This window comes from Cyprinus carpio, chromosome B19, assembly GCF_018340385.1.
Source record: "Cyprinus carpio isolate SPL01 chromosome B19, ASM1834038v1, whole genome shotgun sequence".
Taxonomy (NCBI): domain Eukaryota; kingdom Metazoa; phylum Chordata; class Actinopteri; order Cypriniformes; family Cyprinidae; genus Cyprinus; species Cyprinus carpio.
In genome coordinates, this window is record NC_056615.1 from 24,966,522 (window position 1) to 25,089,682 (window position 123,161).

Below are 123,161 nucleotides of genomic sequence, written 5' to 3' on the forward strand. Positions count from 1 at the left end.
TCTTTATGTGCTCGGGTGTGGATCTGAATTAAATTGCCCATAACCTACAGGAAGAGGAAATGGAATTTGGAAAGGGGATTTTACTGAACTGAAATTCAACAAAATTCAAGCATGCACAAGAACAGATGTAACTAAGGTGTTTTGTGTAAGTCTCCATCTCGTTAAGTGGTTTCATGTTGTTTGGCTCCATTCTGAGTTTGGGGGTAAATTCTGCCATTCTGGGAAATTAAAGTGTTTAATGTGTCAATATAATGAATATTTATTCATATGTGTATAATTAATTAATGTATAATATTTAAACATATTTAGTTATCATTTTTATTATTATTTATTATAGAATTTTGAATAATATTTTATATTTAATTTATTTGTTAAATATTTTATAATATAAGAAAATATAATTTATATGTAAAAAAAATCATATTTAATTAGTATTTGATCTTTTAGTTTTAAATATATATTTATTATTTTCTATATATTTATTTTATATATATATATATATATATATATATATATATATATATATATATATATATTATTATTTTTCGACAATTTTTTATATAATTCATAATACTTAAATGTTCAAAGTTTGTTTTATTTTTAGATATAATTTTATATAATTTGAAATATATTATTTTTATATATATATATATATATATATATATATATATATATATATATATATATATACACACACACACAAAAAAATTAAATATATACATACTTATATACTTATATGTACGTTTCTTTAAATACACTGAATATTTTTCTATACAATTTATGTAATTCATAATACTTAAACATTCAAATTTTATTATTATTTTACTACTTTTTTAGATATCATTTTATAGCATTTAAAATATAGATTTATTATTTGTATACATTTTATTGTTTTCTATACATTTAATTAATTTACATTTATTTATTTAAATATACTGATTCTAAATTCTATTTGTATATTATGTTAATAATTGTATTATTTGTTTTGTATCATTTAAAATTATTTATTATATAGGTTAGGTATATATACATAAATTAAAAAATAAATTTCTATAGAATTACATACAGGTGTGAAATTTGATAACTTTATTTTTGGAGCTTGAAAGTTCTCATTTATATCTGTTGTGAGCAAATCAACAGCTCAAACATTCACGTCTAACATCTTGTTTTGTGCTCCACTAAAGAAAGTAAATCATGGAGGTTTAGAACAGCATTATGATGAGTAAATATAGATGACAATTTTCATTTTTGAATGAACTGTCCCTTTAAGAGTTACATACTGGCAAACAAGGGGCTATTATATCCGTGATGAGCCAAATTAAGCATTGATTTCTGCATCCAAATTTACTGGAGCAACAGCAGAGAGGTTTAATTTAATGTGAACACCATCCAATACAACAAAGAGTTCTCCAGCTCAGCTTCACTCTCTATTATGTGTCACAGCATTTCATATAGTTGGAAATTACACAAAGGACAGTTTTATTGCTTAGGGTTTGCTCTCTCATAGCTCAGAAGAACTTTCCCCAGGAGAAATACAAATACACACAAATCAGACAATAGCTGACATACAGTAAGAGTAAAAAGCAGTGAGATGTATGGCTAGCAGAGCTCAGAGTGTTTGATGAGAAATATGAGTTCATATTGAGATATATGACTTCTGAGCTCATTTTGTGACATGATCTCTTCTGAAACTTGAGGAGATACCATTAAAGTGCACATTTTCTGGAAACAATTTCATTTCAAACTCAAGATTTCTTAAAAAACAGGCATTTTTGTTGGAAATAATGGACAATAAAAGGGTAATTTACCTTGATTTTTCTTTGTATCCTTCACAGATTATTTCATCTGAAGATATGCTCTCCGTGGAGAAGGATGTGATCACTGATGAACAGTAATGAGCACACATTCACCAACTTCTGAAAATAAAATAAAAAAAATGCTATTTTATTATGAGGAATGATTTTGGCTGTAATAGAAATGTGTGGCTGAGAGACTGTCATTGTTTGTCTAAAAAAATTATAAAAATAACAATTGATATTGATATGGTTCATGTTTATGTCGCTTTATTTAGATCATTGTTTTAATAACGCAGTTTTATAATCTTAAAATGAATTTTTTATAATTTTTAGTACTTTTTGTTCTGTGTGTGTGTGTGTTTAGTTTTTATAAGTTATATTTCAGTTTTACATCATTTTTTTTTTACAATGTAGCTGAAATAAAATGTTTTTTTGTTTGTTTGTTTGAGTTTTTCCAGTTGATATAATTTTTTTTTCTAAGTAACAAAAGTTGTTTTATGGTTTTAGTTTTAAACCCTTTAGAAAACAATGTGTAAGAAAAATATTGTTGTCATTTTGAACAGAAAATGACCCTGCACAGTTATCTATGCTTTGAGAGAAATGAGTGGCCACCTGTTGTGAATTCTCCAGAGTTTGGTGTGTGTAAGTGAGCGGCATAGGACATAAAACCTTTAGATTCACCCCCATACTTCCTGCTCACTGATCTGAAATTTAGGCATGAGTAAGAGTAATGTGGCAGATATCGAACCCACTCAACCGTCTCCACAGCGGAGCTATCATCCATCCGCTCGCATCAGCCCAGTCATGACTGGAGGAGGAGAGAGATACTTGCAGAAACACAAGACGAGGACACCTGTGTCCTGCTCCCACCAACACAGCAGCCATCAACATGTGCTATTAAATCACCGCAGCCAGCAGAACCATATCAATAACACAATCAGTAAAGCCAAATGAATTCCACCAGGTTCGCTGAATTTGATTTGTTTTCTCAAACACTGTGCACAAAGTCTAATAGATAAATCAGTTTGATTGCTTTCTCTTGTTGGGTAACAAAATCTTTAACAGTCTGAGTGGCCTTTCCCCTGCAAAACACACCACAGTGGTTGCTAAGGTGCTGCAACACAGTTGCTAAAGTAATTAAAGTGTTTTCAGCAAAGGTGTTGATATGCTAAGGTGACCAAATTTCTGCAATGGAAACCTGAGACATTTACTAATTTAGTGGTAAAAATGTCATTGGAATCTCACTAAGAGGGACAACACAATACTTGTCTTGTAGGATAATTAATAACGATCAAACCCTAAGCTACAATTTACTAGACATCACACTGTGAAAAACAGTAGCCTAAATAGTAACCATTTTCTAACTGTATTTAACATTTTCATTTTCACAAACTAAATATCTAAATAGGCTAACGTTACTGCATATAGTAGCCTATCTTCAAATGTTATGTTTGTGCTTTTGAAAATAAAGGAAATGTAAGCTTATTTTGAATTTTAGGCTCGTTTTGAGTGCTTTAGTTGATTATTTTTGTAATTTTAACCAGGTGGTACAGTTAAGGAAGATGCAAGTTATGAAAATTGACTTGTGATCAACAGTGGCTTGATCTTTCAAAAACGTGTAAAATTGTGATCAAACCCCGTTATATAATACATACAATCAGTATTACTTTAGTTTAACATATATTAGCCTATTTAAATGTTACCAAGTTGAAACCGTTAACGTTGTGTCTTTTGATAAATGATGATAATAGCGCTCTGCTCGTCTGTTTCATTCTTCATGACTGAAGTAGCAGCGTACAAGTCTTCGAATCAGTGCAGCGCCCTCTGCTGGTGTAAAAATTATTGAAAAATTTAGTTTCTGAGTATAGAATACTAAAAACCTACTGTCCCCAAAAAATGGTGAGGTCTGGTCACCCTGCGATATGCGGTTGCTTCTGAGTGGTTGCTTACTGGCTGACGTCAGAATAGCCCACCTCAAAAGAGACTAGACCGTGACTTAAGATAAAAAAATATTTTCACATTCAGTAATTGAATTTGTTGACCAACAACATCCAACAGATTGTATATCCACCTTATTAGACCAGCGCCGGAGGCCTGAATGTGCAAGACTTCCGGTGTCTGTATCTCTGTGTATCGAAAAATACTTAGGCGAGCTTGTCTTGTGCTTTTTTTAAAGATCCCCTTTAAAAGATTTATTCATTTATTATTTATTGTTTTGTTTTGTTTTTTGACTTTTTAATTTCTGTTTTTATTATTTATTATCCTATTATTAATCACTTTATTTTGGGTTAAAGGTGTCATTGATGCACTTTTACAAGTTGTTTGAACTGAAATGTGTGTTGGCAGTGTGTGTACAGAACCACCCTATAATGATAAAAATCCACCAAGTGTTTTTTTTTAATTTAATCTACTAAAATCTTTACCCCTTTCTCAAATCGAGCCGATCTCAGATGCCTGTGTGACATCACAAAAACAGGCCCCTCCCATGATAGTTTGATTGACAGTAGCGTTTCAGCACAGACTGGACTGGCGTCTTAGACCCTCCCTGAGTGACTGTCATCAGTCCGCCATTATTTCACCGGCGGAGCAGATGTAGATAAGAATGTCTTCTAAGCGATTGAGGTGCTCTGTTGTTGGATGTAATAATGAACATAGCAGTCATCATTTACTCCCAACATCTGAGCCGGTGAAGACACAGTGCTTTACTTTTGTTTTTGAAGGGAATGTGCCCCTGATCTATCTGAATGCATCTATCTTTGTGCGAATCATTCGTGGTCCAGCTTCACCAACAGAAGAAGTGAATATAAGGTTTTTTAATGAATCTTTGCAAATCGCCTTTACTAATAATGTGCTAATTAGCAACTTTCACAATGAATGCAGCTAAAGTAAACAGTCCCTCAGAGAGCAGCTCAGAAGAGAGAGGCGGAGTCAGCAGAGCTCATTAACATTTAAAGGAAAATGCTACGAAATGGCTTGCTCTGAAAAGAGCTGTTTTTGACGGTAAAAAATTGTGGGGTTTTTTACACTACCACTAAAAAAATTTAACCAAATTTTGTTACAGACTTTTCATTAAGACCCTTAAAGAATCATATCAACTTGTGGAAAATGGGCATCCGATGACCCCTTTTAAAATTGGGTTTTCTTTACCCTGGCAGTTATCTTCTTTTTTATTTTATTTTTGGATGCTCTGTTATATTGTATTTGTTAATTAATTGGTTAATTAAAAAAAGATACTTTTGGTGTCATCTGCTTACAGTTATTTTGTTGTACAAAACAGTCCATATGCTGCTTGATAATGGAAACAGGTAGCCTATTTCTTATCACATTTTAATGTATTGTTCTAATTATAAATACACTGTTTTGTAGCGCAAGTATACTTTTACCATTTACTGCACTTTGTTATTCTAGTTGTTTAAGCGGCTAATGAATCGTGTTGTACTTTCACAGAAAATATGCGTGTACTTCCGTGTTTGAAAATAAGGTAAAATTAGTTGTGCTTACAGCATTTTGCTGTTAAACCTGTATCTTAATTACCCTAATAATTATATCACAGTTTTTGTGTAATTTGACAAAACTGCAGCTTGCTCGTAAATGATGGACGATAAAAAGTGATATTTACCTTGATTTTATTTTTCTTCAGACTGATCTTAATTTCAAGCATGCTCATTATCGAGACATATTTACCTTTGGGGGAAAAACACATTAATATTTTAAATTGATAAAGAACTGAAAAGATCTGGCACACTAAAAAAATTGACAAAAAAGCGTTTAATTGGGTTTTACATGAGGCTTTGTTAAAGCAAAAAAAAAAAAAACCATGTTTAAATATTCCACAGGAATATGTTTTTAAAATGCATTTTTTGTACTGGTGGCCTGTAGATTTTAGTGCAAAAACATAAAAGTGCTCTAATGCAGGTAGCACAGCCCCTCATTTGTTGAATTGCTTCGTTTAGAACACAAACAAGCAGCCAAACTAATGTTTCATTCAGAGCCTGACTGGTGCAGAGAGACTGTGCCCCATAAAGCTGCCCTGAGTGCTTTCGCCCGGAGGTTGCTGTTGAGTTGAAGTTGTTTCTGGAGGTTTGTGTGCTGGCAGCCCACCCGCTCAGGGTTCAACACCGGTCAGTAGAAGACGGATGACTTTTCATTTACTACCATCCCATTAGATCTCTGTCAATCACTCAGGTGATCTGAAGCAGAGCCTGTTCAGATAACCCGAGCATCTGCTGCAGTCCATCACGCTTTAAACTGTCGGCCAGTTTGTGATTCTGCATTCACATCTACATTATACATTACATTGCATGTTTAAGCAGCACGCTAGACTAGAACATCTGCCGTCCATTTGAATCAATAATGAATATAACTGCAAGATTCTGCTAAAAACATCAGGGCTACTTGTAGACAATGAACTGAGAAGTGAGTTTTCCAATGCTTCGTTTTCACATACATTTTTCAAAAGTATATTTGTAACATGGTTGACCAAATCTAGATTTTTGTGTTTTCTGAAAAAAAAAAAAAACAGCTATATACTGTTTTATCTATTTCATCTAATACATATAAAAGAATACAAAATTTTATCTAGTATATAAAACAGTTATTTTATGTTATATAAATGTAATACTGAAACAAGAAAAATAAATATGTTTTTATCCTTGTACATAAATTCTTTATAGAGAGAGAGAGAGAGAGAGAGATTATTAGTTGTATATTTTATTTATTTAAAATACTATGTATAAACATATTAGCTATTTATTTATAACTATTTATTTTATATAAAAATAGAATATTATAATTATATAGCCTATATAATACTGAAGAAAATATGATAGATATGAAAATAATATACACAAAATAAAACACACTAAAATAAAAAATATAATACTAAAACAAGAAATAAAGAGAGAGAGAGATTATTAGTTATATATTTTTATTTATTAAAAATAAGACAGATGGATAGAGAGCTATTTTATATTAAAATAGGTTATAAATTATGGAATACTGAGAAATTTTTTTGAGATAGATATAATTAAAACAAATTTAAAATAAAAACAATGTATGTATTAATTATATATTTATATAAAATATAATAGGAAAAAAAAATTAATTAGTAAAAAATAGTATATCTAATATTTTTTTATAATATATAGCTTTTCATTGTACATTATAAAAAATATAATATAATACTAAAAGTAGAAAAGTTTACAGACAGACAGACGCTAGTCGGATACAGAGATAATACAGCAGTGTTGAGGCTCGGGCTGACACTGCCCTCTGCTGGCCAGAGGAAGACACACACACACACACACACACACACACACACGGACCGATCAGCATGTGGATTAATCTTCCTCTGTAAACCAGTATATCTCGGTTTGTTTTTGTGTTTTTTTTTTGAGTGAGTAGCAGCGGTGTTGCTGTGTTTTCAGCTTCAGTCTCTCTCTGCTGCTGCTTCAGTCTCTGCCTCAGACCTCCATTGACTGCTAACAGCATCGCCATGGCAACACGGACAGACTGCAATCCGCTGCCCTCATTAGAAAGAACAGAGCAGATTTCACACATCTGCTTCATCTCTCCTTCATAACGCACAGGTGTCAGGATGACAAGACAACCTCACTAGAGTAGTATAGACTTACGAAAAACATTTTTCCATAAATAACATGAATAATAAATAGATTATTCTGCAGTGCAAATGCAGGTTATTTTTTAATTAGTTCATTATTACTTGATAAATATCATTATGACTGACTTCATAAGTTAGCATTAAATGTTACAAATGAATTAAATGATCATTATTCCCTTTAAAGACATTATAGAAATTAATTAGTTAATTATGCTCAGGTTGAAGTTCCAAAAAAGGTAACCCACACACAAAATAAACGCAAATTTAAGTATATATATATATATATATATATATATATATATATAATATACACACATATACATACATACATACATACACATTTAATATATTGATGATACAAACTCACACACCCTCATTTCTGCAGATGCACCAAATAGACGGTGTTATTGAAATTTCACAGCACTGGACGTGTTTAACTTTATCTGAGCAGAGAAGAGTTAATACGAGCCATTCATCAGAGAGACAGGCTCAGGTTTGAGTCTCCACTGACCTCAAGACCACAGAGTGTTACAAACGCCTCCCAGACCTACAGCCACGCTCAGGCACGGGCGTAATTTCCTATGGGGACAGGGGGGACATGTCCCCCCCCCACTTTTCAAAATCCCGTTCGTGTCCCCCCCACTTTCAAATTAGTTTGTTATTATTTTTTTTAACCGCGCGCCGTCATCGTCACGGAGGAGCAGGACCGAACAGAACAGACATCCTGCCTGTCTGTGTCGATGCGCGCGTCCGCGTACAGGCAGGGACGTCTCGTGCACAAATAGTGTAAGCGCACTGAAAGTTCTACTGAGCAGCCGGTATCGCAGTCAGTCATGAAACGCCAGCAACAGATGACTTTAATGTCTTCATGGATAAAAAAAAAGAAAGGAGGAGATGTGAGTGGTTGATTCAGTAAATTAGCTCAGGTCAGGGTAATCAAAAATGTCTGTCTACTTATTTTTTTAAAGTCTATGGTCTACACCTGTTGATGAGCTAACGTTAAACATACACTGTTGCTAGGTAACTTCCGACCGTTAGCTAGCTAACCTAAACATTTAATGTTGCCTACATTCTGTGTCCACTTTAAACCAGCAGCGTTTTTCTGTCAGCAATGTATGACAAGCAGACTCTGGCTGCTGTTATAGGCTACTCAACTCATTATACTCAGATGCAGAAATAAAATAAGTCTTAATAATAAATGTTTTTCTAAACTTGAGCTATTGTTGTTCACTTACAATATTTGTTCATTTAAAATTTAAGTTAATTTGTAAAAATTGATTTACTTGTTCAAAGAAAAGGCATAATGTCGAGCTAGCCTGAGTTAGCCTATATTTTATATAGTTTTATGGTTATATGGTGAGCCTGAATATAGTTTTACACATCAGCCCAGTCTATTCTGTAAAGTTATTGATACGCAGTCAGGGTTTTTTTACACATTAATCTGAGAATGAATGTGGCACACCCAGTTTTTAAAATGTACATCCAGAGACTCTTTTCTGGCTATGTGGACTCAAATATGATCATAACTCAGTTGTTTTCATATCAGAGCACAGATGAGGTGGAGCTGCTTCAGAACAGAGAGGGTGAGATAGGGAAAAAGCAGTAGCAGCACAACGTTACAGGTAGGTTTATGTGCTGTATGAAAGGCCAGGTGATTTTGATTTGTTGGTGATAAAAGGGAAGAAGTGTATATGATAAATAGTGAATATAGTTTGAATATTATCAAATTAAATGTTCTTCTTGTAGGAGCCAAATTGCGTGTTATTTGTTTAGAATATTTTTTTAACATGGTCACATCATCAGATGGGTGTGGTTTCATATTATTTACACCTGCTCACTTGTGTGGTGGGAGAGAAACAGAATCAGGCCCTGATATTTTTATGTTGACTGTTATAATATAGTTTCAGTTGTGATGAACTTTTGTTTATTTTTTTTTTATGCCATGCTTTCATATCAGAGAACAGATGAGGTGAAGCTGCTTAAAGATAGGGAGGGTGAGACAGGGAGAAGTAGCTCAGAGTTGCAGGTATGTGCTGTGTAAAGGGTCAGGTAATTAATTTTAATTATGTCATGTCAGAAACAGGCTAGCACATTTTCATATTTCATAGGTGAGACAGGGAACAGGCGCAAGCAAAGAAGTGCAGGTAGGCAGGCAGGATGCTGAACCCAACCATGCTAACCCGAAGCTCATTGCAGTGCAGCAGCTCACCAACAAAACGCTAAGGTTCCAAGAAAAGTGGTACCGTGAATTTCCTTGGCTTCACTACAGTTCAGGAGTCAATGGAATCCTATGTTTTTTCTGTGCTCAAGCTTTTGGGCATGAAAAATCAAATTTGGCCAAGAATGCAGATCCAACATTTGTCAAAACTGGTTTCCGAAACTGAAAAAAGGCAACTCAAAAATTTGCAGAACATGTCCAAAGCAATGCACACAAAGTTGCTGTCACTACCCACTGCCAAAAAACAAAAAACAGTAGATGTCCAGTTATCTTCAGCCAAAGCTGCACAGCAACAGGAATCAAGACGGTGTCTCCTGAAAATTGCAGGCTCTGTACAGCTCTTGGCACGCCAGGGAGCTGCTCTTAGGGGCCATGAAGCTGAAGAGGGTAACTTAAACCAATTACTAAAAAAGTAAGATGTGAAGATGACCCTGGCTTAGAGAAATGGCTGTCAACAAGAAAACATGATTACACATCCCCCAAAATCCAGAATGAAATTTTAAATCTATTTGCAAACAGCATAATTAGGGAAATCATTAGCTCAATTCACATGCTGCCTCTCTCCTCCAATATTCCATTATTATTGATGGAACACAGGACATTGAAGGAACTGAACAGGAAGCCATATGTGTCAGGTATGTAGACCATGATTTGGTCCCTCACGAGGTCTTCTTGGGGTTTTACGAAGTCTCATGCACTACTGGAGAAAACCTAGCAAAAGTTGCCACAGATGTGTTGTTGCGCTTGAATCTTCCACTGTCTGGTCTGCGTGGACAGACATATGATGGAGCAGCGAACATGTCAGGCAACAGAAAGGGAGCACAGGCCAGGATAAGGTGCACAGATGCAGCCACTGGCTTTGTTTGTACACTGTGGCGCCCACTGTGCAAATCTGGTCACCCAGGCTGCTTGTACAGCATCATCACTGACATCTGATGCCCTGGATTGGGTCCACAAGCTTGGCTGTCTGTACAAAATGTCAGGCAAATACAAAACAAAATTTGTGAATATTGCAGCTGCATTATCTGGGACAGTTAGCAACCTGCAACCCTTGTGTCAAACAAGATGGACGACCAGGACTCCAACAATCTGGTCTGTGCTACGTCAGTACGAGTCCGTGCTACTCAGCTTAGAGGACATGGCCCAAACAGATGCCTCAAACACTGGTGTGACAGCAAGAGGGCTACTGGAGAGGTTTGGAAAAGGTACCACAGTTTTAGGGCTCATGATGGCCACTGAAGTAATTCAAGAGTTGGAGTGCCTTAACTGCACACTGCAGAAGCGAACAGAAACAGTGTCTGGTATGATCTCTGCAGCAGATTGTTTAAGGACCACCCTGAGGGCAAAGAGAACTGAGGAGAAGTTCCAGGAGATATATAGCCATGCAACAGAGATGATTACCAAGCTAAATATTGAGCCCATAACCATACCCCACATCCGCCGTCCACCAAAACGCTTCATTGGTAATGTCACTACTGCACTCACACCTACAACCCAGAAGAACACTACAGAGCTGATTTCTTCAAGGTGCTGGATACTGTGGACATCCAGCTGAAGGAGAGGTTTGATCAGGGTAGTCTGAAAACACTGACGAAGCTGGAGGAAGCCCTCCTAACTGGGGATGTAGACACTGCTGTGGTGGACCAGTATCCTGAATTAAACGAAAGGTCACTGAAGGTGCAGCTGAACATGTTTAAGCTCCAATACTCATACACAACCACTTCAGAGGCCGCAACTATTCTGAGGAAGCAGTTGCCTGAAGTCCGTGGACTTTTCAACCAAATTGAAGCACTTGTTCGACTACTTATGGTTGTTCCTACTGCCTCTGCGGAAGCAGAGAGGAGCTTCAGTGCTCTGAGGAGGTTGAAGACCTGGCTGAGAAGCACAATGTTGCAGATTCGCATTAACAATGTAGCAGTCTGTCACATCCACAAAGAAATGCTGGATAAAGTCAGCAAGGAAAACATTTGCCAGGAGTTCATCATGGCAAATGACTACAGGAAGCATGTGTTTGGTTCTTACATGTGAGGAGACAGGACAGTATAGAAGGTTGAATAGTTAGTATATGGAGAAATGGGATTGAATTGATAGATGGAGGACAATGAAAAAATATCTTTATATTAAAGTTACATGTTTGTTTTTATGTTTGTGAGATTGTGTTTCAATTTTGCATCTTGTGTAACAAATAATCTTGTGTACCTGCGGTTTGGTGGATGTGTCTCTCTGACAAATGTCAGATTTAACAGTTAGTTTGAAATAAAAAAGTTTGTTTAACAGTGGAAATTGTGTTTCACATTATTTAAATTATATTCACACACAAAACGTGAAAATTTTTAGTGAAAGTTTTTGACTTTATAAAATTATTCTCTCAAGTCTTGGCTATTCAACAATAAATAAAGTAAGACATCTTTTTCTTATACATAGTAGCCTATTATTCTTTTTGGCAGAATTTATCATTATAAACAACTTAATTATTTCCTGGATTTTGTATCACCATAGTCCCTAACTGTATGTAAATGGAGGAAATGGGATTCAAATCGAAAACATTTTTCCCCATTTTGTGTCCCCCCCACTTCTCAAACCAAAGTTACACCCTTGCGCTCAGGGAATGGACAAATGTGACGGATGTGGAGTGACGATAGGTGCTTCAGACATCTAGGTCACAGACTTCATAAAGGTCAGAGGAACTGTACTGGATTCCACCTGACACACCGTCCAGCTGTACGGATTCATAACAGCAGAACAACAGCAATAATGTGCTCTGGTTAAGCTGTGCCATGGATGCAGAAGAAAACGGGTTTATTAAAAATAAACGTCAAAATATAACTAGGTAAGGGTGGTTGAGAAATAACATGGATGCTAATTGTTTTCAACATTGGGATTTCAGGATATGATGCAAGTATCAGGTTTTTATTCACCTTTTTTGCTGTTCCCTTGCAGCATTTCAGTGTACAAGTACAAATACTGTATTTGCAGTTTTTACCAAAGTTGAAGGTAGGCAATAAAATATGTGCTTTTGTTATCTTGACAGCAATAAACATTAAACATAAAAATTAAATAATTTATTTTAAGAAAAAAAAAAATGCAATAAAAGGGTCGCACTAAATGTGAAATACAATTAAATTGGTCATTTAAAGAAGTTAAAAATGGTGTTTTACAACCAAATATCAACTCAACATATTTTCAAGTTTATGACAGTTACATATGATTGCAATTCATTAAGATCAAGACCTCGAAGTCAATTTTAAGGGGGTAATTAACACTTAATACTAGCTATTTTATATGCTACTTAATTTTATAGATTGTAGTTCATATAACAAAAGATATATGCATCTTTTACCCTTTTAATGAATTAAACCGAGATTCCTCACGCAGGTCCAGGAGAGCAACTTTCCTGCAGAATGTAATTCCAGCTCTAATAAAACACACCTGCATTAGCTAATCACAAGAAAATCACAGCCAGGTGTGCTGGAGCAAGACCAGCAGAGAGAGAGAGAGAGAGAGAGAGAGAGAGAGAGAGAGAGAGAGAGAGAGAGAGAGAGAGAGAGAGAGAGAGAGAGAGAGAGAGAGAGAGAGAGAGAGAGAGAGAGAGAGAGAGAGAGAGAGAGAAAGTGTATTATAATCACGGAATTTTTAAATTTAAAAGAACTGTTTTAAATTTCAAAACTTTACATTTTAAAAACATGGAATTTTAAAATAACTGTTTAAAATAATAATAAATGTTAAACTATATTTAAATATATTAAATGCAGATGAAAAGTTAATATATCGCCATGCTTTTGTTCAAATCATAGATCATGTAAGACTGAAAGTGAGAAACGCTTGACATATTATCGTATTGCTATAATAGTACATTTATACTGACAGTTCAGTTTTCCTATTACACAAGAACACAGCACTTATCAAAGGAGTTACTACCTGCTCCTCACTGCACTCCATACAAACAGCTGACAGATCATATTTAAATATAGAATTCTTTATTCATCCCTTGATTCCCAACAAGGCAAACATTGTGACAGGAGTCATTTGTCATTTCTAGAATATTGAGTTAAAGTGAAGACAGTGAAAGTATCTTTTAACATTCATACCACAGAGACTCTATTCTTATAGACAGATACAGCTACACGGGGTTAGTCGAGATCCGAAACAAAGCTCGTGTTAATAACAGGCCACATTACAAGAAACAACTGACAGTCTTGTGTGCAAGCTACGTCAAGCTTAAAGGAATAGTTCATTGAAGAATGATAAAATGCTGAAAATGTCATCACTCTCAGGCCATCCAAGATGTACATCAGTTTGTTTCTTCATGTGAACAGGTTTGTAAAAAAGGTAGCATTACATCACTTGCTCACCAATGGATCCTCTGCAGTGAATGGGTGCCGTCAGAATGAGAGGCCAAACAGCTGATTAAAACATCACAATAATCCACACCACTCCAGTCCATCAGTTAACGTCTCGTGAAGAAACAAATCCAAGATGTTTCAACTTCAAACTGCTGCTTCCAGCTAAAATACAAGCCCTCTATTCAAAATATTGCTTTGTTGAGTTGTCTAAATGATGAGAGAAACATGCATCATTTACAAATGCACCATTTACAAGCCAAAACAGTTCCAAACAAATATGTGGGTGGATTTTGATGTGAGAGGACAAAAGGAGATGGACTTTATCACTGGAGGAAGCGTTATTATGGATTACGGACTGGTATATTGGATAGAAATTACAGTTTAAAGTCAAAACATCTTAATGATGGATTTGTTTTTTTTACTAACATGCATCTTTTCATTTCACAAAGATGTTAACTGATGGACTGGAGTGGTGTGGATTATTGTGATGTTTTTATCTGCTGTTTGGACTCTCATTCTGACGGCACCCATTCACTGCAGAGGATCCATTGATGAACAAGTGATGCAATGCTGAATTTCTCCAAATCTGTACACATGAAGAAACAGCCGAAGGGTGAGTACATTTCAGCAGATTTTCATTTTTGGATTTAAACCATTCCTTTAAAAAAACGACCATAGAAATGTTTGGAGTGATTTAAGGTTTAGCTGTTATTAAATGTTCTGATTCTGAAATTACAAAAAAGCCCAAGTAATGCTAATGAAACCCTTGAATAAGACAGAATATTATATATCCTCATTGCCCATTTGCAAACATACAGTATTCAATGATAACATATTATATACCAGCTAATATGTTGGCGAAGCATGTTTAACAACCAGTATCTAGTTAACAAAGCCTAGCGAAATCCTCAATTCATCCATTCTTCTAAAAATATAAATCCCATTTTCATATTCATACTTATTTAGATTTTTTAGCATTTTGAAGATTTCATTCTTGCGTATATTGAATACATATCTATCAGAAAGAGTCAGAAAGCATCCAGTGTTGTAATGGGATGCAGCATGTTTGGATGCTCTTGAAGCTGCTGTCTAAATCCAACACCCTCATTTCATCCAAATCAGTTCAAATCAGTTCAAAGCAATTAGCACCACTGCAGAAAACACCAGCTCGCCATCATCGCAGAGATTTGCACTGTAAATGCCAGGAAGCATCATATCTGCCAGTCCTGTGAATTTGATTGTAATATCTACAATGTTTGAGAGAATTTGGTTTATTAAAAGCCTTAAAGGAGAGGAAGCCGAGCCGGTCCTGACTGACTGCTGGCCTCAGTGGCAGCCGCAGTGGAAGTCTGCGCTGGGGTCGAAGAGCAGCGAGTCTCGGTTGTGGTTGTGTGGTAAGCAGTCGAGGTGATACCAGGCGTCGCAGTCGTCACACTGGATCCACTGCACAGTGTCCTGCTGCGGGAGACGACAGTGAGCCGCTGCGCAGGGCTCCACTCCCTGAGCCACCGCCACCTCTTCATCTTCAGAGGATGATGAGGAGGAGGAGGAGGAAGAGGTGGAGCTAGAAGAGGATGATGAAGAGGGAGACGGCAGGGAAGGCTGTGGCAGCGGGTGTTTTCTAGGCCTTCCACGTCGACGCCTGCAGAGAAAAAAAAACAGTAAAATCATGCATTAATAAACGCAATTAAATCAAAATATACAACTGATCAGACATCTGAATGACTTTATATCTATAAATTATATTTTCATACTTTTTAAAATGATAATATAATTGTTTTGGGATTTTTGTTCTTTAAGATTTTTTTTTTATTATTAATTTCCATATATTATTCAGGCTTGGAAGTAACAAATCCTCTGATGTTTTATTTTTATAAATCCGATTAATGCATAAAACATACTTCTGAATAGTCATTTCAATTACTTTATTTTTATAAGATTTTTTTTTTTGTACATTTTTATTATGTTTTTTAGAATATCTTTATTTTAGAATGATTTTAATTTTCATAAATTGTCCAGGCTTAGAAATCACAAATTCCCTGATATTAATTACAAAAATATATTCTTATAAATAAGGGCTATTGACTTTAAATTTTATATAAATAATTTTTTCTAATATGTTAAACATTTATTGTAGAATTCCCTGATATTTTATAATAATACAATTATAAAAATATACTCAATATTAAAAATATGAATGACTTTAAATGTTTTAATATACATATAAATAAAATTTCATCCCCCCTACAAATAATTTTCTTTGTAGAATAAAGATTTTATAAATTTCCATAAATCTTAAAATATATTCATTATTATAAATATGAATGACTTTAATGTTTTATTTTGATTTAATTGTTTTTAGATACATTTACTTTTCTATAAAATAAAGGTTTTATTCATTACAATATATTTTTCAGGCCTTGAAATCACAAATTCCCTGATATTTCATTTAAATAAACGGAATAATGAATTTGAGAAAATATTAGTTAATCAGAAATATTAACTAGTTTTATAATATTTATAATATAATAAAGATTTTAGAATAAAGATTTAGCATTAATAATTTTCCAGGCCTGGAAATCACAAATTCCGTAATATTTCATATTAATAAATAAAATGAATTAGATACTCACTATTAGAAATATTAATGCCTATAATTTTCTAATATGTTTCTTTAGTTTATTTTAGAGTAGACATGTGGGCCTCAGAATCACAAAATCTTATTTTTTTTCTCCAGGTTCTTCATGCCTGTGAGAATCCTTTACGTAAGTATCAAGTATCACTCACCCAGTTGAGGCCTGAAAGCGAGAAATCACTCCCCTGGCCTTCTCGGTCTTGCTCATCCTCGCTGACGGGGAGGTCAGGTTATAATTCTCACTTCCCATCCTGAGTGTGGTGAATACGGGGGAGCTGTGAGCCCTCGGCCTCCTGCCAGGACCAGACAAGCAGGGCTTCTGCAGGCGGAGGGGCGTCACACTGATGCCGTTGCCTTTGGTGTGACTCGATATGTTCAGGATATGATTGAACTGCCGGCTGGGTGGCACACTGAAAATGCTGCTGCTCACGTCAATCTGTGACTGGCAGTTCTGCTCCAGTTTGGGTAGAGGGGGCTGAAACACCTCTGACTCTGATTTGTAAAGCCGGCGTCTTTTCTTGGCTTGTCCCCTGCGTCCGTCCTCCAGGTCTCTGCGGTTCGTGGGATCGTCCGAGCTGTCGTCCTCCAGCAGAACCGTGTGGGCGGACTTGCGTCGGCTCTTTGAGGACAGCGGGACAGACTTGGATGAAATCTCTCCAACGGCCTGGAAAGGAGGCGGAGTCGTGGGCGGAGCCAGAGCGGTGAACGCTGGCGTATTTAAGGTGCTCGTACTTTCGTTCTTCTTGAAGGTCCAGCAGCTGCCGTTCATCTTGCTCAGGCTGCCGATGGAGTTGAGGATGACCGTGGCTCTGTTGATGGACAGCTTTGAGATGTCCAGAGCTGGGTCCGGTTTACGGTCCGAGCACGTTCTGATCCGGTTCTTTATGTCGGATGAGAAGGAACCCGCTTTGGGCACAGTGATGGCGTCAAAGTCCAGCGGACGAACCCGTACTTTCTGGAAGAGGAAGTAGAACTCTGGACTAGCCCGTCCTGATTGGCCGCCGATGGTGAGCGTGTCGCCGTCAAAGATTTCCTTTAAGAGCCCTTGTTGGAGGCGCATGTCATTTACCCACGTGCCTGAGGAAAAAAAGAGACACTTTTAGAAGAGATTTTATATTCTACACTGGGGCTCGTAATAAAATAACCTACACTTGTCCCAGAATGCAACAGTGTTGCTCATGTTCACATAAAAATACTATTTAGGCTATACAGTTAAAGCAAAATATACTTAAAAAAAAAACATATAAAGGGTTCCCACACCTTGATTAACTTCAAATTCAAGGACCTTTCAAGGACTTTCCAGGTCCCATACCTTCAAATTCAAGGACTTGATGTGGGGACACGTTTCAAGTGAGAGCGAGGTTACATCGTGTTATCTTGTAAGATACATTGTTACAGGTTTCATGTCTCAAACACAACTATGCAAAAAGCTTCTTTTTTTTGCATTTATTTTTGGCCATGACAGAGATCTGATATTCTATTTGTTGTATTTCTGTTTTGCATAAAACTGAAGAATATGTGATACATCCTATATTGTATTCTAAAATGATCTGATATTAACTTTTGCATGGATTTATTGTAAAGAGTTCAGGCTCATGTAACCAGAAGTTTTAAGATATATGAATATGCTCTTACCTCAAGGGTTTACATTATCTTAACAAGCAAAGCAATTCAACATTAATTTCACGGTGTGTCTGTGAAACGTTGAGGTATCATCATAGTAGTTTTATAAAATAATATATATATAAAATAATCATTAAAATAATTATTTATATTTGTGTGTGTGTGTGTATATATATATATATATATATATATACACACACACACACACACACACACACACACACACACACACATATATATACACAAACCATTTATGATGGTTTAATAATTAAAAAGAAAACATTTATTTATATAGATATATATAAAATCAACTAAAATAGTTGCAACTACATATCTATACATATGTAATTATAAATAGAGACGTAAGTTGATATATACTGTATATATGTGACCGTTTATAATGACAATTGTATGTATGTATATATATATATATATATATATATATATATATATATATAAAATGGTTTAATATATATAAAAATACATTAACATCAATATAATAAATTAATGTATGTATATGTGCAACACACACCATAACTGCTGCGATCCTTCACTTGCACTTTCCAGCTTTCTTCCCCAGAGCCATCAGTTTCTCTTTCCACGTGGAGCTCTGCGTGGACACGGGACACGATCATGGACTCCAGAGTGACGTCACACTGCTCCGTGTCCCGTCCCAAACGAAACACACACTGGGCCAGTGCGGGCCGGAAAGTGTACAGGTCACGGACAGAGTCTGACGACGCATTTCCCTGAGCGTTACTATTGTTCGTGTCAGACAATCCAATCCTCAACAACTGAAAACACGGCTGGACTCCCGACGACATCCTGACATCCCACAAATAACTGTGCAGGAAGAACCACAACACAGCCGGCAAACAGCAGCTCTCACATCACACTGAGAGAAACGTCCTCTGCTCAAGACCCTCCTCTCAGAAACACTTTCAAATAAGACTCTTACTAAAGCTTATAATATAAAATATGACATGCTAAAAAAAATTATTAAAATATTTACAGGACGAACTATAAAGCTGCAGCACAGGTGGATGAAATATTAAAAGTGCATATGTAGTGGAAAGATGCTCGATTGCTGGTCTTCATTCTGGAAAACAGAACAGTACAGGGCTTTAGTGGCATTACCAATATTAATGTTTTTATTGCAATTTATTTTATTTATAAATTATTATGTAAATGCATACTACAGTACAATATATAACTATATTAAACATTTCAATATTTAAATATGCATCACTCTTTAATACAAAATATAATAAAAGGAAGACATGTAAGAAATATTTTTATTATATTAAGTACATTATTATATATATATATATATATATATATATATATATATATATATATATATATATATATGCACACGCATATATACGTTTTAAACACACACACACACACACACGTTTTACATGGCTTTGCTCCAACAACACATACATTTCTATACATTGACATTTAATAGCATGCCCAAATACCAAAGTTAGACAGCTGTGCACCGTCTATGCACCACCGATGCATCTATGATTTACAGTATGCACTGTAGCCTATAGACTTCCTTTCGAAACTATACACGATATGCAAATGCTAGTTTAGAAACAGTGGCGAAACGGCTTCAAAAAGTGCGAATCATTTAGAAGAAGCGGTCATTAGTTTGTTCTCGATATTTCGCTCGTCGCTGAAGGAAATGTTTGGCTTGTGTAGCAGAGCAGCGATAGCTCGCGCATAGAAACACATTCACACAAAGCGAGCCGAAAACAGCTGCTTTACAAACGCGACCATTTCATTTCGTCGAACATTTCGATGATAAAGCACTTACAAAAGCATGACATACCCAAAATATGAAGGTATATGTTTTGTAAAACGCTACGTAAGTCTTTTATTTGTGCTCCGTGGTGAACCTTATCGCCTCTTGTCCCCAGGAAGTGCTTTGAAATTTGGCGCGCCAGGAGCAGGACGAGTTTCCTTGCGCGAAAATCAACGCCACTTCCGTCCATGTTGTCAAGGAGACCGTCAAAGGAGAATAACAACATTTAAAATGCAAAACCACATTCTATTTTTTTACATAATCATTGCGTTTATTAAATAACCGTCACACGCTGTAATTATGGAATGTAATAATTATTAAATAAAAAATATTATATGATTACATATTAATCACAATGCATTAAATTATTCATAATTTATTTAAATTAATTTATAATTTTTAAATGTTACCGTGTGTCATACCATTCTGCTTTGATTATATTCCAAAAAACAGACAAAGATAAATATTTCAAGAATATATTTTCTTTCCCTTTGATTTTTTATATATGGGTCAAAGACGAAAAAGTTTTTAAGCATAAAAAAAGTGTAATACTGCTTTAAACTGTTAGTTTTTTCCCCAAAAAATGCAAAAAGTTTTCTGTTTTATTTAATTGCAATTTTGTTTTTGTTTTTCTGAGCAAAAAATAAATATCATACATTTTCCCCTGATTTACAGAAGACACGCAGTAAAATGTCATTCAGTGTAACAATCTTGTCAGGCATATTTACAACAAAAATCAATTTATGACATATTAAAAGACTAATTACTTTCACCCCAAATACTAATGAGTTGTAATTTTACATTTTTAACATTTGCCACTATCCTAGGTTTTGCCCATTTGTCAGTAAGAATTTTTTACTAATTTAAAATAAAAAATAAAATTTAGTATGCTCCATTATTCTTTTAGATATTTTAATATGTACACGTCAGAATAAGCATGTTGTTTGAATTTTTGCATAAATATTGTGTTACACTGAATGACAATGTAACAATATTTCAACCAAATTTTGACATTTTATTCTCCAAAAACTTATTTGAAACCTTAAAAGTAGACATTTTACTTACATTTAATGTGCTTTCACTTTTGTACATTTCTTTTGATGCGGACATCTTAACGTCTTTGACCCATATATTTATATCATCATGTACATTAAATGGTAAGTTAAAAACATAATCATAAAAAGATTCATAAAAAGTAATCTACAAAGTATTTTGAATACATTACCTTAAACAAGTAACCTATAGATTGTTCATTTATGTTAATAACTAGTTTTCATCATGTAATCTGTAATCAGTAATGGACTACAATTTGTAATCACTTGTATGTTGTTGTCTGTTTTGATGTCTTGTTATATCAGTAAAGTTTTTATGTGTGTAGCATTCAATAAATTAGGCTACTATCGATTAATATTATTATTAAAATGATCCAAAGAATTTCTGAATAGTAGTAATTATGCATCATTGAGAAAACAAAAAGACAAGAACACCAACCATGGGACTTTTAAAGTCAAAGTTTTATTTATATCTTTCATTCGAGAGCAAATCAAAGTTGAACTAAAGTTGTGCTTGAAGTCAAACTATGAATCCACATGTAATACTAAATTAACAAAGCAGCTAAAAACAAGATCCTCTGCACTATACTTTGTACATCACTGTGAAGTATTGTTAATATTCATGGTTTTATGAAAGTCTGTTACTTATCTGGCAAATACAGTTGTGAGAGAAAAACACCGTAATGTTACAAAGCATGTTCACAATCAAACTTTTCAAAGTTGAATAAAGCACGTCGACAAACCTGTCTCCTGAGAGTTCTTGCATGTAACAAAAGATCAATTGAAGAATGAAATCAGCATAAATTGATGAAGAAAGCACACGCTCCTGAGCTCGATTAGTTATGTGATGCCAGCATCTGTGTAAACCGCTGATCAAACCTGAGCAGGATGGACTTGTATTGCTACTGTACCACCGAAAAACATCTTTTTAGTCACTTTTCAGTGTGATAAGTGCATTGTCTTATGCAGAATTATGATTTATCCAACTCAGACTACTCAGGGTAAAGTTCACTGAACGCAAACGCAAATTTGAACACATTTAAGAGCAATAAACTCTGTAAATCTGAGTCACTCTGAACTTTGAGTGGTGAATGCAAGTGTAATCAAGCTAAAACTGTACATAGAACTGACTGTAGATATGATTTCTGTCTTAATGAGAAACAGAGAAATGATATCCATTTCTTCTGAAAGACCAGTTTTGATTTTGTTGTGCTCAGTTACGCCTGAGGACCGGAAATGTGTGCACTTCTCAAAAACTGTTTTCTGTTCATGATTGTAAATTGCATAATCGTAAATTTGACATCCCTTTTTCTCCAAAATAAACCAAATTCGAAAAAAAAAAAAAAACATTTCCATATTAGCTGCTAAAATAACACTGACATTAAGAATACTTCTCATCAGAGACAAAGTAATGCAATGCAATGAAATCTTATTTCTAACAGGCAACCTCTAGTTCAGCATGCTTCTGTAGCCTAATGCTTTTAGTCGCGTATATAGTAGATCTATAACATCAGCGCATATATAAAGAGAGTATGATTAATATATAGCAATAATATAGTGTCAGTGTAATATTTCTTGAGTTTTGCATTATCAAAGTCATTCTCAAGTGCAAAGATTCAGTTAAAGCATGACAGTGTGAACGCAGGGTTTCTGCAGGTTTCATGAAGGTAAATTTAAGTCTATAATTGTAAAGAATATGTAAGGAATAAATTGAAGGGAATTCATCAGTATGTTCTCTAATGTCCAGGATGCTCTTAATGAGTTGTTTTGGCATCACTTCAAAGTTTGAATATACAACAGATTGTTACTTTTGTGGAAATAACTTACTTTCAAACTGCAAAAAAAAAAAAAAAAAAAAAAAGCTTTTAATTTTGTTCCAGTGCAAATTAGTAAAGAGTCATAAATCAAGATGTTTATTTAAAATGCAGATGACATCAGGTAAGTCTTGTTTTCTGAGATAATGATCAAAATGAAGTGAGTTTGTGATTAAAACAAAACAAACATCTGACAATGGTGTCAGAAAAATTCACTTAATTCAATGGAAAAACACGTTTTCATACCCCACTGAAATATTTGTTCTTGTTTAAGGCATAAACTCACTTTATTTTGTTCAATCCCTTAAAAAACAAGGGTTTTTATTTAATTTATATTTTTTTCAAATAAATGTGCCTCAATTTAAGATTTTTTAGGTATTTGAGCTGGAATACAAGACAACAATATTGAGGAAGATTTTATTTATTTTGCAGTGTATGCAACATTTAATGCCACGACTTTATGAATTTAAGATTTCACCTCGGATTTAAGGCATTTTAAGGCCTTCATTTGTGGAAAAATCCCATTTTAATGACCTGCAGAAACCCTGTAAAGGTTTCTTGTTTATTATGTCATTCATTTCTTTAGAAGCTGTGTCTTATTTGAAGAAAAATGCATGAGAATCCAGCAATCATTGGATAGTATTGATCATTAACATGCAATACATCTATGTACAGAAGTGTGTGTATGTTTGTTGTACCTACCCTGTATGTGTGTGTGTGTGTGTGCGTGTGTGCATGTGTGTGTGTGTGCATTCAGCCTCATTCATGAAACATAAGCAGAGCAAATTTGTGCAAATCAATCATAAGTCCATTCATACATAAAATGTTGCAGTAAATTGAGTATGAACTTTAAATATAAGAATGCTCTCAGAAAAAAAAAGGTACTGGGGCAGTACCTTTTTAAAAGGTACACCTTTGCACCCCTAAAGGTGCATATTGGTACCTTAATGGTACATATTAGTACCTTGTGAAAAAGGAGTGCCCCAGTGACAGATTTAGTAAATTTTTTTCTGAGAGTGAATGGTTTTATGAACAATTTACAAAGAAATCTGTTTTTCTTATGCTTCATAAATGAGGCCCAGTGCTTTCACACTAATATTGCTTCATAAGGCCCAATAACGGCACATTTTTTACATAAGAACAAACCTTAATCAATAAAACAATTTCTGGAGTGAAGCAAAGGGAGTTTAAAATAGTGCTAGCTAGTCAAAATTCTAGGGCTTGATCATGAAATGTCAATAGATATCAATGCAATATAGAAAACTTTTTTTTTTTACTTTTTATACAATGCTTTAAAATTACAATCAGTCTATGCATATTCTGAATGCAGTCACTAAAGGGTTCACTATAAGCAAAAAGGGGTTAATTTAAATCGTAATTTGACTATTTTATCTATTTCTGTTTTGGCAAACCACTGTATTTACATTAGCTGAAATTTAATTCACATCTTTTGCAAGGATTTTATCTTAATTGTGCTTTTTTTTTTGACACCCTGTGTCTTTTTTGCCATTTTCCCTCTGTGTGTTCTTCAGACATCAAAACATTGAGGTAGCAATTTCACCAACAGGCTAAACCACGCCCCTGATGTAAGACTCCACCCACCAGCTACAGCTCATTTTAATATTGCATCATACTCTCCTCACACCTCATTTACCTGCATGAACACATCTATCCAGTAGAAACGAATAGCATTAACCTTAAAATCAAGTGCTGTGAGAACATCAAAAGAGAATTAGAACTATACACTCTTAAAAATAAAGCTGATTTTTGCTACAGTTTCATAGAACAACCATTTTGCTTTGTTAAAGAAACTTTAAGTGATTAGTTCTTAATAGAAACCCTTTTTTCTTAGTCTACTAAACATTATAATATTCTGAAGAACCTTTTATTTCTCACTATAAAGAACCTTGAAAGGTTCCATGAATGTTAAGGATTCTTCATGGGACATCAATGCTATAGCAAACAAACTTTATTTTTAAGAGTGCATGGTATGAAAAAGATATTCGGAATTATGAAATCTTAAAAATTTTGCAGCGCTTTTAGTAAAACTGCAGAAGCACAATAGCCATGTTGCAGCTGGAAATATGGATGTTTTATGCCGACTCAACTGTGCTGACAGGAGTGAGTCAAACACAAATGATTCAAATCTACATAATCAAACCATATTAGATATTATCAATATGGATATTGTATTTTTGTGAACTCAGCACCCCCTAGACCCCACTTAGTTGCCTCTTGTTGTGAATCATTCCTCATGAATAAATGTCAACGAAATTCGCAATGAGCGCATTTCTGCAAGCTTAAACCTGCTATAAAATATATTCAAATGAGTAGGAATAAAGGATCGCATCAGAAGCGCTAGAAAAGAGATCATCGGAAAGGCCCGAGTTGTGGAGACACTCCAGCAGAATCAGCACCTTTAACTGCTGAGACAAGCCGTTCCTTCAGAGGGGTTCCTCTGAACCAGGGCCAAAACCCTTCACCACAGCTGATCCTATTTACAGTGGTAAGCCACCGTATCGGATACCTGTCACCCATGCGGACCTGATTCATCAAGGTGTTTAGTTTACCATTGGCAAGGATTATCAGTAAAGCACTTCAAAGCCGGTGGTGACTGCAGATGGTCAAAAGGAAGCATTCACACCAGGTGAAGCACTGGGAAAGTGTGTTTGATCTTGGAATGAATCCTACTTGGAAGCGACAAATGAAGAAATTCTCAAAATCTGGCTTTTTGTAGATGTAAGATCCAATGCAATCTGCTTCAGATGTTGCTTGAAGCTTCTTTGGAGTTTCAGGCAGTTTGACTCTCCCGTGAAAGTTCTAGTTATAATTGCATTGCTTAGTAAAATAAAAAAAGTATTAAGTCTTACACGTGTGTTTTCGTCTTCACATGCACTACATGTTCACTCTAATATAGCACTTGGCTTCAAACTAGTCCTCAGTAATTCAAAGGCATGCATAGTGCAGGACTGATTCGGTTCTTCAAAGTTTTTTTTTTTTTGTGAGTTTTGTTGTCTTCTTTGTTCTTTTTTCTTCTCAGATCAGGATTTTTGCTTGCTCGACAAACCATTTGTTATGCAACAGATCAATCCAAGCAAGATGAAGTGTCATTTTAGACGTCAAACGGTGAGATGTAGTGAATGAATCGTGGCCACACCTGTTAGTGTGACTCAATTTTCTTCAAAGTGCTCAGGTTGTGGTTCCATTACTTGGATCCAGAGCTTTCTCAGAATGCGGTGAAGCATCTTTGCTCGTCTTCGCATCCAAATCATCCGCTTTGGTCGTTTCCTCAGGTGTGGTCACGCCGATTAAGTCGCCATCTATCTGAGGCACAGATTTGGGTTGGACGACGGGGCTGGCGCTCAGAATGGAATCAGGGGTGCGAGTGGCACTGTGGTCGCCCTCAGAAATGGCCGGCGGGACACCAGCGAGAGTGTCGGATTCGAGCAGGAGCTTCTGAGAGGCGAGGTTGTCGGGTACATCTGTGTCACTGTCCAGAGGGAGCGCGGACGAGTTGAACTCCACGCCCGAGTCGTTCATCTCCAAGAAGTTCTTCTCAGATTGAAGGGCCTGGTACTGACCTGGTTTTGATACCTCAAGACCCTAAGAGTTAAATAAAAACCAAGAATTGTAAGACGACTATTCAAATACTAAATGCTAAAAAAAAAGAGAAAAAATCCAATCAAAAACTGAGCGCTCAAAATTAAAAATTTCCTCATTATTTAATTTGCTTATCTTTTTTTTTTTATTATTATTATTATTATTATTATTATTATTATTATTATTAAAAGTACATATTTTTTTTCTTTTAATTTTTGGTCTGAACTATGACCAGCTGATGCACAAGCGGCATAGCATTTTTTTAATTTTTAACAAATATATAAATATTTAAAATGTTATTATTAAAATAACAGCATACAGGTGCGTTATATTAGTATTATTTATATAATATTACAGCTTATAATATTGTTTTGAATCATCTTTTATTTGTATATTCAGTTATTATACAAGTTTTAGTTTAAAAAATAAATTTTATGTGCTTTTGTCATTTTAATTACTTTTTGTTAATTATTAATAGGTTTAATTTGATTTATTTCAGTTTTAGTTTTTATTTCCAGTCAGTAATTCTTTAATTCAACTTCAATTTATTTTAAGGCAATATTTCTTGTTTTCATTTCATTTAAGTTCATATTCTAATATTTATATATATATACATATATATATAATATATATATATATATATATCTATATATATATATATATATATATATATATATTAACTGTATTGAACATACAAAAATACTATAATTATTATCAATAAAAAAATATAAAAAAAGATACATTTTTAAAAACACAATAACTCAAAATTTTCAATACGGGTCCAACAGGAGAGACAAAATCATGTTGACGGCAAACCAACTTCAAAGAAAAACAAAATTTCCTACTTTGATCTCAACTTCTGTGCTCTCAGTGTTGTTCTCCCAGGTGGACTGTAAAGTGGGCTCCTCTGAAAATCTAGTATAAGCCTCATGAACCACCTGAAAAACATCATTTCACATGTGAATTAGCGTTCTGAGCTGTGGATGGGCTCACAGAATCATAGCAAGGGCTTTTTCATACTAGAGCATGTGGTTTGAACCAGGGTCCATTTGACAAGTTTGGTTTGTTGGGTGTGAAATCGGTTTTCAAACTCATGAACGATTTTACTTTAAAATGGGAAGATTGAAGTGAACTGCTATTGATAGTAGAGTGAATTGTAACAATTCTCTCAATATTAAAAAAGTGGCCTGATTTATCTTCATTCATCTTATAATCCATCAGTCATTTTGCATCAGTATCTTACATTCTTTGCTTCTCTGCTATGACAAGATGCAGGTGATGTTAAAATCTGCTAGGCAAAATTAAAGGGACTAAAATATGACCGCAACAAATGAGGGGAATATTGCTTTCTATTTTAGCTCCTTCTCCTTCTGAGCTGTTATAATGCCAGCGGCAGACATCTGCTGCTGGTGATGCAAATGTATCACAGTTTGGAGCCAATTTCATAATGCAATGTTGAAATGTTGTAGTAAATGAACTCTGGTTCAGACCAAACATTCAAACTGAGTGTGAAAACAGCCTGAGAAATAATCAGCAGATCCAGAATAATTATTCTGCACATGGAATATACTGTATACTGTAACATTGTGAAAACTGGATGAAGCCATGAACAAAATATCTGAATGATTCTGATGAAGTCTGCATACTGTTGTTTGTTTAAAACACAACAACGCTGCTCATTAGTGTCTGTGCCTTGCCCTTCACAGTGTCACAAAACATATACAGTAAGAGCATATAGTAAAACCCAGAGGCACACTTACCCATAAGGCTTTGAGAGTACACACAATGACGTTACAGACAAACACATGGACAACACGAATTTCACTGAGTTGGCAAATGATTAATTGCTAGAATCTAGTGGCCATATTCAGAATAGCATACTAGCATACTACTTTTACTATAGTGACACAGTATACTAGAAGATACAGGCATGAAATTTGATACTAGTAGCCTAACGATGACTTTGTGACTAATGATGAATTAAATTAATGCATTAAAAGCCAAATGTTTCTACAGACAGTATCAAAATTAAACAGGCAACACAGTATGAGTGCTGACAGAATACAACACCTTTCATTTGACAGGAACAATTATGAGAGGGGCAGCACAAAAGTCAGCAGATCATGATCGGGTTACACAACATACATCTTAAGTGTGTAAAATATTAATAGAGTAAACCAAACACCACAAAGGAATCAATCTAGTCGCACTCAGAATGACTGAACACTTGAAATTGTTGAGCTTTTGGTGAACAAAACACCATTTAACCTGATTACACGCAATTTATTTTAAGTGTAAATTTTTATGTCAGTTAGAAAAGGTGCAGCACTAACTCTTGAAGATTTTTTGTTTGCACCTACTCTTTCGTTGGTAAAGCATCTCTTTTCAGTAATCTTAATGAGTGTAAATTTTAGTAATAAATAAATACATACATACTGTACATAAATAGTAAATTTGTAGTCAAGCCTTTGTGTTTTTGTTGAACTACAATAATCCTATTGCGCTATTACCTTCATACTGGTACTGCTATACAGTATAGAAATTACAATATTGAAATTGCAACATCGTCACGTGCAGGGATGTAACGATTAACACGAGCCGGTTGAAAATTGATGCAAATATTTGACGATTCAAATCGGTTGAGATGCTAAACAAATCACGGTTCAATTAGGAGTTTATATGAATTTATGTCTGAGGGGAACTTACTGTCTTTAGAAAAGGTCAGATGGTATTTTTTCTTTTCATCTTGCCTCTGTATAATGCATATTAAAGTTCATAAGTGCAGCACTGCTTTGTTCACAGCGCAAACGAAGGAAACGCTTTAAGTGCCACCTGCTGGCAGAGAGTGAATCTGCATCTCGTTCAGCTCGTCTGCTGTTTCTGTTTCATGCAGATATTTGTTATGTATAGTTTCAAAAAACTGAAGTCAAATCATTCTGTTTTTGCTACAAATTTTGAAATTATACAATCTACTTTAGATTAAAAACTGCTCATGTTTCATGTATGCAGCATCTTTGTTTGGATCATGATTAAAATCCAGTGGTTGCCTCTAATTTTAAATGGAAAGAGCACAGACAAAGCCTTATTTTGTTTATATGAAGAGATTTATTTTATCTGTTTTATTTATTTGATTTGGGGCTTGTTTTAAAATTCCAGTTTAGTTTTGATATTTACATTTAGTCATTTAGCAGACGCTTTTATCCAAAGCGACTTACAAATGAGGACAATAGAAGCAATCAAAACCAACAAAAGAGCAATGATATGCAAGTACTATATTAGTATATAATTATAGTGTTATATTTCAATTTCACAAAGAAACATGCAGCATTTTGTCCAAGCAATAATAAAAGGACATATTTAATTTATAATTTGTCTTATTTTGTTTAAAAAAATCGTGAATCGAATTGAATCGTGAAATCAAATTCATGAAACAAATTGTGAGTTGAATGAATCGTTACATTCCTAGTCACGTGACAAGTCTATTGTGAAGTATGCAAATTTTCTATCCCTTTTCTCAATATTTTTGGTCTACAAAGGTTTTTTTATATATATACATAACAATGATTTGAAAACACAAAGTAATTTTTTTTTCTGACATGACATCCTGAAGTCATGTGACAGCAATGTAACATACTACTGGTCATTGTTTATTGTGCTGTATCACAAAAATATGCAGTTTAAATTAAAAAAAAAAGTATATGCTGCATACTATGTAGTATGCTAGTATTCCATTCTGAACATATCCTTGCAACTATTTTGTGTCTAACTCACAAAGCTAAACCTTAAAATATGAAAGAAAAACAGTTATTAATTACATAACAAGAAGAAGTATTTGAAATAGTTCTGTATAAGCAGAATATCATTAAAATTTAAACATTATTAACATATAAGTGACTCTATTAATCACTGCCAACCATATTTACACATTCACACAGCAGCATATAAACAGCACACATATACACACATACACATAGATTCATATTTACCTCTCCATATAGATTGCATATGTGCATGTGTGTTTAAGCACGGCAGAAGCTTTAACACACAGGTGTATGTACCTTTATACCTATTTATATCAAGAGTTCAAACTAGGATCAGTGCAATACACCTGAAGTTACTCATCTCAGGAGGTCTGAGAGGAAAACGAAGGGAATCATGGACAGATACACAGTCACTAAGAGTGACAGAAGGCCTTTGGGACCCCTGTTGCGCTACAACAACACCAATACAGATTCATCAGCTTAGCACTACAGGAAAATACGACAGCAGAACGCAAAGCTCTCACCCAGCAGGAACTCCGTCAGACGATCCTTTAGGAGGGAGAAATGCAACGCAGATGAAGTGTTACGCTAACCACCACGAAACCTCTTTACACTCCGACACAAACAGCCAGATTATATTTGTATTGACTGTTGAGTGATAATAGGTAACTGGCAAGACTAGATTGCTTTGCTGTTGGAAAAGGGATGGATTTGCAAACAAAAGGGGACGTTTTCCTGAGGCTACAACAACATGACACAAGCCATTTTGTCTGATAAAGGTAAAAAGAGGGTAAAACCTCACATTTTTGAACAGTAGTGTATTTCACAACCTTCAATGTATAGGCTATATTATACTTCTCCGGTGTCAGAAGTCAGGAGATTGGTTTTACCTGTCTGAACGCCTCTCCGTCGCCCTTGCCAGCCTGTTGGGCGATTAGGGCGATCTTACGTGCTCTCTCCGCCCGACGGTGAACCTTGATCAGACAGGACAGCAGACACACCAACAGCAGGAACGCCAGCAGAGACAGCAAGGAGATGATCGCCACATACAGCTGTGGGAGCTTATAGGCTGTTATGCGAGAAAAGAGGATCATGGGTACATAGACCTCAGTGTGAAAGTTATTAAAGCCTGATCCAAACACAATCAACAGTAGTTTCTCAAATTCTCTACTCACGCTGCACGTGAAGGTAGACGTCAGCTATGCGGAAGCCGGAAAAGTCCATCACTCGAAAGACACCCATGTCACCGACTTTGACTTTCTTCAGGTAGAACATGGATCCTTCCACAGATGCTCGACCCTCAAGAGCAGAGTCGACAGGTACCGTCAGCTCCCCCTGGTCCATGATGAGTCGTTCCTTGTGGTCAGTGTCTGGGATGTAGACCATTTTGACTTTGGTGTGGTCCACGTGAAGCTTGATCTTTAAAGTTTCACCATAATTCAAGTGCTCAAAGATCTGGTGGTCTGTGACATGGAAAAATAAAAACATTTTTATATACACAAACACACACACCAAATTTCTATGCACAAACAGCCAACAATAATACTAATAATTTATAATACTTGACAGAATTATTCATATTAATATATTGTTAATAATATTATTAATAATTATAATTATTAATTTTATATTATTCTAGAATATATAATATAATATCATATAATATCATATATGTTTTTTCTACTTATTTCTACTATTGGTAATTATAAGCATTTATTAAACATTGGCGTCTTTTTATTACCTATGTTGAATAAAAGAATTGCAATTCAAAGACTCATGGTTTATTCCTTCAATAACCAGCTTACTCTACTTTAACTGTAAGACTTTGCACTAGTACTCCAAATCTGTTCATTCAGCTTTGTTTTAGAGTTGATTTTAGATTTATCCTGCTTAATGTCACATAAAATTGAGGTTTTCACTTTATGTTGTCATATGGTCTTTTTCTGTATAAGTGGATGGTTCTTGGTCAGAATAAGTTGCAATATGGACCAAAATTATTACTGATAATCTAAAGTCTGACTATGTGAGTCTATGTAGATCATGTATCCTATTTTGTAAGCCTTTATTTTCTGTCTTCCCTTCGTTACTTCTTTTTCCACTTCCCTTGTTGTGCTTTTACACTATTTTAAGACTTCGACACATTAGTCACGTAAGGCTTTGTCTTCTGTCAAATACTGAAACAGTCACCTTATTTAATGTACTCAAAAACACTGATTTTTTTTTTACCTTTCACATTGAGGCAGGCTCTCAATCGGACTTTTTCATCACTGTCCACGACAGTGTAGCTGCCCTCATCGGCTCCTGTGACTAAATGGAGGTTGACCCTCTTCTCGCCCACGGTGAGGCGGTCCTCGTACTCTTGCGTGGGGATGCCGGTCTGGTTGACAAGCAGCACAGGCGGTACCTCTGTGGTCTGGTTAACTGGAGTGTGAGCTCCAGGCCTGAACTCAAGGGTGTATGGACCAATGGAAGGGTTGATCGGGATATGATATACATCTCCATATTTCACCACAGTCTCTAGTGCACAGTCTAGCAGAAAAACAGATTAGAAATACATTAAAGCTAGAGTAATCTAGCAGAATTATGAAATTAAACCTGTTTTCACTCAACCTCTGCTAACTGTGCTGCATCTTTGACTACACACTGAGGAACAAAAGTATAATAATAATTCTGAAAAATTCTGTGTGATGTTTTTTCATTAATTTCTATTACATTTATTTGATAGAGATATCTTTTATAATATTACAAATGTCTTTACTGTCACTTTTGATCAATTTAATGTATTCTTGCTGAATTTTTTTTTAAATCTTACCTTGAACTTGAATGCTACTTTATCATGGTTTCCACAAAAATATAAAAAACAGCAAAAACTGTTTTCAACATTTAAAATAATCTGAAATGTTTCTTGAGCAGCAAATCAGCATATTAGAATGATTTCTGAAGACTGGAGTAATGATGCTGAAAATTCAACTTTGCGTCACAGGAATACATTATTTAAAGTATATTCAAATAGAACACAGTTTTAAATTTCAGTAATATTTCACTGATCAAATAAATGCTTCCTTGGTGAGCCTAAGAGACTTCCTTCTAAAACATAAAAAAATCTTCCAAACTCTAATAGCAGTGACCATAATATCCTGTCATCAGTCTATAATGAGATAATCAAGTGAGTGAGTATTCTTATCGTGGTATTGTAACGTATACCTCTAACAATAAGAATGATTCGCCTGACATCAGCAGGGGCCGCAGAATTCTTCACCACGTATGTGCCCTCATCCTCCTCGCCCACATCCTCCAGGATCAAATGGCTGATGTGAACGTTCAGTTTGGCTCTTGTGTCCAGAATTTTCCCGTCTCGCAGGAGAACCCGCTCTAACACCGGATCCACCCTCGGCTTGAACAACAACTCTGTTGTGTCTAAAGCTGGCACGGGAATATGAACGTCCTCTCCAAAGAAAGCAGTGCGGTGTTCATCTTTAGCTGCAGAGTGAGGAAAAAGAAAGATCCTTTATGTGTGGGATACTGAAAAACATACATTTGAAAAAAAATATATAAAATATAGACAAACTGTACTTAAAAAGTTACTTTGTACACTTTTAAAAGGTTTTTTTTTAATTATTTATTTATTTATTTTTTTTGCAGAAATGCCACAGGGGGAAAAAAAGGTTTCAGTGAACAGTTTTTAAAAGAATATTTTTGTGTGTGTGTGTGAAACACATTTTAAAAATCCAATATTTTTTTCACTATAGAGAACCTTTTGTGAAATGGAAAGGTTCCATGGTCTTGAAGGTTCTTAACAGAACCAAATATGGCAATAAAGATTCCTTATTTAAAAAAAAAAAAAAAATCTAATAATGTACAAATTATTATTATAATTTAAGAAACATTACCTTTAATGGTTGATGACCAAACTGTAAAAAACAATGAAACAGGTAAATACAAGTACAATAAAGGCAAACAAAACATTTCGAATCCAAATATCTAGGTGTTGTCTTCATTAATACAGGCTACAATACACACAAATACACTAAATTGATGTAAAACAGCACATATCCCCGAGTTGAAATGATTCACCTCTTGAATTCACTGTGGCTGACAAAATGTTGTGAGTGGAAAAGTATATTTTTATTATCTTTTTCAATCAGCGATGCAGCATTGGTTTAATTAATTTGAGTTTTATAATATTATATAATATAAAAGTTAAGAAAAATCTGTAACAGTAAATGATATTAAACACCATATACTGCTCAGAATGCCACTGGCAATATGAGAATGTGTTTTTGCTCAAATGATAGATCACATTTCTATTAGATCAAATTTAGCTTGTCTATATGACTGCTGCAAAATTGCAAAGGATATGCCCTTATAGCTCTAACCAACTGAATCCCCTTTGGACTTGGGAATCAGCAGTTATGACGAAGAATAACAAGGAGACAAATCTCTCTCTTTTTATTTATATGTATATATACTCGGATGCAAAGGAGCATTTCCTGCTTGGTCTGAATATTCAGGCCCTAAAAATATATGGCTTTTTGCTGACAATAAAAATACACCTAAGAGTTAATACTGAATGAGTTTTATCGGGTGAAAGAGTCTGCAGGTTTTCCTTCTCTGCAGCACTAACAATATAAAAGGACTATTAGGAACGCTGCCATGTCAAAGTGCAACTGTGCACTTTAAGTCCAACATCTTAAGATAAATTATGCTGCAAATCTTGCCCTTATGAAATAAAGCAATTAAGAAACTATGCAAATGAAAAGCTATGTCTGCTATTTGTTAAACCAACATTATAGAAATGTGTTTTTCAAACAGTTACCTGAGCACAGGAGGGTGCTAATGACCGCCACACATGTGATGCTCATTTTAGCTATGGATGTCTGTGTGGGAAAAAAAAAATGCAAGTGTGAACAGTAAAACACAACATGAACAATCAAAACTCCTATCTGGGAAGATATATGAAGAAATGGCACTTAATAGTACCTAACATGACACATAAAATACAGCATTTTTAATTAATTTAATAAATATGTTCAGTGAATTAGAATGATGGTCTACATTTAAACTAAATTCAAATTTTATGAATTCACAGCCTACAAGACAAGACTTGAAAGAGTAAAATAGGGTAGTTATCTAACTGAAAGCCTAATCCTGAATCATTAATGCCGAATGAATCCTCCCATGCACATGAAAAGAGACCAAATATTGCTTTTATGTCAAACTGTATAATCTACAGTGTCTCTACAGATACTGGGAGGTGATTGGATGTCTGTAATGGACACTAACCATAATGCCATGAAATCCAGTTTCTGGCAGAAGGTCTTGCCCAGACCATGCAGGCTGAAGGCAGCTGACCGTGCCATTTCTGCCAAAACCCCAAGAAATGTAGAGCTCAAATCTGTCTCTCTCACTTCCTTATAAGGTTTAAGCTTTACCTTTTACAAACATCTCAAATAACAGATTGAGGCCAGTATTTCTCCAATAGCTATAAAAGTGTTCACCAAACACTCTCATTGGAGGTAACTATAAAGTTTTTTTTTTTTTTTTTTTTTGCTAGTGGCAAAATCCTTCAAGAGAGGGAGAGAGAGAGAGAGAGACAATCTGCTTTGTTCTAGTCCTTTGCCAAAGCCTCGTAGCCTATTGAATCAAAACTGAGAGCCTCAGCGTGAAAAATAGAAATGCATCTGCTCCACTTCCACTTGATTTACAGTCGCTTTCATAACACCGCATATTTATTAATAAATCTGTTTGGTTTACAAATGCACTTAACCTGAAAGCACGCCAATTTCTCATCTTAAACAGCGAGTAACATTAGCTCTCAAATAATGAAATAATGGGATTATGTGAGGCTAATTGACTGGATGTCTCTTCATAGCGCGTGTCTGTTAAATCGCTGACTCAGATGATGAATCAGAATGACACTAATTAACCAACCAATTAATCCATCTTTCATAAAGGATTGCATCTGTATAAAGACGAAATTCGCTGTCGTGTCGAGAGGTATAGGGTTAACATCATATATCCGCGGTTTTCAGTCGTGAGGTTGCGCGAGACGCCTTTTTCTCTCTGTATTAACCCGCTGATGCGACAAGGGTGTGTCGCATTACTCTGCTGGAACTGTCCCACCAGAAACACCCCGAGGACCCAATTAAACCCCGAATAAATTAGGGATTCATATCTGCACACATTATCATTCATTCGCGTTTTCGTTCTCTATACGCACACAAACAAGCTTGAACAAAGCAGGTTGTGTAGCTACTACAGAAACGAGAGCATGCACGATAAAACGCGACGACTGGTGCTTTCTTATTTAGCCAGATAATGAACAGACATTCAAAAACCGTAATGAAAACTGTCTTTCGGTTCTATTACGTAAAGAACTGATGCGTCGCGAAACATTGTGGTTATACAGTATAGTGCTCAGCGCGCGTGGCGTTAATTATAAAGTCACGAGCGTTCACCAGCCTTAGAAAGCATATGTCATGGGTAGACAGTATTTTATGTCCCATTCAGAAGGAAACATCAATCGACTATGAACTATGAATCAATATTTTCTCGTGTTACCAATACGGACACTTCATCTGCACTGACAGATTACGCTACAACCATTCTATAAGAATCTGCTCTAATACAGCGAGCAAAATAAACAACAGAAATGAACAATTTCATGTCCATATAAACCTAAAGCATGCGTTTAAATAGCCTACAGTTGTCTAACAATTTTCCCAAAAGGTTTTACCTCTCATAGGCTACAGTTCTGCATTAATTATAACAGGGCTATTACAATTTTAAAGATGTCCCGACGCGAACTGTTTCTTGCCTCACATTATCACATTATCAAGAAACGCCCTAAATCTTATGTTAATCATATATCTCTATCTGAGAATAAAGTTAAAATGCGGTAAACGACAAACTGCATCATTTAACCCTATTATCCCTGTTGTCTTTTGAAAAAGCATCCAGTTAGCCTAAATAAATAATTTTAAAAAATCTTATAAAGAAGTGATGTAATTACCTCTGTATATGGAATCCGAATCAGCAAAAGGATTGGCACGCTAAATAAAGAAATATGGTTTAAAAGGATGTTTTTGTTCTTCCTCCTCTTTTCCAACCCTTCTTCATCGCCCCCAATCTGCCAAAGAAAGACACTTCTGTTTTACAAATCGGCTTTATCTGGAAGGCTTCGGCTGATTTCGTTTTAAAGACAATTTAAGATCGGCTTTACTCGGACGCTGTCGTTAATATCCGGAAAATTTCTCTCACTGTGGGTTACAAAGAGCAGCATCGTTTAGCCTATATAAAGCCTACATAACTGTACAAATCTGTGCAGCTCTTTGCAAAATAAAAAAACAAAATTACCGTTAACACAAAACCCAAACTTTTGCTAAAGAAATCATTTGTTTTATAAACATATATATTTTTATGTTTCTTTAAAGGGATATATTTGTATTGTTTTTGTCCATACAATGTAAGTCAGTATGGTCCAGTGATGTTTGGCACTTTTTTTCTCCAATTTCTCAGCGGTCAAAGCTGAGCTGGAAGACTAAACTGAGAGACCCAATAACATGTCAGACACAGACATATCTTTGTGTTTTGAGGCTGATCATGCTGTGACATTACAGTCACTGCACTTTGAGTTCATTTGAGGACTTTTCTATCATTCTGTCCAATAAAGAACAGAGGAATCAGAGCTTTAACCTTCAGTGCTCCATTCTTCCATCCACCCACTCATGCCTCTTTATCTCTCTCACACTCCTCTGTTTCATACTGCAATTACAAGCAAGCTTATCTCCACAGAACTGACCAAGCAGTACTGTTGTTTTGGAGCCTTGTATAAATGCATTTCTTATGAGTCCTGAGCTGAAGAGATAAACATTATGTGTTCCCATAATGTGTGGGTGGATGGATGAATGGAGCGCTGAAGGTTAAATCTCTGATTCCTCTGTTCTTTATTGGACAGAATGATAGAAAAGTCCTCAAATGAACTCAAAGTGCAGTGACTGTAATGTCACAGCATGATCAGCCTCAAAACACAAAGATATGTCTGTCTGCCATTTCATGCATGTGCCGTTCTAAAGCTTATTCCCCACACAGATAGAAATCTATATCTATCGACTGGGTTTTGAATGTTAAGCATTACTATTGTGCTAGTGATTTGAACAAAACCTAAAAACTAACACTAATTAAACATCTTTTGGAGCCAGAGTCTGTTCAATTGTGATTCATTTGGAGGAATACATCATTTTTTGAGAAAGGAAATTTTATGTAAACAAAGAGGTGAATTATCTAAATTGCGAAACCTTACAAAATACATCTAAGGTTAATTGGTTCAATTAATGAAAGAAAAGGACAGCATGTGGTATACATTTCCAAAAGTGTTCAACAACGTCTGCTGAGATCTGATTTTAAAATTGATAAAATTAATTGATAAAATTTTATTTCAGCTTAAGTTTATTGTGGACCAGTGTATTTGGAAAAATAAATTGGAATACATTGGTGTATTTAGATAACAAGGTTACATTTTAAATTTGACATGGTATATATCTAGCTAAATGTGTGTTACAGAGATTTAATTTGGATATCGATTTTTCCCGCAGACCTAATTGCAAGTTCACAATCATGACACCACAACCTGCTTTTATAGCATAAAATAACTGGCTCAAAGCAAACTTATGTCACGGTGTCTGTTCTGTGTCTCCCTGGGTGGCCACTAGAGGTCTCACTTCCCCTTATTGTCACCTTCGTCAGAACTTCATTTCCCACTAGCCTGAGCTGCTCATCACTGTTCATTGTATTCAGCTGTCACCACTTACCTGGTTTGCACCTGTCTTTAAATACCCTGGTTGTTTCTGTCATTGTTACGGAGTCCTTGTTGAATGTCACCCTGCGTTTTCCTGGTTCCCTGGGTTTTTTCGTGTTTCTGGATGTTGTCTATGTTTCTTGTTTTGGACGGATTACCTGGATGTTGACCATTGCCTGGCTAAGTTTATGATTTTTGGATTGCCCCAATAAAACACTGCAAATGGATCTACCTGTCTGTGTGCGTTTCGTGACAACTTATTAGAAAAACAAACATTTGAACCTATTATCATGACATGAGCCAACTAAAATGTTCTCTCCTGTATTGGTAGCCAATGAGCTCGCTGCTCAGCAATCAAATATATGACTAGAACTTGTCGTAGCAGTGCAGCTTACTTCAGAAACCCTCCACCTTCCCCAGCTCCACCTGTATAGATCTGCTACGAGGTGATTCATGTTTGCTATGGGGTTATTTCATGTATGTTATATTTGCAGCAGCGATATTCTTACATGCTCACAGCAGAATGTTGTGGATGTATTGGCAGTAGCAATTCTCATTACTTTCTCTGCCGCCGCAGCAGCAGCATAGCAGATCTATTCTGACCAAATACATTAACAGCGTCATGTACATCACCATGCCAATCCCTCCGAGAGTTGTCATGACAGAAATGTATTTCACTGATTCTTGAGACATGGGAAAAAAACATGTCCAGCAATTGTAACTGCTAATAGGTTTTAAAAATTTAATATTTTCAATTGTAAATGTTATGAGGGATTAATAATAGAATGTGTTTAAGACAATTATCCCTTTCAATTTAATTTTATCATTATTATATCAAATCTATGACACTTCTAGTCTTCTCACTAAACCTAAAACAGTATGTCCACAAAGAGGGTAGAGGGGAGAATTGTTTATATGCTATAAAATGGATTAAAAAAAATTTAATGATGAAAAATAACTTGTTTTATCAAAGGCAACACTTAATAATATCTCATATCAAAGCAAGGTTGTTTTTTTAAGGACACATGTGTTTCATAAGGTTTCAAATTTGTGCCCCCACTTTTTGTCAACACCGTCAGACATTCATTAAAATATAAAAAAAAAAAAAAAAAAATTCAGGGAATATCAGGGGCAGCCGTCACTCTAAAGGACCCCCTTTCCACATTCCACCTCTGCAGACTACATCAGTGTCAGACAGGTTCTGGTAAGTTTTATAGTTTTAGAATATTTTAAATCCTAATGTTAATATTTCCTCTGTCACAACCATGATATATCAACACTATTTCCAATTTCTGAGGAAATTATTTGAAATATTTAGATCATTTTATTCTCATGAAGCAAGGTCTATTAGCATCTAGCATCAACAGAAAAACAAAACAAAATGACTACTACATGAAGAAATGCCAAATTTGTTAGCACCATCAGTTGTCTGTCTGAACGTAGTGACAGGCCAATCACGGAATCGACATTCAATGTGTAGTCATCATATTTTTGTGGTTTCAAGTCATTTTTTATAATAATATTAAGTATAAAATAGTGTTTAATTTTTCTAATGATGTATAAATACTAAATTTATGACCTGGCAGCATTTGTGTATTGATAGTCATCACTTCTAGCAGAGGGTTGAGGAAACATAGGATTCAGGGAACACAAGGCTGAGGGAACACATAACACTGGATAAAACATATCTATACATACTACAGTTGGTTTGTATTCTGAAGTGTTCTGATCCTTTTTGGATCATTTGTTAAGATGTTTAAATGTGAATGTAAATATATAAAGGTAACAACTATTATTTGTTCATATAACTGTTTTTAAACATTACTGTGATACCATAGCAGATGCACAGCAGACATACTGTTCTGAGATGAGAAAACAGATCTTTTGTGTTCCAAAGATAGGCAAATATTGATCTTTTATAAACAATAACATACTGTTTGTTGTTTTTGTTTTAATACAGTAACAGATTGATTCAACATATTAGTTATTCACATTTTCCTCACCCCCATCAGATTTGTCAACTCTGTCAGGTCTGTCACCTCCATCAGATGAATATTTTGATAATATTTCATTATGATATTTTATATTTGTTGAGGAATTGTTGGTCACGTTAATGTGTAATGTGTCTGCTAATATGAGAATGTGTGTTTTGAAATATTAAACACATCTTGATTGCAGTTAAATATAAAGTTGAAATTATATTGTACAGTTCAAGCTAAAAAGCACATTTTGATAAAAAAAAAGAAAAAGAAAAAAAAGAGAAAAGTTGGGAGGTTGAATCAAAGAATAGCTAAGTAGCTTAGGCCTACATATAAGATACATAAATGTAGTTTCATTTGTCTGAGTAAAATGTTTTATTTTTTACATTTTGCACCCTGTTTTGTCCCACTTCTCAAGAATCAGTGATTTGAAGTGTAATTAGATTTTTTAGTTTTTTCCGAGCCCATTTTGGAGCTAGCCACCAGATGGCGATCGAAATGTTTTGGCTTCACTCTTCAGGTCGTAACTCGCACTCTGTCCTCTAGTGGACACTCTTGGGAATACTATGAGCATGAGCGATGTCTGAAGCACGTGTGAAAACCATTGACTGTACTTTTAAAGTCTATCTATGGTATACAGTCTATGGTGAAAGCACTCCGATTCATTCTGACTTTTCTTTTGTGTTATCTCCTGAGGGATGAGAGATAGTAGTCAGCGTTTGCACGACCACGTTCAGCACTCAAAGCGATGCATTCTGATTGTTCTCATGTATTTAATTAAAAAAGGGAAGAATGGGCTTCACCCAGAGAGTTGAGAGTTGAACAAATACACTCTCATCTCTTTAGCCACTGGTTATAGCCTACTGACCGCATCTGACTAGCAACACTTATAAAACTGGTGCATTTTATATAATCCATTACATAAAATGAGCCCGTAACTACCTATGTTTTAATAATCAGGGATGCAAATGACTCACTGGTTTCAGCCACCAAAAAAAATAAATAATTATTAATTACGCCTATCACCTCTTGTTTGATGACAAAACAACAACAATCATCCTTCAAAAAAAAAAAAACAAAACACAAAGAGGTGTTGCCAGTGTTGAACAATTGCACCTAACGTTATAGCAAAGTGCATGGCATCGTGACAGATAAATATTAATTAATAATCATGAAAGATTTAACCTGTATTATATCAAAGATTAAAAAAAGACCCATCTGCCATTAAATTGTGGTTCAAATCTATTATTTTGTCTATTTTACCTTTATTGTACTTGTACAGATTTATTTATATTGATCTTTTGTTTGATGTTGATTTTAGATCGGAAGGAACTGAAAGGTGATTGCAATCATTGTGGGATATATTTCATTCAACAACCAAGCCTTCAGAGTCACAATGAGAATGAGAATTAACACTGAAGAGAAGCCTTTCTGCTGCTTCATTGTATAAAGAGGTTCACAAATAAACAAAGCCTTGTGAGGCACACTGGAGAGAAGCCTGTCCTCAGTGTGGGATGAATTTTTCATAGCCACGCGGTTTAAAAAGGCACCAGAAAACAAGACAGAGTTCTTATTATTGTTAGCTAAAATTATTAAGTTAAATAAAAAATGAAATCTTAGTCTTCTTGAGTCCCCTGTCTGTAGCATCCAAAAAGTGTCCCAGATCAAAGCGATATAGTCAAACTGTTCATATGATTAGGAAGTCATTTCTGATAAGAGGCCAGCAGGAAAACTGGGTCAGTTTACATCACTACTGTTAACAATTAAGGGTTCATGAATGAGCTTCCTCACAAACATTTAAACAACTGTGATGCATCATTTTCCCTTCATCTGATTCATGTTCACTGTCATGTTTTTCTAATGTTGTATAACCTTGTTGTACATAGAATGATATTTAAGCTCAATTGATCTGTGAACTGATGAAAACAATAACTATTGCCTCTACAAGCTTCAAGGTGTTCAATGCCATAGATATTGTTATGACATACTTGTTATAAAAACAAGTATGTTTCTGTTTACACAGATAGGGTTATGCAATAAACTGCTAATTTCTTAATTTTCTGCCTCTTGCTTTTTCATACCATCTGCCTCTTGGCTACAGAAATGTTAACTTGATAATAAGTTGGAATACCTTTGGATATTGGATAAAAATCAGATATTTCCTGCTTGAAGCTGGCAGGAGGCAATGGCAACATCAATATCCAGACTTTGGCACCAAACATGAGGAGAATATTCTGTACATCTTCTCACTGAGCAGCTCCAAAACAGAAAGGCAGTGTCAATTGTTTATCAATTTCATTCAAAGAATAAAATAAATTAAACTGTACCTTGCTGTTTGCACCGTATTTTCAATTGGATACACACATTTATCAGAATCGCCAAGATACAGGTGATCCTAGCTTCCAAAATTCCAGAGGCATTGCATAGCAATCAGCAAAAGCTCTGCAAATCATATCCCTGTCAAGGGAAAACATTAGCTGTATTATTTTTTTCTTTTTTTTTTACAAATAAATTGCATCTAAATCTAGTGCATACAATTTACAATTATATGACATTAAAAAATATAGCAAAAGCCACACAGATATACAATTCACAAATGTATTCAAATCCATGCTTGTATTCAGCAATGAAAAAAAACTGATTTCAATTTATTTAGTCAAGCCACGGAGCTCTTGCGATAGCTCTGAGGTGCACACGTTGGTAAGAACTGCTCCATGGGATGGCGCCAGTATGCCTGTGTGATCCGGGCGGGGCGCCATCACTAACACACGCTGCTCTAGGAACAGCCTGCTGGATTGCTGCGTCTTTATCTTGCACCGTTTTGAAAAGAGCCTAGATATCGTGCTATTATCAAGTCGATCAATATTTTCTATCCATTCACCTAACGGTAAGAGTTTTTCCTGACAATAATTTTCCCATTTTTTTTGCAGTCTGTTCCGATGGCTTTTACGTTGTCATGACGTGCTGGATGTAAACACTGGATTAATTTCTTTTACTGGCCGATACAATATTGCGAATTAGTAGGGCGCCGTTGTTGTCTTTATCTGTTATTTCGCAAGTTTTTACTTGAAGTCTACCATGAAAATACAGTCTGATGATGTTGCATCAGTAGGCTAAGATAACAGGAAAAATTAGCTTGATTTAATATTATTAAAGGCTGATGTCATTACAGGGCACCTCCTGGTGCGCGCGGCGCACTATATTCATATTCACCGTACAAAAAACAAATAATGCAATATAATACAATATACAAAAAAGCAAATATGTATTTTTATTAAATCTTATTGTGGATAACAACGAGATATATGCTCGTGTTTCACCGTCTGCCACACTAAGGACACTTTAATAAGTTAATGGACTTGGATGCTTGTTGATTCTTTGGTAAACCTGTATTTAATAAGCAACCAGAAGCATAAATCAGTCGATACTACTACTTGAAGGCATTCCTGGGTTTATAATGCAGATCGTAAGATACTGCGCATTATTTGTAAACACTCAATACGATTCGATTTCAAATGATATAGAATTCGATTTCAATGTTTTTAATAGATTTTATTTTAAATAGATTTAATTTTACTTTATAATTGTGTATTTTTGACCCATTTGTAAGGATATTTTCACCTTTGACGTTTCAGCATATTATGTAGCCTACTTACTTATATACGTGTATATGTACTTACATAAAACACATTAATATAAAAATATATTATATACATATATTATATATGTCTTTGTGGCCTAAGGTCTCTTGGGATGAATTGGTTGTTAAAGTTATGCAAAGTGTGCCATACTGAATGTTGCAATGAGAATGGAGATTTATTTTAAAATTACTAAGAACAGAATACAATAGTTGTTGTTATGTGAGATATTAAAAAATTAGTACACAGTGACTGCTTTTTCCTCCAGATATAATTCTAAAATGATTTTAACAGTGTTCCACTACTTTCATTTCTCTGGTTTCTCCGTAGTGTGAAAATGTTTTACACTTGCGGTCCAAATGAAGCAATGGTGGTGTCAGGTAAGACTAAGAAATGTGTTTATAGAGAGAAATCATGAAAACACATTCAGATATATGATCTGACTCCTGCCTCAGGTTTCTGTCGCTCACCGCCGGTCATGATCTCTGGTGGGAGAGTGTTTGTTTTCCCATGCATTCAGCAGATACAAAGGTATTAATCACTCTGTGTGTTTGTGCATATATGTATGCATGGTTTGCATAAACAAATCTCAGCCTTTTCTCTTTTTTCCATCACAGGATCTCTTTGAACACACTGACGCTGAATGTAAAGAGTGATAAAGTCTACACACGTCATGGAGTGCCAATCTCTGTCACTGGAATTGCACAGGTTAACTATCTCACTAATATGCAGTAAACAACATTTCATAAGGTTTAAGAAAGCGTTTTTTGTCATTTAATATTTTTTTCCCCCAGATTACTGTGCTATTCTGTCTTTTATTAAATACTTTATCTGCCGCCTTTAAATTGTTAATGTGGCTAAACTAAAGCTTCACTCTCTGACAGATGAAGATTCAAGGGCAAAATAAACAGATGTTGGCTGCAGCATGTCAGATGTTTCTAGGAAAGTCAGAGGGTGAGATTGCCCACATTGCCTTGGAAACACTGGAGGGTCACCAGAGAGCCATCATTGCTCACCTGACTGTGGAGGTAAAAAGACATGTGCATAGAGAAAATGCCCACCTTGCAAACGTACTGCACTCTGCAACATCACAAACAGCAATAAAACTGGATATATTGTTAAAAATCTGCACTTTCAGTACTCAGCATAGTATATTGACTTCACTGAGCATGGTGTGTTTTGTGTTTAATCTTTAGGAGATCTACAAAGACAGAAAGAAGTTTTCCGAGCAGGTGTTCAAGGTGGCTTCGTCCGACCTTGTCAACATGGGCATCAGCGTGGTCAGCTACACACTCAAAGACGTTCACGATGACCAGGTCTGTTAGCCCTATTTGTGTAGTTGTGTTTATCGAACCTAGGGCCAAATTTACTAAACAAGGCAAATTAGTGTGAGAGTGCAATCCTATAAAAAGTGTTGATGGGAAAGGAAAGTTCTGCAGATGATTTACTGACAATGCGTGAATTAAAGAACATATATGCTGTCGGCGCCGTGTTTTCATGATGACCACTGCAGTCTACCAACAGCGGTGCAAATTAGCATAGAGTTCACAAACAAGCAGAGCCGATGCTAATCATGGATTAAGACATGCTTTTTTCTGGGCGTTAAATTATGTAACAAATACCAGTAAAATGACTACCCAAACCTAAGTAAGTCACATTGCATGATTAATTTAAATACTGTCCTCTTATAAATTTTGGAAAATCCTTTTTTTAAGGAAGGTTAGCTGTCTTTTTCATCACTAATGTTTCACTGCATTTCTTGAGTAGATCCTGATAGTAGGACGGTTTGTGTTGGCTCAAGCTGTTAATAAATCTGTCCCTGAATATTTCAAATGCTTTAAATGTCTACAAAAATGAATCCGTGTGAGTGGTGAATCAAGTCTTTTCCTTTCAGGATTACCTGCACTCTTTGGGGAAGGCCCGTACAGCACAAGTGCAGAAGGATGCTCGTATTGGGGAAGCCATGAACAAAAGAGATGCAGTGATCAGGGTGAGCCATTCCTGAACACTGTTGCTAATACAGCCTTTGTTTCAGTGTTTTTGTTAATGTCTCTCTAATTTCTTTCTTTCTTCTCTCTGTAGGAGGCCAATGCTATACAGGAGAAGGTATCTGCTCAGTACATGAATGAGATCGAGATGGCTAAGGCTCAGAGAGACTACGAGCTGAAGAAGGCAGTGTATGACATTGAGGTCTTCACCAAAAAAGCTGAGTCTGAAATGGCCTATCAGCTCCAGGTAAAACAGCAACCAAACCTACTGGTGACCTTCAACACTGTGAAATAATTTCTTGACTTTCTATGATGAATCCTTGGGGTTCTTGTATGTAATATAATTCTGTCATAATTTACACCCCTCCTATGTCGTTCCAAACCGGTATGACTTTCTTTATTCTGTGGAACACGAAAAGTCATTTTGAATAATATTTGTAACTAACAGTTTTGGTTCCCATTGATCACCATTGTATGGAAAAAAATACTATGGAAGTCAATGGAAACCAAAACATCAACAAAAATAATATATCTTTATTGTGTTCAGCAAAAGAAGGAAATGCATACTTGTATGAACTATTGCTTTTAATAGTTATACCGATTGAAGAAAGATAACTGTGTGACATTATTATTATTATTTTTTTTTATTATTTATTTACTTACGTTTATTCCGTAAATCTTCATCCTCCTGTGTAATGGTTGCATTAGGTGGCAAAGACAAAGCAGCGGATCGAGGAGGAGAAGATGCAGGTGATGGTGGTGGAGCGCTCACAGCAAATCACGCTTCAGCAACAGGAGATCACACGCAAGGAGAAAGAGCTTGAGGCCAGAGTCAAGAAACCAGCCGAGGCCGAACGATACCGGCTGGAGAAACTGGCAGAAGCAGAACGGTGAGATGGATGCTTCTTCAGTGCTCTCAGCTTCCTGTTTGTTTTAAAACGCCATATAACATGGAGGTTGTTTTCCACAAACATTCACCAAGTGTTTTTGTCTTAAAAGTGTGTAATTTCCACGTTAATGAAATCATATGGAATTGCAAAAAAATGGCTCAGCTTGGCTTATGTTTGGATAGGAGAAAGTATTTTAAAATCACTCACCTTTAAAAACATATGCATCTGGCCATTTTGTGCTCTGCAACAGTCTTCAGCTAATCATGGAGGCAGAAGCTGAGGCTGAATCTATCAAAGTAAGTGATCAGCCATCATCTTTGCTATATTCAAAACAAAACAGTTTGTGTTACACATGAACTGTGTCTCTGCAGATGAGAGGAGAGGCCGAAGCGTACGCTGTGGAGGCTAAAGGTCGTGCCGAGGCTGAGCAGATGGCTAAGAAAGCCGAGGCCTTCCAGCAATACAAGGAAGGAGCGATGGTGGACATGTTGCTGGAGAAACTGCCACTGGTGAGATGTATTTGTAATGGGTTTTTTTCTAGTGTGTTGGCAATACAGAAAAATATTTCATTGCACTGCAAAAATATGAATCTTGCAAGAGATAATCCTGCTTAGAGCAAAAAGCAGTTCAATGCAGTTTGAGTTGATGTCTTACATTGATGGTAAATTGTGTTCTATCTGTCCATTAGATGGCAGAGGAGATAAGTAAGCCCCTGTCAGCTACCAATAAGGTCACCATGGTTTCCAGTGGAGGTTCAGAGATTGGCGCAGCCAAGCTGACAGGTGAAGTCCTTGACATCATGACCAGACTGCCTCAAACCATTGAGAAACTAACTGGGGTCACCATTTCCCAGGTAAAAACAGCATTTCAAACAGTATTATTTTTGTATTTTAAGTAAATACAGAAAATGTTTTCACTCACATGATCGTGAATTAATTTTGTTCATCATGTAGTGTGTGCATATTCTCACATGTACAATTAATGTAGAATTTCTCTTTCTCTTTAGGTGGTCCAGACTGGTTGAAGAAATTCTCCAACATGACATTTCTGTATGCATGCTTCATTAATCTTTCCTTGTATATTTTTCTCTTACCCTCACTTTTTCCTCAGGTTCTTTATCATTTAAATGACTCTTCTCTATCTTTGGCAATTTATTTCTTCTCCTTTTATCTTTCTTATCTTCCACACTGCATCTCTTTGGTTTTCCCTTTCCCATGTTTCTCTCTCCACTTCCACTTCCTGTCTGTCTTGCCATGCTGCCAAAACACAAAGTGCATTTTAATCTAAGACTCCAGGGAAGAATGCTGTTCTTTATATTTTTAATGCAATCATAGGAAGAAAGTGAAGTCCAAGGACCTGCTGAATGACATTAGACACTGCAACTTCTGACATTTTGAAATGTTACTTTCACCTGTAATTTTTCTTCTAGAGCATTTTTTAATGCTGGTAGTGCACTAAGAGCATTTCGTTACATTTGAGCTTTCCATTAGGTAAGCTTTTGGAAGCCAAAGTAACATGAAGGGAAACACATTAATAAGGACTGATGCTGTTGTGTCATTTGTTTCTGTGGGTTGAATAGGATACACTTTCACTTTACCTCAACAGTACATTATAGTTATATTAGTTAGACATAATCGTGTAGGAGTTACAGCAGTTATCTGGTACTGTGCTCTGAAATCTGAAGATACTGCCAATAATGTCAGATCTTCATATATGTGTTTAAGTGTTTATTCAAATGAACAATCAAGTTGTCTTTGTGTTATGCAGAATTACAGGTGAGTAATTATTTTAAAAGTAACTTATTTATTTCACAGTTATCGTTTGAAGGGTTTTTTTGTATAGATTAAAGTGTTTTCATGCATGACTGAAGGGTACGATTTTATACACACACACATAAATATAAATATATATATATATATATACTATATATATATATATATATATATATATATATATATATATATACACACACACACACACACACGTGTCCTTAACCATGTAGTGTACTCTAGGACTAGACAAACATTTCTAGACAGTACTGTTCATTAAATATGTCTGAAGGCTGAGTTCTTGTCAAAATAGTTTCAGAGTTATGTTTCATAAAAAAGTGAGACTTAAGGGAGTTCTCATATATGTTTTGTTCATAATCATATAGTATTTAATACTGGTTACACTACATTTTTCTTTGATTACATTATAAAAATTGTGATAAATGTTTTGTTTTCAAATGTTTAATTGTCAGTACAATGTTGACTTAATTAGATATATGGGCATGTATAATTCATAAGCATAAATGACATAATTTTGATTTAGAATTAATCGTTAATAACATGACATCAATGATGTATAAACACTGTTAGATGTTGTGTGTAATGCAAACTGAACTACCACACATTTGTCACTTTTGTATTTGTTTATATAATCTTTATGTTTAACGGTTTATGACTAATACTTTTGAAGTGGCTAAATATAAAGGCTTATTCATTTATTATTGGTGGGCAGGTATTAGTTAAGCCTAAACAGTGATGTTTGGATAGATTTAGTATGTCAGGGCATTAGGTAGACCTGCTGCTATGCTGTGTAGGCTATGGCTGCTATGTTACTGTAATGAAAGAAAAACTGTATCTGTCAATAGATCTTTTTTTCTACTCTATACAAAGTATCTATATTATTATGTAAACAAATCACCTATTTTCAACCATTTCAACAATTTCATCTGTTTCAGTATGCATGCAAAGACTAACAAACCAAACCACTGTATTGTCTATCTGTGCTTATGATGCCTTAAAGTAACCTCCCTACTAAAATAAACGTTTAACTAAATTCCTACTTGTTCGGTCTAAATTAATTAATATACAGCCTCAGCTTGGGGCTTTTAAGTTTACTGATACCTATGCAGCCATGTTTAATTTGGATTATTGACGTCCTACCCATTAAACCCCCTTACTTACCTATTTTGAGGTTCCAGTCATCATGACTCATCTCAAGTCCTCTTTGCTTGACAAACTTGATCTCCACCAATGCATACGATCCACCTGACTCTACATGAACAGAGACACCAAATTTACACAATCACATTGTCATTTTTGGAAGGTGTGGTGATGGTGAGTACATTATATTTTACTCTAACTTCCTACAATAAAAATATTATGGGTAAAAGGGGAACTTAGTAATTATTTCCAAGACTATACTGGATTATTTACGCAATATGAGGCCTATATTCTTGCATTTGCTCATAATATCAGACCAGGCAGAATAACGCACACAATTGACATTCAGATGAACAGAACGATTGCTTTTTTACAGCATTTAAATATGAAGTTGATATTAAATAACGTTACTTCGTTCACGAATGAATCAATGAATGAATCGGATCCCCACAACCAGACAGAAAGACACGATAAAATTACTTTTAAAAATACTTTATGATAATTTAAATCGCAGTTTAACCCTTTCCATTAACATATTACAAAAAGTTATCCAGTAAGTATTGATAAAGACAAGCGCTTTCCTTTTAACTGAGTGCTGTACGTTCTGAAAGCAGCGCCCTGAGAAGATTAACCATTAATTTAGATGAATCAGAGATTAGATTTATTACTAAAATTCATAGTATTCAAGATCTAATTTATCCACTTATATATGGTTATTTCTATGATAGCGATTTGTCTCTATCACACCTGGTTTGTTGTCAGTTGTAGTGGCTCTCCCACGATGGTCGTCGAAAAAACCGTTAAGATTTAAATTTTCAAAGTCGATTCATGAGTAATCTGTCAGGTAACGAGCTTCTGATTGGCTGGATACTGTGACGTAAGCTTATTTTGATTGGCCATGTTAATTTTAAAATAAGAGTCAAAACTCAATGAGATTTTTTTTTTCTATGAAAACTATTTCACCTTTTTTTTTGGCCTAAATCCCTGAATTTGCAATACATCAGAAAAAAAAAATATTAAAGAATATGCAATTGCATCAAATCAGGCCTTTCCATCAGGACATTTTTAGAGGAAAAAATATACTATTAAAAAATAAGTATTCAAAAATTAATATTTTTAACCTCAGAGATTCTCCTAAAATATCCAAATTAAGTCTCAAACAGCAGATTTTGATTAGACAATATTGCACTTAGACAATAACATGACTATTCCAGATATGTTTAACATTTTTTATTGATCATATTAGGAGAAACAGCTACGTCAAGATGAATGAGTGTTGATCTATACAGCAAAGTCATCTTAAAGAGTAGTTAATAAGTATTAAGAGTGACAGAAGTAACATTGATAATAATATTGAGAACCGTGTTATTTTCCAAATACATATATGGATACAACAAGGATTATACGTGGAGGATCAGCCAATCACTTGGCTGCTTGCTGGACACAGATGGCATCATGTAGGTCAGTGATTGGATGGTTTAGCAATGTGTTAACATCCCATACTCTGAAGACAATCCTTCCCTTTATGAATGAACATGTCACTCCATAATACACATTACCAGAAAGACAATCCTTCCCTTTATGAATGAACATGTCATCTCTATATATACACACACAGAGTAACTCCCAATGGATAATGATGATGATAATAATAATTGCATAAAAAACAAAGTTAATATAACTGGTATTAAAGGTTTTAAAAAAACACTACTAAATAGTACCTGGTAACCAAATCGTTGTCTGCACATTTTTTCCCCTCCCTTCCTTTCTGAAAAAAAAAAAGACTTTGTGGAGAGGGTCAAGAAAATATGAAATGACTAAACTCTTCAGATTAAAAAAAAAAAAACAATTTTATAGATGTTTTCACACATTCATCTCCTCCTTTAAATGTTCTCTTACATGCTCTTTCAAGCAACCCTTCGCTCACTCAAACACATACAAACATACATACACAAGGACAACAGAAAAATACAGATGATAAACGGCTAAAATGTAATGACAAAACAGAAACAATGAATAAAAAAGTTCATTTAAGTGCCATCTCCCATAAACCATTATCTTGTGTTTATCCTTCTCCCCTTTAGTGCAGTCCTAGCAACATCTTTCCAACAGGTCTCGGCTGATAGTGACAAACCAGTTGCACATTTACTCGAAACGTCAATCAGCAGGCCTGCAAAGCAGTGTCATAAAAGGCATTAAAACTTCATAAGAGCTTATAAACTTCATCTAGGTGAACTATTACTTTAAACCTGCTCAAATGCTGCAGATATGTGCATCTTTCTGTGAAATGCTTTGTGATGTAAACTAGTTGCAGTTCTGTACAATGTATTTTTTATGAGATACTTTGGTGGTATTTGTCCATATTTTCTTGTTTACCAGCATTTGTATCATTTATAACTTAGAAAAGAAAGTAAACTTGCTGGTTTTCAAGGCTTGATATAATCACAAGCTAGTCTTTGTTAGCTGGCATCGGTAACCTTAATCACCCATCGCTACTCGCTAGTGTCCATTTTTAGTCAGTCTTGCACAATCCCTGCAACAAAATTATCCTTTGTTTTCGTTTCATCTGTTCTTCTTAGTAGTGATAAAGAAATGTACCATGTAGACGAAAAAATATCAATAATGTAAAATAATTTGCTCAAATATCCCTTCTCCTGAAAAAAGTCTGAAATGGAACCATTTAAAAATATCATGTGCAAATTGATAACTCGCCTATTAATTTTATTCATTATGACCTCTACATCAAAACTAGCTCAAGATGACATGAAGAAGAAGTTCAATAAAATTATGTGGATGTTAAAATATCTTCTCAAAACTGAGGGTGATGTATTTATGGGCAAGTTAAGTAGTCAATTATGACATTGTCAGAAATTCTGAGGGAAGTTCATAGTTCAGACTGCCAAATTTAAAATGTACCATATGGTTTTTTCCCACTTTTTCAATGGTCTTGGCTGAAAGGATTTTTCCCATTTATTTTTTCCATGGGGATTTGTTAGAGAGTTACAAGCCATGAAGCAAACCAACCAGCTACATGGTGAATTGTAGCATTAGAAACTTTGATTTGAAGCAAAAAAGTATTTAAAAATGGGACAAAAGTACTAAACTGCATACTTAACAGCTTATGCGTTTGGTGATTTGCACAGACTGGTGGAGATTTCATGGGTAATGTAGTTTTTCACAAAGAATTATGACATTAAATTAACATTCTTCAAAATATCTTCTTTGGTACAACTTGAGGGAGAATAAATGATGACAAAAGTTTCATTTTTGGGTGAACTGTCCCTTTAACAGCCTTGTAGCTCAGAGTTGGTCTGTCTTCAATGGTTTGTATTTATCAAAAATCAATTCCCCTGTAGAGAAAATGAATGGGATGTTTACTTCTGTAACCCGACTGTTGCAATCCATAGTGGCCAAAGGGACAGAATCAGGGCTGGGTATTGTATATTTCAATAGCTGCTAACTGAAAATAGCCACCATGACAGTTTAAGGCCTTTTTTGTGACACTGCAGAGCAAGTCTAAAGAAAGACAACTCATAAGAGTTGATTTGCTCCTCCATCTCTCCTCAATTTGCAAGCCTGCCCTCCCCTCCTGCCAGTCTGTATTTGGAAATGATCCTCTGTCTCAAGGCAGTGTTTTATGTCCTATCCAATTCATGGTCCGTTTCTCCTCTCCCCTCCTCCTCGCTCTCATTCTCCTCAAGTTCCTCTACGAGTTCATGTGCTCCACCTGGATGGCAGAGGTGGAGACGGTGAGGCAGAGGTCTTTGTGGCCCGTCAGGTCGGCCACGGTGACCGGTTTGTACTGGATCTCTCCAGCCGACACGGTCTTGTACTGATGCAGGTCGAAAGGGCAGGGTATTCCCTCTGTAACAGAGTAACTGGTTGGCAGGGTGGGATTGGGCTGGTTCTGTGCTTGCGCCGCCGTTCCCGCTCCGGCCCCCCTGCCTCGCCCGCGACCCCTGCCGCTTCCCGTGCCCGAGGGCTGAGCCGGATTCTGGCCCTGCTGGGCTTGTTGGGCAGCTACTGCGGCTGCTACCGTCAGAGGGTCTGGGTTGTGTTTTCGCATGTGTTTCATCAGGTACGTCTCCTAAAAAATAACAAAAACAGAAAAATGTGTCAACATTAAGTAGGGCTGCATGATCATACTTTAATCATGATTTCTTTCGATTTACTAGACAAAACATTTGCCCACTGGTTATTTATCCTGAAGGCACTGCATTTTAATCTGACATTTGCGTTATCTTAAACTGGTAACAAGTCACCACAAGCTGGTTGTGGTTGCCAGATTCCAAGAGTTTAAATCCCCCAAACAGAGCTTCTTTCTTGCAACATTCTGAAATGCTTAACATAGCTTAATGTCCTTAAAATCAACCAGCGAAAACTAAAATTCTCTCACAATTCTCTGGTCATAAATGCTACGACATTGGCACCATAATGCAAGTGGAAGGACAATTCTATGTTAAAGGGGACATAACAGACACAGTTTCTGCTTATCCTATATATCGCCGTAGAGTCTTTAGTTTTATCAGATTTATAAAAGATAGAGTTGTACTGCTTCTCTCTGAATACAGTCAAGATCCTGGAGGCATGCTGTAGGCGGAGCTAAAGAGTCATGAGCATGCAAAGCTTTTGCCTAGAGATCGTCTGCAAGCTGTGATATCAACATAAATAATTCCCTTAATGCTGGGTTCTTCGGAAAGCTGAACAAGATTTAAAAAAAATACACTTCTTTGGTGACATTGTTGATTTTGCGATCTAGAAATAAAAAGACAAGTCACTGCTAATGACTTCCGTAACCCGAATGAAGCGTGTTGTTAAGCTGCATGTTAGGAGTTTTCTTCTCGTAGAAAACCATTATAAAAAAAAAACGCATTTGCGCTGTCCCTACATTACAGAAAAAGCTCTGATGAGCTGAAACCAATGTAAGTTAGTTTAATAATCACTGCTGAGATATTGTGCTCAATTGAAAGTGTAATACAGCCAGTCTCTTTCACACAGTCCTTTGCACCTTTAAATCTGCAAGCAAACCATGCATGTTGACTTTTTCTTGACGCTTATGTCGAAGTGCAATAATTCTGATGAATGACAAAAAAAATTACATATATAATCATGATTGAGAATTGTCCAAAATAATTGTGATTAAGTATCGTAATTATCAAATAGCTCTAACAAAGTAATATCTAAAACCTTCGACATCTAACAAACTCAAATCTATAATTTTAGGTTAATAAAAAGAAGACTGACAAGATGGAGGAGCAAGGTTTGAGGTATCATGGGTGGGATCTTACAGATGTGTAGGAGCGGTTGCAGAGGCCACAGGAGAAGAGTTTGGCGTGTTTCACCGTATGTGTAGACAGGTGAACCTCTAAGCTGGTCGCATCGGTGTAGCCGCGGTTGCAATTGTGACATTTGTATGGCTTGTCCTTGTTGTGCTGTCTTCGATGAGACTGAAAAAACAAGTAAATGTCATGATAGTTGCCTTGATGTTAATGTTAACTTAAGATTTTTAGCAGATTTATGAAGACAGTTAGTTACATGTTGCTAAATAGCTACCAAGCTTAAATATTTAGTTATAATGGTCTGAACTAATAAACAACACTTGCATAAGGCAATGGCAATGATTAATGCAATTACAACTAAGTGTCAGTTATGGATGGGAATCAGAATGCTTGTAATGAATGTAACTGAACAATGGAATGTTCAGTCCACAATGGAACCAAAGGTAATGAAAAACCATTTGGTTACAGCATTTAACTAAAACCAAACTCAAATCCAAGTTTTTCAACTACTTCAATAATACAGAAAGCTGAAATGTGTGGAAGCATTTATAAATCAGCTGAAGATGGTTACCTGGAGGTTGGATAGTTGGGTAAAAGCTTTCTCACAGCCGGGATGGGAACACTTGTAAGGCCGATCGCCAGTATGAATCCTTCAAAACAAAACAGAAGCTGTTCTTTAGAACGTTTGAACTAAAGATCACATGAATATACTGATTCTGCAGTGTCTAAAATATGTTTCCAGGAAGCCTACACAATCATCTCAACTACAGCATGACAGACAACAGAAATGGAAGGTATAAGTGAAAAGGACGCCAGGAGAAGAGCAGGACGTATACGGTTGGTTTGTGATTCTATCTGTGCCTGTCTGTTACCTGTTATGCTGCTGTAAGTGACTGAGCTGCCTGAAGGTTTTCTGGCAGTAGGAGCAGGTGTAGGGTTTGGCGCCGCTGTGGATGCGGATGTGCTGGGACAGGTAGCTGGAGTTGGCAAACGATTTGGAGCAGTGAGGACACTTGTGTGGTTTGCCCTCTGTGTGGTTTCTACCAAGGGATGAAGGGAAGGGGATGAAAAGAGAGAAACAAACAGAGAGAGATTTACCAGTGAATCAATAAACCAGCCCTACTGGGATCAAATCGTGATCGTATCATCAAACATGTCATAGGTTACGGTGCTCATTGTGGTGTCTGGGTTATGAAACGCAGCACACAAAAACACAAGGCACTTCATCTTATCCTCTCTCTCTCATTCTCTCTCTCACCAGCTTCCTTTCCCCTCCCTAACTATCGGGTAATATGAAACGAGTCAGAGCCTTTAAACCAGAGCAGACGAAAGAGACATGATGAAGATAAGTGGAGTGATATGGAATTCAATTAAAGACTCTTTCTTGTCCAACAGCATAGAAATGACATGGAAAAAAGAGAAAGAAGACACGACACAAGCCAGATAGCGCAGAAGCAAATGGAGACAAAATGACATGCTTTTAAGCCTCCCAGACTGCTAGGCTTCAATTAAAGTGTATTTATGGTTAATATAGCTGCTATTAGTTTTTACAAACTAAGAGATGATTAAAAATTATTGTCTGTGATAATATCATCACACAAGTAGTTCATAAACTGTAGTTAAAAATAACCCAGAATATAACGTGACATTTTGTCAAATAGCTAAACAACTGGGCTGCTTATTGACACATTGATTTTCCCTTTTTTTTGTAATTCAGCTATTATTTTGTCTTGTGGACTATACATATACTTAGGACAGTATAAAATAAAAACCATGCATCCATACTGTCATGTAATGTGCATTTCTAAGGGACAAACATTTTTATATTAACATTGCAGCCTGCACCACAAACTGTGCAAACCCTGTTTCATGATTTTAAACAATATATTACTTATAAGAACATCAAGAAACTAAGAAATGAATGTTTCTATTAAGACGAGATATCAACAGGACATAAAGGACTACAAAATAAGTAAATGAAACAAAAAAAAGTTAGACATTGTGGTGTGAAATAAGACAAGCAGAAGATGCGTGATGTGATTAACATGAGACAAAAACACCTGCTTCTATCTGCAGAGAGTATATTGTCCGGTTTTCATTAGAAATGTGTGCAAGCTCAAATGTCTTCGCACCAGAGTGGGAAAGGACAGGAAGATATCAAGAGAAAGAGAGAATGGAAAAAGTGAAAGATAAACATGCTTATCCTAATCGAAAACATGACTACTCAACTACTCAAAGCCCTGGCTCCATCCTGTAGCAGGTGCAGCAGTGCATCCTTTAGTAAGTCACACACACACACATGCGTACCGTGTATGCTGCTGCAGATGGCTGAGCTGCCTGAAGGTTTTCTGGCAGTAGGAGCAGGTGTAGGGTTTGGCGCCGCTGTGGATGCGGATGTGCTGGGACAGGTAGCTGGAGTTGGCAAAGGACTTGGAGCAGTGAGGACACTTGTGCGGCTTCGCCTCCGTGTGTGACTTGGCATGAATCTGCATGTCTGATTTGTTGAAGAACGTCACCGCACACATCCGACACCTACAGAGGAAAATAAACATGTGCATTTGCATTAGAAATACTCACAAAACTATCACTATTTAAAAACACTACAACAGCCTTGACACTTTTAAAAACTTAAAACTGAAAATGTATCACATGGATTCCATTTGCATTCCATTTATCATATTTATATATGCTCCCTTACAAGCTGATGGAGAATAAACTGATGGTGACAGAAATGTCATGCAATTAGCACTAATACACATTAAAAAGCATCATAGTGTTGCAATGCGCTGCAGTGTGTAATGCACACTAAAATGAATTAAACCTGCAAATATTTAAAAAAATGGCTATTTATTTCTTAAGCAATGATATGCACCTGTATGACTTGTTCCCATCTTTGCCTGGATGATCATCCTCATCATTGGAAAGGTCATATGGGTCACTCGTGTTGTGCTGTAAAAGCAAAAAAATTAAGTGAGCATCTTAATACAGGTAAACTTTTACTTTTGCATCAGTCAACACCTTTAGTACAATAGACAATTTAGGGAAGCATGTTTTAAGAGTCTTTTTTAACAAACAATAAATCTAAATTAATAAAGTGTCTCAATTTGGTTTACTTCTCTCTATTTTAAGATCTTTAAAAATTTTACCCCTCTTTTAAATTGACTTATCAGTGACGGCTTGTTTTGACAATAACACAGGCCTGCATTTTGAAAAAAAACATCTGCTGATTACCAATAAAGTCCTAATATTACCTAATCTGATGATGCTGAGTTTAAAAATATCAATAAAAACTTTCCATCATGTACATTTTTTTCTCCCACAAATTAAGAAATAATTATTTTAAATTACTCGTATGTATCAGCTCTAACGCACTTATTAAAATAACAAGTAGGTTTTGTAATTTAATGACAAATAGAAGTTTTTAAAATGCATCATTTAACTTACAATCTACAATGGAGTGGAGAAATATGCACAAATACATTGAATGTAATTACAATGAACTTTACATATATTATAAATTATGTTTTTTGCCACAAAATCTGCATTATGTTTGCATTTTCTTCTGTCACTGGCCAGAATTCCAACTCTGAAAGCATGATTAGGCATAAAATAATGTCATACATGTGAAACTGGGCTGATTTTGACAAAAAATTTCTTTACATGGTTGCCAAAAGCTAAAACTCTGCAAAATGCATCATATTTTGTCAAAAAGTGTGACATGCTTGAGCAAAACAAGCACTGAATTTGGAAACAGCACCACAAATAAAAAAAAACAAAAAAAACAAAAGCAATAACTGGATTTCATTCAGTGAATATGATGCAGGGCAGTGTAAGACAAACAATAACTTATTTACATAAAGGTAAAACTATGACGTCTCACCTGTCCCCCAGCGGCCAGGTGTGCAAGAATTAGCGCATCACTTCCTGTCGCGAGTGCATGGGCTGAAACAGGACCTGCCCTTGGCATCATGGACTTCTTCTTTCTTCCCCGCTTTGAGGGAAGTGGCATGACTACGGCGGGTGGAATACTACCATCCTCTTTCTTGTCTGTTTGTGTCAGTGGGGCAAAAACACAGTAATATAATATTGAATATGAAATGTAATCTGCATAATTTCTTCCTGCAACTCTGCATTCAGAGGACAAAGGCAACATGTTTTCAACTTTGCTTTCTTCAAAGAAATGTCTAAAACTCAATTATTTAGTAAACATTTCAAATAGATTTTGGTAAAAAAGAAATAAATGTGCACTAAAAGCTAAATATGCATTTGAAACATTGTAATGACCAAATTTTAAAGGTGCTCTATGTAATATTGACAGCTAACAGCTGAAACGGGTACTGCAGTCCAAATTAAAAATATAAGAGATATTTGTTTCTCCCGACACCTCCTTCTCAGACTCAACGCTCACATGGATTGCCAGATTATGGACACGCAATAGTAACAAGTGCAAATGACAATGGAACTGTACATTGTTGAGTTGATTTATCTGCGTTTTAATATTCCTCTCTTCATAGAGCTGCTTAGATGGATGATGAGGCTTTTTAGGTCAGGTACAAGCTGTGATATCTGACGCAGTTAGTTTAAGGTCACCATTGCAGTAATACGCAGTGTTTCCCACCAACTGGCAACCCACGGTGGCAAAATACTATTGGGTAAATTTGCAGTGGGTGGAATCGTGGGGAAGTCGTGGCCTAGTGGTTAGAAAATTTGACTCCTAAGGTTGTGGGTTCGAGTCTCGTGCCGGCAATACCACGACTGAGGTGCCCTTGAGCAAGGCACCGAACCCCCAACTGCTCCCCGGGCGCCGCAGCATAAATGGCTGCCCACTGCTCCGGGTGTGTGTTCACGGCTTTTGAGTGTTCACTGCTGTGTGTGAGCACTTTGGATGGGTTAAATGCAGAGCACGAATTCTGAGTATGGGTCACCATACTTGGCTGTATGTCACTTTCACTTTAATCATACAGACCAAAACAAAAACAGACATTCCGATACGGAACATACATTTCAAAGTCGAATTAACTGGTGGCTATAACATTATTTTTCAAAGAAACAAGTATGTGAACGACATGTTTCCTAAATATCTGCAAACCTATTATAGCATTTTTATGCTTTAGTAGAGTCAAATAAATTACATACAGCACCTTTAAAGGCCTACCTTAGCAAACCATTGTAGTTTCCAAATGACTAATCTTATATGTCCAACCCAATTTTAAATTAAATAATTCCGTTCTTATTTGAATTTTTAAAAATAACCAAAATCTAATCCAAGCAAGAAGTAGTGGTTACTGCAATTTCAAGTCAACAGACATCAAATTTAATAAAGTGTTATTTCACTGCATAAGTGCTTTAGTGATGTGAGTGTGATTGACTGCAGGTTTCTGGTAGAGATGTACATGTGCTATTATACTTACAGTGGCTGTGGAGATAGAGGGAAGGGGGCCGGACAGCCTCTGACAGAAAAGAGCAGAACATTCTCAACATATACAGCTCGCTGTCCCTCTCTCTATTCATCCATCATCCATCCCTTCTCACTACCTCCCACAGTCACTCTCACTTTCACTTCCTACAGCTTCTTTGGCTCTCAGACTGGCTGAGCAAGCAAGCATATGTGTGTGTGTGAGTGTGTGTGTGTGTGTGTCTGCTGCTTTTACAGTGAAAGTGACATGAAAAACCATTATGAGAATAATCAATATTCTGCTATGTGTGGTGTACTATCTGTTGTTATATAAGAAGTAAATGCTCAATAAGACACATGCTCTTAATATTATGACTCATGAATTATGAATCATTGAAATGCCTATATAACTGTCACTATTTACTGTGCAAAAATGGAGAGCTATGAATTTTGTGTAATAACAGGAACATCATTTTGAAGTAACTGAGTGCAAGAAAAGTTACATTTTTACAAAGCATGTTTTTTTTTTGGCTGGAGCAGACATTATACTTTTATTCAGCAACGGGGCATTAAATTCATCAAAAATGACAGTAAACACATTTATGATGTTACAAAATATTAAAATTTCTAATAAAAGCTGTTCTTTTGGACTTTATATTAATCAAAGAACTATAAAATCTATCAGTTTTCATAAAAATATGATGCAGCACTGTTTTCAACATTTATAATTATCAGAAATGTTTCTTGAACAGGAAATCAGCATATTAGAATGATTTCTGAAGATCATGTGACACTGAAGACTGCATAATGATGCTGAAATCTCAGCTATGCATCACAGGAATAAATTACATTTTACAATATTATTCACAGAGAAAACCATTATATTAAACTCTTATAATATTTCACAATATTACTCTTTTTACTGTTTTTTGATCAAATAAATGCAGCTTTGTTGAGCAGAAAAGACCACTTTAGAAAACATTCAAATATCTTACAAATGTGCTATCGATATACTTATAGATAGATCATTTTCTCATGAAGAAATTGATTCAAATGTAAGTTCTATACAAAATATTCTCAGTTCTAATGTTCTTCTTTTGGTTTTACCATCATTATTTTTACCATAAGTATGTAAGGTACAAACTGCAGCATGTTAAAAATGTGTATATTTTGGAAGGGTCAGAAAGGGGCGTAAAAGTGTTTACCTGTGTTTGCTGGGTGTAAAGCGGACACAATCATGGTTGTTGTGGGTGGTCCAGAAACAAAAGACTGAGAGGAGGCAGGGGGAGTGACCAGTGCCCCTTGAGGAGTCGTGATCACTAACCCTGCTGAGAAACAAAGGACAAACACATCAATTCGACCGATTCTGATAACCTCGTTACATTAACATTTGATTTCTGAAGCTATATGTAAGGACTTAAATTCGTTGATTCAATTCGAGTACTCGATTTTAAAAAAAAATTAAGTACGAAAAAAAAAAAAATAATTCATTCAATCCACAATAAATAATTAAATAAATAATTAATTACACCATTTATCAAGGCTGCATCTTATATTAATCCTATTTAAAAATCATAATAAAGCATAACATTATTGTGAATTCACAAATGCTAAGATTCAATTAAATATATACATGCGATGCAGGTTTAATATAATGTGCTTTAATTATTTACATGCGTGTAGGTTATGTACACTTTTCTGAAAAGCATGGGGTGCTCTGATTGGCCAGCTATCCAGTGCGTTGTGATTGGCCGAATACCTCAAGGTTGTGACGAAAATGTTACGCCCCTTACCATATTTGGAAAATCAGCTTTCATGGCGGCGACGGCAACAATGCTACAGTGAGAATAAAAGTTACGCCTTCTTTCTTTGCGTTTACATTTGGGGCGGTGTTATGCAAATCTCCCAACACAGTGACGTAGACTCTCGTTTTAGGAAGGTGTGGATGAGTCAACGTTTAGAAAGAATATTTCTTTGGGTTTAAGACTTTAATCTTTGCGACTTTACGGATTTTATATATGCATAAACAGCTTGTAACAATTACAAATGCGATTAATTGCATCGAAAATAAAAGTTTTTGTTTACATAAAAATGTGTGTATTCTGTATATTTATTATGTATATATAAATACACACACAGCATATATTTTGAAAATATATACATGTATTTACATGCATATTTTTATATTCATATAATTTATATCACACATAAATATATTTCATATATAAATATAACATTTTTCTTAAATATATACATGCTAGATGTTCAATGGATCACAAATCTCACGGTTCGGATCACATTACGGTTTTTGACCCACGGATCGGATACATTTTTGGATCCGTAAGAAAAGAAAAATATTTCAGTTTAACTTGCTTTCCATTTATTACTTAAAGCAAAGTACTTCTTTGATACCACAGCAAATACTACTAGATTAACTAAAAAAGTTTAAACATGATTAAAGATAACAGCCAGTAAAAATAACAACAAATACATATATTACAAGCATAGATAAATACAACAAAGTATGTTACAAATAAAATAAGGTTGATCGTATTCAAATACAGAAATTTAATAATTAGGGAAAATAACACTGCAGAGTAGGGATCGACCGATATGCATTTTTCAGGGCCGATACCGATTATTACAGATCAAGGAGACCGATAACCGATATTTTGAACCGATATGTGTCTAGTGTAAAAATGAAAATTAATGTCAAAATTAAGAATAAAAAGGCCTCTGACAAAGACTCTCTTTAAATTATTTTAACACATCTTTAATTCTGAGAACTGTTCATAATAACAACATTAATATTAATAATAACAACAAACATAAAAAGTGCTGGGAGGATCCATCAGCAGCATTCTGTAAACAAAGTAAAACTTGCATCCATCAGCAGCATCCTATAAACAAAGTAAAACTTGAAGCAAATTTAAACAGCAACAAATGAACAAATAATGGAAAATAAATGTAATCTCTCTCTCTATATATATATATGTGTGTGTGTGTTATATTTAGCATTTTATTTGCAACCCAGAATTGCATTAAAAATCACACAACCCATATAGTAATAGTGTTTTTTTTTTTTTTTTTTATGTGTAAAATGTTTGTTTGACTGTTTATCACGGCGATACAAACTAGGAAGTATACAGGACAGCGTCATCCAGAAACGTGCAATGTGAGATTATTGACAATTTACGTTGCGATTTCTGAAATAAACAGAGGGGGGGATGCTTTTGAAAAATTTTATGAAATGTTTTTAATACGACGGAAATTGTATTTAATGTGATCTCAGTTTAATAAAAACACTGTAAGCCTACGTTAGGCCTATTAATTGTAATGATTTAATGTCCACGGTTATTCAAACAACAAATTACATCGAGAAAGCGAGCAAAGAACACAACGGAGCTTTTTGAAACTCCGAATCAGTTAAACCATTGCGTCGCAAAATGATTCACTGTTTCGATGCGCTTCAATCGGATCGCAAATCATTTGATTCAGATCTGGACGTCAAAGCGGGTTTGCATGATGTTTTTAAAAGTTATTCAGCAGAGGCAGGGATGCATAGACCAGAAGGGGGGAAATCCCCCCCGGCAAATCGCACCCTCAAATGAGAGAGCGCGGCCGCGGAGATAACTAAATCAGGAATAGGGAGCTCGCGCTTGATGCCCTTTCAGCTCTTCAAAATTGCATAATGGTAATTCTGAATCTGTATGATAAATTATTTTGCAATCATGTTAGAATAAAGCAATATTTCTCCAAATATGCGCTATTTTTTTGACTAAGAGCCCTAACGGAACGGACGCTGTTCAGTGAAGCTATGTGAACAACACAAAAAAAAAAAAAAAAAAACCAGCACACGTGAGTGAATTCATTCGTGTTGATAATCTATTCACAATATAACGTTAAGTTGGCCGAATGGTGCGAGAAGTAGGTTTTAGTTTCACTATCTCAGCACTGATGTGATGATCCGTTAAAGCATATCACTGCAATGACGGACATTGACCGGGAATTCACAGTATAATAACTGAACGGGGCTTGTCATCATAAATCGATTATATTTAGGTGTTTTGCAACTTCAGTGTAGTGATTTATTGCAACTTCAGGAACGTTTACTGCATTCTTACCTTCGAGAGATAACTTATTGATGTGTGATGATGATCACTGAAGCAGCTCCTGTGCTTTCGGTGTGAGAGCGGAACATTTTCCAGCCGCGCCAGCCGTATTGATTGGCCAGGCTCGTGACTCCCAACAAATCAGACGGACGATAGGCGGGGCTTAGTCTAGGCCACAGAGCGGTGCGCTCTGACTGAGGTGGCTGGATCAGTGCCAGATTTCAAAATAAAATGGTTTTATCGGCAAATCGGTTTTGAAAATGGCCGATGCCGATAACAATAAAAATGCTTAATATCGGTGCCGATAATCGGGCACGCAGATTATCGGTCGACCCCTACTGCAGAGTGTTCACTGTATAAACTAAATATAGATTTATACATACATAATAAATATACACAGTACACACATATATTCTGTAAACAAAAACATTTATTTTGAATGCTATTTATCGCGATTAATCGTTTGACAACAGCAATATATATATGTGACCCTGGACCACAAAACCAGTCACAAGGGTCAATTTTTTCAAAATTGAGATTTATACATCATCTGAAATAGTCTGAATAAATAAGCTTTCCATTGATGTATGGTTTGTTAGGAGGACAATATTTGGCCGAGATACAACTATTTGAAAATCTGGAATCTGAGAGTGCAAAAAAATCAAAATACTGAGAAAATCAGCTTCAAAGTTATCCAAATGAATTCTTAACAATGCATATTACTAATCAAAAATTAAGTTTTGATATATTTACAGTAGGAAATTTACAAAACATCTTAATGAAACATGATCTCCTAATGTCCTAATGATTTTTGGCATAAAAGAAAAATCAATAATTTTGACCCATACAATGTATTTTTGGCAATTGCTACAAATATACCCCAGCGACTTAAGACTGGTTTTGTGGTCCAGGGTCACACACACACACACACACACACACACACACCATTGATTTTTCTAAATGTGGAATACCCACCTGCTGTCATGATGCCAGTAGATGGGACGGGCACCACCGTGATGTTCTGGGATGTGTGAGGTGGGTGCAGGTGTGCTCCCACGCCAGATATTTGCGCCCCTGCTGTCCCGCTCGCTCCTCCTCCTCCACCCTCCTGCTTCGGCACCCTCCCAATGGATCCCGTGTCCATGGCGACCGAGCCCGGCACCGTCAGCACCGCCGTGGGGTAGTGCGCCGCGGACGAGTGCGGAAAAGCAGTGCCCTTGTCCTGCCCCAGCTGCTCTTTCATCTTATTCAGAAACATGGCGTTCTCAATCTAAACTCGCAGGGGGGAATGAATGAGAAAAAAACAAAACAAGGGAAAGAAGGGAAGGAGGAAAGAGAAAAGGAGGATGGATTGAGAGATAAACGCAGATGAAGGATGAAGGGGAAGAAGGAGAGAGCAGCAAGGGAAAGGTTACTTTTTCTGGATGCTGGTGTAGGGCTTCCAGTGTGTAACTTTCACATGGATCAGTGCGAGGCTGGTGTTAGCCATCCCGGACTGGTATGCTTGTTTTGATTAACTAGAGCTCTATAAGCAAGGCGTGTCTGTTAAAGACACAAGGATGTACTGTACAAGAGAGTCCAATAATAAGGTGTCTACCTGTCCTTGCACTGTTGGAACGGGAGACCAAAAGTATGATGAGTTGAAATGGGAATCTTCCATTATTTCTGCAATTGAAAAGCAACATAACTTGTAAAACACCCACTCTGCCTTTGGCAACACTTGTGAAATGACACCTCGTCCTTATGTTTCTCCTGTCGCCTGAAGGTTTATTCACTCACTAGGACTGTACTGTATTCATTTGGGCACCTTGCATAACATAAAAGGGCTTTTTTTTCCTAATATGTTCTTTGAAACAGCTGCCAAATATCATGAACCTTCATCCTTTTGACAGCTGTGATTAATTTCTCTTTATTTAAGCAAAGGACTTTGGAGCCTCTTTCAGGGGGATGTTTGGCAAAGAGGCGTGTTGGGTTAGGAATCACAATGCATGCACGGCCCAATGTGTAAAACACAACTGACATGCATGAAATAAAAATGCATGCATGCCATCGCAGCCTGCACAATACAGGAATAAAACAACTTGAACCAGCCTAAGACTGTTTGCTGGTCTCTCAGTCTAGCCATCTGGTACTCTGCTGGTTTAACTTGTCGGCCAACTACAGTTCAACAGACCGACCAACTAAAACCTTTTAAAGTCAAGACGAAATGCTAGAAAATAAATAAATGCTATGTTTTTTGTTTTGTAATGCACATTAAGTTATTTAAGCATCATTGATACACTTTTATAGTTTTCGCTAGGGATGCACTGAAACTTCAGCCACTGAAAATGGCATTTTCGGTTTTCAGCCGAAAGAGAAAAACATTTAGCACAAAAGTTGCACTCTCCCTCTAGCCATCATCACTGCGTTTTGTGACGCTCCGCTCAATATTACACTCTGGCATTCCACCAGGTTTCCCAGGTCTGCTTAACAACGGCCAATTAAAAATAGCCCAAAAGTAGCCCAATGACCATTTTCCCTAATATCAAAAATCTGAATATGCAACTCCCATATCTAATGTGCATATTTCACAGTCACTGTTGAAAACCAATATACTGTCGTGATCATAAACACAACTCAAGAGCTCCTTACTAGTGGCCCTCCTTCACTAAACTTAACATCTTCTGCAGTTTTATCATTGGTAGAATATAAAATATTTCAGTAGGGATGTAACGATTCACTCAACTCACGATTCGATTCAATTCAAGATTTATTTATTTATTTATAACAAAATGATATTCAAGACAAATTATAAATTAAATGTGTCCTTTTATTATTGCTTGGACAAAATGCTGTACATTTATTTGTGAAACTATAATATAACTATAATAATATACTAACATAGCACTTGCATATTATTGTTCTTTTGTTGGTTTTGATTGCTTCTATTGTCCTCATTTGTAAGTAGCTTTGGATAAAAGCATCTGCTAAATGACAAAATTTAAATAGAATGTAAATGTAAATAACAAAACTAAATTAATTTAAAACAAGCCCCAAATCAAATAAATAAGTAACACAAATAAAATAAATCTCTTCATATAAACAAAATAAGGCTTTGTCTGTACTCTTTCCATTTAAAATTAGAGACAACCACTGCATTTTAAGCAGTTTTTAATCTAAATTAGATTGTATAATTGAGTTTTTTTAAGGAAAAACAGAATGGTTTGACTTCAGTTTTGTGAAACTATACATAAATATCTGCATGAAACAGAAACAGCAGACGAGCTGAACGAGATGCAGATTCACTCTCTGCCAGCAGGTGGTGCTTAAAGCGTTTCCTTGGTTTCCGCTGTAAACAAAGCAGCGCTGGACTTATGAACTTTAATATGCATTATACAGAGGCAAGATGAAAAGAAAAAATACCATCTAAACTTTTCTAAAGACAGTAAGTTCCCCTCAGACATACATTCATATAAACTCCTAATTGAACCGTGATTTGTTTAGCATCTCAACCGATTTGAATCGTCACATAAATAAATAAACATAAAACCTTCTCCTATATAAAAACTACATCCCTATATTTCAGTACAATCATTTTAGTCAAATATGCTTTATGCAGTACAGTGTTTCCCACAGACTTACACTCTATCTGTGGCGGCACTTCTCCTGGGGGGAATATATATGTATATAATGTAGATATAAAACAGCAGACGGGCTTATTGAAAGTGCAAAATCATTCTCTACCAGCAGGAGGCGCTTTAAGAGCGGCAGAAACAGTGGTTTCCCCGGTAACAGCTGTAATCAAGGAAAAACCAACCCACAGCAACAATTTAAAAGTAGCCTAATTCCGCAGGAAAACCACGGACTTGGCAACCCTGGTTCTGCTCATGCTCAACAGAAAAGCAAAGTCCGCTCAAATAATGTGCCAACAGGAAATTTCTTGTTCCTGTTTGCAGCAGCGCTACTGTGCTGTAACATGGTATAGTACACCTGTACTGAGCTACGCTGGTAAAATTATGTAAGTCTTTCGTGACGTTGTGATCTGCTCACACGCTCTAACAATAATAGTTTTGTATAAGGACTATACAAATGACTTTTGTCTATTGTCTTTTTATTATTTCATACTTGCAAAGTGACCTTGAGTTTTGTGAAAGGCGCTTCAAATAAAATGTATTATTATTATTACTATTATTATTACTACATTTGGAAGTAAATTAAAAAAAAAAAAAAAAAAAAAAAAAAAAAAAAAAAAAAAAAAAAAAAAGATCTGATTCTGTTGCATAGAACTAAAAAATAATATGATATTTAATATGAATATATTTCCTATCCAACTTTATTGTGTTACTTTCAATAAAAGTGTGGTTATTTTGTTGGCTTTTTTAAATTCACTATCATTAAAATTTAGTTAAATTAGTAATTATTACAAAGACATTTCAGTTTCCGTATCATTTTTTGGCCAGTTGCATCAGGAATTTTCAAAAGTGTACAATTGTGATTGCTGTGTAAATGCATTAATTCATCCTCTGAGCAGCATTAAACAGTGTGTAAAGACACCTAAATGTCACTTCTTCTGTGCACATCTTTGCTGTTTAAATTTCCCATTAGGTTAACAATAATAACCCTGGTCCGAATATATCAGATTATAGAAAAAAATAAAAAATAATGTAGGGTGGGATTTATTCTATGCATCGGCTGTTTATTGGATTTTGAGATGTGGGCGTTGCACTCAAAACAGAAGACATGGGTGTGATCTTGCAAGGACGGGGTTTGGAAAAGTCCTGCATATGTCACCAGAAAAAAAGTGTCATTTTCACCTGAGGCTCCAGTTATATGACATTTTGGTTACACATTACAAACACATACACAGATGAACTGTTCACAATAGAATCTGTAATGTGCATTTAGAAAACAGATAGGGTGAATTTTAATTTCATGCCAACTTTAATCCAGCCAACAGACCATCCTGACCACACTGAGGAACCAGCGGAGCTTTTTTCAGCAGTGCTAAATTAGTATAAATTTGAAAGGAAAAAAAAGTTATAAAAAGGGTAAAATAAAATATAACATTTTGATGTTTTTTGGATATTTCATTTTCTTTACACACGATTTGTTTAACTGCACGAGAGATGCCCAACTTGCATGGAGATTCGCGCGCGCTATAAATAGACATCAAAACAAAAGCATCGCCTCGCTATCCTGCCAAATGTATCTGCGACTGCCGATCATAAAAAAAGCAAAGGTGCAGACCTCTTAGTCAACTTCTGACATAGTCTTTCATTTCATATGCACGCCTAAATAAAATCAATGGAAGCGAAAACGTCGCGTTTTTTTTTTTTTTAATGGTTGCATGCGTGTTTTGCTGCAAGTACAGCTCATTTTGCATGTTTCTATCTAATGGGACGATGTTAATAGCATATGCATCAGGAGAGGTAGCTGGAAAGGCACAAAACCATCCATTAATGATATCAGGGCTCAACCAGCCTCCATTAAAATGTCAGCTTTTGTTATGCACGCAAAGCACTATCTAAAAGCTATGCAACATGTAAACTTCCGCTTGCAAACAATAATGCCCCTATGCCTTCATCCCTCTCTCGGTTAGTCTAGCTGAGAAAACAAGAGAGAAAAAAAAACTCGAGGATAAAAAAAAAAAAAACCCGAGGAGAGAAAAAAAACCGTCGACGCTAATGCGAGAGAGACGCAGCTTCATGCAGACTTCCGGCTGGCGAGACAGGGGGAGAAGCGCCCGCGTGAGTTGCTCAAATTTGGAGAAAGAATTCACAATTGACTTATAACTCTGTGTTAATTACCGGTGCTGGCGATTCCCTTTCAACCCCCAGGGCTCCTCCGGGCCGGGACAGTTCGGAAACTTCGTCCAAATCCGCCCGAACCCCTTGGATTCACCGATTTTTTTCCCTCTATTTTTTTTCTATTTTTTTCTCTCGCGAAGGGCTGTCCGACTCCGCTCGACTGAACTTCCTGTGAATGAGGTCAAAACTATCGCAAGCCTGCCGCCAAAATCACTTCCGCCATGTGAGGTCATGTATTTTTCGCCAAAAATAATATTCACAAATAAATGGATTTGTGTCCTTGTCATTTATATTTTATCAAAATCACGATGTATGTGCATGTTATTCATTTTACATTTTATGAGTATATATATATATATATATATATATATATATATATATATATATATATATATATATATATATATATATATATTTATATGACATATGAGTGCCTTTTCAATTCGTGTAGATATATACTCTAATGCTGTGCATTTAATGGTTATTATTTTATGGCTTTATATTTGTATTACAACAAGTTATTTTATTCACGTAAGTACTTATTTTTATATAATGTATTTTTAAATCAAATGTTTACATTTAATTGTACTGCTGTCTTTCTGCAGATTTGATGTTAAAAACCCACTCTAATAAAGGCCGTTATGGAAAACAAAACATAGATCTGCGCTTATCTGTGTTATAAATCAAAGTCAGTTTGCAGTTTATGGCTTTATATTTGTATTGCAACCTGTTATTTTACTTATGTAAGTACTTATCACTTATATAATGTATTTTTAATAATTCATTTTTAAATTTTTCCTATACATTTAATTGTACTGTCTTTCTGCAGTTCAGAAAAATAAATAAAATAAAAAACTTTAATAAAGGTTATTATGGAAAACAAAACACGAGTCTATGCTTTTCAGTGTAATACATCTATATGTCTATAAATCTCTCAGCACATTTAGCCTAAAAAAAAAACATTTTTGACCATGAAACCCTGAAAAGTAATCACGTAGGAAAGCTGCTAAAACAACTGTATTGAGGAAAATATAAGGACTTCAGTGTAAGGGTTACCTCCCGGTTATTCTTTGAAGGTGACATTTTTGTATGTAAGTATTATTATTTTTATTTTTTTATATTATTATTTTTATTTAAGATGTTTATGTTAAGTTTGTATCATTTTTTTATATTTATTTTTATTTATTAGTGCTCCTGTAGCTCAAGTGGTAGAGCATTGCGTTACGAAGCACAAGGTTGGGGGTTCGATTCCCCGGGAACACATGATAGGTAAAAATTGATAGCCTGAATGCACTGTAAGTCGCTTTGGATAAAAGCGTCTGCTAAATGCATAAAATTTTAATTTAATTTAATTTATTATTAATGTATATTCATAATTTTTTCGACCTGCTTGTTTTAAGTAGAATGTTACTGGAAAAATCTGAATATTTCTGTTGTATGTATCCCTGAAAAAAAAACAACAAAAAAACAGACTGACTGAAATCTGTCTCGTTGACTGGACTTTAGTGGGTGTGTCATCATAGGACCTATTTCTCCGCCCATTTGGGGGCGGGAGTTACTGAATGCATTGTATTGATTGGTTCCGATCCGACCAATGAGAGATCAGCGGGTAAAGCGACTACAAGCAGAATTTTAATTTGAAATTCAAACGGCTGCGAGACATTTTTTTGCGCAGGGGTGTGTTTTCCGTAAGTGTAGTTTTCAGTTCCTTGAATAAAAGGTTTTTTGTTATGTGTTTATTTATATACATCAACTGTAAGTATGATAAGTTATGCTTTATTTCCTGGTGTTATGATTTATTGTATGGATTTGTACGTTTATTTTGTAATGACGTCGGCTAAGCCGCGACATATTTCAGGAACTGTTTGATTTCGTCAATACACGTGTCAATACAATGTGTTTATTGGTAATTTGGAGTTTATTAATTTAAATATGCACTTGATGGACTAAATGGCGCTAACTTTTTTTAAATGTTGTGTTTTTTCGGCCTTGCCTTAAAGAAGAATCGCACCCATGAACAAAGAGGTAAGATTATGAACAGTTGGAAATGCATTGGAGAGAAAGACTACGTCTACATTAATCCTGAAACATTTGAAAACGGCGTTTTCTTTTTTCTCATAACGTTACACACTGAAATGTCTGAAAACGTTAAATTCGCCTTACTGCACAGTGGTATAAACGTATCTATTTTTGCTATAAGCGTCACATGACTAAACACGCGTTATCGTTTTCCTTGACAAAAGCCAAAATGACGAGAAAAAGATGTTAATAACCACTTGGAAGCATGCATATGCAGCCCAAGCCACTTGTTATTGCTGCTCAGTACAGTGCAAAATATTATGCACTCATCAGCAATTTCGTTTGAGTGCTAAATGCATTATTCTTAAACTTACTAACGTTACTGCTTTGTTTTGTATTGCACATCTCTCATTGGCTTTATGGTCATGTGTATCTTTTGAAAGTCTTCATGTTTTTCTCTTGGTTCCTCTGCAGAACACATCGTCCCGTCTCCCTGTTATGTCTGGGAAACGAGCTCACACCAACAGCTCAGATGGGGAGCAGCAGCAGCCTGCGCAGGTGTGCTTTGAGTCTGTTCAGATTTCACAAATATTCATCTTTGGATTATTTCGAATGTATTTAATCATGAAACATCCCCACTCTTCTCCAGAAAAAATGCGGAGGGTAGATGCTGAACCGCCTCAGAGGTTCAGACCTGCGGCTAGTGTTGTGCCCCCGAGACGTCCTGTGGCAGTCAAAGCTCCTGGTGAGTTATACTGAAATTTAACAACTCGTTTTACTTTTTGGGGGCCATTTGACTTAAATAGCTCTCTTTTTTCTTTTTCAGCCAAAGCTCTTCGTCCAACTGGAGCTGCAACAGTGGCCGTTGCCCCTGCAAGAGGTAATGCAAAACACATGCTTTAACTAATCATAAACACCAAAAACCTCACTTAGCAATACTAAAATCAGGTCATTAGCACAAAATATTTATCTGTAAATATTCAAGCTCCATCAAAATTATAACCACAGTAAATGCAAAATGTGAATGTCAACTTAGCATCAACTTTGTCTTTGCATCAAGGTGACCAGAGAAAACCTGTTGCAGCGGTAGCTAAAGGTAAAACATGCATGCATATGCGTGTCAAACATTTTTGTCTGTAAGTATTATGATACAGTATGATAAAATAGATGGCTAATTTGTCCACTTTCAGCAGCTGCAGGTTTGGGTGTGTCACGGAGGCCGGGATGGGACCTGAAGGGCAAAGTGAGTGACATGGAAGCCAAAGTCCAGAATTACCAGAGCAAAATAAAATCAGTAAATCTGGAAAACGATCACCTGAAGGACTCTATAACCAAAGCCCAAAAGCATAAGGCTGAAATCGAAGATGAGAACAAAGGTCTTAAAAAGCGTCTCGGGTAAGCATGATAAATTAACTCCATAATGAATCAACCTGGGGGTCTTTTATTTATTTGTCTGATGATATTCCTGATTCTGTTGTAGGGATTGTGAAGAGGAGCTGGAAAAGCTGGCTACTGTGAAAGATGACCTGGCGCAGACCTCTACAGAGAGAGATGGTCTTAAGAAAGACCTCAGCAAGCTAAGCGAGGAGCACAAGGTTTTGGAAGGACTCCGGGATCATTTGGAGTCTGAGCTCCGCAATATACAGGTAAACATTTATACGGCCACATTTACACCTTTAATTAACATCCGCTTTGTGTAATCTGATTCTGTCAAACTCTTCCCGTGTCTTTCTCAGACTCAGCTCGCCATTCAGAGCTCCACACTGAGGCAGTGTCAGGACAGTTTGAAGGAGAGCCAAGAACTGGTCAGGAACCTCGAGGAGACCGTGGCCCGGCAAAGAGAAGAGCTGCACCTCGGAGAAATGGAGCGAAGGAAGCTCCACAACACTATTCAGGAGCTCAAAGTGAGCTTTCATAGATTTGTTCGAAGAGTAATATAAGATAAGATATATTGTTTATTTGGTGTGTGTGACACCATGAAACTGATAAATCATAGCCATTTATGACTGAAACGAGCAATAATACATGCTGTTGGTTGTTTGGTGTCTATTTGCCACATTATGTTGGGTAACTTTTTCTTAAAGTGAGATTGTCCAAAATCCCACTGTATTTATCTAATCAGTCATTTGTTTACATATGCATTAATTAATCCACACCCTCTTTTTAGGGCAACATCCGGGTGTTTTGTAGGGTCCGCCCGCTGCTGACTGGCAATCAGTCTGATGTTCTGCACATCCAGCTGCCGGCCCATGACAACAAGGCTCTTACCCTTGCCAAAACAGAAGAGGTAAATGCTTCCCATCATGCCTCTGGTCTTATGGATGTTGGTATAGTCTTGTGTAGCCAAACTGAGGACAGAAGGCCTGGAACTAATCACAGCTTTCATTGGCCAAGGAGCGCGTAAGACTGTGTGACTGACATGTAAAGCAATCAGTCATAGTTGATGTTTAGGGCATGTAACTGTGAAGTTGACATCTCTACAATAACATACCAGCATGCAACCAATAAATCTGAGACTAAATTTGATATAACCTAAAGAATGTGACCAACAGCCTTTTAAACGAATCGCTCTTCTCTTCCTCAGTCGCACACAGGGCGCACGGCTGACACTCAGAAGAGCTATAACTTCAGCTTCGACCGTGTGTTTGGGCCGCGTGCCACTCAGCGTGAGGTTTTCGAAGAGATCTCCCTGCTGGTGCAGTCTGCTCTGGATGGGTACAACGTTTGTTGCTTTGCTTATGGCCAAACTGGCAGCGGGAAGACCTTTACTATGGAGGGGGGCGATCTGGAGGACTTGTGGGGAGTCATTCCACGTGCTGTCCAGCAGATCTTCAAGTCTGCCAAAGCACTCCAAGAGCAAGGGTGGCAGGTAAGGGCGACGTAGAAGTTTCATATGAAATATTTGTTGTTCAAATGAAGTTAAATATGTTTAGTTGTTGTGTTTTGTTTTTTCCTTCAGGGCATCCTCGGAGTGGTATTGTTTTTGGCCTCCTCGTGATTTGTTTATTAATAGACTGTTTCTGTGTTGGTATTTTTAGTACTCCTTCACTGCCAGCTTTGTGGAGATCTACAATGAGACTCTTCGAGATCTTCTCTACACGGGAAAACCAAACAAGAGACCTGAGCATGAGATCAGGAAGGGCTGCAATAATGAGATCACTGTTACCAACCTGACCTACCAGAAGGTCAACAATGAAGATGAGGTACTGCCTGTTTATATACATCACATTATCGCAGAGTGATATTAAGATAACACTACTTTGAAATTCAAAGCAATCTGTGTTAGAGATGCACCGATTGACTGGCCAGTCATTGGAATTGGCTGATATTTTGCATGACTGGCCCGGATCGGTGACCGGTCAGCAGTCTCACGAGCCGATCCTTTTATTGCCAGCGTCACCGGCAATCACAGCCACGCACACACTCACAGTCGTGTGTAAACATGTCGTTTCGCATGAGAATGATTCTAATTTTAATTGCATTGTGTAAACGGGGACTGATAATGTATTTACGTCAAGCCAGATGAGGCTTGCACAGCCTGAGTGTGTGTGTAAGAGAGACAGCACACACAAAGTTACTCACAGAAATGTATAGATGCATACTGTGGTAGAAAAAAAAGATATTTACAAAATATGATTTAGGTAAGCAACATTATACGGCCATGTTTCCCTGAATATCAATATCAACACGATTGCAATGACATTTTTATACAGCAGTGTTTATAATAAACAAGAAGTTAAATTAAGTGACTTAGATTTTAGACAAAATATTGAATATTGAAATATTGTTTTTGCTTAATTTCGCTGACGAAAATAGTTGTGTGTCTCCGAGCAACACAGCGGTGTTTCGTTACTGAATGAATCCACGTTTTTGAACGAATCAAGTGAGTCAATGATTCAGTGGCCTGTTCAAAAGGACAGTCACTTGCCTCATATCTGAATGAATAGGTTAAACGAATGAATAAATCACCTACGGGTGATTTGAATGTTTAAAAAAAAAAAAAGTAAAACATAATTCTTATAAAATTGTTTATGCATTTGAAATTTTGCAGTGTAAATGCATTTATGGCACCTCGGCTTCTTCAAACTTTCTGTGTAAATGCAACTAATGCCACTTCAGATGCAGCTTCTGTTTCCTCAGCAGTGGAAAGATAGTCTGTTAATACTAAGTTCATTTGAATGGTAACAACTCTACAGTTTCTTATTATTCTAACTGAATTAATTGAACAAAGTAAGAATTTGATGTGAAAGATTACACATTTAATAAGGTTATGGGAAAAAAAATTACCATCTATAAACATTGTGAGAAATTACATCTGTTTTGTTACATACAGCAACTCATTAAGTTTACCATTTCTTCCTCTTTCCGGTCACAGAACACCTTTTTTTTTTTTTTTGTGAGAGAGAGAGAGAGAGAGAGAGTTGTTTAAGTGAGAGAAAATCTGTAACTTAGTCCAGATTGGGGGAATTGTAATGTTGAATAATTTCTTATGTAAATAATTTTTATATTGAAATTTGCATAGTTTTTTTGTTTGTATATGTTGTCAATTATAGTTCTTAGAAATAAAATCTGAATCGGCAGGTTACACATCCAAAAAATGGAAAATCGGACAAAAAAAAATTGCAACCGGTGCATCTCTAATCTGTGTTGTGTTTGATTTGTTCAAACATGAGTGTGCAGTTTATTAATGTGTCTGTTTCTTTCCTCATGTCTCAGGTGCACAACTTGATCATGCTGGCAAACCAGAACCGGTCCACGGCCCGCACAGGCATGAACGATCACTCCTCACGTTCTCACTCTGTGTTCCAGCTAGACATAGAGGGGCAGAACTCTGATCGAGACACCAAGTGCAAGTGTAAGAATCACAGAATTCATTCATTTAATAGATAAACTGCACTTCATAAAGGAGAATGGAGGTCCAATTAAGAGTAGTCTTAATTAGGGCTGTCAAATAAAAAAAAAATGTTTGAATGTTTTTCTGAATTTAAAATAAAAATCTGCATTCTAATGCAAGGGATTTTGTCCCTTTGTATTAAACTATGCATACATGATGCTGTTTTGTTTATAATTAAGCAACTTAATCATATTTGGTTTATAAACATTATGCACTTTTTCACAGATAGTCCTGTTATTGTATTTATTTAATAAAAAGTGCATTAATATTTTGCTTGATGCGCCCTCTTGTGGCCTCAGGAGAGAATCCAAAAGCTTTTTCCCCCTAACTAAAATTATGCCTTTGAATATAATTTGAATATTGATATTTAAATTTCGAATTTGGTTTTTCAGTAATTTTGTCAGCCCTGTTCTTCATATTGAGTTTGTCTATAGTTATATTTGAGATGCGTGACTTTAAGTGTGTATTGATTGTGTTTCAGCCGTGCTGTGTCTGGTGGATTTGGCCGGTAGTGAGCGAGTGCAGAAGAGTCAGTCTCAAGGAGATCGATTCAAGGAGATGACCGCCATCAACTCTTCCCTCACCAACCTGGGAATTGTGATCGCCGCTTTGGCCAACAAGGCATGTTTTTAGCTAACCATATGAAACCAATTCTGAGTTATTGGTTTCTCAATATCACACTTTATTTAAAAAAGCTAAATTATAGTCTTCTAGACTTCTTGGTAAATTATGCTTTATAAGTAGGGAGCTATAAATGTTGTCTTCAGTTATATACTTGCTGTGCTTTAATGATTTCTCACATTCATTTTCTTCCTGCACATCTACAGGAGAGCTTTATTCCCTACCGTAACTCAAAGCTCACGTACCTCCTCCAGAACTGCCTCGGAGGCAACAGCAAAACGTACGTATAATGCTCAAGAACATGTTGTTTTATAGCCTGAGATGGTATTTTCTTTTAGGGGTTTGCAGTATACAGTTAGTGAGTTTTTAAGGAACATGTGACTGATTCCTTTTCCTCTGTACAGTCTGATGTTTGTGAATATTGCACCTGAGGAAGAGAGCTTCGGTGAGTCTCTGAATTCTCTGCGCTTCGCCAGCAAGGTGAGTGATCTCGTGATAACACAAATGTTTTAGTTTATGAAAGTCTCCCAATCTTCAACAGTGTCTGTAACTCACATTTACTGTGTTGCAGGTGAACGACTGTGTCATCGGAACAGCTTCAGCTAATCGGAAGTAGTTCAGCTGTAATCCACTGTGCTCATTTAAAAAATCTGAATTTTTTAAATCTGAATTTCTCTTTCATATTTTATCCTCCTCTCTCCTGTCTTTTGTACATTTTTATATTTCTGTGATGCATTTTTAATGTTCGATCTTACTAGCAGACAATTTTATTAATGTTTTAACAACCATCCAAATGCATATTTTACTGCATCTTGAAACGGGATCAATAAAATTTCTATTTTGCCATGTTATGCAGTGATGAGCCTCATTATGATGCCAAGTGGACAAACTTTGGATTATTTTGTTCTTGTGGATATACAGTAGTTTGTAGTTTTGTTATGGAAATGCAAATGAGAATTGTTTCTCACAAACAAGTTATTATAATCATAGTTTTTTAAAATACTTCAATAAAATTGAGGTAACTTGAACTTTGCTACTGTTCTCATAAGAAATCAAATTTAAACTCTGAAAGCTTCTTTCAGTTTAAATGACATCCAGTGGTAATTATACCCATAATATAATTAAAGTAATAATCCTTTATTACTGGCCAAATGTTGTAAACATTAGAGTTAAAAATGAAATTCCTATGAGGAACCAAATCAGTGCACAAATATCCTCTTCCAGTATAAAATACTAATCTTTAGTCCAGAATTTTAAGGATTGGTTTTATTTTTCATTTGCATTTTTTTTCTATCATATATATTTTTATTTATTTTAAACCCATGAGAATAAAATAACGAAGTAAACTTAAGACACTTCTGGGTAAAATTGTTTTAGACGAAGCATAGCTGCTGCTTTATTAACTGCTCTGATCTTGCTGAAGGCTGGAACAATGGTTACAATTTTAATAAGATGGTTATTATTTCAATGGTTTCTAATACTCTAAAACAGCACTTGCTGCCATGGCATGACAGAAGAGAATAGGATCCAGTGTTTGCTTCCCTTTTTTAGTCGGCCGAGTCTAGAGCAGCTGTCTGGGATTTCTTAAAGGCAAACCCAGACTCCAAACCCGATGTCAGTCCACCATTACTCTCGGAATCCCCGACCGGTGGGAAACGTCGATCTATCATAATGAAAACCCCTCTTTTGAGAGCCTGACGGACAGATTTAAATCGGTAAGATCTCTTGCTCGATAAAGAGAGTGTGATTTAGGAGACGATCCGCTTCCGTGCTTCTTAAGGCCACACGGATTGGATTCGCAGCGGCTGGCTAATCTAAATAAAACCTAGAACTCTATTAAACGGGGCTCTGAGAGATTATACGTGGCGAATATTATTTTAAAACACGCTGACAGCGAGCTTGTGAAAGCCACTGGCTGTTTCTTGACCAAACATCAATGCAACTTTAATGGATATTGAAATATTCACGCTGAGGCATTATAACAGGGTCAGGGTGTGAGGAAACTATATTCATATGTCATTATTAGACAGCCGAAAGACTAGCTGACACGCCGATAAAGTGAATAAATAAAGTGTTCATGCAGTGCCTGGTCAATGCCCCCTTGTTCTTTGGACCTGCAGAAGCATTTGCTGGGTTCAAAGAAAAATAAAATAATATTTGATCGATTAGTGTTGTATTATGTTAGGAGGAAAATCAAAACACCTATTTTTAGCACCTGTTTGTTTACGTACTTATATCTAAAATATGTTTATGTGACATTTATTAAATATATAGCATATCTTTATTATATAAACTGCCTTATTTTATGTTAAAGTGACTGAAAGTCATTCATTTTCAAAGTAAATTTCATTTTTATGCAAATTAGCTCTCTCAAAATGAGGTGTGGAGTCAGTTTGATTATTTAATTCTGTTGTCACTCTGGTTTATAACTGAACTGTGTGTGAATGGAAGCAATTTAATACAGGACTGACAATCATATTTTGTTGCTGTGTGTAAGTAGCCTGTGTAATGTGAAGTTGTGTCCCAAATAACACACTATACACTGTCTCTTAGTACACTATCTGTGTATTTGGTCGGAGTAGGTACTACGTTTGAATTTGAACTTGCTTCCTGACTGTTAAAAAGTTGTTTTATTTATTATGAATTTGAGTAGTGTGTATCATCTTCATCACGTGTGTACGTGTGTATCATTTGTTAATCCTCTCCTGTGGCCTCATGGGATTGTAAAGTGTCTTTCGAATGCACACTTAAGAATCATTGCGGAAGTCGTAGGTTATTTGGGTAGCTTTCACCTACTCGAATACTATATATGAATTCACACATACTACTCTTTTTTGCATACTTTTTTTGTAAGAATTATATAAGGTTATTTTGTCATCCAGCATCAGAGTCTGATAGCGCCTCCTCTTCTAGTGTGTAATTAAAGCTGGGACATTTAATAGCATGAAGTGTCCAATGTTTCACACTTAGTTTTTACAGTTAAATACAGTCAAGTGCATCATCCAGGAATTTGAGGTGAATTTGTTCTTTTGGAATTTTCAGCTGGAACACACCAATCACATTATTTATGCTAAAACGGTGCATAATAGTGCATAAGAATAGTGCATAAGCATGCAAATTGGGACAAACATAAAATTGCATTGTAATTAGTTATTTGACGATGCTCTTCCCGTGCAGAAATGCAGTCGGCCGTGACGGAGCAAGGCTATGGTGACTCAGTGGTGCAGGTGTGCTTCCCCAGTGTGCAGGCCTCAGTGCTGGACAGCCTGAATCGGCAGCGTGAGGAAGGCCATCTCTGCGACCTCTCCATCCACGTTCAGGGCCAGGTGTTCAAGGCCCATCGGTGTGTGCTGGCTGCATCGTCACCTTACTTTCACGACCAGGTACATATTTACCATGAGGCCTAGATGGTGTAAAGCAGTGGTGCCCAACCCTCTTCCTGGAGATCTACCTCCCTACAAAGTTCAGTTCCAACCCTGATCAAACACGGCTTGACCAGCTAATTGAGATCTTCGGGAGCACTTGATAATTACGGGCAGGTGTGCTGAAGCAGGGTTGGAACTGAACTCTGCAGGAAGGTAGATCTCACAGAATAGGGTTGGGCACCACTGGTGTAAAAGATCTCTTGAAACATGTATTGAAGATCAATCTGTATCTACATGGACTCATCCCCTTGCTTACTGTCGCTAGGTCTGACAAGTGATATCCTATTTGGAAATTCTCACTTTAGTTGTTGACAAACACTATAAGAGACTCAATCAGATAGATTGCATTCTAACTGATATTCTGATTAATTAATAAAATTAATTGCATATGTGAGTATTCACTGAGAAAAGCCTAAAAATAATTAATTTATCTTTGAACACAAGCAGGTGTGTTTCATGGAGTATATATATGGAAGAAATAAACAAAACAATAAATATGTGTAATGAAATATATAAGCTAGTATTTAAGTCAAATTAATTACATGATATTCTGATTATTTAATAAAACTCATTGCATATGTAAGTACTGCCTGAAAGTAAGAAAAGCCTAAAAATGCAAATAATTCAAATTATCTTTAAAAATAAAAAAATAAAAATATCTCTAAAATATTATATGTAAAAATATGTTTTAGTATAACTGATATTTTATTCCATATATTTATTAATGTTTTGAATAATTGTTTAATATTTTGTTTTAAAGTTTTAGTAATCAGTAATAGTTATTTAATAATTTAGTAATCGTTTTTTAGTAATTCTTTTTCAGTTTTAGTTATTTTACTTAAACTATACAAAACTTTCAGAAACTAGCTGAAAAAATGTTTTTTAATATTTTATGGCAGTGAATGTTTATTTTAACATCTATCAATCAGTCTAATACAAATCTATATTTTCTGTCACTGTGAGTGCTATGAGTATTTAAATTCTGTAAAATTTATTTAAAGCTATATAAATATTACAACACAGGAACTGCAATAACATTATATTAGATAAGTGCAAAATCTTGTTAAACAGTATGCTGACAGCTTCCAGGTTTCAGGTTCTGTAGCATTTCACACACACATTTTTTTTTACAATCTGTATTATTAAGTAATTTAAAAAATGCATAACAGTTTCTATCAGATTCATGTGTGCAGTGTTTATTAGCCACTTCACAGTCTTTGTTTCTTTGTTCCAGGTGCTGCTGAAGAACATGTCCACTGTCTCCATCCCAGCCGTCATGGACCCCCTGGCCTTTGAGAGCGTCCTCAGTTGTGCGTACACCGGCCAGCTGCGAATGCTTCGCGAAGACATCGTTAACTACCTCACCGTTGGCAGTGTGCTTCAAATGTGGCACATTGTGGACAAATGCACTGAGCTTCTCAAAGAGGCCAGGGGAGGTTCCAGTGGACCTCAGGGATCCAGAGACAAGGAGAGCGCAGGGCAGAGCAGCAGCGCCAACAAGATCGCCCAAGAGGACGGAGGAGACGCACCTTCGACTCCTCAACCTCCCAGCCGACCCTCCTTCAGCGAGAGCCAGTCTCCGAGCAGCACCAATTACTTCAGTCCTAGAGACGCACACTTCGGCGGGGCGATGGTGACCACCGGAGCAGTGGGAGAGGGTGCCGTTCACTCCACCCCGACCTACTGCATGCCCTCCGGCGGAGAGGAAGGCTTCATGATTGAAGATGAAGAAGACGACGACGAGCTCTTGTTTCCCAGGAAAAGAGATCGGGGAGGCAAGCGAAAGGTCGCGACATCCGTCTCTGATCAAGAGGTTGGAGTGAGCGACAGTTTTGGAGTTTCTTCGTATCAAGATGGAGACTCTTCTCCTCCCCAGAAGCGGCCGTCGTACAGTCAGCCGAGCATCATGCCCAGAAAACAGTGGGTGGTGGTGAAGACGGAGCACTCAAGAGACGACGACCTGATCGTGGTGTCAGGAGGAGAGGAGGGAGGAGACGATGAAGAGGAACGAGAGATGGAGATGATCAGACAGAGGGACAGGACCTTTAACATATCCAACGTTAGGACCCTCACTGGACTCAGAGAAGAAGCTGAAATGGAGGCACAGGTCAGTAGTTTTGAATTAACTTAAATTTTTTAGCGCTGGATGATATATTATTAATATATTGTATATCATTTTGTCTGTGTTATAAAATAAAGTTATTTTAAATGTAAATTATTTCAATATGCTTTTTATTTGTCCAATTAAGTTGCAAAAATGACTAGTTAAAATATAACTGCACTGGTAGATCACTTGTTTTGACCCCGTTTAGACTTAAAACAAATGAAAAAGTCTGCCAGTGCAGTAAGGCCAAATACACTCACACTGAATATACTCTAATACTCTAAAAAAAAGTCTTAAAGGTGCCATAGAATGCATCAAGACAATATTCTAAATTGTTCTCTGATGTCCTCAGAGTGTGTGTGTGAAGTTTTATCTCAAAATATGTTTTATTAAATAATTTAATTATAGTCAACTTACAGATCATTTCAGCAAATCAGTGATTGAGACTATAGTATGCCCAGAGATAAGACTGGATTAGAATAAGAGATGCAAAGATATAATATGATGAAGTGGACAAAAATAAATTACAACATTAAAAAAAATATGCAACAACTTAACTTCCTCAGATACTCAAATGTCTTTTTTCCTCTAGGCTGACTATTGCCAGTCCTCTGAAGACTACCTCAAGTTTGAGAGGGGTTTGATTGACCAGACGTCTTCTCAACACGCTCCTGAGAATCCCGGTCATTGCTCAAGCAGGACCGTGTCCACCCGGCTCGGTTCGGTTCAGTCGACGGCCACCAGAGCTCAGCTCTTCCCTCTGGATATGCAGGGAAACCAGATTCTTCTGTACAATCAAGCCGCCCTGGAGTCTACATCTCCATTAGGGCTCGCAGGAGGCATGTCTGGGGTGTCTCTAAAAGGGAGCCTCGAACATGGAGCGGTCCACTTACCCAGCCAAGGCGCTTTGGGGAGCGGGATGGAAGGATTAGACGCAGCTGGAAATTCAGGCAAGGTCTTCATGTGTCACTGCGGGAAGACGTTCACGCACAAGAGCATGAGGGACCGACACATCAACATGCACCTGGACCTGCGGCCCTTCCACTGCCCCGTCTGCGCCAAGAAGTTCAAGATGAAGCATCACCTCACGGAGCACATGAAGACCCACACCGGTCTGAAACCCTACGACTGCCACGGCTGCGGGAAGAAGTTCATGTGGCGCGACAGCTTCATGAGGCATCGCTCGCATTGCGAGAGGCGCAGCAGAGCCGAAGGAAGAGCCGGATCCGAAAGGTCGGTCATTTCTCCACCGCATCACATGAAGCTTGCGTCAGCTAATGAGATCAATCAAGATAGCTTTGGTGCCAGAAGCGGGATCCCCGTTTTGTCTCCGCAAAATTCCATGAGCAACAACACCGTTTCTTGTCTCAACATGGCCACTTCTGGGCCTCTTCTTGGAGTCAGTTCTCAAAGTGGGCCGCATGGCCTTGGATCTAGTGTTTTGGGCATTGGTGGCAATCGCAGCGGGTGTGTGGAAGAAGTCTGTGAGGGAAACGTTGATGAAAGCAGCGTCACATAAGAGGTTTCCCTCTGAAATCAACATCCCGCAAAACCAGATCACTTGTCTTTGGTTTCAAGAGACTATGGGCCAGATTTACTAAACGGCAAATTAGCATTAGAGCGCAATTCCATAAAAGCGCCAATGGGACGGAAAAGATCTGTGGGTCATTAACTGACAAGGTGCACATTAAAGAACACAGACGCAGCATCGCTTTTCCATAATGACCAGCGCAGTCTACCAAGAACAGCGCAAATTAAAGCATGCTTTTTTTGGGGCATTAAATAATGCCACAAATACCAGTGAGTTGACTAGTGCGAATCTTCGTAAATCACATTGTGTGATTCATTTAAATACTCTCTTCCCATAAATGTACTGATTGAAAGGGAAACTCCTACAAATGCATATTCAATAAGGTCACACAAATAACAGTTTCCACGATTTTTCAGTGCTAATTTCCCACTGCGTGTCTTTAGTAAATCCTGACAGTAGTTTTTAACGCCGGTTTGCGCTGGCGCAAGCTGATAGTAAATCTGGCCCTATGTGCACAATTCTCTGATTCTTTACCTCATGTCGGTGAGTGCGCCATACTAGATGTCCCATGTGTGTTTGAAAATAATACCAATGACCAAGTGCCCACTGTTAGCTCACGTATGTATCTACTTAAAGACCAGGCTGCTATGGTGACTGTCGAAACCGTATCCCGGCCAGGAATACAGGACAGTCGCCATCACGTTCAAGCTGCCTCACTAGCACAGAACATGTGTTCACTGTTGCTCTAAAGTGCCGTTCTGTTATTATGTGTATGATATTATGTTGTACAGAGCTGTACAATACTGTAACTCATTTGGTCTGTTCTTGATGTGAAGTTTTATTGTACAGTCGCTCAACTATATACAGTATATTCAATCTCAAAGGTTTTAAATTTCTTGTTTTCTTAAGTAAGAGACAAGAATATAGTTTCCTCTGCACTTTGGTGTCTTAAGGCCCATTCACACTAAGGACAATAACTGTAATGATAACTGTAAAGGATAATAATGATAACTATCAAAACTCATTGGCAAAAAAAGAAAATAACTATAATGATGACTTAAAGGTTTGTTTGCAAAAAGGAGAATAATTAACAATAACTCAAAAGGTCTGTTCACACCAATAACTATAATAACAACAAAGGCTATATAAAGGGTCATTGCAAAAAGGATAACTATAACGTTAACTATAAAGGTACATTCATATAAACAACGATAACTATTACAAAAACTATTAAGACTCATTCACAAAGAAATTCGATAACTATGAAGTTAACTATAAAGGTATGTTCACACAAAGGATAATAACTATAACAATAACTATTAAAGATTGTGTGTAAAAAAGGACAATAACGATAATGAAAACAAATTGTTGGAAAAATTATGATATTTATGACAATAACTATAAAGGTCTGTTCATACCAAAAACTATAATGATAACAATAAAGGCTCGTTCGCAAATGGATGAATTCTATAAAGGGTCATCGCAAAAAGGATGATAACTATATTGATAAATATAAAGGTACATTCACATAAAAAAACTGATAACTATTAGAATAACTATAAAGTTTTGTTTACAAAAAATGGATGGTAATTAACTGTAAAGGCTCATTCATAAGAAATTGAAGATAGCTATTAAGTTAACTATATTGGTCCGTTCACATAAAGAACTATAACGATAACAATAAAGGTTTGTTCACACAAAGAATGATAACTATAATGAGAACTATGAAGGCTTGTTCACAAAAAGGACATATATTATAACAATAATTATAAAGGGTCTGTTCACACAAATAACGTAACTAATGATAAAGGCCCATTCACAAAAATGTAGCAAGTATAAAGTTTTAGTGAATTGAACAATATAATTCAAATCACTATCAGGACTTTTTCAGCTGATGAACAATAAAAAAAAAATTGACAGCCAATCAGGGGTGCATTTCCCAAAATCATCGTTAGCTAACTATGGTGGTTCGTTCCATTGAACTCTATTGGTAACGACGGAACTTGTGACCATCGTTGCTTTAGGGAAACTCACCCCAGAATGATAAAAGCACTTTAGAATCCCACTTAAAATATAAAGTGGGAGAACTTTTTCTATTGTTTTTGGTGTAAATGCGCCTTAAAACTTAAATAATCATTCAAATTCTGTAAGAATAATGACATCAATGAAGACATAGAGGTTGCCTCTTTTTTTCAACTGAAATAATAATAATAAAATAAGTCAATAAGAATCTATTCCACTTTAAAGAGCTCAAGCACAAAACAACAGAGCATGCTTATAATAAACAGAACATTATTGTGCTTTGGTGTGGATGCTAATATAGTTATCATTTTTGGTGTGAACGGGCCTTTACTGTTTGAAGGGCAGGGAAGTGCGGGGTTTGTAGGTAGTTGGATCCCTAAATGAATCAACTCACAGTGCAATCTGGCTTTACAGTAAGTCCTTTTACCCGTAAAACCAACATAAACATTGAGGGGGACACAACCTCATCAATACAAAGTCATAAGCACCTGGCATCCGACTACTGAACTCCTGCAGTATTTTAGATGTAGCCTCTAGTGAACCAGTAGTGATAGTTTACACGGTTGCCTTCCATGAAGGCCGAGACCTGATTTGCGAATGGATGAAAAGCTTGAATGAAGAATGCAAATGACGTGCCAAGTTAGTGTGAACGTCTGCAACTGCCAAGAACGTATAAGACATATGAAGATGATTTAATGGATCCTGATTGGGACTTATCAAGACTTGTGTTTTAATTGCTTGAGTGGATGTTTGGATTTGTCAATGCAGTGATCAGTAGTTGCCTTGTACCACAGATGCACCACAGAAACCATATACCTCAAACATTTGCGCAACTATTCAACATATTACAATAAATAAACCAGGATCTGAAGATTGTGAGCTGGAAGGAATCACATATCTGTTGTTTATCCACACATTCTTATTACTTTTATATCAAACCTGTGTGTATTTCAGATTAGTGAGCAAAGTTGAAGTGTGAACAATGGAGTAGAGAACATTTGAAATCTAATTTAAAAATAACCAGTAGGTAAAAGCATGATTCAGTGCTCGCTTGAGTAATCTGGTTAGAGATCTGTATTTTGTACTGATAAATAAAACATATATTTGTTCTGTCTACAACTGTTGTGGTGAATCTGAACTAAATATGCGACGGACGGTAGCAGACTAAGCATTTTCCTGATGTGGACAGAATTATATGTCAGTGGTTCCACAAGATTCAAGATCTTCAAATGAAAGAGAAATAAAGTATGTTGTGCACAAATTATGATTCATTCTGGTCTTATTACTGTTTGAAAGTTGGTCAGTTTTTAATTTATTTTTTTCCTTTTTGGATATTTCTGTCCATCCTGATTCTTTTTTTAAGTGATCATTCAATCAAAAATAAAAATTCTGGCATTATTTCCTAACTCTCATACTGTTCCAAACTTACACAAAAGAAGATATTTTGAATGTTGGAGTCCAAAAACTCTTATCTTTTGTGTTCTGCAGACGAAAGCAAGAAAAAGTAATTTCATTTTTGGAAAAAAATATCCCTATATATATACAGTACAGACTAAAAGTTTGGAAACATTACTATTTTTAATGTTTTTGAAAGAAGTCTCTTCTGCTCATCAAGCCTGCATTTATTTGATCAAAAATACAGAAAAAACAGTAATATTGTGAAATATTATTACAACTTAAAATAATAGTTTTCTATTTGAATATACTTTAAAAAAATAATTTATTCCTGTGATGCAAAGCTGAATTTTCAGCATCATTACTCCAGCCTTCAGTGTCACATGTAACATCCAGTCTATCACATGATCATTTAGAAATCATTCTAATATTCTGATTTATTATGAGTGTTGGAAACAGTTCTGCTGACTAATATATTTGATGAATAAAAGGTTAAAAAGAACTGCATTTATTCAAAATAAAAAAAAAATTCTAATAATATATTGACTGAGGATAACTTCACAACGACTAATGCTCACTCGTTCTCCTCCTTCTCTCCACTCTCAGAGACGGACGTTTCCAAACTTATCCTGTCCAGTCATCCTACTACTTGCCCACTGGATCCGATCCCCACTCACCTCCTTCAAGCGATTTCTTCTTCAATCATACCTTCACTTACTCACATTATCAACTCCTCTCTTCACTCTGGAACATTTCCCTCAGCATTTAAGCAGGCCCGGGTAAACCCACTGCTGAAGAAACCATCTCTAAATCCAGCACTTCTAGAAAACTACAGACCGGTATCCCTTCTTCCATTCATTGCAAAGACACTCGAACGAGCTGTGTTCAACCAGCTCTCTATGTTTCTTGTACAGAACAACCTCCTTGACAGCAACCAATCTGGCTTCAAAAGTGGCCACTCAACTGAGACTGCCCTGCTCTCGGTTACTGAAGCCCTGCGACTGGCAAGAGCAGCTTCAAAATCCTCAGTTCTCATTTTGCTGGACTTGTCTGCTGCTTTTGACACTGTTAATCACCAGATTCTCCTGTCCACCCTCAGAAAGATGGGCATCTCTGGAACCGCTCTCCAGTGGCTTAACTCCTACCTTTCTGATAGATCCTTCATGGTGTCTTGGAGGGGTGAAGTTTCTAAGTCACAACAACTTGCTACTGGGGTTCCTCAAGGCTCAGTACTTGGACCGCTTCTCTTCTCCATCTACATGACGTCATTAGGATCTGTCATTCAGAAGCATGGCTTTTCCTATCACTGCTATGCTGATGACACTCAACTCTACTTCTCATTCCAACCAGATGACCCGACGGTAGTTGCTCGCATTTCAGCCTGTCTGAGTGACATTTCTAGCTGGATGAATGACCATCACCTTCAGCTCAACCTTACTAAGACTGAACTGCTGGTGGTTCCAGCTAACCCATCGTTTCATCACAACTTCTCTATACAGCTGGGTTCGTCAACCATAACTCCTTCCAGGACAGCCAGAAACCTAGGAGTTGTGATGGATCATCAGTTAAGCTTCACAGACCATATTGCTACAAAGACCCATCCTGCAGATTTGCCTTATACAACATTAGGAAGATTAGACCCTTCCTGTCAGAGCAAGCCACCCAACTTCTTGTCCAAGCTCTTGTTCTCTCCAGACTGGACTATTGTAATGCTCTTATGGCGGGCCTTCCTGCATGTACTATCAAGCCTCTACAACTGATCCAGAATGCAGCAGCGAGGGTTGTCTTCAATGAGCCAAAAACAGCTCATGTGACTCCTCTCCTCATCAGGTTACACTGGCTACCAGTAGCCGCTCGCATCAAATTCAAGGTACTGATGCTTGCCTACAAGACGACCACTGGCACGGCGCCAACATACCTAAACTCACTAGTTCAGTCTTATGCGCCCTCCAGAAGTTTGCGCTCTGCAATTGAACGACCTCTTTGTGGTGCCATCCCAAAGAGGTTCAAAATCACTCTCACGGACTTTTTCCTGGACTGCGCCCAGCTGGTGGAATGACCTCCCGATCTCAATTCGAACAGCTGAGTCTTTACTCATTTTTAAAAAACATCTAAAGACTCATCTTTTTTTGCCTGAACTTAACCAACTAATATCAAAAAAAAAAAAAAAAAAAAAAAAAATATCATATTCAAAAAAAAAAAAAAAAAAAAAAAAAAACCCTGGCTACGTGTTCTGTACTAGACTAACTGAGACTTGTCATAGCACTTGTATACCGTTGTTGTTCTCTCGTTGATCTGATTGTTTCTACTGTTCTCATTTGTAAGTCGCTTTGGATAAAAGCGTCTGCTAAATGATTAAATGTAAATGTAAATGTAAAATATATATTCTAATAATATATTTTCTTTACTATCACTTTTTATCAATTTAACACATCCTTGCTGAATAAAAGTATTGATTTTATTTAAAAAAAAGAAAAAAAAAATACTGACCCCAAATTACTGACCAGTAGTGTATATTGTTATTACAAAATATTTATATTTTAAAAACATAGCTTCTTTTTTTTTTTTTTTTTTTTTTTTTTTTACTTTTTATTCATCAAAGTATCCTAAAAAAGTATCACATGTTCTGAAAAAATATTAAGCAGCAGAACTGTTTCCAACTTTGATAATGAATCATCATATTGGAATGATTTCTAAAGGATCATGTGATAATGATCCTAAAAATTCAGCTTTGCATCACAGAAATAAATGATAATTTAAAGTATAATAAATTTAAAAACAATTATTTTAAATTGTAATAATATATCACAATATTACATTTTTTTCTGTATTTTTGATCAAATAAATAAAGGCTTGATGAGCAGAAGAAACTTCTTTCAAAAACATTAAAAATAGTAATGTTTCCAAACTTTATATATATATATATTTTTTTTCACCGTATTGTCCTGGTTATAAATACAAATGTAAGCATAACATTTTACAACAGATTTAATATGGTTACCATTCTTTTGATGCACCTTTTTTTCCATGCCAATTAAATCCTCAATTAGTAAAGCAGAGTAATTAAAACCAATTTTTTATATGACAATACTGATCAGTTTAATAGATCAATCATCAGCAGTTTACAGAAATCATTTCAATACCAAACGTCAAGTGCAGGAGGACACTTAACTCTTGTGCTTAGTCACCTGAGGCCAGTTAAAGGGACAGTTCACACAAAAATAAAAATTCTCTCAATATTTACTCTCAAGTCCTTTTAAATCCATATACTAATATTTTTTTCTGTATTGCAGACAAAAAAGGTGAAATTAATGTCTGAATTTTTATTTTTGGGTGAACTACTTTAAGATGTAATCTGAAAGCAAAGCTTCCAATGTTTGTAAATTGGAGCACGTAAAGAAGCTCATAACTTATGTGGAAAATTAATTCCACAGTGAAAAAATCCACAGTGCACTGTACAAAGTTGTCAACGTAAGTCAAACACTACACGAAATGGGAGCATTTATTGAGTTGAGAAGAGAAAGTTCACTTCCCCTCATGACTCTTGGCACAGATGAGGATTGCATCCAAACCCTCAAACTAAAACCATAAATACAATACAAGATAAACCCTCGGAGTAAGAATGTTTAGAGGCAAGTCCCATTTACAATATACCAAAATACCTCTAAAAAGCCTGAATGGATAACGGCATGCCATTTTCCCTTGTATAAAAAGTAAACCGTGGCATTGCGTACAAGTGGTTGAAAACCTGACTGAACCTGTCCAAAGTAAAATAAAGTTTTTTTGTTCTCTGTTCACACTGGCAGGCACTAACGGAGCAGGATGCTGACTGATGCCAGCTCAGTACCCTGTGACTCAATCTGAATCAGACAGAACGATCACTTCCTCTGGGTCACACTGAGTCGCCACGTTCACCTGTGAACACAGGAATAACACGCGTTAGCGCTTTCTTTAATGGGCAGATAATGCTGTATGTAATGCTCAGTCACAGCAACTAAAACCATTTCAAAAACACATTAATTGACACCAAATTAAAAAAACAACACCTTTGTAATACTTTGAGTTAAGATTTCAGCAGGTCACCAAGTCAACATTTTTGAAGTACTAAGCTGGAAGTACTAAAATTACTAAAACTGAAAATAACTATTAAAATGAAACTGACATAAAACAATAGCAACTAATAAAAGCAACAAAATTACAAAAAAAAAAAAAAAAAAATACTAAAAAAAAAGAAAAAAAGAAAATTCTTACTAAATTTGATTATTAATAAATACTACAAGACTGTATTTATGATAGCAAAATAACACAGCGATAATTTTATTAAGATGGCTGAGAGGGTTGTTATGGAATACAGTCGTGCTAAAATATTTGTATTATTAATAAATATAATTATTCTAATTATTTTCAATATTGAAAAATCATTATTTAATTTATTATCTAATATTTATTACATTTTCAGTACAAAATTTCCAAGCCTTGTTGTGATTTCTGATTCATAATGAAATGAAAAATCATGAAGCTGATGCAAACCAATGAAACTGTATCCCTAAACTGAATCACAGCAATATTCCCCTAGTTGTTGGTTTTTAAGGGGTTTTTTTTTTTTTTGTTTTGTTTAGATTTTAGGACTAAACAAATAATAAGAGCGTACTTTGTCTGTTTCTTGTTTTTTGCTTGTTTCATCTACTTCCATAATTTCAGTAAATATTTCAGTAAGATGCCAAGTCAGCATTTCACATTTTAGTGTAAAGTTGAAGTACTAAAACTTATAAACATATAAAATAAAATATACATAAAACAAAAAAATAAAAAAATCTAAATATGAATAAATAACATAGTATTATATTAATCAAAATTAAAACAATGCATTGAATTTACTGCGATGACTGAGAAAGCTGCAATGGAATAAAGTCATGCTAAAATATTAGAGCTGTTAAAATCAGCCGTTATGCTTCAGGAATGGTGTAATAATAACATGCAAAACCAATTCAGCAGAGATTCAAATGCATTTACTGCAGTGTTTCAATGCCAGCTAAAAGCAAACAGCCACACGGTCACCTTATTTTTCTTGGGCGGTGGTGTGGCTCGTGAGCTTCGGACCGTGACCCGAGTCGAACTCCTCGTCCTGGTTAAATCTTCTTCCTCAGGACAGCAGATCACACCCATATCCAGAGGAATATCACTGAGAAAAACACAACTGCATGAAGCAAGCTTGTCCTCCAGAAGAACAGAAAATCAGTTTTCAGTGTAAATCTTGACATGCGTCCTCCTAGCACAGACCAGCAGCCACAGATATTCTTAACATGCCATGTCAACTTTTCTAAAGAGATATGTTCATATAAACCCCCACCACAAATGTATTGTGATTCGTTTAACATCTCAACTGACTTGAATTGGCACATATTTTTATCAATTTTTTTAACAGACTTGGGGAGCATCGTTACATCTCTGTAATTTAATAGTAAGTTATTAAATCACACAGCTTCTCAAGGAAAGTCTGCACGACTCATTCAGGTTTACCTGTCCTGTGTGCAGTTCCCATTGAAGGCAGCGGTTTGTTTTTCAGTCGAGGATCGTTTCCTCTTCTTGTAGTTGCCCATCTCGTCGATCAGCAAAGGGCTCGTTTGAGGTAGAGGACTGCAGGTGGCCGATCTCATAGGGGTTGACGGTGTTTCCTGATTGGTGGAGACAGTCTCAGTGCAGGTAGTGGTGCTTTTAATGTCAATCCAGGAAATAGGTTCTGTCTCGTCGGTGGGCATAGGATCCAAAGTCTCTGTGAATGGAGGGTTTTGTTTCGCAGGTGTGCCGTTTGTGTTTGTTTCCACAGGTCCCGTCTCGTGTGTGCTGCTGGCTGGAGACCGCTGGTCGTCATCGCCCTGATCCTCCTCTGTGTCCTGGACCGATGATTTGATTGACAGAGGAGAGTTCTCATCTATCGGCTGATCATTGTCACTGTTGTTCAGCTGCTCCTCTTCAACATCCTCTTCATCGTCATCTGAAACACATCAGCAAAGGAGAAATAGGTTTTCTCTGCAGGAAATGGCAAAGCAACATGAAGGAAGGAGATGAAGATGATTTATGCACTTCTTACCTGGACCGGCTTGTTCTCGACTGGCCTGGATCTCCTCTTCAATGTCAGGATCAGAGGAATCATCCTCTTCTTCATCTTCCTCCTCCTCTTCTTCTTCCTCCTCTTCTTTTTCTTCCTGTTCCTCCTTCTCTTTTTCTTTGCTGTCACTCTGCTGTCCATTAAGTGCCTGTAAATGTGACGGAAGGACAAACAGATTCAAGACTGCTCATGGTTTCAAGAGGATTCTGGCTTCATTTTGGACAATGCAGAAATAGGAATAAATTGTATATATTTTCTAATAACAGCATTATTTACATCAAGAAACAAGTTAATTTGATTATTTATTATTTGTATTATACATTTGTATTTTTTAATATTTTAAAACATTATTTATTGTATTAATTAAAATTGAATATAATAATATTTTTAATTTTTGTTTTTATGCTTACCAGTGCTGAACATCCCAAAAAAAATTTTTTTTATGCGTATAATATGTGTGTGTACTGTGTATATTTATTATGTATATATAAAGAGACATACAACACTTATTTTGAAAATATTTACATGTATATATTTATATTCATATAATTTATATTATATATAAATAAATATACTCAGTACACACACATATATTATGTGCATAAAAACTTTTATTTTGGATGCAAGCATGATTAATCATTGCTGAGCAATATATCTTACTTATAAATGATATCTTTCATCAGTATCTTTGCATCAAAAAAATATTTTTTTTTCTTTTTTATTACTTTAAAATATAATCATAAATATTTCCAATTTTTTGAATGTATTTAAAGTATTTTACATTTTAGATTGATTCTATAACTGAAGACAGATTCTACTGGAGAAAAAACAAATACTGAAATGAATTATTGAACAAAACAAACAATACATAAGAACATATTTGGTTCTTTTACCTCTTTTTTCAGTCTGTCTCTCTCTTGTTTCTTCCTCATTTCCTCTACCTCAATGTCTTCCTGTTTAGTAGCGTATTTGGTGATCACCTCCTCCAGGCTGCTGAGAGCCACGTCTCTGTTTGAGCGGAGCTTGCGATTTAGTGCTGGATCAGTGAGCGCAGGGTCCAACGCTGAAGGAAACACAGGAAGGAAATTCACCTCGCGTGCTGAACTTACAATCACTTAACATTACATCAATCCAGAAATCACTGGTCAGTGTAAAACATAAGACTCATACACTAAGACTTGATTATGGTCTCTAGCTGAATTAGAGAGTAACTGAACTGAATTACTAGGTTTGAAGGAATCGGTGAGGTGGGAGCCGAAGTTGTAGACCATGTCAAGATGGCGTCTCTCCTGAAGTTTGTTGCCCGTCTCTCTGAAGGCATCTTGAGCGATTTGTATCATCTGTTTGCGGGTGAGCATGAGTTTGTAGCGTTCGTTGGCGCGCTGAACCACCTTCAGGATATCTGTGTAGTCCGGTGGATTCTGAAGAGCTTCTGGACTGTTAATGTAGCGTTCAATCTACAAACCAAAGAGAAAAGACGACGGTAAAGACAGAAAGAAAAGCAAAGAAAAATGATAAGTTATTCATTCTTTTCTTAAAGGGATAATTCACCCAAAAATAAAAATGTTGTCATTTATTCACCCTCATGTCGTTCCAAACCTGTACGAGTTTCTTAATGTGTTGAACATAAAAGAACAGAATTTGAAAAATTTTAAAGAAGCAAACAGCTGTTGGTCCCCATTGAGTAGGGAAAGAAATACTACGGAAGTCAACGGAGACCGTCAACTGTTTGATTACCAGCATTCTCCAAAATATCACAATAACACAAGAAAGAAACTCATACAGGTTTGGAACGACATGAGGATGAGTAAATGACAAAATATTCATTTTTGGGTGAACTATCCCTTTAATATTCGCCCCCTGTATTTCATTCCATGAGAAATGTTTACCTTTATTATGGTGTATTTTTCATTTTGTTAAGAATTTAAAAAAATTTAAGATAAACATCAGATGTCTTAAATAAGCTCTGGCTGTTTCTGATGCTATTTCATTTTAATTTTACAATCCATTTCTGATCAAAGCTCAATATCATAGGCTTGAGGGCAGAGGAGTGGGGAAATTAGGAAGCATTATTTTGAGTAATGAGAATCCAGAGAAAGTGACTTCACAAGCAGAAGTAGCACCTTTTTGTTGATTTCTGGGTAGCGTGTTCCACCGTAGGGAATCTTCTGCTCGATCACTCGACCCGTCAGCGTGTTGCAGCCCTTCAGCTCACACAGTTTCTCATAGATCTTCATCATCTGAGACCACACAAACAACATTAAAGATCTGAACTTATAACACCTGACAAAATCTCATTACTTCAAAGTCATTTGATTGTATCAAAATGGTTCCATTTAATATGACAACACACCGTAACTTCCAGAGCTTTGTCCATATCAGACTATTTATTGAAAACAAGGTACAAAGACTCTTCCGGAACTTTCTGTTTAATTGATCCAAATCAGGAATGAAGAGACTTGCCTTGCGTTTGAGCTTGTGCTCCTGAATATAACTGGAGTCCTCCTCCTCCAGTTCATCGATGCTCAGCTCCCGCTCCTGCAGCCGCTGGATCTCCTCATTATACACCTTCAGCAGGTTTTCCAGGTAAGCAATCTGAAACAGAACATGAGACACACACAAATTACAATGCACATGAATAAATATTCGATCAAAACCTCTCAGTTAATTTTAATGTCCACAAGTATAAAGCACAACAGTAACATTTTAAAGAAGTATATTGCAATCATTTTATGCACAAAAATATCTTTAACATCAACAAATAAACCTTTTGGTACAGATCTAGCACAAACCGATATTTTTTAAGTCTTGATATATTCTGTGGAAGCCTACCTTTACGCTGTTAAAAAAAAAAAATGTTTAACCTGTATTTTGTACTTCTTTGCGTTGTGTTTTATGATTAATGGAAATGTCTAAAATAATATCCTGGCAAAACATTAACATTTCATTTTCCGTGATTTACTTTATTTTTAAATGTAACACTTTTATGGCCAAAAGTCATTGCTTTTTTAAATAGGAATATCCCACACCCACCTTTAAACGAAACACAGCATCCAAACTCTACTGAATTTTCTTAAATCCCAATGCATACCCTACTAGTAATTTCCATCCCTGTATAAGATTACTGGAACCAAAGCTTTTGAAATCTAATAGTGTTAATATAAAAATCCAAGACCACTGTCAAATCAACATATAAATTCAGTGCATCTCTGAGTTATGATGGATTGCTCTAATACCTGTCTCCTTGAAGCCCTTTTCGTTTTCTTATTTTCCTCCTCCGCCTCTTGTTTTTCCTCTTCTTCTTTATCCTGTGCCTCCTCGTTTACACTTGTGCCATTGCTCTTTTGCTCAGGTTTTGTCTGGGAGGGGACAGACTGTATGGAGCTCCTTTTCCGAGCTGTGTGCTGTTTAAGAACGGTGCAGAGTTCATTAATGTAGACGAAGGTTTTGCCAGCGTTGGCTTGGGCTCGTGTGAGGCAGCGGCCCAGAGTGTTACGAAACTCCACCGACGACAGGAAGGTCGGCAGGGCCTTGGAGTATCTGGTCTGGAGGTAGGTCACGACCTCGGGATGGTCTTGAGAGTATCTGGAGCAATGGTCTACAAACTGGACGAGCAGAATAAAGGGGCAGCATTGGGTTAGATTCAAGTCGGGAAAAGGGAGGAAAAATACGACATACTTTTAATATGATAACAGCAAAAAAACATGGTTTCTGCCGGTTTTATGGTAGATTTAATGCATTAATATGGTCTCCAAATGTACATATATTGTACTACAATGCTCCAAACTTTGACCGTACTCCAAAAAAGTAATGTTCTTCATCAGTATTTCCAGTGCAAATGTCTAAAGATTCTTAAATCAAGATACATTTACTTGAGAAGCAAAATTACATAAGATAAGAAGTCTTGCTTTCTGAAAAAAATGTCAAAATTAAGTGTTTATGATTAAAATAAGAACAAACATCTTCCTATGGGCTTAATTCCAATCAACTCATTTCAAAGAGAAAACTAGTTTTTGTACCCCACTGACATATTTGTTCTTGTTTCAAGCATAAACATTTAATTCAGTAAAATTTCTCAGAAAACAAGACTTTCAGTGCATCTCAAATATATGCATCTTAATCTAAGGATGTTTAGATATTTGTATTGGAAAACAGATATTCATTTTTTGCACTGCATGCAACATTTATTGCCATGACTTTATGAGCTTAAGAGTTTCTGCTCCAATCTAAGACTTTATCAGGCCTTTTTTTGTGAAAGTGTGAATTAAAACATTTTAAGACATGCAGAAACCTTGTTAGACAACATAACATTTTTAAACTGGTGTCCTGTTAGCTATTTTTGTAGCATGCAGTCAGTATATTGTTAACACATACAAACATACCTCTGCAAACAGTTTTTCATTCTCCACTTTTAGGACATGCACGTCTTTCTTGGCAGAGGCGAACGGAGACTGTGTGATGTGTGTTGGAGGCGGCAGCTGGTTCTTCACAGGTGTTTTTGGCTGGCAGTTCGCAGCATGAGAATAGGACGTGGATGCAGATGTGGAAGCTTCTTCATCATCATCGTCGGTAAGGATCACAATGCTGTCCATCACTGCTCCGGCCATCCGGAAGGGAGGAGAGAGGATTTGCTGAGGAGTAACGAATGTGGAGGGGTCAGGCCTGCATTTCAACTACACCAAAACCTAAAAAACATACCAGTTACTCTTTATGATTTCACTCTTTGTGCAATATCGATGTCATATAACCCAGCCAGCAGAGTAGACGTATTTATATTTCAGTTATATTTAAAATCGCAATGCATATCCAATTGCTTTTTGTTATCTCAAAATCAGTATGCATTCATGTATCTAATATTTATTTGTTCAGCTTTCGGTACGTACTTGAGCACTGAGCATCGAATTGATCAAGAGACACAGCCAAAGTCCAAACTGAGATGCCAAAATCTGTATGTACCTAGAGAAAAATATAATAATCAGTATAATACTTCTGCATGCAAGAGACATTGTGTTATTAAATGAAATATTATGGCTAAATATTATTAAATAGGTTGGTATGTCATAGAAACTTAAACGCAAAATGCTCTTTAAAATAGTTTTGAATGGTATTAGTCACCACTGTAATAAAAAAGAAACAAAAACCTGACTATATTTAATGAGTAAAGATCATAATAACTGTATGACTCTGGTATTTTGGCGGAAACTATATTTACCATGGTACCTATTTATTTAATTCCATAGCAACCAGATGTTATGGATGACTAAGGCCAACGACAACTTAACATTATAATAATAATTTCATATTATATGTCATAAATATAATATTTTAGGCTAGATTGCCTGCTGATCTCGAGACTGTGGCTCTTTAATTCGGTCAAGCGGTACAGCTTCCTTCCGTTTTCTGTTAAAAGCCTTAAACCCTCGAACAAGAATTATAGCTACATATGTCATATTCCTCACAATATTTACAGAGCCATCATAAAATCATTTTCATGAAACCTCGTTACTGAGCAATCAATAAAAAAGACAATCAGAAACAACTTACGTGCTCGGATCCTGGAACTCAGCGCTGGATCTAAGCACGGCTCAACACGAGACGCGCTGATTCGCTGGCGGCTAGTAATCTGATCGCTCATTGGCTGAGCGCTGTGTTTCTTCTGCGATCTGATTCGGACGCAGTGGATTGAGATGATTATCAGCGCCGCGCAGGGAACAGGAGACCCCCCCGAACAGAAACTCACGGGACGTTTCTTCAGTTTGCATTAAATTTGATGTGTCATCAAACTTAATTGTACTTAATGTCGTCAGATCATGTGCATCTTGTGTTTTGTTTCTCCAGAAACAAAACCGATACTCATCAGGTTCCCAGTAAGTGTTCAGTATGTTTCAGGCTAAGCTTGTTTTACAAATTCAGCTGAATGTTTATCTGCAGCCTGACATCATTCTGGGGACCTCATGAGTCAAGGGCAAGAAAACAGGCCAGAAAGATCCTTAAAAAAAAAAAAAAAAAATAAAAAAAAAAAAAAAAACTTTTTGGAGCATCTAAACTTGAAGTACTTCAGTGATCAGTGACTATGGTATAGTTTTAATAAAGGCCTATAGTTCATTTTTTGTCATGTAGAATAGCTTGGAAACCGTATGAATGAAATCAGGACTCTATAGGCCTCATTTCAGCTTCAGACCTCTATTATTGATCCTGTATGTTTCACTTCAGCAGCTTTATATGCGCCAGTCACCAAGTGGTCCAATGTTATTAAGCTGCTTTCTTGATATATGTTTTTACATAGATTTTCTTACTAAATATTTTATTTTATGATATTTATTAACCAGTTGTTAGCATGCCACCATTAAGAGAAGCTGGAAAGTTTGGTAAATAATTGTGGCAGGCAAATGGGGTGAATTTTTTAAATAAAAATCGGAAAACACCCAACTCTACGCTCATTGTTCATTGCTCATCAGGTTGGAATGAATTCTTCCACATGACCACCTAATGATTTATAAATTCTGCCTACTGATGATTGATGAAATCTTAGCATTAGCAAGTTGTGTGAAGTTAAAAATAAACATGGTACTTCATACACAAATAACTTAATGATTTATTAAAAATTGAATTAAAACTCAACTTTCCATTTTGCATTTTAATCCCATTTTTAGAATTTTCTGTTGGATTGATTGATTTATTTTATTTCATCCTTCACTAATTAAATTTTTCATATATTTATTTATTGCAATATGTGAATATTTATTTATTGTATTTTTAAAAACATTTTCCATTTATAAGTATATGTCAAAGGTGTAATGACTTCATTTTGTGTTCACTTTCATCTGTCCAGTCTAAGAAAACCTCATAGTGATGTAACCCTTTTCCTAAAAATCTGTTGGCTAAACTGTTCAACCTTGAGACGAGGTACATTTTCATATGCTAACTATTTTTCAAACTATTTTCCAAACATGTGTTCTGTAATTCTTCTGCTCCTTGAAATTACTCACTTGTACTAGTGAGTAAATGGATTAAAGTTAACTGTGTTTAAGCAAACTGTATGATTTGATGTTTTAAAGTTATGCTCTAAAACCATTTATAGTAGCTGCAGAGTCCAATGATTACATCTAATAGGCCAAGATACTTTTTTTTATGTTAAAAATGTAATGTTTTGGAATTGGCTGTAAAAGTCTAAAATGTAGTAATTTTTATGTCTTAACGGGGTCAGTTTCATTTGTAATATTTATTTGGTTTTGAATATTTGGCTGATATCATCGTGGACTTGTTTATTCAATATTTAATGCTCTAATGTAGCCAGAGATTGCTGCAGATATTAAAATTTACTTAAAAATGAAAATTTACTCACCCTCATGACATTCAAACCTGTATGACTTTCTTTCTTCAATGGAGTAAAGTTTTTTTTTTTCCTCCATATAATAGAAGTCAGTGGGGTTCAGTTTTGTTTTGGAGCCTATTTTAATTGTATGAACAGTTTTAACATATTTAGAATAACTAACATGTTTTCTTTTAAATAAAATATCAAAATATTTGAAGAAAAGTTTTTTTTTGTCCACAGGTACACACTCTCTGACACTTCTTCCCACACTTGGCCCCAAAAAGTAGGAAAAGTCAGGAAAAGGAAAAAGAAAAGTCATTATATAATATGAGATAATAAAATATCAAGTGACATCTGCAATCAAACAAATTATGCTAGATTTTCTTTTCCAAAACAAGCTTCACTTTTAAACAAATGTTTGGTGTTTAGCTTACAGCTGACTTGTATCCCAGCCTTAAGGTTAAAAAGTGTCCAAAACCCCTCTGATATCACTTGTTTTTTCATGTAATATACATTCATAATCTCTGTTCCTCAGGTGTCCAGCTGTGAGTGGGATGATCAGACTGGAGCAACAAATGGGTTTGGTCAGGAAGGTTATGATGAAGAGGACTTTCTGTCTCTGGATTTGAACTCTGCACCATCATAGTTACACCTGAAGAGTGGAAGAAGAACAAGTTCAGCTGTGTGGTGGAGCACCAGAGCAAAACCATCAGAGAGATCCTGACAGAGAAAGAGATCAGAACAAACAGGGGTGAGACCATGAGAGAAATTAAATAAATAAACCATGATTACAATTAAAAAAAAAAAAAAAAAAAATACAAACAAATACAGAAATGTAATACAGCTTATATATATATATATATATATATATATATATATATATATATATATATATATATATATATATATATATATTATTATTATTATTATTATTATTATTATTAAAAACAGTCCATTAATTCAGTTACACAAATAAAAGGGTAAAATTTGATTATTTTTCAAACAAAGAAACTAAGGCATGTGTGTGGTCCCAACATTTGCAGTCGCAGTTTGTAAGAAAAATATTTATATTTTAGGGCAGGATACTGCAATTTCTTGATTGACCTGCAGAGAGGGAACAATTCAAAAACAAATAATGAACAAACACTAAATAATGATCACCTGGCTGTTACATTATTTGTTTTGCTCATGTAAACTCTGTACGTTTAGACCTATATTGTTCTTATAGGGTTCTTATTAAAATTATTTTATTATTGAAGTTATTAAATATTAAATACAAATGTATTGCTGATAAACCAGTGACAGTCTGTGAGTAATCGGATGTTTTCCTCTGATCCAACATCACTGTTCTTGCTGTGGTTCTGTTGATTGTCATTGGTGCCGCTGGATATAGTGTATGTATCTGAAGAAAAGAGTTGAGGATGGACATCTATGACTGCTTATTCTTGCTTACACTACTGCACATAAAACACAGGACTTGAGATTTCTGGGATGGGAACAGATGAATAAACAAGGTTTTTAAAAGAATGTGTATTTTCACTTTCTATTCATCTTTTAGTTCATTTTGATATGTACAATGTAATGAAATGTATATATTTCAAATGTATATATTTCTCTTCAATGACAAGGAAGGAAATAAGAATACCAGAGTGATTTGAAGGATTAAGTTTTATTTGCTTTTGATATGAGTACTGACAATGGACCCAAAATCCTCCGAAATATGATTTGTGAATGTTGATTTGGAGATAGTAAAATAACACTTCTGACTTAAAACTAGTTAGTGTAGATTTTCACTGTTTGTGAAAGATCATCCTTTGTTTTGCTTTTTCTCTGAAAAATGAAGCATGCGTTTTTGTGCTTTGTATGCTTTTTTGTGCTTAATGCTTTGTATTGTTATGTTTCTGTTCAAACCTGGGATATATCCTACATTTCCTTTATGTACAGTTTATATACAGTATTTATTATTCATCATGTTTGGACCATAGTTGCACAATATAGCAACTCAAATACAGGGGCCACACTTGACCTACAAAATGAGGACATTAGAACCCAGTTCAAATATTACAAAGAATGCAGCAACATGAAAATGAAATAATAAAAATGGAGAAATTGAATGGGAGATCAGATGTGGGACACATATATCCCCTGTAGTTTGCCTGTTTATAGCACAAAGTAAAAAAGGAATACATCTGCTGCCTGATTCCCCTCCAGGGACTTAAAGAGTTCAGAGACAGATGCAGGTAACATCCTAATTATTCTTATCAAACAGTTCATTACTTCTTTGAAGCTCCACACTAACTAGTATAACTGTAAACAACTTTTTACATCAATCAATTTCTGTTTATCAAAGCTCAGAGTCAGCAGTATTTAAAATGCAATCAATTTACATTTTACATTACAAATGTAATTTTTGCAGCATTTTCTACAACTGACATTTAAAATAAAAATACAAAAATCTTGCACAGCAAAACCAACCTGAACACATGTACAGCAGTCTAAAATCTTAAGCAAAGACTGAAACACCACACATTCAACTATTCTCAAAGGTTTTTTTCAAGATCAGTTTCACTGCACTCTATTCAGTCTTTAAAATCCCCTCCAGGTCCAGATTTACTTCTCCCTCTACAGAACAGACAGAGATAACAATAATGAGACAGACAGTTATACATGAAAACTAAAGATGAATGAAATTTAAAAGTTTTGAGTGTTTTTGCAGTTTAGCAAAAAATATAGTTTTTTTTTTTACCTTATCCTTTAAATATTCATAAATAAAACTATTAACATTAACATTCTTGGATGTTTAATATATTCCAGTGCAAACTGTATCACAAACACAAATTTGGTCCATATATACTGCAATACAGTATTTTGAATAAATAATTCTAATGCCATGATAGGAAAAAAAATCAAAGATTGTAGTGATCAGACTGAACTGACTCACCAGAAGAGCTGAATGTCCAGGAAATAAATTTTATCATGCCATAAAGAACAAGTGCTACAGCAACCATCACCATCGAGTCCTCAATGGAAGGAGCACTGACACTGGATATCAACAAAATATCAAATCAAGACTAGAGGAACATTCTCTAACTGACATAAATACTCTTTTGGAAATGCAAATAGAACAAAATCATTTTGGTTGACTCACAAAGACATTTGTTGCCACCCATCATGTGTCAGTCTATGACAGTGTAACTCCCTGATCACACAGAGTGCAGCAGCTCGTCATGTTTGGCTACACAGGTGACGTCTCCACCGTGACCGAGTCCCAGTTTCCCCGAGTCCTGCTCCAGACGGCTGCTCTGACTGAAGGTGCCATCAGACACCTGTCTGTGACCCGTTACACTGCCCTGACCCAGAGAGCGGGACGTCCCGTCTGCCGCCTGAACTCCTGCCTCAGATCCAGAGTGTGAGGAGCAAAACCAGACGCCTCACACTGAACCAGCAGCACCTGCCCAGGAACCAGCAGAGGAAGAGGAGACGGGTAGATGATAGAGACGGAGGATCTGGAAAGAAAACAGCCTGTGATTATTATTCTATTTATAACTGTAATAGTTGATAAACTAGATGGCTACAGCATCAACTTACCAATTATCTCCAGATCCACAGCTCCCTGAGCCAGCAGGTGAGGAAGATAGACTGTACAGATGTAAGTTCCTGAGTGTCTCATTTGAGGTTCTTCTAGAATCAGTGATGCGTTTCCTGTTTCATAGAGGCCTGTGATGTCAATATCTGCTCTGGTCTCTGATGTCTCTGTAAACTGATCGTTCTTGTTGTCGTAAGTGAGGACCAGCCGTCCTTCACCCCTGAACTGATAGTGTCACTCGACAGAGAATCCAGAGCCGTGAACCAGAGACGGATCAACCCAGAGGTTCTCCCAGTCTAGAGCGGACCACAGGAGACTTACTGGAGACACTGAGGATGACTTGAAGAAAGAGAGGGAAAATGGACAACATGTGAGCAAAGTAAAAAATATAGTATATGTATATGTTGTAGTATAGAAATACAGAAGGGGGGTTAAACAGAGTTAAGGATTTATTTTATTGAATCAAAATTTAAGTGACCTGTGTTGGCAAAATGAGTCAGAATGAGCATATTTTCAAATATGATTTCTTTTTATATTAACATTTATTTTATAAATTAAAATTCCATTAAAATTACCTTCACAATGAAGTATGACTTGTTGGAATTGGACATAAATTGACTGAACTACAGCCTTTTGAAGGTGATAGAGTCAGGAGAGTTGACTGAGAAAAATCAAGTTAAAAGTTTTCTGAAGATTCCAGCAAAATCACCGAGCAACGTTGCATCATTTCCTCCAGTTCTTTTCTTAATAATAATTACTATATTATAAATCACAATATAGCTATTTTTTTATTTTATCTTTGTTATTTAAAATAAGAACAAATATGCAAATAAACAGTAGCTTAATAAAGAGCAGCGAGTGATTTCGTCTTTTCTTTTAATGTTTGAGTAACATTGAAACAGATCTGTATTGAGACCTGCTGTAATGCATAGATCTAATATAATGGTACACATCAGATTTTTTTCCCAACCATTAACTAAACGTTCACATAAGACATAACAAGATTAGGTTTGTGTGAATGTCACCAAGACATATTTCGCAATAATGTACTTTATAGAGAGATCACACACTCTCGGAGAGGCGACTTGTGGTGAGAAGCAGCAGTCATCTAGAAGTGAACAGAGAAAAAATACTTCTCTCAGAAAATGTACAAATAAAGATCATTTTAGATGTTTAATTACTATTTGGAGCATTAGGATCACTAGAAGAGGGGTTAATTAACTAATTTTTGTGAAAACCTCAAGCATGTTTTTCACTTCTTTTGCCTGTAGCTCAAAATTCGACCATGCGCATTCATACTCATTTTGCCAGCACGGGTCACATAAGATGCATGAATTACAAAATCAGTATATATATTATATATATTTGCAGAATATGATAAATTTAGACTCTTTACCGTTTGGCTCTTTAGAAGCTGAAAGTGCTCTCATGATATTGGACAGCATTAGCTGCTCGTCAAGCTCTTGTGCTTCCACTGAGAGCCAATCAGCTTGCAGGTAGACAGGACTCTGGGCGGAGTCAGTGAGAGCAGACGCCCATCTGACCATAGAGACATGAGGCATGAAAGGGTTAATCTCACACTTGGGTTTATTCACACAGCCTTTGGATGGATTCAGAGCAGCTGGATCTGGGGGAAGACATGCAGTAAAGATTAAATATTATCAAACAGTTGCTTTATACTTCAGAACAGGTGCTATATACTGTGTCATCTGTTGCTGTAGTGCTGGATCTTGTTGGTATAATAAAGGGTTTAAATACAGTATTATACTATCAAACAATAAACCTTATAGTAGCTACAGATCACCAAGTGAGCACAGCATTGCACAAATCTTCTTTGACTTGTTATTTACAGATTATACATGTCTTTTTAAAAGCATATGCTGCATTGTCACTAACTGGTCACATAGTAAACCCTGGATTGATGGAGCGATGTCTGCAGGAGGATGAAGTTCAGACATGATCTCTTCACTGAAGGCTTCAGTTCTGATAAACATTAGAGATTTCTCTTGACTCATCGGTACTGAGAAACCCCCTCCATGACCCAGTTTCTCCTGAACAAACCAGCACTCCAGAACCGGACATACAGAACCGGAAGCTGGGAAATAAGAGAGATTAAGATCATTGGTCACACACAAAATTTAATAGATTAAGCTGTATTCTTGATTACAAAAATTTACCACCAAAAAACAATGCAAATGCAATGACAGATATCTCATACAGGTGCTGGTCATATAATTAGAATATCATCAAAAAGTTGATTTATTTCACTAATTCCATTCAAAAAGTGAAACTTGTACATTATATTCATTCATTACACACAGACTGATATATTTCAAATGTTTATTTCTTTTAATTTTGATGATTATAACTGAAAACTAAGGAAAATCCCAAATTCAGTATCTCAGAAAATTTGAATATTGTGAAAAGGTTCAATATTGAAGACACCTGGTGCCACACTCTAATCAGCTATTGAACTCAAAACACCTGCAAAGGCCTTTAAATGTTCTCTCAGTCTAGTTCTGTAGGCTACACAATCATGGGGAAGACTGCTGACTTGACAGTTGTCCAAAAGACGACCATTGACACCTTGCAGAAGGAGGGCAAGGCACAAAAAGTCCTTGCAAAAGAGGCTGGCTGTTCACAGAGCTATGTGTCTAAGCACATTAATAGAGAGGCGAAGGGAAGGAAAAGATGTGATAGAAAAAAGTGTACAAGCAATAGGGATAACCACACCCTGGAGAGGATTGTCAAACAAAACCCATTTAAAAATGTGAGGGAGAGTCACAAAGAGTGGACTGCAGCTGGAGTCAGTGCTTCAAGAACCACTACACACAGACGTATGCAAGACATGGGTTTCAGCTGTCGCATTCCTTGTGTCAAGCCACTCTTGAACAACAGACAGCGTCAGAAGCGTCTCGCTTCAAAAAGGACTGGACTGCTGCTGAGTGGTCCAAAGTTATGTTCTCTGATGAAAGTAAATTTTGCATTTCCTCAGGGTCCCAGAGTCTGGAGGAAGAGAGGAGAGGCACACAGTCCACGTTGCTTGAGGTCCAGTGTAAAGTTTCCACAGTCAGTGAGGGTTTGGGGTGCCATGTCATCTGCTGGTGTTGGTCCACTGTGTTTTCTGAGGTCCAAGGTCAAAGCAGCCGTATACCAGGAAGTTTTAGAGCACTTCATGCTTCCTGCTGCTGACCAACTTTATGGAGATGCAGATTTCATTTTCCAACAGGACTTGGCACCTGCACACAGTGCCAAAGCTACCAGTACCTGGTTTAAGGACCATGGTATCCCTGTTCTTAATTTGCCAGCAAACTCACCTGACCTTAACCCCATAGAAAATCTGTGGGGTATTGTGAAGAGGAAGATGCGATATGCCAGACCCAACAATGCAGAAGAGCTGAAGGCCACTATCAGAGCAACCTGGGCTCTCATAACACCTGAGCAGTGCCACAGACTGATCGACTCCATGCCACGCCGCATTGCTGCAGTAATTCAGGTAAAAGGAGCCCCAACTAAGTATTGAGTGCTGTACATGCTCATACTCTTGATGTTCATACTTTTCAGTTGGCCAAGATTTCTAAAAATTCTTTCTTTGTATTGGTCTTAAGTAAAATTCTAATTTTCTGAGATACTGAATTTGGGATTTTCCTTAGTTGTTAGTTATAATCATCAAAATTAAAAGAAATAAACATTTGAAATATATCAGTCTGTGTGTAATGAATGAATATAATATACAAGTTTCACTTTTTGAATGGAATTAGTGAAATAAATCAACTTTTTGACGATATTCTAATTATATGACCAGCACCTGTATATGGCCGAAATATCAGACATCGTTGCTTTTCATGTTAAAATGATAACTAGGTATATAACTGTGCTGTTTGGCGTGCTAAGGATCCGTTTGTTTTCCCCAAAACATTCTTGCAGTTTGCAGCGTTTCACTTTCAGTTCTGAGTTTCCGTGGCGGAATTATGATGCACGCACATAACCTACTGATTGCGTTCTAATCTTTTTGCCATTTGAAAATTAAATTGTCCAGAATCTACCGGGGTGCGCGGGGCTAGTTATAACCACTGATCTATAATATATATATATATATATATATAGATAGATAGATAGATAGATAGATAGATAGATAGATAGATAGATAGATCGATCAGTGGTTAGAATCAGAATCAGAAAGAGCTTTATTGCCAAGTATGCTTACATATACAAGGAATTTGTTTTAGTGACATAAGCTTCCAGTACACAGAGACAACAACAACAAAAAACAAAAAACAAATTGCAGATAAATAAATTGTATGAACAGTTAGGCTATAGATGACAATGGAATAGAATAGAGTAAGATGCAGAGATGTACTTGGATGGAGGGGTAACAAGTAAATATAAGAATATTGCACATTTTTTGCATAAGTGGGGAACGTTTAACTGTTCATGAGGTAGATTGCCTGGGGGAAGAAACTGTTCTTGTGCCTGACTGTCCTGGTATTTGCGGCTCCGAAGCGCCGGTCAGATGGCAAGAGTTCAAAGATGGGGTAACTTGGGTGTGAGGGATCCAGAGGGATTTTCTGAGCCCTTTTCCTCACTCTGGATGTATACAGTTCATGAAGGGTGGGCAGGGGAGCACCAATAATCCTTTCAGCAGTCCGAACCGTTCTCTGTAGTCTTCTGATGTCTGATTTTGTAGCTGAACCAAACCAGACAGTTATTGAAGTACACAGGACAGACTCAATGACGGCTGAGTAGAACTGTTTCAGCAGCTCCTGTGGCAGGTTAAACTTCCTCAGCTGGCGAAGGAAGTACAACCTTTGTTGGGCCTTTTTAACAATAGAGCCAATGTGATTGTCCCACTTCAGGTCCTGAGAGATGGTGGTTCCCAGGAATCTGAATGACTCCACTGCAGTCACAGTGCTGTTCATGATGATGAGTGGGGGGAGTGCAGGGGGGTTTCTCCTGAAGTCCACAATCATCTCCACTGTTTTGAGCGTGTTCAGCTCCAGGTTGTTAAGACTGCACCAGACAGCCAGCTGCTCAATCTCTTGTCTGTAAGGAGACTCGTCACCGTCCTGGATGAGGCCGATGAGTGTGGTGTCGTCTGCAAACTTCAGGAGCTTGACAGAGGGGTCTTTGGAGGTGCAGTCGTTGGTGTAGAGGGAGAAGAGCAGTAGGGAGAGAACACATTCCTGAGGGGCACCAGTGTTGGTGGAGCTTCTGTTTGACATGAATTTCCCCAGTCTCACTAGCTGTTGCCTATCTGTCAGAAAGCTGGTGATCCACTGACAGATAGAGCTAGGAACAGAGAGCTGGGTCAGTTTGGTCTGGAGGGCTGTTGGGATGATGGTGTTGAAAGCCGAACTAAAGTCCCACAAACAGGATCCTCACATAAGTCCCTGTTTTGCCCAGATGTTGCATGATGAAGTGCAATCCCAAGTTGATTGCATCATCCACGGACCTGTTTGTTCGGTAAGCAAACTGCAGGGGGTCCAGTAAGGGTCCAGTGATGTCCTTCAGATAAGCCAGAACCAGTTTTTCAAATGACTTCATGACGACAGACGTTAGAGCCACAGGTCTGTAGTCGTTAATTCCTGTTATCTTGGGTTTCTTTGGAACACGGATGATGGTGGAGCGTTTGAAGCAGGACGGCACTTCACACAACTCCAGAGATCTGTTGAAGATCTGTGAAAAGATGGGGGCCAATTGGTCAGCACAGGTTCTCAGACAGGCTGGTGTAACACCATCTGGGCCTGGTGCTTTTCTTCTTTTGTTCTTCCTGAAGACCTGGCGCACATCGTTTTCACTGATTTGAAGAGCAGGAGGTGGGGAGATGGGTATTGATGGAGGTGTTAACGGTTGTGTAGAGAGATGATCAGAATGGATGTGGGGTGTTTCAAATCTACAATAAAACTCATTCAGGTCGTTAGCAAGTCGTTGATTAGCCTCAGTGCAGGGTGATGGTGTCTTGTAGTTGGTGATGACTCTCAGTCCTCTCCACACTGAAGTTGAGTCGTTGGAAGTAAACTGGTCTTCCAACTTTTTGGAGTAGGTCCTTTTAGCCGCTCTAATCTCTTTGTTCAGGGTGTTCCTGGCCTGATTATACAAGACTCTGTCCCCATTTCTGTAGGCATCCTCTTTGGCCTGACGAAGATGTCTGAGTTTTGCTGTAAACCATGGCTTATCATTGTTGAATGTTAAATAAGTCCTGGTAGGAATACATATATCCTCACAAAAACTAATATAGGATGTTACGGTCTCTGTGAGTTCGTCCAGATCGGTGGTAGCAGCTTCAAAATCACTCCAATCAGTGAGGTCGAAACAAGCTTGTAAATCCTGCTCATACTTCACCCCAAAATGAAAATTTGGTCATTAATCACTTACACCCAGGGGTGGATTAAAGTGGTCAGGGGCCCTCAGGCTGCTCTTTGTGTGAGGCCCCCCCTTAATCATTATGCTTTGCTGGAGAAATTTATTTAGTGCCATACATGGTCACAGCAAATAGTAAGGATTGTGAAAACTATCAGCGGTGCTGAGCGTGCATTCTACAATACAAGACATTAATTTTGTCAGACGTTCTGCAACAAATCCTCCTTTGATGTTTCAATGGGTCAATGAGGGTCTTTTTTTCTTTTTTTTTACGCTGAAGAAAATTTTTAATAATAAAAATATAGTCCGGCCAATCCGAGGCCCCTGCACACGTGAGGCCCCTAGGCTGCAGCCTTGGCAAGTATGTGCACTAATCCACGCCTGCTTACCCCCATGTCGTTCCAAACCCGTAAAAGCTGTGCAACTGTATGTATATTATACACTGATATTATTTTATTTTAAAACAGACTATATGAAGAACCATGGCCAGTCAGGAGTGTTGTGTTATTGACACTTTTCTCAGAAATATTTATTTTGGCATGTTACACATTTAAATAGGCCTCTATTCTTTATTCTTACAATATAGTCCTATACAAAATATATAGTAAATAATTTACATGTTAAGCCGAGCCTATTCATTATCAATTACGTCTTTTCTTTTGAAGGAATATTTTATTCTTTAGCCTAATGAAAAACAAACCAATCAGACATAATTTCACAGGAGGTCAGAACAAATAAGTACTAGTACCTAATGAATAACTACTAGTATGTTTACTAGTAATATTTAAATAGATACTAGTCACTACTGCAATAATTACTAGTCAGAAATTAAAAGATGATATCAAAAACAGAATTCACTTCACTACAGGTTCACTTCACAACAACATCAGATGAGTCTTTGAAATAACTTATTTTTGTGATCTGACATGATTTCATTCAACAGAATGAGGCAGAAATCATGCCACTTTATAGTAGGCTATTCTATACGGCGATAAAGGCTATGTAGATTAGCATTGCATTTTAAATATACTTTATTCTTATAAAAATACCAGAGATGGTTTGAAGAGCACAGAAAAAAAACATATATTGTCGCAGTCATTGTTTATTTTCTTCATGTTTCATCAGTAAAACACCTATCTGCATGTTATTCAGCTACTACATCTACTCATCTACTGCTAAAGCTGAATGCCTTTGTCCATATAAGGGATTTCCTGGAACGTCATCAGTGAGTCAGTTTCTGCGCTAGGACGCCCTCTGGCTACTAGTATGAATGAAAAAGAAATTACATAAATTGAGTATTCATTATTGCTCCCAAAACCCTAACTCGGGTAAAAATAGCAAAAATAATTAAGAACTTTGAGGGAAACATTTGCAAATCCTTACGTTTTTCTCCAGTGTGGAGAAGTGTATATATTTTTCTTTTTTCTTGCAGCTATATTTATTATTATATTTATTCTTAAATACTCAATTTTGTATATTAGATTGAAATAGTGCTATTACAAAAGTAATATTCCTTATTTTGTTTAAAAAAAATTATTTAGAAATAATAACCTTAATCATTACTAGTTATACTGATATATAAAAACAAAATTTTTGGCCAAATTGTGCAGCCCTACAAGTACAGCAAACCTGGTGTTTTTATTATTATTATTAATCATTTTTGGTCTTTTTTCCAAATAAAGAAAATGTTTGTCTGAAAACCATAAGGCTTTTTTTTTTTATGTGTTCTGTATAGAATTTTAAAGTAAAAACATGCAATATCTGAAGCACCAGTGCTATATGCAAAAAAAAAAAAAAAAGTTAACGTACAGCCCTGATATGATATTTATTGTTTTTACTGAAGGAAAAAGAGGAAAATAAGTAAGGGATAATGTAGCCTACATCCACCCGGTTGTTCTCGCAGAATAAACCCTGACAGGGAGACCAGGACCCCGACATTAAGCAGAGGGGTCTTGTATCAGCCTGAAGGGGTTTAGGCTACGTTTACAAAATTACAGTGTTTACAAAACTGACAAAAATATGTTTTCTATGTGCTTGTGTACAAATAATTGTTTCTTTTATATGTGGTTTCCTCAAAAAAGTACATCCATCTCCTTGTTTCTGTTTCCTGTCTGATTTCTCTCCTCTCTCTCTTAATATTAGGTTAATGTATGATTACCATACTGGGCAGAAATGCAATTTTAAAAAGTACTAGTACCAGTTAAGTTCAGGATATAGCTGCTCTAAAAAGCTACTATAGCTAAAAAATAAGTACTAGTTCTATTTTGTCTTAACAAGAAGAGTATAATTAAATACTAGTCACTATTGGGATAAGTACTAATATTTAATAAACAAGAACTAGTATCTAATGAATAGGCTACTAGTAACTTTACAAAAGACTTTACCTAAACAATAAGTACTAGTAGCTAAATAATAAGCACTAGTACCTAATGAATAAGTAATGTATGTAAGTATTTAATGAAAAAAAAAAACTATTATATGAAAAATAAGTACTAGTGCATGAACATAGATACTATTAAGGCTTATAGATTAAATGTTAATAAGGTTTTCCAGAATTCTATAGACAGTGTAGGTTTATCCTATTAGGCCTGCTTTATTTTCATTTGTATTTTTGTGGGTTTTTTTTGTTTGTTTTTGTTGTTTTTTTATGTAATGACATGCTGGGCCGCATTAATGCACGGGCTTACCTGGGCTTAAGCCCAGGGCCCCGAGCTGGGGGAGGGCCCCGATGATGCCGGAAAATATTGTAATCGGATTTTATAATTCGTTGGCTGTCCCTTTAAAATTACGCTTTATCGCTTTGCTTTGAATGCACGTGCGGGCGTTGCAAGTCCTGCTCGTAAATATGAAAGTGGTTTGCAAAAAAGAAAAACAGCACAAGATAAAGTAGAACGTCAGAACAGTTTGTTAAAAAAATTCCGAAACTAACGTCCTATTTTAACGCAAGCCCAGGGAAAGATGAAGATGCAGATAATGGTGAAGGGGAAAGGGAATCACTGCCATTTACAGGTGATATACTAGCAGGCTGGCAGCAGTAGCTAGATATGATAGTCTATCAAAATAATTAACTCCTTTTAAACTTAACAACTTAGTTGAGCTCCCAGTAGTTAGTTAGCCACCATATAATAATTTTTATGTATTGCAATGTTGATGCGAACGATTCTGCATACATGTAATTAAATAGGCCTTATCATATTACATAATGATTTAAATAAAGCACTCTTGTTACTATTAAAGTTGCGTATGCCTTCAGAAGCAAACACTTAATTGCGCTTGATGTTCGTATCACTTCTTTAAAGCAAGATATTTGGGCACATTTCGTTTTTTACTAAAAAAAAAAAAAATGCATGAATGAGAAAATCGTATAGGACGTGCTTGATGTTAAAACTACTTTTTAATCGCAATAATAAGTCATGAAAAAAGATCTCTGTACTCGTGTTGACTGACACATCCTAAGCGCGTGTGCAGAAAACCCTCGCAGACATCATGCAATACTGAATTAAATTGAGATTGATTCCATGACAAATGCAATTTTAACAGTCACTTGTTGCCACCTGGTGGGGTAACGTGTAATAGATACAAACGGCCTAACAGTAAAAGGAACCATAACTTTTAACGATTAAGCAGTTCCAATGGATGAAGGCAGGGCTCAACCCCGGTCGGGCCAGCGATTCAAATTTTTACTTGCCCCAGCAAAATTTTCACTGGCCCCACAACAAAAAAAATAATAAAAGTAAAAGACAAGAAAATGGGCCTATAAAATAAGCATAGATATTGTTTTCATTGTCTTTGTTACATTTAACCTCAATAATAGGTTAATGACAGCAAGCTACTAGATTAACTTACATTTTAAATATTGTTAGACAAATAAACAGTAAGTAATAAAATAGAAACAAACAAACAAATAACAATAAAAAAAACAAATAAAAAAAAACAAACATACCAAAAAAATAAATGAAATAAATGGTGCTTTTCAAGTTTTTCATGTAGGTTTAAACAAGAGATTTTCAGGTACAGACGTTGTAATCTAATGTATAACTATAGAATAGATTAATTTATTAAAAATTTATCAGTCAAGAGCAGTTACAGATGCATAAAAATGTTTTTAATGTTGAAAATATAAAACGTTAAATACTGTGGAATTATTAAAAAAAAATGAAGACACTTTAAACCTGAAATTAAACCCGCCAGTAGGTGGCAGCGAATCACTGTCAATGAGCAAATCATTGAGATTCAACCGATTCATTCAAGCGGCTGATTCACTCAGGAAGTGTTGCTCAGAGACGCAAAACAATTCTGTGGACTTTGGAACCATTTTCGTTGGCGAAATACAGCGAAACAGACGATTTGGTGTCTAAAATGTAAGTCACTTGATATTAAGTTCTTGTTTATTAAACTGTACGCTGAATAAAATCATCACATTTGTAATCATGCTAATATTTGGAGAAAAACGGGACTCTTTGTGTAATATTGGTTAACATAGACATTAAATAATTAATTATATGAAATATATACAGGGGCATATCTGAATTCTGAGGCATTAAGACTAAATCACGTGCACAAGTCTAACCTACTAGACTACGTCACGTAGTGCATGCGTGCACAGAATAGGGGTGTTTTTGTTTGTTTTTTGTAAAGTGAGATGCATACTCGATAATATCAGATCGTTAAATCAACAATTACGATATCACAGACTACATATAACGCACACCCTACAGCACTGGCCCGATCGGGCAAGTGACTGCTCCGTCTACTGTCACGAGCGTCATTCACACTAGCCTCGGGCAATCGGGCAGTCCTTATTGTCGAGCCCTGGAAGGGCCCCTCAAGAGGTAAAGCCCAGGGGCCCCTTATAGTCTTAATGCGGCCCTGATGACATGCCACTTAAAAAGTGAGTTACATTGCAAACATTTATTTGCCTCGTTATATAGTGTGTTATTTGCGTAGGAATGCATATGCGAGAAACAGATGCGATTAATTATTATTATTCTTTATGACATTCATATGCAAGTTCAGTGGGCAGGGTAATACAGTGTTTTACTCAAATCACCGAGTGAACTAATAAGAAATGACAATAGCAAATACGACCTACATCTTCAGCTATCATAGTTCGGTAAAACTGGCAAGATATTCACAGATTCGACTTTTCCGGATCAATAACTCGCGAGCAAAACGTTTTTGGTACACGAATTATGCCTCTTTTTACTCGTAGTGAAGTAGTAAACGAGCTACAAGCGAGTTTGCCTGAAATCAAGCTTTCCTCCGCTCTGTACAAAATACGTTGATCTCAATGCGCTGGCGTCTGAGAGACAAGTCCGAAGGGACCGTCTGCAAAGTGCGAAACGCGAAAAAAGGTTACTAATAAAATACTCAATAACTTCACAGTAACACACTGTAGTGTCACCAAATTCAGTTCACACATCACTGCTCTCCTGCTGCTTATACTACAATGTTGGTTTTAAAAATAGTTGCTTTTGCACAATTTTTATGATTTTTTTTTATTATGAAAACGTTAATAACGTTACTGTAACACACTGTACTTTCACCAAATTCAGTTCACACATCACTGCTCTCCTACTGGTTATACTACAACACTTATATTGAAAATAGTTGCTTTTATACAATTTTTATGATTTTTTTATTATGAAAAACAGTTAATAACGTTACTGTAACACACTGTACTTTCACCAAATTCAGTTCACACATCACTGCTCTCCTACTGGTTATACTACAACACTTATATTGAAAATAGTTGCTTTTACACAATTTTTATGATTTTTTTATTATGAAAAACAGTTAATAACTTTACTGTAACACACTGTACTTTCACCAAATTCAGTTCACACATCACTGCTCTCCTGCTGGTTATTCTACAACAACCATTTTGAAATTAATTGATGTTGCACATTTTGTATTATGAAAAATAGTTAATAACTTCACCGTTATAGAACATAATAGTTAATAACTTTAATGTAACACACTGTACTTTCACCAAATTCAGTTCAAACATCACTGCTCTCCTGCTGGTTATACTACAACTTTCATTTTGAAAGTAATTGCTTTGGCACATTTTTTAGATTTTTTATTATGAAAAATAGTTAATGAATTCACCATTATTGGACATAATAGTTAATAACTTTAATGTAACACACTGTACTTTCATCAAAATCAGATCACACATCACTGCTCTTCTGCTGGTTATACTACAACACTCATATTGAAAATAATTGCTTTGGCACATTTTTTATTATTTTTTATTAAGAAAAATTGCTATTAACTTTACTGTAACACACTGTATTTCAACCAAATTCAGTTCACACATCACTGCTCTCCTGCTGGTTATACTACAACTTTAATTTTGAAAGTAATTGCTCTTGCAATTTTTTTATGATTTATTATTATTAAAAATAGTTAAAAACTTCACCGGTATTGAACATAATAGTTAATAACTTTACTGTAAAAGACTGTACTTCCACCAAATTGAGTTCACACATCACTGCTCTCCTGCTGGTTATACTACAACTTTCATTTTGAAAGTAATTGCTTTGGCACATTTTTTAGAATTTTTATTATGAAAAATAGTTAATAAATTCATCATTATTGGACATAATAGCTAATAACTTTACTGTAACACACTGTACTTTCATCAAAATCAGATCACACATCACTGCTCTCCTGCTGGTTTTACTACAACACTCATATTGAAAATAATTGCTTTGGCACATTTTTTATGATTTTTTATTATGAAAAACAGTTAATAACTTTACTGTAACACACAGTACTTTCACCAAATTCAGTTCACACATCACTGCTCTCCTGCTGGTTATACTACAACTTTCATTTTGTAAGTAATTGCTTTGGCACATTTTTTAGAATTGTTATTATGAAAAATAGTTAATAAATTCATCATTATTGGACATAATATTTAATAACTTTACTGTAACACACTGTACTTTCACCAAATTCAGTTCACACATCACTGCTCTCCTGCTGGTTATACTACAACTTTCATTTTGAAAGTAATTGCTTTGGCACATTTTTTAGAATTTTTATTATGAAAAATAGTTAATAAATTCATCATTATTGGACATAATATTTAATAACTTTACTGTAACACACGGTACTTTCACCAAATTCAGTTCACACATCACTGCTCTCCTGCAACACTCATTTTGAAATTAATTGATGTTGCACATTTTTTATTATGAAAAATAGTTAATAACTTCACCGTTATAGAACATAATAGTTAATAAGTTTACTGTAACACACTGTACATTCATCAAATTCAGTTCACACATCACAGCTCTCCTACTGGTTATACTACAACTTTCATTTTGCAAATAATTCCTTTAACACATTTTTTATGAATACTAATTAAGGAAAAATTGTTAATTACTTTACTGTAACAGACTGTACTTTCACCAAATTCAGTTCACACATCACAGCTCTCCTGCTGGTTATACTACAACTTTCATTTTGCAAATAATTCCTTTAACACATTTTTTATGAATACTAATTAAGGAAAAATTGTTAATTACTTTACTGTAACAGACTGTACTTTCACCAAATTCAGTTCACACATCACTGCTCTCCTGCTGGTTTTACTACAACACTCAAATTTAAAATAATTGATTTGGCACATTTTTTATGATTTTTTATTTTGAAAAATTGTTAATAACTTTACTGTATTGCACTGTACTTTCATCAAAATCAGTTCACCCATCACTGCTCTCCTGCTGGCTTTACTACAACACTCATATTGAAAATAATTGCTTTGGCACGTTTTTTATGATTTTTTATTATGCAAAATAGTTAATAACTGTACTGTAATGCACTGTACTTTCACCAAATTCAGTTCACACATCACTGCTCTCCTGCTGGTTAGACTACAACTTTCATTTTGAAATTAATTGCTTTTGCACATTTTTTAGGATTTTTTATTCTGAAAAATAATTAATAACTTTACTGTAACACACTGTACTTTCATCAAAATCAGTTCACCCATCACTGCTCTCCTGCTGGTTATACTACAATTTTCATATATTGTAAATATAATTGCTTTTGCATATTTTTTTAATGATTGTTCAGTATGGAAAAAATAGGTAAATATCTTTGTAACTACATAACTTCATGATGTAATAAAATTATATTTTATGGACTTTGGTTCCACACAATACAAACATGTATCTCAACTTAGATACCTAATGCAGTTTACTTTTCAGTTAACTGTAGGATGTACAGTAAAAGCACATAATGAAAATGAGAATTCTTAACATAAATTATGTTGTTACCCACCTAACATAGATACTCTCACAGTGTCATTAAGTTTGGACTTTGTTTTGTGTCTGCACCTTTCCCTGCCTGTGTTAATTGCCATGGTCACTGATTTTTTTGTCATTTCATTTAGCTGTAGTGCAACTAATCACCTAGTTTGGATTGCCTGTGTGTTGGATTAAAAAACTTTTAAACATGCATCTTTGTATATTTAGCATATTGTGACTGTAGCTTTTACACAAAAATAATTTTCCTTCTCTGTTTTGTACATTTCTAAATTTCTCTTCCTTTGCAGTCCTGAGCAGATAATGATTGGAAGTGTAAATCGTTGTATTTGCTTCTATAATAAAATGAAAAACAACACAAATACATGTAGTGTAAGCTCAAACAGATTAAGTAAACCAATGTATCATGATTAAATTAAGTTGTGCCAACATCATAAAATAATTGTGTTGTATGACCTTCTTGTATTTATTTACATGGAACTATATAAGTACTACAATAACAGCACACTCTAGACATCCATTTGCACAGAACTGTACATCTCTCTCTCTCTATCTATGTGTGTGTGTGTGTTATCCAGTTATGTTTGAAGTACATATTTTATTGTATTAAATTTAATTTATTGCTTACATTTTGTTCTTTTGTGTGTGATTTTTCATTGCCTATGTCTCTACTTTTGCAACACTGGAAGCACCTGTCACCAAGACAAAATTCTTGTGTGTGCATTGTAAACATTCTTGGGAATAATTAGAGGCAAAATTAAGTAATGAAATTTGAAATTTATTTTTTGAGTCCATGGTTGCTTTTTAAGTCACTGTTTTCATTTTTACCAAATATTTGTATTTATGTTTTTGTCTGTCAAGATGATATACACACAACCAAGGTTTTTTTTTTTTTCATTATTATTAAAATAATTTTATTAATTCATTTATTCATTCATTTATTTATTCTTTTATGTATTTTTTTATTTGTTTATTGTAATTGTATGCACTCAAATAAATTTTGAGAAAATATGTATTATTGTTTGGAGAGAAAGATACAGTCACTGACAAACTTTTCAAAAAAACAAAACAAAAAACAAACAAACAAAAACAAAAAAACATTATAATTGGAATGCTGTTACATGATGAAATAGGTCTATCTTAATCTTTTTATTAATGTAATGTCGATTCTGAGCAAACTATCTTTTTATGTAAATATATGAGAACAAATCTTTATTTTTATGTTCAGGTGCATCTCAATAAATTAGAATGTCGTGCAAAAGTTAATTTGTTTCAGTAATTCAACTCAAATTGTGGAACTTGTGTATTAAATAAATTCAATGCATACAGACTAAAGTAGTTTAAGTCTTTGGTTCTTTTAATTGTGATGATTTTGGCTCACATTTAACACCTCAACAAATTAGAATACTTCATAAGACCAATAATAATAATAAAAAATTTTTAGTGAATTGTTGGCCTTCTGGAAAGTATGTTCATTTACTGTACATGTACACAATACTTGGTAGGGGCTCATTTTGCTTTAATTACTGCCTCAATTCGGCGTGGCATGGAGGTGATCAGTTTGTGGCACTGCTGAGGTGATATGGAAGCAGGTTTCTTTGACAGTGGCCTTCAGCTCATCTGCATTTTTTGGTCTCTCGTTTCTCATTTTCCTCTTGACAATACCTCATAGATTCTCTATCTGGTTCAGGTCTGGTGAGTTTGCTGGCCAGTCAAGCACACCAACACCATGGTCATTTAACCAACTTTTGGTGCTTTTGGCAGTGTGGGCAGGTGCCAAATCCTGCTGGAAAATGAAATCAGCATCTTCAAAAAGCTGGTCAGCAGAAGGAAGCATGAAGTGCTCCAAAATTTCTTGGTAAACGGATGCAGTGACTTTGGTTTTCAAAAAACACAATGGACCAACACCAGAAGATGACATTGTACCCCAAATCATCACAGACTGTGGAAACTTAACACTGGACTTCAAGCAACTTGGGCTATGAGCTTCTCCACCCTTCCTCCAGACACTAGGACCTTGGTTTCCAAATGAAATACAAAACTTGCTCTCATCTGAAAAGAGAACTTTGGAGCACTGGGCAACAGTCCAGTTCTTCTTCTCCTTAGCCCAGGTAAGACGCCTCTGACATTGTCTGTGGTTCAGGAGTGGCTTAACAAGAGGAATACGACAACTGTAGCCAAATTCCTTGACACGTCTGTGTGTGGTGGCTCTTGACCCCAGCCTCAGTCCATTCTAATGTGAAGTTCACTCAAATTCTTGAACTGATTTTGCTTGACAATCCTCATAAGGCTAAGGTTCTCTCGGTTGGTTATGCATCTTTTTCTTCCACACTTTTTCCTTCCACTCAACTTTCTGTTAACATGCTTGGATACAGCACTCTGTGAACAGCCAGCTTCTTTGGCAATGAATGTTTGTGGCTTACCCTCCTTGT

At 36.0% G+C, this 123,161-nt stretch overlaps 7 protein-coding genes and 1 pseudogene across 17 annotated transcripts; 3 read left to right on the forward strand and 5 right to left on the reverse strand.

The window, feature by feature from the left end:
* Positions 1 to 14,925: 14,925 nt before the first annotated feature.
* Positions 14,926 to 20,247, reverse strand: LOC122140746 (transcription factor 19-like). Its single transcript, XM_042745560.1, has 5 exons — positions 20,076 to 20,247; positions 19,248 to 19,334; positions 18,768 to 19,130; positions 16,765 to 17,689; positions 14,926 to 15,619 (listed from the first exon to the last, which is right to left on the reverse strand). The coding sequence occupies exons 3-5, from the start codon at positions 19,057 to 19,059 to the stop codon at positions 15,304 to 15,306; spliced, it is 1,533 nt and encodes a 510-aa protein (XP_042601494.1). The 5' UTR covers positions 19,060 to 19,130; positions 19,248 to 19,334; positions 20,076 to 20,247; the 3' UTR covers positions 14,926 to 15,303.
* A 1,296-nt stretch (positions 20,248 to 21,543) lies between these two features.
* Positions 21,544 to 37,445, reverse strand: LOC109113240. Of its 2 annotated transcripts, XM_042744885.1 has the most exons (10): positions 37,288 to 37,420; positions 35,559 to 35,637; positions 35,092 to 35,152; positions 34,166 to 34,186; positions 33,480 to 33,755; positions 32,502 to 32,804; positions 31,451 to 31,738; positions 31,166 to 31,344; positions 27,360 to 27,452; positions 21,544 to 26,517 (listed from the first exon to the last, which is right to left on the reverse strand). In XM_042744885.1, exons 2-10 carry the CDS (start codon positions 35,559 to 35,561, stop codon positions 26,104 to 26,106), a joined length of 1,638 nt encoding a protein of 545 aa, XP_042600819.1. In that variant the 5' UTR covers positions 35,562 to 35,637; positions 37,288 to 37,420; the 3' UTR covers positions 21,544 to 26,103. The 2 variants fall into 2 exon arrangements, with proteins under 2 accessions (XP_042600819.1, XP_042600820.1); XM_042744886.1 differs by lacking the exon at positions 35,559 to 35,637 and having other exon boundaries at positions 37,288 to 37,445.
* A 6,292-nt stretch (positions 37,446 to 43,737) lies between these two features.
* On the forward strand, positions 43,738 to 50,392 carry flot1a (flotillin 1a). Its single transcript, XM_042745304.1, has 13 exons — positions 43,738 to 43,938; positions 45,020 to 45,069; positions 45,145 to 45,220; positions 45,307 to 45,397; positions 45,574 to 45,717; positions 45,886 to 46,005; positions 46,584 to 46,679; positions 46,772 to 46,924; positions 47,386 to 47,567; positions 47,818 to 47,863; positions 47,939 to 48,076; positions 48,256 to 48,420; positions 48,574 to 50,392. Exons 2-13 carry the CDS (start codon positions 45,027 to 45,029, stop codon positions 48,589 to 48,591), a joined length of 1,272 nt encoding a protein of 423 aa, XP_042601238.1. The 5' UTR covers positions 43,738 to 43,938; positions 45,020 to 45,026; the 3' UTR covers positions 48,592 to 50,392.
* A 1,938-nt stretch (positions 50,393 to 52,330) lies between these two features.
* znf384a (zinc finger protein 384 a) lies at positions 52,331 to 71,258 on the reverse strand. Of its 7 annotated transcripts, none has more exons than XM_019079454.2 (12): positions 71,070 to 71,255; positions 66,881 to 66,948; positions 66,259 to 66,553; positions 62,377 to 62,496; positions 61,188 to 61,226; positions 59,657 to 59,823; positions 58,649 to 58,725; positions 58,084 to 58,308; positions 56,649 to 56,816; positions 56,348 to 56,426; positions 55,786 to 55,944; positions 52,331 to 54,584 (listed from the first exon to the last, which is right to left on the reverse strand). In XM_019079454.2, the coding sequence occupies exons 2-12, from the start codon at positions 66,941 to 66,943 to the stop codon at positions 54,204 to 54,206; spliced, it is 1,773 nt and encodes a 590-aa protein (XP_018934999.2). In that variant the 5' UTR covers positions 66,944 to 66,948; positions 71,070 to 71,255; the 3' UTR covers positions 52,331 to 54,203. The 7 variants fall into 7 exon arrangements, with proteins under 7 accessions (XP_018934999.2, XP_042600605.1, XP_018934990.2 ...); XM_042744671.1 differs by having other exon boundaries at positions 62,377 to 62,499; positions 71,070 to 71,254; XM_019079445.2 differs by lacking the exon at positions 56,649 to 56,816 and having other exon boundaries at positions 62,377 to 62,499; positions 71,070 to 71,258.
* A 1,429-nt stretch (positions 71,259 to 72,687) lies between these two features.
* Positions 72,688 to 79,449, forward strand: LOC109062119 (carboxy-terminal kinesin 2-like). The gene is made up of 17 exons (XM_019079221.2): positions 72,688 to 72,757; positions 73,070 to 73,094; positions 73,563 to 73,646; positions 73,738 to 73,833; positions 73,915 to 73,968; positions 74,149 to 74,184; positions 74,279 to 74,483; positions 74,569 to 74,734; positions 74,825 to 74,992; positions 75,256 to 75,375; positions 75,673 to 75,957; positions 76,127 to 76,291; positions 77,805 to 77,943; positions 78,464 to 78,603; positions 78,810 to 78,883; positions 79,008 to 79,083; positions 79,175 to 79,449. Exons 4-17 carry the CDS (start codon positions 73,743 to 73,745, stop codon positions 79,217 to 79,219), a joined length of 1,764 nt encoding a protein of 587 aa, XP_018934766.2. The 5' UTR covers positions 72,688 to 72,757; positions 73,070 to 73,094; positions 73,563 to 73,646; positions 73,738 to 73,742; the 3' UTR covers positions 79,220 to 79,449.
* Positions 79,450 to 80,098: 649 nt separating this feature from the next.
* zbtb22b (zinc finger and BTB domain containing 22b) lies at positions 80,099 to 88,946 on the forward strand. Its single transcript, XM_042745178.1, has 4 exons — positions 80,099 to 80,318; positions 81,781 to 81,986; positions 83,263 to 84,135; positions 84,725 to 88,946. Exons 2-4 carry the CDS (start codon positions 81,783 to 81,785, stop codon positions 85,649 to 85,651), a joined length of 2,004 nt encoding a protein of 667 aa, XP_042601112.1. The 5' UTR covers positions 80,099 to 80,318; positions 81,781 to 81,782; the 3' UTR covers positions 85,652 to 88,946.
* A 3,207-nt stretch (positions 88,947 to 92,153) lies between these two features.
* daxx (death-domain associated protein) lies at positions 92,154 to 100,868 on the reverse strand. 4 transcript variants are annotated; one of them, XM_042746034.1, is made up of 12 exons: positions 100,734 to 100,868; positions 100,073 to 100,145; positions 99,572 to 99,820; positions 98,426 to 98,794; positions 97,653 to 97,784; positions 97,313 to 97,429; positions 96,415 to 96,646; positions 96,083 to 96,252; positions 95,172 to 95,337; positions 94,601 to 95,075; positions 94,139 to 94,262; positions 92,154 to 92,995 (listed from the first exon to the last, which is right to left on the reverse strand). In XM_042746034.1, the coding sequence occupies exons 2-12, from the start codon at positions 100,085 to 100,087 to the stop codon at positions 92,936 to 92,938; spliced, it is 2,109 nt and encodes a 702-aa protein (XP_042601968.1). In that variant the 5' UTR covers positions 100,088 to 100,145; positions 100,734 to 100,868; the 3' UTR covers positions 92,154 to 92,935. The 4 variants fall into 4 exon arrangements, with proteins under 4 accessions (XP_042601968.1, XP_042601969.1, XP_042601971.1 ...); XM_042746035.1 differs by having other exon boundaries at positions 100,073 to 100,135; positions 100,734 to 100,843; XM_042746037.1 differs by having other exon boundaries at positions 99,572 to 99,874; positions 100,073 to 100,135; positions 100,734 to 100,811.
* A 2,230-nt stretch (positions 100,869 to 103,098) lies between these two features.
* Positions 103,099 to 109,924, reverse strand: LOC109054707 (annotated as a pseudogene).
* Between the last annotated feature and the right edge of the window lie 13,237 nt (positions 109,925 to 123,161).

Bases quoted from the DNA above. Each gene is read 5' to 3' on its own strand.
- LOC122140746 (XM_042745560.1), bottom strand. From the start codon at position 19,059: ATGTCGTCGGGAGTCCAGCCGTGTTTTCAGTTGTTGAGGATTGGATTG. The intron at 17,690-18,767 runs GTGTGTGTTGCA...TTTTTTCCTCAG, and splicing joins GAAGGATCGCAGCAGTTATG to GCACGTGGGTAAATGACATG. The intron at 15,620-16,764 runs GTGAGTGATACT...TTTTCTCTGCAG, and splicing joins CGCTTTCAGGCCTCAACTGG to GCGTCGACGTGGAAGGCCTA.
- LOC109113240 (XM_042744885.1), bottom strand. The intron at 31,345-31,450 runs GTGAGTAGAGAA...CTCGCATAACAG, and splicing joins CGTCTACCTTCACGTGCAGC to CCTATAAGCTCCCACAGCTG. The intron at 27,453-31,165 runs GTAAAACCAATC...GATGTTTTTCAG, and splicing joins ACGGAGAGGCGTTCAGACAG to GTGGTTCATGAGGCTTATAC.
- flot1a (XM_042745304.1), top strand. From the start codon at position 45,027: ATGTTTTACACTTGCGGTCCAAATGAAGCAATGGTGGTGTCAG. The intron at 45,070-45,144 runs GTAAGACTAAGA...CTCCTGCCTCAG, and splicing joins TGAAGCAATGGTGGTGTCAG to GTTTCTGTCGCTCACCGCCG. The intron at 45,398-45,573 runs GTTAACTATCTC...ACTCTCTGACAG, and splicing joins CTGTCACTGGAATTGCACAG to ATGAAGATTCAAGGGCAAAA.
- znf384a (XM_042744671.1), bottom strand. From the start codon at position 66,943: ATGGAAGATTCCCATTTCAACTCATCATACTTTTGGTCTCCCGTTCCA. The intron at 58,309-58,648 runs GTGCATATCATT...TTTCCTCTGTAG, and splicing joins GATGGGAACAAGTCATACAG to GTGTCGGATGTGTGCGGTGA. The intron at 56,427-56,648 runs GTAACAGACAGG...TTTGTTTTGAAG, and splicing joins CACTTACAGCAGCATAACAG to GATTCATACTGGCGATCGGC.
- LOC109062119 (XM_019079221.2), top strand. From the start codon at position 73,743: ATGCGGAGGGTAGATGCTGAACCGCCTCAGAGGTTCAGACCTGCGGCT. The intron at 74,735-74,824 runs GTAAACATTTAT...TGTCTTTCTCAG, and splicing joins CTGAGCTCCGCAATATACAG to ACTCAGCTCGCCATTCAGAG. The intron at 77,944-78,463 runs GTAAGAATCACA...ATTGTGTTTCAG, and splicing joins TCGAGACACCAAGTGCAAGT to CCGTGCTGTGTCTGGTGGAT.
- zbtb22b (XM_042745178.1), top strand. From the start codon at position 81,783: ATGCAGTCGGCCGTGACGGAGCAAGGCTATGGTGACTCAGTGGTGCAG. The intron at 81,987-83,262 runs GTACATATTTAC...TCTTTGTTCCAG, and splicing joins CACCTTACTTTCACGACCAG to GTGCTGCTGAAGAACATGTC. The intron at 84,136-84,724 runs GTCAGTAGTTTT...TTTTTCCTCTAG, and splicing joins AAGCTGAAATGGAGGCACAG to GCTGACTATTGCCAGTCCTC.
- daxx (XM_042746034.1), bottom strand. The intron at 97,785-98,425 runs GTATTAGAGCAA...GTTCTGTTTCAG, and splicing joins AAAGGGCTTCAAGGAGACAG to ATTGCTTACCTGGAAAACCT. The intron at 97,430-97,652 runs GCAAGTCTCTTC...GTGTGGTCTCAG, and splicing joins AGCACAAGCTCAAACGCAAG to ATGATGAAGATCTATGAGAA.